This window comes from Haemorhous mexicanus, chromosome 4, assembly GCF_027477595.1.
Source record: "Haemorhous mexicanus isolate bHaeMex1 chromosome 4, bHaeMex1.pri, whole genome shotgun sequence".
Classification (NCBI taxonomy): domain Eukaryota; kingdom Metazoa; phylum Chordata; class Aves; order Passeriformes; family Fringillidae; genus Haemorhous; species Haemorhous mexicanus.
In genome coordinates, this window is record NC_082344.1 from 9729894 (window position 1) to 9871651 (window position 141758).

The window sequence follows — 141758 nt, forward strand, 5'->3', positions numbered from 1 at the left end:
CCGCCTTTTTCTCAGTTTCTATGTCCTTCACCTGATTTTGAAGTCCCTTGATGTTGCTTTGAATTGATGTGCTGAGGGAGGACAAGTTGAAAGAGCACAGTCCTTCCAAGTCCTCACACCCATGGTGGGGGGCGAGCAGCAGGAAATCGATTGCAGCTCGATTTTGCAGCTCGATTTTGCAGCATGGCGTGTCTGGTGGTCTCCTCATCCACCAATAGATCAGAAAATGCGGCAGATGTAGAACTGGCCTGCTTACTGAGCCAGCACCCCAGGTGAGAAAGCTCACCGAGGGCCTTGGCAGCAGCAACCCATGGTAGAAAAATGGATACCGTGACCCTCTTCCTTGTTCCCTAATTATAAATTTGGGTCAAATTCCTCAAAGGATCTCTTTTGGCAAGCAAATGTATTGTTCTGCTTCCAAGCATGCAAAATGGTGGAATTTGAGGTGAGGCTAGTCAGCTGGCCAAGGCGGCAGGGACCCCCTTTGATGTTGGAGGGGATTCCTGCCCACACCCTAGCACCACAGAAAAGAAACACTCCCCGTGGGAGCACTCTGGGGTACGCCAGGGACTGGGACGGTGTGGTGCTAGTCTAGTTGCACCTTTCAGCCACATTGTAGCATTTATCATCGGGCGAGACATCTTTGGGGATGTTACTCTAGGGTTCTGTTGTGAATTGCAAATCTGGTCTGGCCTTCTATTCAAAGGTAACACAGTAACTTGCTTTGGTGGAGCCCAGGAGGTCTAGCTCCTGGGGCTCCTGTGATGCATGTGGGAGAATCCTTCTCCACTCGTCCAGGTGTCCACAGGGTTGGGTTTCTTACCTATGTGCGGGTAATCATTTTGTGACGGGGGGATTCCCACCAGACATGTAGAGAGAGGATCGTCCACGCTTTCCATGGCCATGCAAAGGCTGTCTTGCTGTAGGGACTTTGCCAAGGTGACCCAAACGTTCTGCTTTGGCTGTGGTATGGTCCAGCCCATGGTCACCTGGGTGATCATGAAGGCACAGGTGAAGGCGGCGGCTCTGGCGGTGCTGGCGCTGTTGTGGGGGTTTCCCGGGTTTGTTGTGAGGCGGTTCATGGTTTTCCCGCTCTCTGCTCACTCCGAGTGTGTTGAGGATTTTTTGCAGATTGAGGACTTTTTGAAGAACAGTGGCCATATTCAGCTGACGCACAATCCAGTCTGCTTGGGATAATGGACAATGGTCACGTTCACAAACAATAATGGAAATATTCAGAAAATGGGGTCGGTATATCCTTGAAAAAGATCCAAGAAGAAGAGTCAACTGGACTCAGCAAGTTTGTCAGTGAGCTTGGGAAAGTGAGGAAAAAAGACAGTTCTTGGGTGGGACAGAAAACCACAGCCAGACGCGTGAAAAGTTAGATGATCCAATCAGCATCCGATCTTAGACGCGTGAACAGCTAGGCCTGGCCAATGATGTATTAGCTAGAGAGGTGTGGACAGTAGGGAATTGTTATAAATATAGTCTTTTTAGGGATAATAAATTTGGCTTCACTGGATGATATTGGTGTTGGTGTGATGTCCCTGAAGCTCCGCATCCCACACTTTTCCCCCACCAGGCCCCCTAGAAACAAGAGCTGCCCGCTGCATGTTCAAGTGTCTGAACGCCTGCCTGCGCTCACGGCAGCAAAACCAGGCTGTTCCCAGCCAGGGAGCGGAGCCCCGTTCCTGGCAGGAGGCTCTCATCAGCCCCTTCCCCACTGTGCACGCAGCACTTCTGCCTGCCTGCCTGCCCAGAAGAGCACAAGCTGGCCAGCTCTGGGCTCAGCACAGCCCAAACACAGGCGCAGGAAGACACAGCGGCTCTTTTGCAGCCGTGCCCCAGACAGGTGGGAAGTGGACCCTGCCTCTGGTCTCGCTTGGTTGGCTTGCTGACAGAGGGTTTGACTCCCTCCCCACAGAGGAAATCAAGGGCAGGTGCGAGCAGAGCAACTTCTCGGGATCCAAGAGAGCCACCTCCCCAGCCCGTCTGACACTCAGTCCCAGACTGAGAAATTCTCACCTCCAACCAGGAGACAAAGGAGGGCTCCAAACACAGCCTTGGATCCAAACGGGTTTATTGAGGGAGGGGCATAGGGTCTAGGAAGGGTCGAGGTGAAGAGAGAGGCAAGGACACAACCGCACTCAAAGGGAGGCTGGTGGTGGAGCCTGGAACAGCGGTGGGGCCAGGGTTGACACCATGGGGCTGGCAGCTGGGGCCAGGATACAGGGAACCAATGAGGAGAGGGACCAGAGGAGGAGCCGAGGTGGAGTGATGAGGGGTACACCAATGGGAGTGGGGGAAGAGGGTGGTCTTGTAGTACAATCCAGTGGGGAAGGGAGGAACATGGAACATGCTAGAACTGGGGAGGGGGCCATGGCTGAGTGGCATTTAAACAGGAGTGTCCTCCCAAGGCATCCCTGCCCTATTTTCCTTGGGGTCCCCTCCCCCATCTCCCCCTTTTCCATTTATTACAAATGCTTTGCCCCTAGTCTTTTGAAGGGCTCTTTTCAAGCAAGCAATAGCTGTCAAATCAATCACAAGGATGATCACAATCCACAGGAGGCCTTTCAAGTTAGAAGCCATCTATTCGGGAACATCCCAATGTCCAAAAAGTTGGTCCAGCCAGTAGGCCGCCTTTTTCTCAGTTTCTATGTCCTTCACCTGATTTTGAAGTCCCTTGATGTTGCTTTGAATTGATGTGCTGAGGGAGGACAAGTTGAAAAAGCACAGTCCTTCCAAGTCCTCACACCCATGGTGGGGGGCGAGCAGCAGGAAATCGATTGCAGCTCGATTTTGCAGCATGGCGTGTCTGGTGGTCTCCTCATCCACCAATAGATCAGAAAATGCGGCAGATGTAGAACTGGCCTGCTTACTGAGCCAGCACCCCAGGTGAGAAAGCTCACCGAGGGCCTTGGCAGCAGCAACCCATGGTAGAAAAATGGATACCGTGACCCTCTTCCTTGTTCCCTAATTATAAATTTGGGTCAAATTCCTCAAAGGATCTCTTTTGGCAAGCAAATGTATTGTTCTGCTTCCAAGCATGCAAAATGGTGGAATTTGAGGTGAGGCTAGTCAGCTGGCCAAGGCGGCAGGGACCCCCTTTGATGTTGGAGGGGATTCCTGCCCACACCCTAGCACCACAGAGAAGAAACACTCCCCGTGGGAGCACTCTGGGGTATGCTAGGGACTGGGAGGGTGTGGTGCTAGTCTAGTTGCACCTTTCAGCCACATTGTAGCATTTATCATCGGGCGAGACATCTTTGGGGATGTTACTCTAGGGTTCTGTTGTGAATTGCAAATCTGGTCTGGCCTTCTATTCAAAGGTAACACAGTAACTTGCTTTGGTGGAGCCCAGGAGGTCTAGCTCCTGGGGCTCCTGTGATGCATGTGGGAGAATCCTTCTCCACTCGTCCAGGTGTCCACAGGGTTGGGTTTCTTACCTATGTGCGGGTAATCATTTTGTGACGGGGGGATTCCCACCAGACACGTAGAGAGAGGATCGTCCACGCTTTCCATGGCCATGCAAAGGCTGTCTTGCTGTAGGGACTTTGCCAAGGTGACCCAAACGTTCTGCTTTGGCTGTGGTATGATCCAGCCCATGGTCACCTGGGTGATCATGAAGGCACAGGTGAAGGCGGCGGCTCTGGCGGTGCTGGCGCTGTGGTGGGGGTTTCCCGGGTTTGTTGTGAGGCGGTTCATGGTTTTCCCGCTCTCTGCTCACGCCGAGTGTGTTGAGGATTTTTTGCAGATTGAGGACTTTTTGAAGAACAGTGGCCATATTCAGCTGACGCACAATCCAGTCTGCTTGGGATAATGGACAATGGACACGTTCACAAACAATAATGGAAATATTCAGAAAATGGGGTCGGTATATCCTTGAAAAAGATCCAAGAAGAAGAGTCAACTGGACTCAGCAAGTTTTTCAGTGAGCTTGGGAAAGTGAGGAAAAAAGACAGTTCTTGGGTGGGACAGAAAACCACAGCCAGACGCGTGAAAAGTTAGATGATCCAATCAGCATCCGATCTTAGACGCGTGAACAGCTAGGCCTGGCCAATGATGTATTAGCTAGAGAGGTGTGGACAGTAGGGAATTGTTATAAATATAGTCTTTTTAGGGATAATAAATTTGGCTTCACTGGATGATATTGGTGTTGGTGTGATGTCCCTGAAGCTCCGCATCCCACACTTTTCCCCCACCAGGCCCCCTAGAAACAAGAGCTGCCCGCTGCATGTTCAAGTGTCTGAACGCCTGCCTGCGCTCACGGCAGCAAAACCAGGCTGTTCCCAGCCAGGGAGCGGAGCCCTGTTCCTGGCAGGAGGCTCTCATCAGCCCCTTCCCCACTGCGCACGCAGCACTTCTGCCTGCCTGCCTGCCCAGAAGAGCACAAGCTGGCCGGCTCTGGGCTCAGCACAGCCCAAACACAGGCGCAGGAAGACACAGCGGCTCTTTTGCAGCCATGCCCCAGACAGGTGGGAAGTGGACCCTGCCTCTGGTCTCTCTTGCTTGGCTTGCTGACTGGCTCTGAGGCAGGGGCTGCCCGATTCCTGGCTTGTGGGGAGAGCAGAGCCGCCGGAACCGCGCCCACCGTGCAGACACTGCCTGACAGCGCTGCGGCCGCTGGGACGGTGGCACCCCCGAGTCTCAGCCACTCCGTTGAGGCCGCTGCTGTTTCATTTGCTTTAGGCACCCCCAAAGCTGACTGCCAGGCCACGATGGTCTCTGCTTCTGCCCTCTTCCTGTCCCTGTGTAGGGATGGAGCATTGCTGTGCTTTCAGGAAGCTCTTTGTGGAAACTTCCGGCATTGCAAGCTCCTTTGCCCTCAGAGGATGCTTGCCATGGAATCCCTCACGGCTGGCTTAAGAGCATACTCCGGCAGGCTCTTCTAAAACCCAGGGTCTTTGTCCCCTTCAGAGTGTTCAGCAGGACCTTTTTTTAACAGCACGCTGCTTTACAGCTGGAGCAGCGAGACAGGGAGCTTTGTTATAAAAACCGAACGAGGCCAGATCTCCGACAGCGATTGAAACAGGCTCTCGTTTATTTAAAAACCATTTGGTGGGAGCAGAGAATCTGGGATAAGCCCAGATCCTCATACAACAGCTCAAAAAGGGAACCAGAAAGGAACCAGAAGAACCCCAAGAAAAAGCCCCTAAAAGAAAAAAAGCTCCCAAAGAAAAAGCCCCACCCCAGGAACAGAAAACTCCCCTTTTTAGAACAAATTCCTAGCCCAGGAATGGTGGGTTTTTGGTTCCACGCACCCATTGGTGGAATTCGGGCGCTTTGATTGGTCCTTACCGGGGTTCGTTTTGGACCAGTCATTTCCCCAGGGCGTCGAGTCATTGGTTGATGCTCTGGCCCAGTCACTCTTTGAGTTGTTCACCTCCTACCCCCACCAAGTCCCGGACCCCTTTCCCTTCTCCTACAAAAAACAACTCCCCAGCATTATTACAAACCCGTAATAGCTTTGCAGCCTGAGCTGCCCTTCTTCCTCTCTGTCCGTGCACAGAACAGAGCGGGAAAGAGAAGGGCAGCAGGGCCCTGTGTGTCCTGGGGCTCAGCTTTTTGCGCCGCTTCAGCTCCACAGAGACGGGGGTAAAGTGAAAAACCAAACTGTTTATTAAGGGAAAGCGAAGCCAAGGGGTGAGCGGGGAGGCAAAAAAGGGGATGAGCAGGGCCTGAGGGCTGCAGGGAGGGAGCTGCCATCAGGGAGAGACATGGCAGGAGCTGCTGAAACTTCTCACAGGCTCAGCTCTGAGCAGCCACAGCTGGTCCTGGAGCTCCCCTGCTCTGCAGGGGGTCCCATCTTGCATGGGAACTGGAAATCGCCATTGGAGGCCCTTAGAGGTACATCTGATCAAGGAGACAAAGAAAGTTCTGCAGATCTTCTTTGGAATGTCAGCTGGATCAGAATGCTCATGCAGGATGGGTTCTCATCTTCCCTCAGGGCTTGAAGAGCTGGAAGAGAGAGGAACAGAGGCCACGGTCAGTGGCCAGATTAAGGGAATGCAGGAAAGTCTCCTGCCAGGGCCAACCCAGCCGGCTATGGCATGGCCAGGAGGGAGCGGGAGGCAAGGGCTTCAGCCGGAAGGCGCAGGCCACGGATCTCCCATGTGTCCCTGAGAGCTCTCGGGGCTCTGTCCCCTCCACAGCCCCTGGTTCTCACAGAGAGCGGAGGCCTCCGCAGCCCGGGCACGGATTGCAGCGCTGGGGCCGGGATTTGCAGCTGCCCCCGGCGGTCCTGGCTGCCTCACTCACCCTCCCTGAGGACTTGGAGCTCCTCCTTCTGCCCCAGCATGAGCACTCCGGCCACCCCTGGAAACACAGAGCACGTGGCGGCCCCAGGCGGCACAGCTGCCCAACACGGGCGCTGCCAGCCCTACGGCCGCACGCCCTCTTCCCCGGGAAGGGCTCCTTTCGGCCCCTGCCCCACGCTGCCACCCGAGGGCACGGCTGCGAGAGGGCGGCGGCAGCGCCGAGGGCAGGCGGGGCTCCAGCGGTCCGGGCTGGGCTCCCGCTGCAGGGACTGCAGCCGGGCCGGGAGGCAGGGAGGGGCGCCGGGCTGGTGGCTCACCGATGAACCTGACGGCCGCCTCTCGTAGGGGCCTCTGTGGGCTCTGCAGGTGCGGCAGGGCCCAGCCCAGGTGCTCGGCCACTCGGCTCTCGTCCTGCAGAAGCTGCGGGGAGCGCCAGGAGGGAAGGCTCGGCGTGGGCTCTGCCGCTCGGCCGGGCGCTCCCCGCACCCAGCACCGGCCGAGCCAGCCCGCACGGCCCGGGCCAGGGAGCAGCGTGTGAGGCGCAGGCTGGCGGGCCCGGGAGCGGCGCTGGCCGGGGACACAGCTGCCAGCCCCCCATACTGAGCAGCTGGGGAAGGGGGCTTCTCCAGCCCGCGGCTGGGGCTCCTGGGCTGTCCTTACCAGGTGCTCGGCGAACTTCATCCGCCGCTTCTTCGCCAGCAGCTCCTCGAGATCCCTCCTCCTCAGGAAGCAGGGCTTCGCCACAGGCCTGGAGAGCAGCAGAGAGCCGCAGGTGGCAGCAGGGCCCAGGGCACGGCACCTGGCTCCCTGTGCCAAGGCCAGGGGAGGCTGGAGCCCGCCAGGCACCAGGGCAGGAGGCGGCCGAGCCCCCTGCCAGGGATGCGGCAGCATCACACCAAACCTCACCTTGGCCACCTGCAGGTTCTCATCGTGCCAGCGCAAGAATAGAGGGAGCAGGCTCTGGCTCACAATGGTGGTCAGAGGATTTTCCCTCTCTTCCACTATCAGCTCCATCACCTTGCTGAAGAGCTGAATGGAGAGCTGCTGCACGTGGCTGCTGTCCTGGAGAAAAGGAAAAGTCCTAAGCACCAACTTCTCCAGGCCCATGGGGGCAAAGGCCCAAAACTGCCCAAAAGGGCGCAAAGTTTCCAGGCAGCGTCCAGTGCCCTTGGCTGGGGGCACAGAGCCTTACGTCCTCAAAGTGGGGCAGGAGGGACTCAGCCAGCTTCAGGGCGGTGATGCTGGCTATCTGGAGGTCTGTGTCCTGGAGCGTATGCGTCAGCACAGAGAGGGTCATCTCGACCACCTCTGCATCTGCATCGGCCAGCTGCTCCACCAGCTGCGGATACAGGCCGCGTATTCCTCCGCCCTGTGTGCAAGACGAGGCTGTGCTGTGAAGCCGTGACTGGCCGCGGCACCAAGGGCTGCTTGGGGCACTCGGGCGGCTGAAGCGGGACTCGGGAGAGCTGGGAGCAGCTGCCTCTGCTGCCAAAGGCCAGCCAAGCCCAAAGGACTGCGCTCCCCAGCCCCACGCTGCCAGCGGGGCTTCGGCCACGGCCCCCTCCTCACCAGCGAGGGCTCCTTGCTGAGCACCACCAGGCCTCTGAGCGCAAGGCGCAGCCTGTCCCTGCACTCGCTCGGCAGGTGCCGGGATACCACCAACAGGGCACTGGGACCGTGGATACGCAAGTCCAGACACTCCAGGAGCTGAAAGGCACAGGAGGGCAGTGGCAGGCGAGCCGGCCGGCAGGAGCCCGGAGCCGCAGAGGGCTGGGCCCAGGCAGCAGCAGCGGGCGCGGGCAGCGTCCCAGGCGGCTGCAGCTAAGAGAGACCAGAGAGCTGGGAGGCAGCTGAGCCAGGCAGCGCTGGCCATCAGGCTCACCTCCACAAAGATGGCCAGGGCAGGCAGATCACAGCGTGGCTGCTTCCCGATGAGCAGGCTGAGCAGGTGCGAGGCCATGTGGGGACACAAGGGGGTCAAGGCACAGCGCATCTCCCTGGCAGGGGAAAAAGGCGCCAAAGGCCCTGAGCCAGGCAGGCAAACCTCTCCCTGGAGCGACTCACAGTGGTCCGCTCTTTCCCCAGCACTCTGCAAGGGGACACGGGCCCCTTGGGAGGCGGCTGCTGCTGGCCATCCTCCTCTCCCAGCCTTTTGCACCCTCCCTCGGTGACAAGGCCCTCTGGTGGGGAGTAGGGCATCTCACCTGGCCAGCAGACCCGCTGCACAGTGTGGGCTGTTGGCACAGAGCAGGCTGTCCCAGAGCTGCTTGTGCTCCAGAGCCACCAGCTTCTTGCCAAAGCCCCGCTGGGAGAGCAGAGCCTCAATGGTCTGCACTGCAAACCTGTGTGCCGAGCAAAGGCGCGGTCACTCTAGGAGCACTGGCCCTGGCCACAAGGACATGGGAAGGACAGGGCGACTGGCACCTGTTGGGCGCTCTGCAAAGGCCGTCTTCCTCCTGGCACGCTCTCCAGAAGCTCAGGCTCTCCACCTCCTCTGGCCTCTGCTCTGTGGTGATGAAAACTTGCAAGAGCAGAGCCACAAAGAGGTGTGGAGAATGAATGAGGATTGCATAGCGCCACTCGGGCATGCTTGCAATCCTCCGCAGCACCAGAGTTGCCTGCAAGAGACAAAGCACCCCGAGGCAGCGCTCAGTGCCGAGGTGTCCATGCAGCAGGGCCTGAGGGGAGATGCAGGGGGAGCAGCCGGCCTGCTGCTCCTAGGCCAGCTTTCAGCCCAGGCAGGGAGCTGCAGGCTGGGGAGAGCATGGAGAGCTTCTGAGAAGGCCACTTGGAGAGCCAGCATAGGCCAGCTCCAGAAACTCACAGCCAGGGCAAAGACGGCCTCCTTGTCCCCGCTGCAGACGAACGTACGGCTGTCCCCGCCGTACGGTGGCAGCTCCTCTAGGGCAGAGAGCAGTGCTGGAAGCACCTCCTCCACAGCCACTTCTGAGGTGCCGATGGCCCTCCACATCAGCTCAGCAGCTCTGTGGGAGCAGAGCTGCGCATCAGTACCGTGCCCCGTGCAGCTGCGTGGGGCCGGGAGGTAGCATGGCAGCAGGCTTAGGAAACAGATGGGCCCAAGGGTCCCAGGGTTCTCCGCCTGTCTGGCAGACCCCTCTGGAAAGGCTGTGCAGGGCCAGGGGCCCTACAGGCCCATGAGCACCGAGCTCTCCAGGCAGTTCTGCCCCGTACCTGTCACACAGTGGGGCGCAGCGCAGGAGGCTCATCACCACCTGGGCAGGGTGCTCTTCAGTCAGGCTGAGAATGATCATCTGCAGCTCGGCGTCCACGGTGCTACAGGACGTGAGTCTCTGCAGGATGTTCCTCACCACAGCTTGCACCTGGAAGAAGGGATATGGGGAAGACTTGGAGTGCTGCCCAAGGGAGCCACTTTCTCTGCTTCACCCAAGAAGTTGTTGATTTCCCAGCTCACTGGGATGGGCCAGAGGGGGCCCAGTGGACATGGCTTGAGGGGCCACGTCATCCTGGGAGGCCTTCAGTCCCGGCCCCAGGCTGCTTCCCTGCTGCGGAGAAGAAACACCCGTCAGGAAAAACTCCAGACTGGGCCCAGGACTCACTCTCAGCATGGGCATGGCCTCAGTCTCAGGGATGGCCTCGAGACAGGTGTTAGTGGCGGCCATGCCCTCCGTCAGGGCCATGTCAGCCTCTGCCCTGTCCTCGGACGTTTCCTCCTCAGAGGTGTCCATGAAGTCCGAGGACGCTGTGCTGGAAGCATCCTCTGCCTGCAGCTCGCTGGGCCTGGAGTCGGGCTCGGCCGTGCCCTCGGTGGTGCGGCCGCTGGTCTTTCTGCGCCGAAGGCGCAGGAACCTCCGCAGTGCCTGCAGCAGAAGGAAGGGCGGGAAGAGAGGCACGTTCCATGGTCTGCTCCAAGCGTGGGGCTCGGCCCAGCAGTGCCAACAGGCCCGGCCCAGGTGGGGACAGCCGCAGGTACCTGGGCTACTCTGCGGAAGCGGCCACGGGTGAGCTCCTGCTCTTGAGTCCCGTCCTTGGATGCATCTGCCAATGAGCGAGCGCAGCCAGAGCTGAGGGGCTGCAGGAGAGGCCGGAGAAGCCAGCCCAGCCCTGCATGCCCCCGGCAGGGACAGCGCCCCGGGTTCCCAGGGGACGGAGCACGGCCATCGGGGGGGGAGGCCCGGCCCCCGTCCCATCCGGTCCGTGGGCACGTCCACAGGGATGGGATGGGATGGGATGGGATGGGATGGGATGGGATGGGATGGGATGGGATGGGATGGGATGGGATGGGATGGGATGGGATGGGATGGGATGGGATGGGATGGGATGGGATGGGATGGGATGGGATGGGATGGGATGGGGCCAGGCTGGCTGCAGGTACCGGCGTTGCATCCAGCTCCTCCACTCACCATCCTGCAGCGGCTCCAACTGCTCGGGCTCTGCAGGCTGCTGCGCTGGGGCAGCTGCAGGGCCTTTGCTTTTCTTGCCCCGAAGCCCCTTGAACAGGCTGAGCAGTCTGCCTGCCATCTCGCTGTCTGACCTCGAGGGCACCTTGGAGACAGATGCCCCGTCAAAGGTCCGATTCAGCGAGTGTTGCAGTTGTGCCTTGCAGGCACCTGCAGCAGAGGGGCCTCAAGAAGGCTACAGGACAGCAAGTCCTCTATTCTGTTCTCCAGGGCTCCTGCCACAATGACAGGAGACTCCTGGCGAACAATGGGGGTCACCAGCTCCCACGGCCTGGCAACGAGGGCGCCGGCCGCAGCGATGGGAGATGCCTCGGAAAAACTCCGAGACACCGAATCCTGAGGCCAGGCCGTGAGGCCAGGCACAGGAGGAATGCCTCGGAAAAGCTCCGGGTCAACAACGGACGAGCCGGCTGTGTGGGGATGCCTCACAGCACTGCTCTGTCACGTCCTGCCCCGTCGCGTGCACCGAGCACTCTGGCGTGGCCGTGTCACTGCCAGCACCTAGGTCAGCGTGTGTCACAAAGGGCTGCTCTGACACTCTGTCCCTTTCGGTGACACGGTGAACATTCTGCACCGAGTCACAAAGGGACATGCTGCCACGTGCCCCGGGGCCACCCCCTCCCCACCCAAGGTGCCCCCGGTTGGAGGCAATTCCTTGCCCCGAGCGTCTAACACAGCCCTAGACACACCAAGACCCGCCAAGTGCCAAGGGAAGGGCTCTCCACGGTGCCCGGCTGGCACAGCCCAGCTCGGTGCCGGCCCTGGAGCAGAGCCGCTTCCAGCAAGCAAGAGGCAAACACGTCTTGCCAAGAGTTAAAACACACCAGAGAGGGGAGATGGCATGAATGTTGGCATAAAGGCCTTTGAATTCACAGCTCTCTGAGAGGCATTTGGGGCTCTCGGCTGGACAGAGATACCAGCTCTGTCCTGTGCTTAGAGGAGGGAACGCACCCTGCCGCTGGTGCTTGGCTTGTCTTCTTCTCTGGAGGCCCAGGCAGATGCCAAAGCTGCTCTTCACAGCCTTCTCCCTTCCCACACCCCTCTGCCAAGTGCAAGGGGCCACAAGGATGGAAAGGGGAGCAGGGAGCCAAAGGGAGACAGCTGCACCTACCTCACTGGCGGCTCCGGGGGAAGCACGTTGCTTGAGATGCAAGCCCCTCTCTTCCAAAGGCATTTCCCCAAATGCCTACAATTCCCGGGGAACACCAACACACACTTCAGAAACCCTGGCAAGGCTGAATTACTTCTGCACCTTGTAGCACAGGCACTGCAGCTCGAGCTCATCTTTCTTCTCCCAAGTCTTTTTCCTTGTGTCCCTTGTGGCACGCAGCCCCGGGCCCCCTAGAAACAAGAGCTGCCCGCTGTCTCTTCGAGTGTCTGATCGCCTGCCTGTGCTCACGGCAGCAAAACCAGGCTGTTCCCAGCCAGGGAGCGGAGCCCTGTTCCTGGCAGGAGGCTCTCATCAGCCCCTTCCCCACTGTGCACGCAGCACTTCTGCCTGCCTGCCTGCCCAGAAGAGCACAAGCTGGCCAGCTCTGGGCTCAGCACAGCCCAAACACAGGCACAGGAAGACACAGCGGCTCTTTTGCAGCCGTGCCCCAGACAGGTGGGAAGGGGACCCTGCCTCTGGTCTCGCTTGGTTGGCTTGCTGACAGAGGGTTTGACTCCCTCCCCACAGAGGAAATCAAGGGCAGGTGCGAGCAGAGCAACTTCTCGGGATCCAAGAGAGCCACCTCCCCAGCCCATCTGACACTCAGTCCCAGACTGAGAAATTCTCACCTCCAACCAGGAGACAAAGGAGGGCTCCAAACACAGCCTAGGATCCAAACGGGTTTATTAAGGGAGGGGCATAGGGTCTAGGAAGGGTCGAGGTGAAGAGAGAGGCAGGGACACAACCGCACTCAAAGGGAGGCTGGTGGTGGAGCCCGGAACAGCGGTGGGGCCAGGGTTGAAACCATGGGGCTGGCAGCTTGGGGCCAGGATACAGGGAACCAATGAGGAGAGGGACCAGAGGAGGAGCCGAGGTGGAGTGATGAGGGGTACACCAATGGGAGTGGGGGAAGAGGGTGGTCTTGTAGTACAATCCAGTGGGGAAGGGAGGAACATGGAACATGCTAGAACTGGGGAGGGGGCCATGGCTGAGTGGCATTTAAACAGGAGTGTCCTCCCAAGGCATCCCTGCCCTATTTTCCTTGGGGTCCCCTCCCCCATCTCCCCCTTTTCCATTTATTACAAATGCTTTGCCCCTAGTCTTTTGAAGGGCTCTTTTCAAGCAAGCAATAGCTGTCAAATCAATCACAAGGATGATCACAATCCACAGGAGGCCTTTCAAGTTAGAAGCCATCTATTCGGGAACATCCCAATGTCCAAAAAGTTGGTCCAGCCAGTAGGCCGCCTTTTTCTCAGTTTCTATGTCCTTCACCTGATTTTGAAGTCCCTTGATGTTGCTTTGAATTGATGTGCTGAGGGAGGACAAGTTGAAAGAGCACAGTCCTTCCAAGTCCTCACACCCATGGTGGGGGGCGAGCAGCAGGAAATCGATTGCAGCTCGATTTTGCAGCTCGATTTTGCAGCATGGCGTGTCTGGTGGTCTCCTCATCCACCAATAGATCAGAAAATGCGGCAGATGTAGAACTGGCCTGCTTACTGAGCCAGCACCCCAGGTGAGAAAGCTCACCGAGGGCCTTGGCAGCAGCAACCCATGGTAGAAAAATGGATACCGTGACCCTCTTCCTTGTTCCCTAATTATAAATTTGGGTCAAATTCCTCAAAGGATCTCTTTTGGCAAGCAAATGTATTGTTCTGCTTCCAAGCATGCAAAATGGTGGAATTTGAGGTGAGGCTAGTCAGCTGGCCAAGGCGGCAGGGACCCCCTTTGATGTTGGAGGGGATTCCTGCCCACACCCTAGCACCACAGAAAAGAAACACTCCCCGTGGGAGCACTCTGGGGTACGCCAGGGACTGGGACGGTGTGGTGCTAGTCTAGTTGCACCTTTCAGCCACATTGTAGCATTTATCATCGGGCGAGACATCTTTGGGGATGTTACTCTAGGGTTCTGTTGTGAATTGCAAATCTGGTCTGGCCTTCTATTCAAAGGTAACACAGTAACTTGCTTTGGTGGAGCCCAGGAGGTCTAGCTCCTGGGGCTCCTGTGATGCATGTGGGAGAATCCTTCTCCACTCGTCCAGGTGTCCACAGGGTTGGGTTTCTTACCTATGTGCGGGTAATCATTTTGTGACGGGGGGATTCCCACCAGACATGTAGAGAGAGGATCGTCCACGCTTTCCATGGCCATGCAAAGGCTGTCTTGCTGTAGGGACTTTGCCAAGGTGACCCAAACGTTCTGCTTTGGCTGTGGTATGGTCCAGCCCATGGTCACCTGGGTGATCATGAAGGCACAGGTGAAGGCGGCGGCTCTGGCGGTGCTGGCGCTGTTGTGGGGGTTTCCCGGGTTTGTTGTGAGGCGGTTCATGGTTTTCCCGCTCTCTGCTCACTCCGAGTGTGTTGAGGATTTTTTGCAGATTGAGGACTTTTTGAAGAACAGTGGCCATATTCAGCTGACGCACAATCCAGTCTGCTTGGGATAATGGACAATGGTCACGTTCACAAACAATAATGGAAATATTCAGAAAATGGGGTCGGTATATCCTTGAAAAAGATCCAAGAAGAAGAGTCAACTGGACTCAGCAAGTTTGTCAGTGAGCTTGGGAAAGTGAGGAAAAAAGACAGTTCTTGGGTGGGACAGAAAACCACAGCCAGACGCGTGAAAAGTTAGATGATCCAATCAGCATCCGATCTTAGACGCGTGAACAGCTAGGCCTGGCCAATGATGTATTAGCTAGAGAGGTGTGGACAGTAGGGAATTGTTATAAATATAGTCTTTTTAGGGATAATAAATTTGGCTTCACTGGATGATATTGGTGTTGGTGTGATGTCCCTGAAGCTCCGCATCCCACACTTTTCCCCCACCAGGCCCCCTAGAAACAAGAGCTGCCCGCTGCATGTTCAAGTGTCTGAACGCCTGCCTGCGCTCACGGCAGCAAAACCAGGCTGTTCCCAGCCAGGGAGCGGAGCCCCGTTCCTGGCAGGAGGCTCTCATCAGCCCCTTCCCCACTGTGCACGCAGCACTTCTGCCTGCCTGCCTGCCCAGAAGAGCACAAGCTGGCCAGCTCTGGGCTCAGCACAGCCCAAACACAGGCGCAGGAAGACACAGCGGCTCTTTTGCAGCCGTGCCCCAGACAGGTGGGAAGTGGACCCTGCCTCTGGTCTCGCTTGGTTGGCTTGCTGACAGAGGGTTTGACTCCCTCCCCACAGAGGAAATCAAGGGCAGGTGCGAGCAGAGCAACTTCTCGGGATCCAAGAGAGCCACCTCCCCAGCCCGTCTGACACTCAGTCCCAGACTGAGAAATTCTCACCTCCAACCAGGAGACAAAGGAGGGCTCCAAACACAGCCTTGGATCCAAACGGGTTTATTGAGGGAGGGGCATAGGGTCTAGGAAGGGTCGAGGTGAAGAGAGAGGCAAGGACACAACTGCACTCAAAGGGAGGCTGGTGGTGGAGCCTGGAACAGCGGTGGGGCCAGGGTTGACACCATGGGGCTGGCAGCTGGGGCCAGGATACAGGGAACCAATGAGGAGAGGGACCAGAGGAGGAGCCGAGGTGGAGTGATGAGGGGTACACCAATGGGAGTGGGGGAAGAGGGTGGTCTTGTAGTACAATCCAGTGGGGAAGGGAGGAACATGGAACATGCTAGAACTGGGGAGGGGGCCATGGCTGAGTGGCATTTAAACAGGAGTGTCCTCCCAAGGCATCCCTGCCCTATTTTCCTTGGGGTCCCCTCCCCCATCTCCCCCTTTTCCATTTATTACAAATGCTTTGCCCCTAGTCTTTTGAAGGGCTCTTTTCAAGCAAGCAATAGCTGTCAAATCAATCACAAGGATGATCACAATCCACAGGAGGCCTTTCAAGTTAGAAGCCATCTATTCGGGAACATCCCAATGTCCAAAAAGTTGGTCCAGCCAGTAGGCCGCCTTTTTCTCAGTTTCTATGTCCTTCACCTGATTTTGAAGTCCCTTGATGTTGCTTTGAATTGATGTGCTGAGGGAGGACAAGTTGAAAGAGCACAGTCCTTCCAAGTCCTCACACCCACGGTGGGGGGCGAGCAGCAGGAAATCGATTGCAGCTCGATTTTGCAGCATGGTGTGTCTGGTGGTCTCCTCATCCACCAATAGATCAGAAAATGCGGCAGATGTAGAACTGGCCTGCTTACTGAGCCAGCACCCCAGGTGAGAAAGCTCACCGAGGGCCTTGGCAGCAGCAACCCATGGTAGAAAAATGGATACCGTGACCCTCTTCCTTGTTCCCTAATTATAAATTTGGGTCAAATTCCTCAAAGGATCTCTTTTGGCAAGCAAATGTATTGTTCTGCTTCCAAGCATGCAAAATGGTGGAATTTGAGGTGAGGCTAGTCAGCTGGCCAAGGCGGCAGGGACCCCCTTTGATGTTGGAGGGGATTCCTGCCCACACCCTAGCACCACAGAGAAGAAACACTCCCCGTGGGAGCACTCTGGGGTACGCCAGGGACTGGGACGGTGTGGTGCTAGTCTAGTTGCACCTTTCAGCCACATTGTAGCATTTATCATCAGGCGAGACATCTTTGGGGATGTTACTCTAGGGTTCTGTTGTGAATTGCAAATCTGGTCTGGCCTTCTATTCAAAGGTAACACAGTAACTTGCTTTGGTGGAGCCCAGGAGGTCTAGCTCCTGGGGCTCCTGTGATGCATGTGGGAGAATCCTTATCCGCTCGTCCAGGTGTCCACAGGGTTGGGTTTCTTACCTATGTGCGGGTAATCATTTTGTGACGGGGGGATTCCCACCAGACACGTAGAGAGAGGATCGTCCACGCTTTCCATGGCCATGCAAAGGCTGTCTTGCTGTAGGGACTTTGCCAAGGTGACCCAAACGTTCTGCTTTGGCTGTGGTATGATCCAGCCCATGGTCACCTGGGTGATCATGAAGGCACAGGTGAAGGCGGCGGCTCTGGCGGTGCTGGCGCTGTTGTGGGGGTTTCCCGGGTTTGTTGTGAGGCGGTTCATGGTTTTCCCGCTCTCTGCTCACTCCGAGTGTGTTGAGGATTTTTTGCAGATTGAGGACTTTTTGAAGAACAGTGGCCATATTCAGCTGACGCACAATCCAGTCTGCTTGGGATAATGGACAATGGACACGTTCACAAACAATAATGGAAATATTCAGAAAATGGGGTCGGTATATCCTTGAAAAAGATCCAAGAAGAAGAGTCAACTGGACTCAGCAAGTTTTTCAGTGAGCTTGGGAAAGTGAGGAAAAAAGACAGTTCTTGGGTGGGACAGAAAACCACAGCCAGACGCGTGAAAAGTTAGATGATCCAATCAGCATCCGATCTTAGACGCGTGAACAGCTAGGCCTGGCCAATGATGTATTAGCTAGAGAGGTGTGGACAGTAGGGAATTGTTATAAATATAGTCTTTTTAGGGATAATAAATTTGGCTTCACTGGATGATATTGGTGTTGGTGTGATGTCCCTGAAGCTCCGCATCCCACACTTTTCCCTCACCAGGCCCCCTAGAAACAAGAGCTGCCCGCTGCATGTTCAAGTGTCTGAACGCCTGCCTGCGCTCACGGCAGCAAAACCAGGCTGTTCCCAGCCAGGGAGCGGAGCCCTGTTCCTGGCAGGAGGCTCTCATCAGCCCCTTCCCCACTGCGCACGCAGCACTTCTGCCTGCCTGCCTGCCCAGAAGAGCACAAGCTGGCCGGCTCTGGGCTCAGCACAGCCCAAACACAGGCGCAGGAAGACCCAGCGGCTCTTTTGCAGCCATGCCCCAGACAGGTGGGAAGGGGACCCTGCCTCTGGTCTCTCTTGCTTGGCTTGCTGACTGGCTCTGAGGCAGGGGCTGCCCGATTCCTGGCTTGTGGGGAGAGCAGAGCCGCCGGAACCGCGCCCACCGTGCAGACACTGCCTGACAGCGCTGCGGCTGCTGGGACGGTGGCACCCCCGAGTCTCAGCCACTGCGCTGAGGCCGCTGCTGTTTCATTTGCTTTAGGCACCCCCAAAGCTGATTGCCAGGCCACGATGGTCTCTGCTTCTGCCCTCTTCCTGTCCCTGTGTAGGGATGGAGCATTGCTGTGCTTTCAGGAAGCTCTTTGTGGAAACTTCCGGCATTGCAAGCTCCTTTGCCCTCAGAGGATGCTTGCCATGGAATCCCTCACGGCTGGCTTCAGAGCATACTCCGGCAGGCTCTTCTAAAACCCAGGGTCCTTGTCCCCTTCAGAGTGCTCAGCAGGACCTTTTTTTAACAGCACGCTGCTTTACAGCTGGAGCAGCGAGACAGGGAGCTTTGTTATAAAAAATGAACGAGGCCAGATCTCCGACAGCGATTGAAACAGGCTCTCGTTTATTTAAAAACCATTCGGTGGGAGTAGAGAATCTGGGATAAGCCCAGATCCTCATACAACAGCTCAAAAAGGGAACCAGAAAGGAACCAGAAGAACCCCAAGAAAAAGCCCCTAAAAGAAAAAAAGCTCCCAAAGAAAAAGCCCCACCCCAGGAACAGAAAACTCCCCTTTTTAGAACAAATTCCTGGCCCAGGAATGGTGGGTTTTTGGTTCCACGCACCCATTGGTGGAATTCGGGCGCTTTGATTGGTCCTTACCGGGGTTCGTTTTGGACCAGTCATTTCCCCAGGGCGTCGAGTCATTGGTTGATGCTCTGGCCCAGTCACTCTTTGAGTCGTCCACCTCCTACCCCCACCAAGTCCTGGACCCCTTTCCCTTCCCCCACAACAAACAACTCCCCAGCATTATTACAAACTCATAACAACTCCCCCCTCTAAAACTTTGATCGGGCTTTAGCCCGCATCAACCTCACTCAGTTTAATTCTTTGGCTTTTAAACAGTTTCTTTGAACAGTCTTTTCAACAGTTCATTTCAAACTGTTTTTAAACAGTTTCTTCTTCAATTGCATATAGTTGTCTCAGTCTTTGGTATCTCTTGTATATTTCCATGGCCGATCCTTCAGTTTTTGCTACGGAGTTGTCTTCTGTCTCTTGTTCCTGCAGCATTAAAATGTCAGAACAAATCCACTTCTCTTTCATAGGGCATTCTCCCAACAAGTTTTGTTTAAAATTTCCTTTCTTTTCGAATAGCTAATATGTTTTTCCGTCCTCTATGCAAGTTGTGATTGATGAAAAGTTGATACAATTCGGACTCGGGTTAGTGTGAGATCTGAGGACGGCAGTCCGAGATTCTCCTGCATACAAAGGGTAGTAACACTTCTCGCATGGTTTTGTCCCTCCTCCCTTGATGATTATAAGTAGGAGGATACATAGGAATGGGGGTCCGGTACAAGCCACTCTCCCAATCATGTCTCCCCTCCGTAGAGGATCAGCAACTCTCTGTGGCAAGAGTGTAACTTGATCCGGTCTTGCCCCCCCCCCTCCCCTTTTCTCCTTTTCTTAATGTGTTACTCTTACCAGTTACCATGGCAGAAGTTCACTTTTTCCTTTTTGTATCAACTTCTTTCTTCTGTTCTTTTTAGGGCCAGATTGCTAGATGCATGGGAGAATGCTCTATCTCTTTTCTTGGATCTTCTGATCTGTAACAAGAGATACTAGAAATTAATTTTACGTTTTTACATTAAATATCAATTTCATTTAGAACAGATTAACAACTTTTCATTTAAACATTTATACAACAATTTTCAGAAATTATATTTTATGGGTCCTTTTACGATGTGTCCGAGGTCTCCTTAGACTTTGTTAAAGTTGGCGGTGGTTCCGCGGGTGCGGAAACTGGCCCTTTCACTCGGGTTATATGTGTCCACCCTCGTTCTTGTGTCCGTATAGCAGTTTCAGTGGTCAATAGTACTTGAAAAGGGCCTTCCCATCTTGGGACTAAGGGTTGTTCCTTCCAAGTTCTGATTAACACCCAGTCACCAGGTTGAAGTTTATGTAGTTTGAAATCAATAGGCGTAGCTTGAGAAAGATATCCTTTTGCTCTTAGTTCTTCTAAAGTATTGGTGATAGTCTTTATATATTTTCTCGTGCTCACCTCTCCTTCCTCATATGTTCCTGCATGTCCTAGGGTTGTTAAAAACGGTAGCCCAAACATCATTTCATATGGGGAAACTCCTACATCTGCTCTCGGTCTCGTTCTTATTCTCAATAAAGCTAAAGGGAGACATTTTAACCAATTCATTTTTCTTTCCTCTGTTAATATGGTAAGCGTATTCTTAAGACTTTGATTCATTCGTTCTACTCTTCCAGAACTTTGGGGTCTCCAGGGTGTATGAAATTTCCATGTGATGTTTAGGGCTTCTACGAGCTGTTGTATTATTCTAGCTGTGAAATGAGGCCCTCTATCTGAATCGATGGTATTTATGATTCCGTATCGGGGTATGATTTGCTCCAATAGGATCTTGCTTACAGTTTCTGCAGTTTCTCTTGTAGTTGGAAATGCTTCCACCCAGTGGGTCAAGTGGTCTATTATTACTAATAGATACTTATATCTCTGCACCTGTGGTAGTTCTGTAAAATCTATTTGGACACTTTGAAATGGTCTTTTTGCTAGTTCTCTTCCCCCTTGAGGTGGTTTTCTCATCACTTTTCTATTTATTCTTTGACAAATCATGCAGTTTCTAGTTAGCATTTTTGCAATTTCCCATACCCCAATACATACATAGGTCCTCATAAAATGGTCATGCAATGCTTGGGTCCCCCAATCAGTTGATGCATGCAGGTCTTCCATTATCTTTTTGGTGAGTGCTTTGTTTAGTACTGTTCTCCCATATGGCATTTCCCATTTTCCTGTTTCTTTTTGCGTTGCACCATGTTTTTGTAGTTCTTCTAGTTCTTTTTCATCAAATATAGGAATTTCCGCAATTTCTTTATCTTCTTCTTTCCCATCTCCTGTTTCATTTAACTTAAAGATCTTTTCTGACTCCTCTAGAGCAGCCCGTTTTGCTGCAAGATCAGCTAAATTATTCCCTTTTATCTCTCTAGTTTCCCCTCTTTGATGTCCTTTTACATGGACGATGGCAATTTCCTTTGGTCCTTTCAAGGCTTCGAAAACTGCCTTTATGAGGCCTTCGTGAATCAAAGTTTTTCCTTTTGTATTAATAAACCCTCTTTCCGCCCAGATTTTGCCAAAGGTGTGGACTACCCCATAAGCATATTTGGAGTCAGTATAGATTGTTCCACTTTTCTTTTCAAGCCATTTTAGTCCTTTTAATAGTGCATAGATTTCACAACACTGAGCAGACCAATTTACAAGTAATTTTCCTTGTTCTATAATCGCCATCGTACGTCCATTTACTACAGCATACCCTGATGCTCGCTTCCCGTCTACTACTCGAGGCGATCCATCTACAAACAGCATTTCACCTTCCAGCAATGGTTGCTCTAGTAAGTCCTCTCTTACTTTTATTTGCATGTCTATAGTCTCGAGGCAGTGATGTTCTAGTTCTTCCTTTGGTTCTCCGTATAAAAATTGGGCAGGCTTTTGTATCTTTGTGGTGGATAGTTCTATATTCTCACTGTTACTTAAAATCAGTTCATATTTTAACAGTCTGCTATCGGAAATCCACTGGCATGCTCCTTTGTTTAATATGCTTTTCAAATCGTGGGGTGTATACACTTTTATTTTCTTGCCTAAGGTTAACTTGTAGCCGCCTTCTACGAGAATTACTGTTGCGGCTACTGCTTGCAGACATGTAGGCCAACCTCTGACAACTGGGTCAAGTAATTTTGAAATATAAGCAATAGGCTTCCGTACTCCACACCAGTCCTGTGTTATGCCTCCATAAGCTATTCCATCCTCAACATTAACAAACAGTTCAAAGAATCTATTTAAGTCTGGCAGGCTTAAAACTGGAGCATTCGCTATTTTTTCTTTTAATTCTTCTAATTTCTCGTCATCATCTTTATTCCAATTGATAGGTTCATCTCCAACTAATTTATTGTATAGAAATTTGACTAATTTTGTATGACCATCAATCCACAACTTACAGTATCCAACCAGTCCCAATAATTTCCTTACATCGGTTTTTGGTTTTGGTGCTGGTAACGAGAGTATTCCTTGAATCCGGTCAGCATCCAATTTCTTGTAACCTTTTCCAATTAAGTGTCCCAAATACTTTACTTCAGGTTCCACAAATTGTAATTTTCTTTTTGATTCTTTTAGCCCTTTCTCACCTAGGAAGTTCAACAAGTTAACTGTTGTTTTCTGTACTTCCTCTTTTTGTTCTCCAGAAATTAATAAATCATCTACATATTGCAGAACTTGAGAATTACCTTCTGGTTTAAATTGTTTCATTATTTCTTCTAAAGTCTGTCCAAACAAATTAGGTGACTCTGTGAACCCTTGTGGCAACCTTGTCCATTGTAATTGTTGTTTCCTCCGCATCTCCTCGTCTTCCCATTCGAACGCAAACCATTTCCTGCTTTCTCTCTCTAGTGGACATGACCAAAATGCATCCTTCAAGTCTCCCGCACTGAAGCACGCATGGCTTGCTGGTACTTTACTCAGTAGGTTATATGGGTTGGCAACTACGGGATATCTTGTGACCGTCTGCTTGTTTACTTCTTGTAGATCTTGAACTAAACGGTATGTGCCATCCGGTTTCTTGATTGGTAATATGGGTGTGTTGTGTGGTGACATACATGGTTCTAATCTACCTTCCTTTATCAGATCTTTTATAACTGGTTTCAGTCCTTGTTTTCCCTCTACCGAAATTGGGTATTGTTTGACTCTGATTGGAGGAAGGTTCGGTTTCATTTTAATTTCAATAGGTGGAATGTCTAGCAACCCATGTCCTCCTTCCTCTGCCCACACATTCGAATTAATTCCTCTCTCATCTTCTTCTTTTAATACCATCATTTTTGCTATCACACACTTTCCTTCGGGTACCACTCCTATCTTTAGCTGCACCTGTAAGTCCCGGCCTAGAAGATTCGAATCAAGTTCTGGCATATATAGAAAATCAGTACAGCCTTCTCTAAAACTTCCTTTTATGGTTACATCCTCTATGATGGGCCCTTTGAGAGGGTTATTTTCAGCACCTCTAACTTTACAAGTCTTATTACTTAGCTTGCATCCTTTTGGTATTTTTGACACACTTGATCTATCTGCTCCAGTGTCTACCAAAAATTCAATCTCTTCGCTCTGAGGGCCAATTTCCAAGTTTACCAGGGGCTCTTTTTGATGACCTATTCCATGCCTCAGAGCACAGAGCCCCCGACACCCCTAATCGTCTCCTCTTAGTTTCCTTTCTAATGTATCTTGTTCTTGAGACATAGCATCATCCATCTTTCTTTTTTTTGCAAAAATTTCTGGTATGTCCTTTTTCTTCACAATAAAAACATATAACCTCTGTCCATGGTGGTCTCCCTTCTATCCACTGCGTTCTACTGTCCTTATTATATCCAGGGTTTCCAATAAATGGTCCTCTTGGTCCAAGATATTTATCCTTTCCCTCTTTAGGTGTCTCCATGTCTCCAAATTTTCCATTTTCTCTTGTTCTAGCCCCTCTAAGCTCACTTCTCCTAGGTCCATTATAATTGTTTCCTTCTCCTCCCACTGATCCATCGTTTCCAAACCCCGCACTCTCCCTTGCCACTGCCACCATGATTTTTGCCTTTGTCCTTGTCTTCTCTTCATCTCTCCTTAAATATACTTTCTGTGCCTCTCTTAATCATTCATTCATTCCCTTCTCTTGCCAATCATCTATCTTTTCTAGCTTTCTTCTTATATCAACCCATGCCCTTGTAACAAATTGTATCTGAACTAACACCTGTCCCTCTGGACTGTCTGGGTCTACACTTGAATATAAATGGAAATTCCTTTTCAACCTTTCCAACCAGGCACTTGGTGACTCTTCTTTTTCCTGTTGACTGTCAAAAGCTAATCTAGCGTTATTTGTTCTTGGTACTGCCTCCCGCATTCCTCTGATTATTAATGTTCTTTATTGTCTCATGTTTGTTCTTCCTTCCTCCTCGTTTGGATCCCAGTCTGGTACGTTAAGTGGCATTTTATCTTCCCCCCTAGGACCCCCTCGATTTTCTCTTTCCCATATTCTCATGCCTGCTGCTCTAATCATTTGTATTTCTTCCGAGGAAAAGAATATATCCATAATTGAATTTAGCTCCTCCCACATATAAATATTAGGTCACAAGAACTGATCCAATTGCTGGGAGATACCTATGGGGTCTTCCAATAGGGGTTTGATCTCTTTCCTAAAGTTTCTGACTTCCGAGGCAGTCAATGGTGCACTCACAAACCCTATACCTCCCCTAGCTCCACCCATAGGTACTTCCCTTAGAGGAAATAATTTTTCAGTCTTCTCTGGATTTTCCTTCATTCTCCTTGTTTGGAATCTAGTATTGTATGGATGACCCACTCCTTGTTTGTCAGGTTCATTTATTTTATTTTCCTCCTTATTTCTACAACAACAGGCTGTTTCTGTTATTAATTGTTTCTCCTCTGTTTGGTCTTTAGGTTGTTGAAGTACATGGGGTATATAAAGGGGAGTACTACAAATGGGATTTTGAGAGGTTGGTGGAAATATAGGGGAAAAATAAAAAGCAGGATTTTGGAAGGTTTTAGGAAATATAATTGATGTCGGAGTATCTTGAGTAATATTTGTAGAATTTGATGCACTTGGCGGAATTAAAGATGAATTGGAGTGCTCAGGCTCAGGTGTTACTGTGTAGGGAGAGGACATAGAGGAGAATGTATCTACAATATGATGTTCTTTATTTGAGGAGGGAGGTGATTTCTCTGTAGTTGTTCTTATATCGTGCCTCAGCCTTTTTTCCATGGTTGGTATTGTAGGATATAAGTCTGGAGGAGGAGGTGGTGGTAAATCATTTATAGGCGACATTAAGGGAGGAGGAGGTAATGGGAGGTATTCTATTGGATCTGGAGGGGGAGGAGGAGGAAGATGATCTAATGGATCCCACCTCTTTTCTGGTAATTTGCTAACTTCTTTTTCACCTTCTTTAGAGACTTTATACACTTTTATCTCTCCTTCTTGTTTTTCTCTTTCCATCCAACATCTAGCGTACTTAATTTCTTGTTGGCATGGATCTATCCTGGTATTAACATATCTGTTTAAAGCTGCACATAACCATTTTTCCTCTGTGCCATACCATGCCCAATATACCGGACCTTCTGCAATACTCTCGCTAGGCCATATTTCAGTACAATATCTTATCATTTGGATTCTATTTAACTCTTTTAATTCTTCCCTATTATCCCAACTGTCTAACATCCTTCCTAACGGACTATTAGGTGGTATGTTTTTAAAAGTTCGATTTTCTTCCCCTTTCTTAACAACTCTCTTTCCAGCACACTGTCCCATTTTCTTTATAGTTTAACTGTATCTCTTCTCAGTGTACTTTGAAAAAAAAAAAAAAAAAACACAACCCTACTCCTCGAAGCTTAGCTGTATCTCTTCTCACTGTACTTTGTAACAAACAACTCAACCCTACTCCTTAAAGCTGTTAAATATAGTTAAATGTAAGAAAACACCAAGCGTGGGAATGGGAATTAAGCTAACGGATTTTATAAAAATAAAATAGAATAAATATTGCGAGTGTGGGAATCAAAGTATAAATGGCGGGTTTAATAGAAATAAAATAAAATATAGTATCTTATGGTGGGAATTGAAATAAAGATGGCGGAGTCTATAAAACTAAAATAAAATAAATATGGCAATTCAAATATATCAGATAAATTGATAAATGACAACGTAGCGTGGGAATTGGAATAAAAATGGCCGATTTTATGGGAATGAAATAAAATAAATATGGCGACTTAGTGTGGGAATCAAAATAAATAATTATGGTTAATCGACTATAATAATAGAAAAGGGGAAATTAAAATGGCGGAACGTGGGAACCGAAACAAAGGTGGCAAATATAAATTAATAAATAGAAATAAATGAACGTAGGGATTGCAAATAAAATTACCAATTTTGGGGAGATTAACTGTTTTTAAATCTGGAAAGGATTAGAAGAAGTATAACAACTGCACTGTAATAACACAGGAATACTCAATTATAGAAATAAACTTCTCCGTTCTAAAAGAATCAAATATCCAAACTTATGAAATACAGATATTTCAGCTAATAATTCAAATAAACTGGCAATTAAAATTTGGGCTACTTCTTCTTCAAACTACTACACAATATAAACTTAAAATGGCTGACACCCAGCCTTCACACTTAAACACAACCTTCACCACTCGGCTCACACCCACGACACAGTATGAACTTAAAATGGCTGACACCCAGCCTTCACACTTAGGCACAACCTTAAAAATCAGCTTGGGAGTTGTCTGGGGACTTTTGGCTAGCCCTCACCCCAGAACCTCACTCCTTATATATATCTATTTCCAACACAATTTAAACACATTAAAAAAAATATTTTCCCTAACTTTAGACCAGTTCTAACCTCCTCTCCAGTCCTAGTGACTGGAAAGGCCCTTCCACAGCTGGTGGCCCACCTCCCCCCTGTGGGTCACCACTCCTGTGAAGAAACTTTCAGCTACCCCTACGACCCTCTTCAGCTAGGATCCTAGCTCGGGGCAGCCTACTTCCTCCTATGACCCCCTTCGACTGGGGTCCTAGTTCGGAGGGACCCTACTCCCCCTAGGTGGGGCACCCTCCCCCTCCCCGGCCTCGAAGAAGGGGCACTCCCCCGCACGGTGGCTGCTTTAAACTGCAGTCTCCGTGTGGGACTATTTTCTCCCACACCTAAGGTCCTAGTTCCTCAGGGGTCAAACTCCTCTCAGTCTGCCTCTGAGGAACAGCCCTCCAGATGGTTTTAGCGAGTGGGCAGAGGCCCCCCACACTGGGCAAGTCCGCCTCACTAACCCCCACCCAGACACCCCTATGAGCCTCTTTTGCTGGGGTCCTAGTTCAGAGTGCCGGGCATGCCCCCCTCTATGACCCCCTTCAACTGGGGTCCTAGTTCAAGGGGAGCTATTCGGGCCACTGACTAAAACCACCCCTAGGAGCCTCCCTCGCTCCCTCTCGGAGGGCTTACCCCTTTTTCAGCTGTTGCTGTTCCCTCCGACCTCGGGAGTCAGCGCGTTCCCCTCCTCGGTCCGACGTAGTCCAAGATCCGGGCAGCCGAAAAATGCGGCTGGACGCGTCTTCTCGGGCCCCGGGCTACCCCGGACCGCCTCAGCGTAGTGGCTGCTCCCGGGCGAGCCCCCAAGATGTTATAAAAAATGAACGAGGCCAGATCTCAGCGATTGAAACAGGCTCTCGTTTATTTAAAAACCATTCGGTGGGAGCAGAGAATTTGGGATAAGCCCAGATCCTCATACAACAGCTCAAAAAGGGAACCAGAAAGGAACCAGAAGAACCCCAAGAAAAAGCCCCTAAAAGAAAAAAAGCTCCCAAAGAAAAAGCCCCACCCCAGGAACAGAAAACTCCCCTTTTTAGAACAAATTCCTGGCCCAGGAATGGTGGGTTTTTGGTTCCAGGCACCCATTGGTGGAATTCGGGCGCTTTGATTGGTCCTTACCGGGGTTCGTTTTGGACCAGTCATTTCCCCAGGGCGTCGAGTCATTGGTTGATGCTCTGGCCCAGTCACTCTTTGAGTTGTTCACCTCCTACCCCCACCAAGTCCTGGACACCTTTCCCTTCCCCCACAAAAAACAACTCCCCAGCATTATTACAAACCCGTAATAGCTTTGCAGCCTGAGCTGCCCTTCTTCCTCTCTGTCCGTGCACAGAACAGAGCGGGAAGGAGAAGGGCAGCAGGGCCCTGTGTGTCCTGGGGCTCAGGTTTTTGCGCCGCTTCAGCTCCACAGAGACGGGGGTAAAGTGAAAAACCAAACTGTTTATTAAGGGAAAGCGAAGCCAAGGGGTGAGCGGGGAGGCAAAAAAGGGGATGAGCAGGGCCTGAGGGCTGCAGGGAGGGAGCTGCCATCAGGGAGAGACATGGCAGGAGCTGCTGAAACTTCTCACAGGCTCAGCTCTGAGCAGCCACAGCTGTGCCTGGAGCTCCCCTGCTCTGCAGGGGGTCCCATCTTGCATGGGAACTGGAAATCGCCATTGGAGGCCCTTAGAGGTACATCTGATCAAGGAGACAAAGAAAGTTCTGCAGATCTTCTTTGGAATGTCAGCTGGATCAGAATGCTCATGCAGGATGGGTTCTCATCTTCCCTCAGGGCTTGAAGAGCTGGAAGAGAGAGGAACAGAGGCCACGGTCAGTGGCCAGATTAAGGGAATGCAGGAAAGTCTCCTGCCAGGGCCAACCCAGCCGGCTATGGCATGGCCAGGAGGGAGCAGGAGGCAAGGGCTTCAGCCGGAAGGCGCAGGCCACGGATCCCCCATGTGTCCCTGAAAGCTCTCGGGGCTCTGTCCCCTCCACAGCCCCTGGTTCGCACAGAGAGCGGAGGCCTCCGCAGCCCGGGCACGGATTGCAGCGCTGGGGCCGGGATTTGCAGCTGCCCCCGGCGGTCCTGGCTGCCTCACTCACCCTCCCTGAGGACTTGGAGCTCCTCCTTCTGCCCCAGCATGAGCACTCCGGCCACCCCTGGAAACACAGAGCACGTGGCGGCCCCAGGCGGCACAGCTGCCCAACACGGGCGCTGCCAGCCCTACGGCCGCACGCCCTCTTCCCCGGGAAGGGCTCCTTTCGGCCCCTGCCCCACGCTGCCACCCGAGGGCACGGCTGCGAGAGGGCGGCGGCAGCGCCGAGGGCGGGCGGAGCTCCAGCGGTCCGGGCGGGGCTCCCGCTGCAGGGACTGCAGCCGGGCCGGGAGGCAGGGAGGGGCGCCGGGCTGGTGGCTCACCGATGAACCTGACGGCCGCCTCTCGTAGGGGCCTCTGTGGGCTGTGCAGGTGCGGCAGGGCCCAGCCCAGGTGCTCGGCCACTCGGCTCTCGTCCTGCAGAAGCTGCGGGGAGCGCCAGGAGGGAAGGCTCGGCGTGGGCTCTGCCGCTCGGCCGGGCGCTCCCCGCACCCAGCACCGGCCGAGCCAGCCCGCACGGCCCGGGCCAGGGAGCAGCGTGTGAGGCGCAGGCTGGCGGGCCCGGGAGCGGCGCTGGCCGGGGACACAGCTGCCAGCCCCCCATACTGAGCAGCTGGGGAAGGGGGCTTCTCCAGCCCGCGGCTGGGGCTCCTGGGCTGTCCTTACCAGGTGCTCGGCGAACTTCATCCGCCGCTTCTTCGCCAGCAGCTCCTCGAGATCCCTCCTCCTCGGGAAGCAGGGCTTCGCCACAGGCCTGGAGAGCAGCAGAGAGCCGCAGGTGGCAGCAGGGCCCAGGGCACGGCACCTGGCTCCCTGTGCCAAGGCCAGGGGAGGCTGGAGCCCGCCAGGCACCAGGGCAGGAGGCGGCCGAGCCCCCTGCCAGGGATGCGGCAGCATCACACCAAACCTCACCTTGGCCACCTGCAGGTTCTCATCGTGCCAGTGCAAGAATAGAGGGAGCAGGCTCTGGCTCACAATGGTGGTCAGAGGATTTTCCCTCTCTTCCACTATCAGCTCCATCACCTTGCTGAAGAGCTGAATGGAGAGCTGCTGCACGTGGCTGTTGTCCTGGAGAAAAGGAAAAGTCCTAAGCACCAACTTCTCCAGGCCCATGGGGGCAAAGGCCCAAAACTGCCCAAAAGGGCGCAAAGTTTCCAGGCAGCGTCCAGTTCCCTTGGCTGGGGGCACAGAGCCTTACGTCCTCAAAGTTGGGCAGGAGGGACTCAGCCAGCTTCAGGGCGGTGATGCTGGCTATCTGGAGGTCTGTGTCCTGGAGCGTATGCGTCAGCACAGAGAGGGTCATCTCGACCACCTCTGCATCTGCATCAGCCAGCTGCTCCACCAGCTGCGGATACAGGCCGCGTATTCCTCCGCCCTGTGTGCAAGACGAGGCTGTGCTGTGAAGCCGTGACTGGCCGCGGCACCAAGGGCTGCTTGGGGCACTCGGGCGGCTGAAGCGGGACTCGGGAGAGCTGGGAGCAGCTGCCTCTGCTGCCAAAGGCCAGCCAAGCCCAAAGGACTGCGCTCCCCAGCCCCACGCTGCCAGCGGGGCTTCGGCCACGGCCCCCTCCTCACCAGCGAGGGCTCCTTGCTGAGCACCACCAGGCCTCTGAGCGCAAGGCGCAGCCTGTCCCTGCACTCGCTCGGCAGGTGCCGGGATACCACCAACAGGGCACTGGGACCGTGGATACGCAAGTCCAGACACTCCAGGAGCTGAAAGGCACAGGAGGGCAGTGGCAGGCGAGCCGGCCGGCAGGAGCCCGGAGCCGCAGAGGGCTGGGCCCAGGCAGCAGCAGCGGGCGAGGGCAGCGTCCCAGGCGGCTGCAGCTAAGAGAGACCAGAGAGCTGGGAGGCAGCTGAGCCAGGCAGCGCTGGCCATCAGGCTCACCTCCACAAAGATGGCCAGGGCAGGCAGATCACAGCGTGGCTGCTTCCCGATGAGCAGGCTGAGCAGGTGCGAGGCCATGTGGGGACACAAGGGGGTCAAGGCACAGCGCATCTCCCTGGCAGGGGAAAAAGGCGCCAAAGGCCCTGAGCCAGGCAGGCAAACCTCTCCCTGGAGCGACTCACAGTGGTCCGCTCTTTCCCCAGCACTCTGCAAGGGGACACGGGCCCCTTGGGAGGCGGCTGCTGCTGGCCATCCTCCTCTCCCAGCCTTTTGCACCCTCCCTCGGTGACAAGGCCCTCTGGTGGGGAGTAGGGCATCTCACCTGGCCAGCAGACCCGCTGCACAGTGTGGGCTGTTGGCACAGAGCAGGCTGTCCCAGAGCTGCTTGTGCTCCAGAGCCACCAGCTTCTTGCCAAAGCCCCGCTGGGAGAGCAGAGCCTCAATGGTCTGCACTGCAAACCTGTGTGCCGAGCAAAGGCGCGGTCACTCTAGGAGCACTGGCCCTGGCCACAAGGACATGGGAAGGACAGGGCGACTGGCACCTGTTGGGCGCTCTGCAAAGGCCGTCTTCCTCCTGGCACGCTCTCCAGAAGCTCAGGCTCTCCACCTCCTCTGGCCTTTGCTCTGTGGTGATGAAAACTTGCAAGAGCAGAGCCACAAAGAGGTGTGGAGAATGAATGAGGATTGCATAGCGCCACTCGGGCATGCTTGCAATCCTCCGCAGCACCAGAGTTGCCTGCAAGAGACAAAGCACCCCGAGGCAGCGCTCAGTGCCGAGGTGTCCATGCAGCAGGGCCTGAGGGGAGATGCAGGGGGAGCAGCCGGCCTGCTGCTCCTAGGCCAGCTTTCAGCCCAGGCAGGGAGCTGCAGGCTGGGGAGAGCATGGAGAGCTTCTGAGAAGGCCACTTGGAGAGCCAGCATAGGCCAGCTCCAGAAACTCACAGCCAGGGCAAAGACGGCCTCGTTGTCCCCGCTGCAGACGAACCCGCCGTACGCTGGCAGCTCCTCTAGGGCAGAGAGCAGTGCTGGAAGCACCTCCTCCACAGCCACTTCTGAGGTGCCGATGGCCCTCCACATCAGCTCAGCAGCTCTGTGGGAGCAGAGCTGCGCATCAGTACCGTGCCCCGTGCAGCTGCGTGGGGCCGGGAGGTAGCATGGCAGCAGGCTTAGGAAACAGATGGGCCCAAGGGTCCCAGGGTTCTCCGCCTGTCTGGCAGACCCCTCTGGAAAGGCTGTGCAGGGCCAGGGGCCCTACAGGCCCATGAGCACCGAGCTCTCCAGGCAGTTGTGCCCCGTACCTGTCACACAGTGGGGCGCAGCGCAGGAGGCTCATCACCACCTGGGCAGGGTGCTCTTCAGTCAGGCTGAGAATGATCATCTGCAGCTCGGCGTCCACGGTGCTACAGGACGTGAGTCTCTGCAGGATGTTCCTCACCACAGCTTGCACCTGGAAGAAGGGATATGGGGAAGACTTGGAGTGCTGCCCAAGGGAGCCACTTTCTCTGCTTCACCCAAGAAGCTGTTGATTTCCCAGCTCACTGGGATGGGCCAGAGGGGGCCCAGTGGACATGGCTTGAGGGGCCACGTCATCCTGGGAGGCCTTCAGTCCCGGCCCCAGGCTGCTTCCCTGCTGCGGAGAAGAAACACCCGTCAGGAAAAACTCCAGACTGGGCCCAGGACTCACTCTCAGCATGGGCATGGCCTCAGTCTCAGGGATGGCCTCGAGACAGGTGTTAGTGGCGGCCATGCCCTCCGTCAGGGCCATGTCCGCCTCTGCCCTGTCCTCGGACGTTTCCTCCTCAGAGGTGTCCATGAAGTCCGAGGACGCTGTGCTGGAAGCATCCTCTGCCTACAGCTCGCTGGGCCTGGAGTCGGGCTCGGCCGTGCCCTCGGTGGTGCGGCCGCTGGTCTTTCTGCGCCGAAGGCGCAGGAACCTCCGCAGTGCCTGCAGCAGAAGGAAGGGCGGGAAGAGAGGCACGTTCCGTGGTCTGCTCCAAGCGTGGGGCTCGGCCCAGCAGTGCCAACAGGCCCGGCCCAGGTGGGGACAGCCGCAGGTACCTGGGCTACTCTGCGGAAGCGGCCACGGGTGAGCTCCTGCTCTTGAGTCCCGTCCTTGGATGCATCTGCCAATGAGCGAGCGCAGCCAGAGCTGAGGGGCCGCAGGAGAGGCCGGAGAAGCCAGCCCAGCCCTGCATGCCCCCGGCAGGGACAGCGCCCCGGGTTCCCAGGGGACGGAGCACGGCCATCGGGGGGGCAGGCCCGGCCCCTGTCCCATCCGGTCCGTGGGCACATCCACAGGGATGGGATGGGATGGGATGGGATGGGATGGGATGGGATGGGATGGGATGGGATGGGATGGGATGGGATGGGATGGGATGGGATGGGATGGGATGGGATGGGATGGGATGGGATGGGATGGGATGGGATGGGATAGGATGGGATGGGGCCAGGCTGGCTGCAGGTACCGGCGTTGCATCCAGCTCCTCCACTCACCATCCTGCAGCGGCTCCAACTGCTCGGGCTCTGCAGGCTGCTGCGCTGGGGCAGCTGCAGGGCCTTTGCTTTTCTTGCCCCGAAGCCCCTTGAACAGGCTGAGCAGTCTGCCTGCCATCTCGCTGTCTGACCTCGAGGGCACCTTGGAGACAGATGCCCCGTCAAAGGTCCGATTCAGCGAGTGTTGCAGTTGTGCCTTGCAGGCACCTGCAGCAGAGGGGCCTCAAGAAGGCTACAGGACAGCAAGTCCTCTATTCTGTTCTCCAGGGCTCCTGCCACAATGACAGGAGACTCCTGGCGAACAATGGGGGTCACCAGCTCCCACGGCCTGGCAACGAGGGCGCCGGCCGCAGCGATGGGAGATGCCTCGGAAAAACTCCGAGACACCGAATCCTGAGGCCAGGCCGTGAGGCCAGGCACAGGAGGAATGCCTCGGAAAAGCTCCGGGTCAACAACGGACGAGCCGGCTGTGTGGGGATGCCTCACAGCACCGCTCTGTCACGTCCTGCCCCGTCGCGTGCACCGAGCACTCTGGCGTGGCCGTGTCACTGCCAGCACCTAGGTCAGCGTGTGTCACAAAGGGCTGCTCTGACACTCTGTCCCTTTCGGTGACACGGTGAACATTCTGCACCGAGTCACAAAGGGACATGCTGCCACGTGCCCCGGGGCCACCCCCTCCCCACCCAAGGTGCCCCCGGTTGGAAGCAATTCCTTGCCCCGAGCGTCTAACACAGCCCTGGACACACCAAGACCCGCCAAGTGCCAAGGGAAGGGCTCTCCACGGTGCCCGGCTGGCACAGCCCAGCTCGGTGCCGGCCCTGGAGCAGAGCCGCTTCCAGCAAGCAAGAGGCAAACACGTCTTGCCAAGAGTTAAAACACACCAGAGAGGGGAGATGGCATGAATGTTGGCATAAAGGCCTTTGAATTCACAGCTCTCTGAGAGGCATTTGGGGCTCTCGGCTGGACAGAGATACCAGCTCTGTCCTGTGCTTAGAGGAGGGAACGCACCCTGCCGCTGGTGCTTGGCTTGTCTTCTTCTCTGGAGGCCCAGGCAGATGCCAAAGCTGCTCTTCACAGCCTTCTCCCTTCCCACACCCCTCTGCCAAGTGCAAGGGGCCACAAGGATGGAAAGGGGAGCAGGGAGCCAAAGGGAGACAGCTGCACCTACCTCACTGGCGGCTCCGGGGGAAGCACGTTGCTTGAGATGCAAGCCCCTCTCTTCCAAAGGCATTTCCCCAAATGCCTACAATTCCCGGGGAACACCAACACACACTTCAGAAACCCTGGCAAGGCTGAATTACTTCTGCACCTTGTAGCACAGGCACTGCAGCTCGAGCTCATCTTTCTTCTCCCAAGTCTTTTTCCTTGTGTCCCTTGTGGCACGCAGCCCCGGGCCCCCTAGAAACAAGAGCTGCCCGCTGTCTCTTCGAGTGTCTGATCGCCTGCCTGTGCTCACGGCAGCAAAACCAGGCTGTTCCCAGCCAGGGAGCGGAGCCCTGTTCCTGGCAGGAGGCTCTCATCAGCCCCTTCCCCACTGTGCACGCAGCACTTCTGCCTGCCTGCCTGCCCAGAAGAGCACAAGCTGGCCAGCTCTGGGCTCAGCACAGCCCAAACACAGGCACAGGAAGACACAGCGGCTCTTTTGCAGCCGTGCCCCAGACAGGTGGGAAGGGGACCCTGCCTCTCGTCTCGCTTGGTTGGCTTGCTGACAGAGGGTTTGACTCCCTCCCCACAGAGGAAATCAAGGGCAGGTGCGAGCAGAGCAACTTCTCGGGATCCAAGAGAGCCACCTCCCCAGCCCATCTGACACTCAGTCCCAGACTGAGAAATTCTCACCTCCAACCAGGAGACAAAGGAGGGCTCCAAACACAGCCTAGGATCCAAACGGGTTTATTGAGGGAGGGGCATAGGGTCTAGGAAGGGTCGAGGTGAAGAGAGAGGCAGCGACACAACCGCACTCAAAGGGAGGCTGGTGGTGGAGCCCGGAACAGCGGTGGGGCCAGGGTTGAAACCATGGGGCTGGCAGCTGGGGCCAGGATACAGGGAACCAATGAGGAGAGGGACCAGAGGAGGAGCTGAGGTGGAGTGATGAGGGGTACACCAATGGGAGTGGGGGAAGAGGGTGGTCTTGTAGTACAATCCAGTGGGGAAGGGAGGAACATGGAACATGCTAGAACTGGGGAGGGGGCCATGGCTGAGTGGCATTTAAACAGGAGTGTCCTCCCAAGGCATCCCTGCCCTATTTTCCTTGGGGTCCCCTCCCCCATCTCCCCCTTTTCCATTTATTACAAATGCTTTGCCCCTAGTCTTTTGAAGGGCTCTTTTCAAGCAAGCAATAGCTGTCAAATCAATCACAAGGATGATCACAATCCACAGGAGGCCTTTCAAGTTAGAAGCCATCTATTCGGGAACATCCCAATGTCCAAAAAGTTGGTCCAGCCAGTAGGCCGCCTTTTTCTCAGTTTCTATGTCCTTCACCTGATTTTGAAGTCCCTTGATGTTGCTTTGAATTGATGTGCTGAGGGAGGACAAGTTGAAAGAGCACAGTCCTTCCAAGTCCTCACACCCACGGTGGGGGGCGAGCAGCAGGAAATCGATTGCAGCTCGATTTTGCAGCATGGTGTGTCTGGTGGTCTCCTCATCCACCAATAGATCAGAAAATGCGGCAGATGTAGAACTGGCCTGCTTACTGAGCCAGCACCCCAGGTGAGAAAGCTCACCGAGGGCCTTGGCAGCAGCAACCCATGGTAGAAAAATGGATACCGTGACCCTCTTCCTTGTTCCCTAATTATAAATTTGGGTCAAATTCCTCAAAGGATCTCTTTTGGCAAGCAAATGTATTGTTCTGCTTCCAAGCATGCAAAATGGTGGAATTTGAGGTGAGGCTAGACAGCTGGCCAAGGCGGCAGGGACCCCCTTTGATGTTGGAGGGGATTCCTGCCCACACCCTAGCACCACAGAGAAGAAACACTCCCCGTGGGAGCACTCTGGGGTACGCCAGGGACTGGGACGGTGTGGTGCTAGTCTAGTTGCACCTTTCAGCCACATTGTAGCATTTATCATCGGGCGAGACATCTTTGGGGATGTTACTCTAGGGTTCTGTTGTGAATTGCAAATCTGGTCTGGCCTTCTATTCAAAGGTAACACAGTAACTTGCTTTGGTGGAGCCCAGGAGGTCTAGCTCCTGGGGCTCCTGTGATGCATGTGGGAGAATCCTTCTCCACTCGTCCAGGTGTCCACAGGGTTGGGTTTCTTACCTATGTGCGGGTAATCATTTTGTGACGGGGGGATTCCCACCAGACACGTAGAGAGAGGATCGTCCACGCTTTCCATGGCCATGCAAAGGCTGTCTTGCTGTAGGGACTTTGCCAAGGTGACCCAAACATTCTGCTTTGGCTGTGGTATGATCCAGCCCATGGTCACCTGGGTGATCATGAAGGCACAGGTGAAGGCGGCGGCTCTGGCGGTGCTGGCGCTGTTGTGGGGGTTTCCCGGGTTTGTTGTGAGGCGGTTCATGGTTTTCCCGCTCTCTGCTCACTCCGAGTGTGTTGAGGATTTTTTGCAGATTGAGGACTTTTTGAAGAACAGTGGCCATATTCAGCTGACGCACAATCCAGTCTGCTTGGGATAATGGACAATGGACACGTTCACAAACAATAATGGAAATATTCAGAAAATGGGGTCGGTATATCCTTGAAAAAGATCCAAGAAGAAGAGTCAACTGGACTCAGCAAGTTTGTCAGTGAGCTTGGGAAAGTGAGGAAAAAAGACAGTTCTTGGGTGGGACAGAAAACCACAGCCAGACGCGTGAAAAGTTAGATGATCCAATCAGCATCCGATCTTAGACGCGTGAACAGCTAGGCCTGGCCAATGATGTATTAGCTAGAGAGGTGTGGACATTAGGGAATTGTTATAAATATAGTCTTTTTAGGGATAATAAATTTGGCTTCACTGGATGATATTGGTGTTGGTGTGATGTCCCTGAAGCTCCGCATCCCACACTTTTCCCCCACCAGGCCCCCTAGAAACAAGAGCTGCCCGCTGCATGTTCAAGTGTCTGAACGCCTGCCTGTGCTCACGGCAGCAAAACCAGGCTGTTCCCAGCCAGGGAGCGGAGCCCTGTTCCTGGCAGGAGGCTCTCATCAGCCCCTTCCCCACTGCGCACGCAGCACTTCTGCCTGCCTGCCTGCCCAGAAGAGCACAAGCTGGCCGGCTCTGGGCTCAGCACAGCCCAAACACAGGCGCAGGAAGACACAGCGGCTCTTTTGCAGCCATGCCCCAGACAGGTGGGAAGGGGACCCTGCCTCTGGTCTCTCTTGCTTGGCTTGCTGACTGGCTCTGAGGCAGGGGCTGCCCGATTCCTGGCTTGTGGGGAGAGCAGAGCCGCCGGAACCGCGCCCACCGTGCAGACACTGCCTGACAGCGCTGCGGCCGCTGGGACAGTGGCACCCCCGAGTCTCAGCCACTCCGCTGAGGCCGCTGCTGTTTCATTTGCTTTAGGCACCCCCAAAGCTGATTGCCAGGCCACGATGGTCTCTGCTTCTGCCCTCTTCCTGTCCCTGTGTAGGGATGGAGCATTGCTGTGCTTTCAGGAAGCTCTTTGTGGAAACTTCCGGCATTGCAAGCTCCTTTGCCCTCAGAGGATGCTTGCCATGGAATCCCTCACGGCTGGCTTCAGAGCATACTCCGGCAGGCTCTTCTAAAACCCAGGGTCCTTGTCCCCTTCAGAGTGCTCAGCAGGACCTTTTTTTAACAGCACGCTGCTTTACAGCTGGAGCAGCGAGACAGGGAGCTTTGTTATAAAAAACGAACGAGGCCAGATCTCCGACAGCGATTGAAACAGGCTCTCGTTTATTTAAAAACCATTCGGTGGGAGCAGAGAATCTGGGATAAGCCCAGATCCTCATACAACAGCTCAAAAAGGGAACCAGAAAGGAACCAGAAGAACCCCAAGAAAAAGCCCCTAAAAGAAAAAAAGCTCCCAAAGAAAAAGCCCCACCCCAGGAACAGAAAACTCCCCTTTTTAGAACAAATTCCTGGCCCAGGAATGGTGGGTTTTTGGTTCCACGCACCCATTGGTGGAATTCGGGCGCTTTGATTGGTCCTTACCGGGGTTCGTTTTGGACCAGTCATTTCCCCAGGGCGTCGAGTCATTGGTTGATGCTCTGGCCCAGTCACTCTTTGAGTTGTCCACCTCCTACCCCCACCAAGTCCCGGACCCCTTTCCCTTCGCCCACAGCAAACAACTCCCCAGCATTATTACAAACCCGTAATAGCTTTGCAGCCTGAGCTGCCCTTCTTCCTCTCTGTCCGTGCACAGAACAGAGCGGGAAGGAGAAGGGCAGCAGGGCCCTGTGTGTCCTGGGGCTCAGGTTTTTGCGCCGCTTCAGCTCCACAGAGACGGGGGTAAAGTGAAAAACCAAACTGTTTATTAAGGGAAAGCGAAGCCAAGGGGTGAGCGGGGAGGCAAAAAAGGGGATGAGCAGGGCCTGAGGGCTGCAGGGAGGGAGCTGCCATCAGGGAGAGACATGGCAGGAGCTGCTGAAACTTCTCACAGGCTCAGCTCTGAGCAGCCACAGCTGTGCCTGGAGCTCCCCTGCTCTGCAGGGGGTCCCATCTTGCATGGGAACTGGAAATCGCCATTGGAGGCCCTTAGAGGTACATCTGATCAAGGAGACAAAGAAAGTTCTGCAGATCTTCTTTGGAATGTCAGCTGGATCAGAATGCTCATGCAGGATGGGTTCTCATCTTCCCTCAGGGCTTGAAGAGCTGGAAGAGAGAGGAACAGAGGCCACGGTCAGTGGCCAGATTAAGGGAATGCAGGAAAGTCTCCTGCCAAGGGCCAACCCAGCCGGCTATGGCATGGCCAGGAGGGAGCGGGAGGCAAGGGCTTCAGCCGGAAGGCGCAGGCCACGGATCCCCCATGTGTCCCTGAAAGCTCTCGGGGCTCTGTCCCCTCCACAGCCCCTGGTTCTCACAGAGAGCGGAGGCCTCCGCAGCCCGGGCACGGATTGCAGCGCTGGGGCCGGGATTTGCAGCTGCCCCCGGCGGTCCTGGTTGCCTCACTCACCCTCCCTGAGGACTTGGAGCTCCTCCTTCTGCCCCAGCATGAGCACTCCGGCCACCCCTGGAAACACAGAGCACGTGGCGGCCCCAGGCGGCACAGCTGCCCGACACGGGCGCTGCCAGCCCTACGGCCGCACGCCCTCTTCCCCGGGAAGGGCTCCTTTTGGCCCCTGCCCCACGCTGCCACCCGAGGGCACGGCTGCGAGAGGGCGGCGGCAGCGCCGAGGGCGGGCGGGGCTCCAGCGGTCCGGGCTGGGCTCCCGCTGCAGGGGCTGCAGCCGGGCCGGGAGGCAGGGAGGGGCGCCGGGCTGGTGGCTCACCGATGAACCTGACGGCCGCCTCTCGTAGGGGCCTCTGTGGGCTCTGCAGGTGCGGCAGGGCCCAGCCCAGGTGCTCGGCCACTCGGCTCTCGTCCTGCAGAAGCTGCGGGGAGCGCCAGGAGGGAAGGCTCGGCGTGGGCTCTGCCGCTCGGCCGGGCGCTCCCCGCACCCAGCACCAGCCGAGCCAGCCCGCACGGCCCGGGCCAGGGAGCAGCGTGTGAGGCGCAGGCTGGCGGGCCCGGGAGCGGCGCTGGCCGGGGACACAGCTGCCAGCCCCCCATACTGAGCACCTGGGGCAGGGGGCTTCTCCAGCCCGCGGCTGGGGCTCCTGGGCTGTCCTTACCAGGTGCTCGGCGAACTTCATCCTCCGCTTCTTCGCCAGCAGCTCCTCGAGATCCCTCCTCCTCGGGAAGCCGGGCTTCGCCACAGGCCTGGAGAGCAGCAGAGAGCCGCAGGTGGCAGCAGGGCCCAGGGCACGGCACCTGGCTCCCTGTGCCAAGGCCAGGGGAGGCTGGAGCCCGCCAGGCACCAGGGCAGGAGGCAGCCGAGCCCCCTGCCAGGGATGCGGCAGCATCACACCAAACCTCACCTTGGCCACCTGCAGGTTCTCATCGTGCCAGCGCAAGAATAGAGGGAGCAGGCTCTGGCTCACAATGGTGGTCAGAGGATTTTCCCTCTCTTCCACTATCAGCTCCATCACCTTGCTGAAGAGCTGAATGGAGAGCTGCTGCACGTGGCTGTTGTCCTGGAGAAAAGGAAAAGTCCTAAGCACCAACTTCTCCAGGCCCATGGGGGCAAAGGCCCAAAACTGCCCAAAAGGGCGCAAAGTTTCCAGGCAGCGTCCAGTGCCCTTGGCTGGGGGCACAGAGCCTTACGTCCTCAAAGTGGGGCAGGAGGGACTCAGCCAGCTTCAGGGCGGTGATGCTGGCTATCTGGAGGTCTGTGTCCTGGAGCGTATGCGTCAGCACAGAGAGGGTCATCTCGACCACCTCTGCATCTGCATCAGCCAGCTGCTCCACCAGCTGCGGATACAGGCCGCGTATTCCTCCGCCCTGTGTGCAAGACGAGGCTGTGCTGTGAAGCCGTGACTGGCCGCGGCACCAAGGGCTGCTTGGGGCACTCGGGCGGCTGAAGCGGGACTCGGGAGAGCTGGGAGCAGCTGCCTCTGCTGCCAAAGGCCAGCCAAGCCCAAAGGACTGCGCTCCCCAGCCCCACGCTGCCAGCTGGGCTTCGGCCACGGCCCCCTCCTCACCAGCGAGGGCTCCTTGCTGAGCACCACCAGGCCTCTGAGCGCAAGGCGCAGCCTGTCCCTGCACTCGCTCGGCAGGTGCCGGGATACCACCAACAGGGCACTGGGACCGTGGATACGCAAGTCCAGACACTCCAGGAGCTGAAAGGCACAGGAGGGCAGTGGCAGGCGAGCCGGCCGGCAGGAGCCCGGAGCCGCAGAGGGCTGGGCCCAGGCAGCAGCAGCGGGCGCGGGCAGCGTCCCAGGCGGCTGCAGCTAAGAGAGACCAGAGAGCTGGGAGGCAGCTGAGCCAGGCAGCGCTGGCCATCAGGCTCACCTCCACAAAGATGGCCAGGGCAGGCAGATCACAGCGTGGCTGCTTCCCGATGAGCAGGCTGAGCAGGTGCGAGGCCATGTGGGGACACAAGGGGGTCAAGGCACAGCGCATCTCCCTGGCAGGGGAAAAAGGCGCCAAAGGCCCTGAGCCAGGCAGGCAAACCTCTCCCTGGAGCGACTCACAGTGGTCCGCTCTTTCCCCAGCACTCTGCAAGGGGACACGGGCCCCTTGGGAGGCGGCTGCTGCTGGCCATCCTCCTCTCCCAGCCTTTTGCACCCTCCCTCGGTGACAAGGCCCTCTGGTGGGCAGTAGGGCATCTCACCTGGCCAGCAGACCCGCTGCACAGTGTGGGCTGTTGGCACAGAGCAGGCTGTCCCAGAGCTGCTTGTGCTCCAGAGCCACCAGCTTCTTGCCAAAGCCCCGCTGGGAGAGCAGAGCCTCAATGGTCTGCACTGCAAACCTGTGTGCCGAGCAAAGGCGCGGTCACTCTAGGAGCACTGGCCCTGGCCACAAGGACATGGGAAGGACAGGGCGACTGGCACCTGTTGGGCGCTCTGCAAAGGCCGTCTTCCTCCTGGCACGCTCTCCAGAAGCTCAGGCTCTCCACCTCCTCTGGCCTTTGCTCTGTGGTGATGAAAACTTGCAAGAGCAGAGCCACAAAGAGGTGTGGAGAATGAATGAGGATTGCATAGCGCCACTCGGGCATGCTTGCAATCCTCCGCAGCACCAGAGTTGCCTGCAAGAGACAAAGCACCCCGAGGCAGCGCTCAGTGCCGAGGTGTCCATGCAGCAGGGCCTGAGGGGAGATGCAGGGGGAGCAGCCGGCCTGCAGCTCCTAGGCCAGCTTTCAGCCCAGGCAGGGAGCTGCAGGCTGGGGAGAGCATGGAGAGCTTCTGAGAAGGCCACTTGGAGAGCCAGCATAGGCCAGCTCCAGAAACTCACAGCCAGGGCAAAGACGGCCTTGTTGTCCCCGCTGCAGACGAACCCGCCGTACGGTGGCAGCTCCTCTAGGGCAGAGAGCAGTGCTGGAAGCACCTCCTCCACAGCCACTTCTGAGGTGCCGATGGCCCTCCACATCAGCTCAGCAGCTCTGTGGGAGCAGAGCTGCGCATCAGTACCGTGCCCCGTGCAGCTGCGTGGGGCCGGGAGGTAGCATGGCAGCAGGCTTAGGAAACAGATGGGCCCAAGGGTCCCAGGGTTCTCCGCCTGTCTGGCAGACCCCTCTGGAAAGGCTGTGCAGGGCCAGGGGCCCTACAGGCCCATGAGCACCGAGCTCTCCAGGCAGTTGTGCCCCGTACCTGTCACACAGTGGGGCGCAGCGCAGGAGGCTCATCACCACCTGGGCAGGGTGCTCTTCAGTCAGGCTGAGAATGATCATCTGCAGCTCGGCGTCCACGGTGCTACAGGATGTGAGTCTCTGCAGGATGTTCCTCACCACAGCTTGCACCTGGAAGAAGGGATATGGGGAAGACTTGGAGTGCTGCCCAAGGGAGCCACTTTCTCTGCTTCACCCAAGAAGCTGTTGATTTCCCAGCTCACTGGGATGGGCCAGAGGGGGCCCAGTGGACATGGCTTGAGGGGCCACGTCATCCTGGGAGGCCTTCAGTCCCGGCCCCAGGCTGCTTCCCTGCTGCGGAGAAGAAACACCCGTCAGGAAAAACTCCAGACTGGGCCCAGGACTCACTCTCAGCATGGGCATGGCCTCAGTCTCAGGGATGGCCTCGAGACAGGTGTTAGTGGCGGCCATGCCCTCCGTCAGGGCCATGTCAGCCTCTGCCCTGTCCTCGGACGTTTCCTCCTCAGAGGTGTCCATGAAGTCCGAGGACGCTGTGCTGGAAGCATCCTCTGCCTGCAGCTCGCTGGGCCTGGAGTCGGGCTCGGCCGTGCCCTCGGTGGTGCGGCCGCTGGTCTTTCTGCGCCGAAGGCGCAGGAACCTCCGCAGTGCCTGCAGCAGAAGGAAGGGCGGGAAGAGAGGCACGTTCCGTGGTCTGCTCCAAGCGTGGGGCTCGGCCCAGCAGTGCCAACAGGCCCGGCCACGGTGGGGACAGCCGCAGGTACCTGGGCTACTCTGCGGAAGCGGCCACGGGTGAGCTCCTGCTCTTGAGTCCCGTCCTTGGATGCATCTGCCAATGAGCGAGCGCAGCCAGAGCTGAGGGGCCGCAGGAGAGGCCGGAGAAGCCAGCCCAGCCCTGCATGCCCCCGGCAGGGACAGCGCCCCGGGTTCCCAGTGGACGGAGCAGGCCATCGGGGGGGCAGGCCCGGCCCCTGTCCCATCCGGTCCGTGGGCACATCCACAGGGATGGGATGGGATGGGATGGGATGGGATGGGATGGGATGGGATGGGATGGGATGGGATGGGATGGGATGGGATGGGATGGGATGGGATGGGATGGGATGGGATGGGATGGGATGGGATGGGATGGGATGGGGCCAGGCTGGCTGCAGGTACCGGCGTTGCATCCAGCTCCTCCACTCACCATCCTGCAGCGGCTCCAACTGCTCGGGCTCTGCAGGCTGCTGCGCTGGGGCAGCTGCAGGGCCTTTGCTTTTCTTGCCCCGAAGCCCCTTGAACAGGCTGAGCAGTCTGCCTGCCATCTCGCTGTCTGACCTCGAGGGCACCTTGGAGACAGATGCCCCGTCAAAGGTCCGATTCAGCGAGTGTTGCAGTTGTGCCTTGCAGGCACCTGCAGCAGAGGGGCCTCAAGAAGGCTACAGGACAGCAAGTCCTCTATTCTGTTCTCCAGGGCTCCTGCCACAATGACAGGAGACTCCTGGCGAACAATGGGGGTCACCAGCTCCCACGGCCTGGCAACGAGGGCGCCGGCCGCAGCGATGGGAGATGCCTCGGAAAAACTCCGAGACACCGAATCCTGAGGCCAGGCCGTGAGGCCAGGCACAGGAGGAATGCCTCGGAAAAGCTCCGGGTCAACAACGGACGAGCCGGCTGTGTGGGGATGCCTCACAGAACCGCTCTGTCACGTCCTGCCCCGTCGCGTGCACCGAGCACTCTGGCGTGGCCGTGTCACTGCCAGCACCTAGGTCAGCGTGTGTCACAAAGGGCTGCTCTGACACTCTGTCCCTTTCGGTGACACGGTGAACATTCTGCACCGAGTCACAAAGGGACATGCTGCCACGTGCCCCGGGGCCACCCCCTCCCCACCCAAGGTGCCCCCGGTTGGAGGCAATTCCTTGCCCCGAGCGTCTAACACAGCCCTGGACACACCAAGACCCGCCAAGTGCCAAGGGAAGGGCTCTCCACGGTGCCCGGCTGGCACAGCCCAGCTCGGTGCCGGCCCTGGAGCAGAGCCGCTTCCAGCAAGCAAGAGGCAAACACGTCTTGCCAAGAGTTAAAACACACCAGAGAGGGGAGATGGCATGAATGTTGGCATAAAGGCCTTTGAATTCACAGCTCTCTGAGAGGCATTTGGGGCTCTCGGCTGGACAGAGATACCAGCTCTGTCCTGTGCTTAGAGGAGGGAACGCACCCTGCCGCTGGTGCTTGGCTTGTCTTCTTCTCTGGAGGCCCAGGCAGATGCCAAAGCTGCTCTTCACAGCCTTCTCCCTTCCCACACCCCTCTGCCAAGTGCAAGGGGCCACAAGGATGGAAAGGGGAGCAGGGAGCCAAAGGGAGACAGCTGCACCTACCTCACTGGCGGCTCCGGGGGAAGCACGTTGCTTGAGATGCAAGCCCCTCTCTTCCAAAGGCATTTCCCCAAATGCCTACAATTCCCGGGGAACACCAACACACACTTCAGAAACCCTGGCAAGGCTGAATTACTTCTGCACCTTGTAGCACAGGCACTGCAGCTCGAGCTCATCTTTCTTCTCCCAAGTCTTTTTCCTTGTGTCCCTTGTGGCACGCAGCCCCGGGCCCCCTAGAAACAAGAGCTGCCCGCTGTCTCTTCGAGTGTCTGATCGCCTGCCTGTGCTCACGGCAGCAAAACCAGGCTGTTCCCAGCCAGGGAGCGGAGCCCCGTTCCTGGCAGGAGGCTCTCATCAGCCCCTTCCCCACTGTGCACGCAGCACTTCTGCCTGCCTGCCTGCCCAGAAGAGCACAAGCTGGCCAGCTCTGGGCTCAGCACAGCCCAAACACAGGCACAGGAAGACACAGCGGCTCTTTTGCAGCCGTGCCCCAGACAGGTGGGAAGTGGACCCTGCCTCTGGTCTCGCTTGGTTGGCTTGCTGACAGAGGGTTTGACTCCCTCCCCACAGAGGAAATCAAGGGCAGGTGCGAGCAGAGCAACTTCTCGGGATCCAAGAGAGCCACCTCCCCAGCCCGTCTGACACTCAGTCCCAGACTGAGAAATTCTCACCTCCAACCAGGAGACAAAGGAGGGCTCCAAACACAGCCTAGGATCCAAACGGGTTTATTGAGGGAGGGGCATAGGGTCTAGGAAGGGTCGAGGTGAAGAGAGAGGCAGGGACACAACCGCACTCAAAGGGAGGCTGGTGGTGGAGCCCAGAACAGCGGTGGGGCCAGGGTTGAAACCATGGGGCTGGCAGCTGGGGCCAGGATACAGGGAACCAATGAGGAGAGGGACCAGAGGAGGAGCCGAGGTGGAGTGATGAGGGGTACACCAATGGGAGTGGGGGAAGAGGGTGGTCTTGTAGTACAATCCAGTGGGGAAGGGAGGAACATGGAACATGCTAGAACTGGGGAGGGGGCCATGGCTGAGTGGCATTTAAACAGGAGTGTCCTCCCAAGGCATCCCTGCCCTATTTTCCTTGGGGTCCCCTCCCCCATCTCCCCCTTTTCCATTTATTACAAATGCTTTGCCCCTAGTCTTTTGAAGGGCTCTTTTCAAGCAAGCAATAGCTGTCAAATCAATCACAAGGATGATCACAATCCACAGGAGGCCTTTCAAGTTAGAAGCCATCTATTCGGGAACATCCCAATGTCCAAAAAGTTGGTCCAGCCAGTAGGCCGCCTTTTTCTCAGTTTCTATGTCCTTCACCTGATTTTGAAGTCCCTTGATGTTGCTTTGAATTGATGTGCTGAGGGAGGACAAGTTGAAAGAGCACAGTCCTTCCAAGTCCTCACACCCACGGTGGGGGGCGAGCAGCAGGAAATCGATTGCAGCTCGATTTTGCAGCATGGCGTGTCTGGTGGTCTCCTCATCCACCAATAGATCAGAAAATGCGGCAGATGTAGAACTGGCCTGCTTACTGAGCCAGCACCCCAGGTGAGAAAGCTCACCGAGGGCCTTGGCAGCAGCAACCCATGGTAGAAAAATGGATACCGTGACCCTCTTCCTTGTTCCCTAATTATAAATTTGGGTCAAATTCCTCAAAGGATCTCTTTTGGCAAGCAAATGTATTGTTCTGCTTCCAAGCATGCAAAATGGTGGAATTTGAGGTGAGGGTAGTCAGCTGGCCAAGGCTGCAGGGACCCCCTTTGATGTTGGAGGGGATTCCTGCCCACACCCTAGCACCACAGAGAAGAAACACTCCCCGTGGGAGCACTCTGGGGTACGCCAGGGACTGGGACGGTGTGGTGCTAGTCTAGTTGCACCTTTCAGTCACATTGTAGCATTTATCATCGGGCGAGACATCTTTGGGGATGTTACTCTAGGGTTCTGTTGTGAATTGCAAATCTGGTCTGGCCTTCTATTCAAAGGTAACACAGTAACTTGCTTTGGTGGAGCCCAGGAGGTCTAGCTCCTGGGGCTCCTGTGATGCATGTGGGAGAATCCTTCTCCACTCGTCCAGGTGTCCACAGGGTTGGGTTTCTTACCTATGTGCGGGTAATCATTTTGTGACGGGGGGATTCCCACCAGACACGTAGAGAGAGGATCGTCCACGCTTTCCATGGCCATGCAAAGACTGTCTTGCTGTAGGGACTTTGCCAAGGTGACCCAAACGTTCTGCTTTGGCTGTGGTATGATCCAGCCCATGGTCACCTGGGTGATCATGAAGGCACAGGTGAAGGCGGCGGCTCTGGCGGTGCTGGCGCTGTTGTGGGGGTTTCCCGGGTTTGTTGTGAGGCGGTTCATGGTTTTCCCGCTCTCTGCTCACGCCGAGTGTGTTGAGGATTTTTTGCAGATTGAGGACTTTTTGAAGAACAGTGGCCATATTCAGCTGACGCACAATCCAGTCTGCTTGGGATAATGGACAATGGACACGTTCACAAACAATAATGGAAATATTCAGAAAATGGGGTCGGTATATCCTTGAAAAAGATCCAAGAAGAAGAGTCAACTGGACTCAGCAAGTTTGTCAGTGAGCTTGGGAAAGTGAGGAAAAAAGACAGTTCTTGGGTGGGACAGAAAACCACAGCCAGACGCGTGAAAAGTTAGATGATCCAATCAGCATCCGATCTTAGACGCGTGAACAGCTAGGCCTGGCCAATGATGTATTAGCTAGAGAGGTGTGGACAGTAGGGAATTGTTATAAATATAGTCTTTTTAGGGATAATAAATTTGGCTTCACTGGATGATATTGGTGTTGGTGTGATGTCCCTGAAGCTCTGCATCCCACACTTTTCCCCCACCAGGCCCCCTAGAAACAAGAGCTGCCCGCTGCATGTTCAAGTGTCTGAACGCCTGCCTGCGCTCACGGCAGCAAAACCAGGCTGTTCCCAGCCAGGGAGCGGAGCCCTGTTCCTGGCAGGAGGCTCTCATCAGCCCCTTCCCCAACTGTGCACGCAGCACTTCTGCCTGCCTGCCTGCCCAGAAGAGCACAAGCTGGCCGGCTCTGGGCTCAGCACAGCCCAAACACAGGCACAGGAAGACACAGCGGCTCTTTTGCAGCCATGCCCCAGACAGGTGGGAAGGGGACCCTGCCTCTGGTCTCTCTTGCTTGGCTTGCTGACTGGCTCTGAGGCAGGGGCTGCCCGATTCCTGGCTCGTGGGGAGAGCAGAGCCGCCGGAACCGCGCCCACCGTGCAGACACTGCCTGACAGCGCTGCGGCCGCTGGGACGCTGGCACCCCCGAGTCTCAGCCACTCCGCTGAGGCCGCTGCTGTTTCATTTGCTTTAGGCACCCCCAAAGCTGATTGCCAGGCCACGATGGTCTCTGCTTCTGCCCTCCTCCTGTCCCTGTGTAGGGATGGAGCATTGCTGTGCTTTCAGGAAGCTCTTTGTGGAAACTTCCGGCATTGCAAGCTCCTTTGCCCTCAGAGGATGCTTGCCATGGAATCCCTCACGGCTGGCTTCAGAGCATACTCCGGCAGGCTCTTCTAAAACCCAGGGTCCTTGTCCCCTTCAGAGTGCTCAGCAGGACCTTTTTTTAACAGCACGCTGCTTTACAGCTGGAGCAGCGAGACAGGGAGCTTTGTTATAAAAAACGAACGAGGCCAGATCTCCGACAGCGATTGAAACAGGCTCTCGTTTATTTAAAAACCATTCGGTGGGAGCAGAGAATCTGGGATAAGCCCAGATCCTCATACAACAGCTCAAAAAGGGAACCAGAAAGGAACCAGAAGAACCCCAAGAAAAAGCCCCTAAAAGAAAAAAAGCTCCCAAAGAAAAAGCCCCACCCCAGGAACAGAAAACTCCCCTTTTTAGAACAAATTCCTGGCCCAGGAATGGTGGGTTTTTGGTTCCACGCACCCATTGGTGGAATTCGGGCGCTTTGATTGGTCCTTACCGGGGTTCGTTTTGGACCAGTCATTTCCCCAGGGCGTCGAGTCATTGGTTGATGCTCTGGCCCAGTCACTCTTTGAGTTGTCCACCTCCTACCCCCACCAAGTCCCGGACCCCTTTCCCTTCCCCCACAACAAACAACTCCCCAGCATTATTACAAACTCATAACAACTCCCCCCTCTAAAACTTTGATCGGGCTTTAGCCCGCATCAACCTCACTCAGTTTAATTCTTTGGCTTTTAAACAGTTTCTTTGAACAGTCTTTTCAACAGTTCATTTCAAACTGTTTTTAAACAGTTTCTTCTTCAATTGCATATAGTTGCCTCAGTCTTTGGTATCTCTTGTATATTTCCATGGCCGATCCTTCAGTTTTTGCTACGGAGTTGTCTTCTGTCTCTTGTTCCTGCAGCATTAAAATGTCAGAACAAATCCACTTCTCTTTCATAGGGCATTCTCCCAACAAGTTTTGTTTAAAATTTCCTTTCTTTTCGAATAGCTAATATGTTTTTCCGTCCTCTATGCAAGTTGTGATTGATGAAAAGTTGATAAAATTCGGACTCGGGTTAGTGTGAGATCTGAGGACGGCAGTCCGAGATTCTCCTGCATACAAAGGGTAGTAACACTTCTCGCATGGTTCTGTCCCTCCTCCCTTGATGATTATAAGTAGGAGGATACATAGGAATGGGGGTCCGGTACAAGCCACTCTCCCAATCATGTCTCCCCTCCGTAGAGGATCAGCAACTCTCTGTGGCAAGAGTGTAACTTGATCCGGTCTTGCCCCCCCCCCTCCCCTTTTCTCCTTTTCTTAATGTGTTACTCTTACCAGTTACCATGGCAGAAGTTCACTTTTTCCTTTTTGTATCAACTTCTTTCTTCTGTTCTTTTTAGGGCCAGATTGCTAGATGCATGGGAGAATGCTCTATCTCTTTTCTTGGATCTTCTGATCTGTAACAAGAGATACTAGAAATTAATTTTACGTCTTTACATTAAATATCAATTTCATTTAGAACAGATTAACAACTTTTCATTTAAACATTTATACAACAATTTTCAGAAATTATATTTTATGGGTCCTTTTACGATGTGTCCGAGGTCTCCTTAGACTTTGTTAAAGTTGGCGGTGGTTCCGCGGGTGCGGAAACTGGCCCTTTCACTCGGGTTATATGTGTCCACCCTCGTTCTTGTGTCCGTATAGCAGTTTCAGTGGTCAATAGTACTTGAAAAGGGCCTTCCCATCTTGGGACTAAGGGTTGTTCCTTCCAAGTTCTGATTAACACCCAGTCACCAGGTTGAAGTTTATGTAGTTTGAAATCAATAGGCGTAGCTTGAGAAAGATATCCTTTTGCTCTTAGTTCTTCTAAAGTATTGGTGATAGTCTTTATATATTTTCTCGTGCTCACCTCTCCTTCCTCATATGTTCCTGCATGTCCTAGGGTTGTTAAAAACGGTAGCCCAAGCATCATTTCATATGGGGAAACTCCTACATCTGCTCTCGGTCTCGTTCTTATTCTCAATAAAGCTAAAGGGAGACATTTTAACCAATTCATTTTTCTTTCCTCTGTTAATATGGTAAGCGTATTCTTAAGACTTTGATTCATTCGTTCTACTCTTCCAGAACTTTGGGGTCTCCAGGGTGTATGAAATTTCCATGTGATGTTTAGGGCTTCTACGAGCTGTTGTATTATTCTAGCTGTGAAATGAGGCCCTCTATCTGAATCGATGGTATTTATGATTCCGTATCGGGGTATGATTTGCTCCAATAGGATCTTGCTTACAGTTTCTGCAGTTTCTCTTGTAGTTGGAAATGCTTCCACCCAGTGGGTCAAGTGGTCTATTATTACTAATAGATACTTATATCTCTGCACCTGTGGTAGTTCTGTAAAATCTATTTGGACACTTTGAAATGGTCTTTTTGCTAGTTCTCTTCCCCCTTGAGGTGGTTTTCTCATCACTTTTCTATTTATTCTTTGACAAATCATGCAGTTTCTAGTTAGCATTTTTGCAATTTCCCATACCCCAATACATACATAGGTCCTCATAAAATGGTCATGCAATGCTTGGGTCCCCCAATCAGTTGATGCATGCAGGTCTTCCATTATCTTTTTGGTGAGTGCTTTGTTTAGTACTGTTCTCCCATATGGCATTTCCCATTTTCCTGTTTCTTTTTGCGTTGCACCATGTTTTTGTAGTTCTTCTAGTTCTTTTTCATCAAATATAGGAATTTCCGCAATTTCTTTATCTTCTTCTTTCCCATCTCCTGTTTCATTTAACTTAAAGATCTTTTCTGACTCCTCTAGAGCAGCCCGTTTTGCTGCAAGATCAGCTAAATTATTCCCTTTTATCTCTCTAGTTTCCCCTCTTTGATGTCCTTTTACATGGACGATGGCAATTTCCTTTAGTCCTTTCAAGGCTTCGAAAACTGCCTTTATGAGGCCTTCGTGAATCAAAGTTTTTCCTTTTGTATTAATAAACCCTCTTTCCGCCCAGATTTTGCCAAAGGTGTGGACTACCCCATAAGCATATTTGGAGTCAGTATAGATTGTTCCACTTTTCTTTTCTAGCCATTTTAGTCCTTTTAATAGTGCATAGATTTCACAACACTGAGCAGACCAATTTACAGGTAATTTTCCTTGTTCTATAATCGCCATCGTACGTCCATTTACTACAGCATACCCTGATGCTCGCTTCCCGTCTACTACTCGAGGCGATCCATCTACAAACAGCATTTCACCTTCCAGCAATGGTTGCTCTAGTAAGTCCTCTCTTACTTTTATTTGCATGTCTATAGTCTCGAGGCAGTGATGTTCTAGTTCTTCCTTTGGTTCTCCGTATAAAAATTGGGCAGGCTTTTGTATCTTTGTGGTGGATAGTTCTATATTCTCACTGTTACTTAAAATCAGTTCATATTTTAACAGTCTGCTATCGGAAATCCACTGGCATGCTCCTTTGTTTAATATGCTTTTCAAATCGTGGGGTGTATACACTTTTATTTTCTTGCCTAAGGTTAACTTGTAGCCGCCTTCTACGAGAATTACTGTTGCGGCTACTGCTTGCAGACATGTAGGCCAACCTCTGACAACTGGGTCAAGTAATTTTGAAATATAAGCAATAGGCTTCCGTACTCCACACCAGTCCTGTGTTATGCCTCCATAAGCTATTCCATCCTCAACATTAACAAACAGTTCAAACAATCTATTTAAGTCTGGCAGGCTTAAAACTGGAGCATTCGCTATTTTTTCTTTTAATTCTTCTAATTTCTCGTCATCATCTTTATTCCAATTGATAGGTTCATCTCCAACTAATTTATTGTATAGAAATTTGACTAATTTTGTATGACCATCAATCCACAACTTACAGTATCCAACCAGTCCCAATAATTTCCTTACATCGGTTTTTGGTTTTGGTGCTGGTAACGAGAGTATTCCTTGAATCCGGTCAGCATCCAATTTCTTGTAACCTTTTCCAATTAAGTGTCCCAAATACTTTACTTCAGGTTCCACAAATTGTAATTTTCTTTTTGATTCTTTTAGCCCTTTCTCACCTAGGAAGTTCAACAAGTTAACGGTTGTTTTCTGTACTTCCTCTTTTTGTTCTCCAGAAATTAATAAATCATCTACATATTGCAGAACTTGAGAATTACCTTCTGGTTTAAATTGTTTCATTATTTCTTCTAAAGTCTGTCCAAACAAATTAGGTGACTCTGTGAACCCTTGTGGCAACCTTGTCCATTGTAATTGTTGTTTCCTCCGCATCTCCTCGTCTTCCCATTCGAACGCAAACCATTTCCTGCTTTCTCTCTCTAGTGGACATGACCAAAATGCATCCTTCAAGTCTCCCGCACTGAAGCACGCATGGCTTGCTGGTACTTTACTCAGTAGGTTATATGGGTTGGCAACTACGGGATATCTTGTGACCGTCTGCTTGTTTACTTCTTGTAGATCTTGAACTAAACGGTATGTGCCATCCGGTTTCTTGATTGGTAATATGGGTGTGTTGTGTGGTGACATACATGGTTCTAATCTACCTTCCTTTATCAGATCTTTTATAACTGGTTTCAGTCCTTGTTTTCCCTCTACCGAAATTGGGTATTGTTTGACTCTGATTGGAGGAAGGTTCGGTTTCATTTTAATTTCAATAGGTGGAATGTCTAGCAACCCATGTCCTCCTTCCTCTGCCCACACATTCGAATTAATTCCTCTCTCATCTTCTTCTTTTAATACCATCATTTTTGCTATCACACACTTTCCTTCGGGTACCACTCCTATCTTTAGCTGCACCTGTAAGTCCCGGCCTAGAAGATTCGAATCAAGTTCTGGCATATATAGAAAATCAGTACAGCCTTCTCTAAAACTTCCTTTTATGGTTACATCCTCTATGACGGGCACTTCGAGAGGGTTATTTTCAGCACCTCTAACTTTACAAGTCTTATTACTTAGCTTGCATCCTTTTGGTATTTTTGACACACTTGATCTATCTGCTCCAGTGTCTACCAAAAATTCAATCTCTTCGCTCTGAGGGCCAATTTCCAAGTTTACCAGGGGCTCTTTTTGATGACCTATTCCATGCCTCAGAGCACAGAGCCCCCGACACCCCTAATCGTCTCCTCTTAGTTTCCTTTCTAATGTATCTTGTTCTTGAGACATAGCATCATCAATCTTTCTTTTTTTTGCAAAAATTTCTGGTATGTCCTTTTTCTTCACAATAAAAACATATAACCTCTGCCCATGGTGGTCTCCCTTCTATCCACTGCGTTCTACTGTCCTTATTATATCCAGGGTTTCCAATAAATGGTCCTCTTGGTCCAAGATATTTATCCTTTCCCTCTTTAGGTGTCTCCATGTCTCCAAATTTTCCATTTTCTCTTGTTCTAGCCCCTCTAAGCTCACTTCTCCTAGGTCCATTATAATTGTTTCCTTCTCCTCCCACTGATCCATCGTTTCCAAACCCCGCACTCTCCCTTGCCACTGCCACCATGATTTTTGCCTTTGTCCTTGTCCTCTCTTCATCTCTCCTTAAATATACTTTCTGTGCCTCTCTTAATCATTCATTCATTCCCTTCTCTTGCCAATCATCTATCTTTTCTAGCTTTCTTCTTATATCAACCCATGCCCTTGTAACAAATTGTATCTGAACTAACACCTGTCCCTCTGGACTGTCTGGGTCTACACTTGAATATAAATGGAAATTCCTTTTCAACCTTTCCAACCAGGCACTTGGTGACTCTTCTTTTTCCTGTTGACTGTCAAAAGCTAATCTAGCATTATTTGTTCTTGGTACTGCCTCCCGTATTCCTCTGATTATTAATGTTCTTCATTGTCTCATGTTTGTTCTTCCTTCCTCCTCGTTTGGATCCCAGTCTGGTACGTTAAGTGGCATTTTATCTTCCCCCCTAGGACCCCCTCGATTTTCTCTTTCCCATATTCTCATGCCTGCTGCTCTAATCATTTGTATTTCTTCCGAGGAAAAGAATATATCCATAATTGAATTTAGCTCCTCCCACATATAAATATTAGGTCACAAGAACTGATCCAATTGCTGGGAGATACCTATGAGGTCTTCCAATAGGGGTTTGATCTCTTTCCTAAAGTTTCTGACTTCCGAGGCGGTCAATGGTGCATTCACAAAGCCTATACCTCCCCTAGCTCCACCCATAGGTACTTCCCTTAGAGGAAATAATTTTTCAGTCTTCTCTGGATTTTCCTTCATTCTCCTTGTTTGGAATCTAGTATTGTATGGATGACCCACTCCTTGTTTGTCAGGTTCATTTATTTTATTTTCCTCCTTATTTCTACAACAGCAGGCTGTTTCTGTTATTAATTGTTTCTCCTCTGTTTGGTCTTTAGGTTGTTGAAGTACATGGGGTATATAAAGGGGAGTACTACAAATGGGATTTTGAGAGGTTGGTGGAAATATAGGGGAAAAATAAAAAGCAGGATTTTGGAAGGTTTTAGGAAATATAATTGATGTCGGAGTATCTTGAGTAATATTTGTAGAATTTGATGCACTTGGCGGAATTAAAGATGAATTGGAGTGCTCAGGCTCAGGTGTTACTGTGTAGGGAGAGGACATAGAGGAGAATGTATTTACAATATGATGTTCTTTATTTGAGGAGGGAGGTGATTTTTCTGTAGTTGTTCTTATATCGTGCCTCAGCCTTTTCTCCATGGTTGGTATTGTAGGATATAAGTCTGGAGGAGGAGGTGGTGGTAAATCGTTTATAGGCGACATTAAGGGAGGAGGAGGTAATGGGAGGTATTCTATTGGATCTGGAGGGGGAGGAGGAGGAAGATGATCTAATGGATCCCACCTCTTTTCTGGTAATTTGCTAACTTCTTTTTCACCTTCTTTAGAGACTTTATACACTTTTATCTCTCCTTCTTGTTTTTCTCTTTCCATCCAACATCTAGCGTACTTAATTTCTTGTTGGCATGGATCTATCCTGGTATTAACATATCTGTTTAAAGCTGCACATAACCATTTTTCCTCTGTGCCATACCATGCCCAATATACCGGACCTTCTGCAATACTCTCGCTAGGCCATATTTCAGTACAATATCTTATCATTTGGATTCTATTTAACTCTTTTAATTCTTCCCTATTATCCCAACTGTCTAACATCCTTCCTAACGGACTATTAGGTGGTATGTTTTTAAAAGTTCAATTTTCTTCCCCTTTCTTAACAACTCTCTTTCCAGCACACTGTCCCATTTTCTTTATAGTTTAACTGTATCTCTTCTCAGTGTACTTTGAAAAAAAAAAAAAAAAAACACAACCCTACTCCTCGAAGCTTAGCTGTATCTCTTCTCACTGTACTTTGTAACAAACAACTCAACCCTACTCCTTAAAGCTGTTAAATATAGTTAAATGTAAGAAAACACCAAGCGTGGGAATGGGAATTAAGCTAACGGATTTTATAAAAATAAAATAGAATAAATATTGCGAGTGTGGGAATCAAAGTATAAATGGCGGGTTTAATAGAAATAAAATAAAATATAGTATCTTATGGTGGGAATTGAAATAAAGATGGCGGAGTCTATAAAACTAAAATAAAATAAATAGGCAATTCAAATATATCAGATAAATTGATAAATGACAACGTAGCGTGGGAATTGGAATAAAAATGGCCGATTTTATGGGAATGAAATAAAATAAATATGGCGACTTAGTGTGGGAATCAAAATAAATAATTATGGTTAATCGACTATAATAATAGAAAAGGGGAAATTAAAATGGCGGAACGTGGGAACCGAAACAAAGGTGGCAAATATAAATTAATAAATAGAAATAAATGAACGTAGGGATTGCAAATAAAATTACCAATTTTGGGGAGATTAACTGTTTTTAAATCTGGAAAGGATTAGAAGAAGTATAACAACTGCACTGTAATAACACAGGAATACTCAATTATAGAAATAAACTTCTCCGTTCTAAAAGAATCAAATATCCAAACTTATGAAATACAGATATTTCAGCTAATAATTCAAATAAACTGGCAATTAAAATTTTGGCTACTTCTTCTTCAAACTACTACACAATATAAACTTAAAATGGCTGACACCCAGCCTTCACACTTAAACACAACCTTCACCACTCGGCTCACACCCACGACACAGTATGAACTTAAAATGGCTGACACCCAGCCTTCACACTTAGGCACAACCTTAAAAATCAGCTTGGGAGTTGTCTGGGGACTTTTGGCTAGCCCTCACCCCAGAACCTCACTCCTTATATATATCTATTTCCAACACAATTTAAACACATTAAAAAAAATATTTTCCCTAACTTCAGACCAGTTCTAACCTCCTCTCCAGTCCTAGTGACTGGAAAGGCCCTTCCACAGCTGGTGGCCCACCTCCCCCCTGTGGGTCACCACTCCTGGGAAGAAATTTTCAGCTACCCCTACGACCCTCTTCAGCTAGGATCCTAGCTCGGGGCAGCCTACTTCCTCCTATGACCCCCTTCGACTGGGGTCCTAGTTCGGAGGGACCCTACTCCCCCTAGGTGGGGCACCCTCCCCCTCCCCGGCCTCGAAGAAGGGGCACTCCCCCGCACGGTGGCTGCTTTAAACTGCAGTCTCCGTGTGGGACTATTTTCTCCCACACCTAAGGTCCTAGTTCCTCAGGGGTCAAACTCCTCTCAGTCTGCCTCTGAGGAACAGCCCTCCAGATGGTTTTAGCGAGTGGGCAGAGGCCCCCCACACTGGGCAAGTCCGCCTCACTAACCCCCACCCAGACACCCCTATGAGCCTCTTTTGCTGGGGTCCTAGTTCAGAGTGCCGGGCATGCCCCCCTCTATGACCCCCTTCAACTGGGGTCCTAGTTCAAGGGGAGCTATTCGGGCCACTGACTAAAACCACCCCTAGGAGCCTCCCTCGCTCCCTCTCGGAGGGCTTACCCCTTTTTCAGCTGTTGCTGTTCCCTCCGACCTCGGGAGTCAGCGCGTTCCCCTCCTCGGTCCGACGTAGTCCAAGATCCGGGCAGCCGAAAAATGCGGCTGGACGCGTCTTCTCGGGCCCCGGGCTACCCCGGACCGCCTCAGCGTAGTGGCTGCTCCCGGGCGAGCCCCCAAGATGTTATAAAAAATGAACGAGGCCAGATCTCAGCGATTGAAACAGGCTCTCGTTTATTTAAAAACCAGTCGGTGGGAGCAGAGAATCTGGGATAAGCCCAGATCCTCATACAACAGCTCAAAAAGGGAACCAGAAAGGAACCAGAAGAACCCCAAGAAAAAGCCCCAAAAGAAAAAAAGCTCCCAAAAGAAAAAGCCCCACCCCAGGAACAGAAAACTCCCCTTTTTAGAACAAATTTCTGGTCCAGGATTGGTGGGTTTTTGGATCCACGCACCGATTGGTGGAATTCGGGCACTTTGATTGGTCTTTACCGGGGTTCATTTTGGACCAATCATTTCCCCAGGGCGTCGAGTGATTGGTTGATGCTCTGGCCCAGTCACTCTTTGAGTTGTTCACCTCCTACCCCCACCAAGTCCCGGACCCCTTTCCCTTCCCCCACAACAAACAACTCCCCAGCATTATTACAAACCCGTAATAGCTTTGCAGCCTGAGCTGCCCTTCTTCCTCTCTGTCCGTGCACAGAACAGAGCGGGAAGGAGAAGGGCAGCAGGGCCCTGTGTGTCCTGGGGCTCAGGTTTTTGCGCCGCTTCAGCTCCACAGAGACGGGGGTAAAGTGAAAAACCAAACTGTTTATTAAGGGAAAGCGAAGCCAAGGGGTGAGCGGGGAGGCAAAAAAGGGGATGAGCAGGGCCTGAGGGCTGCAGGGAGGGAGCTGCCATCAGGGAGAGACATGGCAGGAGCTGCTGAAACTTCTCACAGGCTCAGCTCTGAGCAGCCACAGCTGTGCCTGGAGCTCCCCTGCTCTGCAGGGGGTCCCATCTTGCATGGGAACTGGAAATCGCCATTGGAGGCCCTTAGAGGTACATCTGATCAAGGAGACAAAGAAAGTTCTGCAGATCTTCTTTGGAATGTCAGCTGGATCAGAATGCTCATGCAGGATGGGTTCTCATCTTCCCTCAGGGCTTGAAGAGCTGGAAGAGAGAGGAACAGAGGCCACGGTCAGTGGCCAGATTAAGGGAATGCAGGAAAGTCTCCTGCCAAGGGCCAACCCAGCCGGCTATGGCATGGCCAGGAGGGAGCGGGAGGCAAGGGCTTCAGCCGGAAGGCGCAGGCCACGGATCCCCCATGTGTCCCTGAAAGCTCTCGGGGCTCTGTCCCCTCCACAGCCCCTGGTTCTCACAGAGAGCGGAGGCCTCCGCAGCCCGGGCACGGATTGCAGCGCTGGGGCCGGGATTTGCAGCTGCCCCCGGCGGTCCTGGTTGCCTCACTCACCCTCCCTGAGGACTTGGAGCTCCTCCTTCTGCCCCAGCATGAGCACTCCGGCCACCCCTGGAAACACAGAGCACGTGGCGGCCCCAGGCGGCACAGCTGCCCGACACGGGCGCTGCCAGCCCTACGGCCGCACGCCCTCTTCCCCGGGAAGGGCTCCTTTCGGCCCCTGCCCCACGCTGCCACCCGAGGGCACGGCTGCGAGAGGGCGGCGGCAGCGCCGAGGGCGGGCGGGGCTCCAGCGGTCCGGGCGCGGCTCCTGCTGCAGGGACTTCAGCCGGGCCGGGAGGCAGGGAGGGGCGCCGGGCTGGTGGCTCACCGATGAACCTGACGGCCGCCTCTCGTAGGGGCCTCTGTGGGCTCTGCAGGTGCGGCAGGGCCCAGCCCAGGTGCTCGGCCACTCGGCTCTCGTCCTGCAGAAGCTGCGGGGAGCGCCAGGAGGGAAGGCTCGGCGTGGGCTCTGCCGCTCGGCCGGGCGCTCCCCGCACCCAGCACCGGCCGAGCCAGCCCGCACGGCCCGGGCCAGGGAGCAGCGTGTGAGGCGCAGGCTGGCGGGCCCGGGAGCGGCGCTGGCCGGGGACACAGCTGCCAGCCCCCCATACTGAGCAGCTGGGGAAGGGGGCTTCTCCAGCCCGCGGCTGGGGCTCCTGGGCTGTCCTTACCAGGTGCTCGGCGAACTTCATCCGCCGCTTCTTCGCCAGCAGCTCCTCGAGATCCCTCCTCCTCGGGAAGCAGGGCTTCGCCACAGGCCTGGAGAGCAGCAGAGAGCCGCAGGTGGCAGCAGGGCCCAGGGCACGGCACCTGGCTCCCTGTGCCAAGGCCAGGGGAGGCTGGAGCCCGCCAGGCACCAGGGCAGGAGGCGGCCGAGCCCCCTGCCAGGGATGCGGCAGCATCACACCAAACCTCACCTTGGCCACCTGCAGGTTCTCATCGTGCCAGCGCAAGAATAGAGGGAGCAGGCTCTGGCTCACAATGGTGGTCAGAGGATTTTCCCTCTCTTCCACTATCAGCTCCATCACCTTGCTGAAGAGCTGAATGGAGAGCTGCTGCACGTGGCTGTTGTCCTGGAGAAAAGGAAAAGTCCTAAGCACCAACTTCTCCAGGCCCATGGGGGCAAAGGCCCAAAACTGCCCAAAAGGGCGCAAAGTTTCCAGGCAGCGTCCAGTGCCCTTGGCTGGGGGCACAGAGCCTTACGTCCTCAAAGTGGGGCAGGAGGGACTCAGCCAGCTTCAGGGCGGTGATGCTGGCTATCTGGAGGTCTGTGTCCTGGAGCGTATGCGTCAGCACAGAGAGGGTCATCTCGACCACCTCTGCATCTGCATCGGCCAGCTGCTCCACCAGCTGCGGATACAGGCCGCGTATTCCTCCGCCCTGTGTGCAAGACGAGGCTGTGCTGTGAAGCCGTGACTGGCCGCGGCACCAAGGGCTGCTTGGGGCACTCGGGCGGCTGAAGCGGGACTCGGGAGAGCTGGGAGCAGCTGCCTCTGCTGCCAAAGGCCAGCCAAGCCCAAAGGACTGCGCTCCCCAGCCCCACGCTGCCAGCGGGGCTTCGGCCACGGCCCCCTCCTCACCAGCGAGGGCTCCTTGCTGAGCACCACCAGGCCTCTGAGCGCAAGGCGCAGCCTGTCCCTGCACTCGCTCGGCAGGTGCCGGGATACCACCAACAGGGCACTGGGACCGTGGATACGCAAGTCCAGACACTCCAGGAGCTGAAAGGCACAGGAGGGCAGTGGCAGGCGAGCCGGCCGGCAGGAGCCCGGAGCCGCAGAGGGCTGGGCCCAGGCAGCAGCAGCGGGCGCGGGCAGCGTCCCAGGCGGCTGCAGCTAAGAGAGACCAGAGAGCTGGGAGGCAGCTGAGCCAGGCAGCGCTGGCCATCAGGCTCACCTCCACAAAGATGGCCAGGGCAGGCAGATCACAGCGTGGCTGCTTCCCGATGAGCAGGCTGAGCAGGTGCGAGGCCATGTGGGGACACAAGGGGGTCAAGGCACAGCGCATCTCCCTGGCAGGGGAAAAAGGCGCCAAAGGCCCTGAGCCAGGCAGGCAAACCTCTCCCTGGAGCGACTCACAGTGGTCCGCTCTTTCCCCAGCACTCTGCAAGGGGACACGGGCCCCTTGGGAGGCGGCTGCTGCTGGCCATCCTCCTCTCCCAGCCTTTTGCACCCTCCCTCGGTGACAAGGCCCTCTGGTGGGGAGTAGGGCATCTCACCTGGCCAGCAGACCCGCTGCACAGTGTGGGCTGTTGGCACAGAGCAGGCTGTCCCAGAGCTGCTTGTGCTCCAGAGCCACCAGCTTCTTGCCAAAGCCCCGCTGGGAGAGCAGAGCCTCAATGGTCTGCACTGCAAACCTGTGTGCCGAGCAAAGGCGCAGTCACTCTAGGAGCACTGGCCCTGGCCACAAGGACATGGGAAGGACAGGGCGACTGGCACCTGTTGGGCGCTCTGCAAAGGCCGTCTTCCTCCTGGCACGCTCTCCAGAAGCTCAGGCTCTCCACCTCCTCTGGCCTCTGCTCTGTGGTGATGAAAACTTGCAAGAGCAGAGCCACAAAGAGGTGTGGAGAATGAATGAGGATTGCATAGCGCCACTCGGGCATGCTTGCAATCCTCCGCAGCACCAGAGTTGCCTGCAAGAGACAAAGCACCCCGAGGCAGCGCTCAGTGCCGAGGTGTCCATGCAGCAGGGCCTGAGGGGAGATGCAGGGGGAGCAGCCGGCCTGCTGCTCCTAGGCCAGCTTTCAGCCCAGGCAGGGAGCTGCAGGCTGGGGAGAGCATGGAGAGCTTCTGAGAAGGCCACTTGGAGAGCCAGCATAGGCCAGCTCCAGAAACTCACAGCCAGGGCAAAGACGGCCTCGTTGTCCCCGCTGCAGACGAACCCGCCGTACGGTGGCAGCTCCTCTAGGGCAGAGAGCAGTGCTGGAAGCACCTCCTCCACAGCCACTTCTGAGGTGCCGATGGCCCTCCACATCAGCTCAGCAGCTCTGTGGGAGCAGAGCTGGGCATCAGTACCGTGCCCCGTGCAGCTGCGTGGGGCCAGGAGGTAGCATGGCAGCAGGCTTAGGAAACAGATGGGCCCAAGGGTCCCAGGGTTCTCCGCCTGTCTGGCAGACCCCTCTGGAAAGGCTGTGCAGGGCCAGGGGCCCTACAGGCCCATGAGCACCGAGCTCTCCAGGCAGTTGTGCCCCGTACCTGTCACACAGTGGGGCGCAGCGCAGGAGGCTCATCACCACCTGGGCAGGGTGCTCTTCAGTCAGGCTGAGAATGATCATCTGCAGCTCGGCGTCCACGGTGCTACAGGACGTGAGTCTCTGCAGGATGTTCCTCACCACAGCTTGCACCTGGAAGAAGGGATATGGGGAAGACTTGGAGTGCTGCCCAAGGGAGCCACTTTCTCTGCTTCACCCAAGAAGTTGTTGATTTCCCAGCTCACTGGGATGGGCCAGAGGGGGCCCAGTGGACATGGCTTGAGGGGCCACGTCATCCTGGAAGACCTTCAGCCCCGGCCCCAGGCTGCTTCCCTGCTGCGGAGAAGAAACACCCGTCAGGAAAAACTCCAGACTGGGCCCAGGACTCACTCTCAGCATGGGCATGGCCTTAGTCTCAGGGATGGCCTCGAGACAGGTGTTAGTGGCGGCCATGCCCTCCGTCAGGGCCATGTCCGCCTCTGCCCTGTCCTCGGACGTTTCCTCCTCAGAGGTGTCCATGAAGTCCGAGGACGCTGTGCTGGAAGCATCCTCTGCCTGCAGCTCGCTGGGCCTGGAGTCGGGCTCGGCCGTGCCCTCGGTGGTGCGGCCGCTGGTCTTTCTGCGCCAAAGGCGCAGAAACCTCCGCAGTGCCTGCAGCAGAAGGAAGGGCGGGAAGAGAGGCACGTTCCATGGTCTGCTCCAAGCGTGGGGCTCGGCCCAGAAGTGCCAACAGGCCCGGCCCAGGTGGGGACAGCCGCAGGTACCTGGGCTACTCTGCGGAAGCGGCCATGGGTGAGCTCCTGCTCTTGAGTCCCGTCCTTGGATGCATCTGCCAATGAGCGAGCGCAGCCAGAGCTGAGGGGCCGCAGGAGAGGCCGGAGAAGCCAGCCCAGCCCTGCATGCCCCCGGCAGGCACAGCCCCCCGGGTTCCCAGGGGACGGAGCACGGCCATCGGGGGGGCAGGCCCGGCCCCTGTCCCATCCGGTCCGTGGGCACGTCCACAGGGATGGGATGGGATGGGATGGGATGGGATGGGATGGGATGGGATGGGATGGGATGGGATGGGATGGGATGGGATGGGATGGGATGGGATGGGATGGGATGGGATGGGATGGGATGGGGCCAGGCTGGCTGCAGGTACCGGCGTTGCATCCAGCTCCTCCACTCACCATCCTGCAGCGGCTCCAACTGCTCGGGCTCTGCAGGCTGCTGCGCTGGGGCAGCTGCATGGCCTTTGCTTTTCTTGCCCCGAAGCCCCTTGAACAGGCTGAGCAGTCTGCCTGCCATCTCGCTGTCTGACCTCGAGGGCACCTTGGAGACAGATGCCCCGTCAAAGGTCCGATTCAGCGAGTGTTGCAGTTGTGCCTTGCAGGCACCTGCAGCAGAGGGGCCTCAAGAAGGCTACAGGACAGCAAGTCCTCTATTCTGTTCTCCAGGGCTCCTGCCACAATGACAGGAGACTCCTGGCGAACAATGGGGGTCACCAGCTCCCACGGCCTGGCAACGAGGGCGCCGGCCGCAGCGATGGGAGATGCCTCGGAAAAACTCCGAGACACCGAATCCTGAGGCCAGGCCGTGAGGCCAGGCACAGGAGGAATGCCTCGGAAAAGCTCCGGGTCAACAACGGACGAGCCGGCTGTGTGGGGATGCCTCACAGCACCGCTCTGTCACGTCCTGCCCCGTCGCGTGCACCGAGCACTCTGGCGTGGCCGTGTCACTGCCAGCACCTAGGTCAGCGTGTGTCACAAAGGGCTGCTCTGACACTCTGTCCCTTTCGGTGACACGGTGAACATTCTGCACCGAGTCACAAAGGGACATGCTGCCACGTGCCCCGGGGCCACCCCCTCCCCACCCAAGGTGCCCCCGGTTGGAGGCAATTCCTTGCCCCGAGTGTCTAACACAGCCCTGGACACACCAAGACCCGCCAAGTGCCAAGGGAAGGGCTCTCCACGGTGCCCGGCTGGCACAGCCCAGCTCGGTGCCGGCCCTGGAGCAGAGCCGCTTCCAGCAAGCAAGAGGCAAACACGTCTTGCCAAGAGTTAAAACACACCAGAGAGGGGAGATGGCATGAATGTTGGCATAAAGGCCTTTGAATTCACAGCTCTCTGAGAGGCACTTGGGGCTCTCGGCTGGACAGAGATACCAGCTCTGTCCTGTGCTTAGAGGAGGGAACGCACCCTGCCGCTGGTGCTTGGCTTGTCTTCTTCTCTGGAGGCCCAGGCAGATGCCAAAGCTGCTCTTCACAGCCTTCTCCCTTCCCACACCCCTCTGCCAAGTGCAAGGGGCCACAAGGATGGAAAGGGGAGCAGGGAGCCAAAGGGAGACAGCTGCACCTACCTCACTGGTGGCTCCGGGGGAAGCACGTTGCTTGAGATGCAAGCCCCTCTCTTCCAAAGGCATTTCCCCAAATGCCTACAATTCCCGGGGAACACCAACACACACTTCAGAAACCCTGGCAAGGCTGAATTACTTCTGCACCTTGTAGCACAGGCACTGCAGCTCGAGCTCATCTTTCTTCTCCCAAGTCTTTTTCCTTGTGTCCCTTGTGGCACGCAGCCCCGGGCCCTGTAGAAACAAGAGCTGCCCGCTGTCTCTTCGAGTGTCTGATCGCCTGCCTGTGCTCACGGCAGCAAAACCAGGCTGTTCCCAGCCAGGGAGCGGAGCCCTGTTCCTGGCAGGAGGCTCTCATCAGCCCCTTCCCCACTGTGCACGCAGCACTTCTGCCTGCCTGCCTGCCCAGAAGAGCACAAGCTGGCCAGCTCTGGGCTCAGCACAGCCCAAACACAGGCACAGGAAGACACAGCGGCTCTTTTGCAGCCGTGCCCCAGACAGGTGGGAAGGGGACCCTGCCTCTGGTCTCGCTTGGTTGGCTTGCTGACAGAGGGTTTGACTCCCTCCCCACAGAGGAAATCAAGGGCAGGTGCGAGCAGAGCAACTTCTCGGGATCCAAGAGAGCCACCTTCCCAGCCCATCTGACACTCAGTCCCAGACTGAGAAATTCTCACCTCCAACCAGGAGACAAAGGAGGGCTCCAAACACAGCCTAGGATCCAAACGGGTTTATTGAGGGAGGGGCATAGGGTCTAGGAAGGGTCGAGGTGAAGAGAGAGGCAGGGACACAACCGCACTCAAAGGGAGGCTGGTGGTGGAGCCCGGAACAGCGGTGGGGCCAGGGTTGAAACCATGGGGCTGGCAGCTGGGGCCAGGATACAGGGAACCAATGAGGAGAGGGACCAGAGGAGGAGCCGAGGTGGAGTGATGAGGGGTACACCAATGGGAGTGGGGGAAGAGGGTGGTCTTGTAGTACAATCCAGTGGGGAAGGGAGGAACATGGAACATGCTAGAACTGGGGAGGGGGCCATGGCTGAGTGGCATTTAAACAGGAGTGTCCTCCCAAGGCATCCCTGCCCTATTTTCCTTGGGGTCCCCTCCCCCATCTCCCCCTTTTCCATTTATTACAAATGCTTTGCCCCTAGTCTTTTGAAGGGCTCTTTTCAAGCAAGCAATAGCTGTCAAATCAATCACAAGGATGATCACAATCCACAGGAGGCCTTTCAAGTTAGAAGCCATCTATTCGGGAACATCCCAATGTCCAAAAAGTTGGTCCAGCCAGTAGGCCGCCTTTTTCTCAGTTTCTATGTCCTTCACCTGATTTTGAAGTCCCTTGATGTTGCTTTGAATTGATGTGCTGAGGGAGGACAAGTTGAAAGAGCACAGTCCTTCCAAGTCCTCACACCCATGGTGGGGGGCGAGCAGCAGGAAATCGATTGCAGCTCGATTTTGCAGCTCGATTTTGCAGCATGGCGTGTCTGGTGGTCTCCTCATCCACCAATAGATCAGAAAATGCGGCAGATGTAGAACTGGCCTGCTTACTGAGCCAGCACCCCAGGTGAGAAAGCTCACCGAGGGCCTTGGCAGCAGCAACCCATGGTAGAAAAATGGATACCGTGACCCTCTTCCTTGTTCCCTAATTATAAATTTGGGTCAAATTCCTCAAAGGATCTCTTTTGGCAAGCAAATGTATTGTTCTGCTTCCAAGCATGCAAAATGGTGGAATTTGAGGTGAGGCTAGTCAGCTGGCCAAGGCGGCAGGGACCCCCTTTGATGTTGGAGGGGATTCCTGCCCACACCCTAGCACCACAGAGAAGAAACACTCCCCGTGGGAGCACTCCGGGGTACGCCAGGGACTGGGATGGTGTGGTGCTAGTCTAGTTGCACCTTTCAGCCACATTGTAGCATTTATCATCGGGCGAGACATCTTTGGGGATGTTACTCTAGGGTTCTGTTGTGAATTGCAAATCTGGTCTGGCCTTCTATTCAAAGGTAACACAGTAACTTGCTTTGGTGGAGCCCAGGAGGTCTAGCTCCTGGGGCTCCTGTGATGCATGTGGGAGAATCCTTCTCCACTCGTCCAGGTGTCCACAGGGTTGGGTTTCTTACCTATGTGCGGGTAATCATTTTGTGACGGGGGGATTCCCACCAGACACGTAGAGAGAGGATCGTCCACGCTTTCCATGGCCATGCAAAGGCTGTCTTGCTGTAGGGACTTTGCCAAGGTGACCCAAACGTTCTGCTTTGGCTGTGGTATGATCCAGCCCATGGTCACCTGGGTGATCATGAAGGCACAGGTGAAGGCGGCGGCTCTGGCGGTGCTGGCGCTGTTGTGGGGGTTTCCCGGGTTTGTTGTGAGGCGGTTCATGGTTTTCCCGCTCTCTGCTCACGCCGAGTGTGTTGAGGATTTTTTGCAGATTGAGGACTTTTTGAAGAACAGTGGCCATATTCAGCTGACGCACAATCCAGTCTGCTTGGGATAATGGACAATGGACACGTTCACAAACAATAATGGAAATATTCAGAAAATGGGGTCGGTATATCCTTGAAAAAGATCCAAGAAGAAGAGTCAACTGGACTCAGCAAGTTTGTCAGTGAGCTTGGGAAAGTGAGGAAAAAAGACAGTTCTTGGGTGGGACAGAAAACCACAGCCAGACGCGTGAAAAGTTAGATGATCCAATCAGCATCCGATCTTAGACGCGTGAACAGCTAGGCCTGGCCAATGATGTATTAGCTAGAGAGGTGTGGACAGTAGGGAATTGTTATAAATATAGTCTTTTTAGGGATAATAAATTTGGCTTCACTGGATGATATTGGTGTTGGTGTGATGTCCCTGAAGCTCCGCATCCCACACTTTTCCCCCACCAGGCCCCCTAGAAACAAGAGCTGCCCGCTGCATGTTCAAGTGTCTGAACGCCTGCCTGCGCTCACGGCAGCAAAACCAGGCTGTTCCCAGCCAGGGAGCGGAGCCCTGTTCCTGGCAGGAGGCTCTCATCAGCCCCTTCCCCACTGCGCACGCAGCACTTCTGCCTGCCTGCCTGCCCAGAAGAGCACAAGCTGGCCGGCTCTGGGCTCAGCACAGCCCAAACACAGGCGCAGGAAGACACAGCGGCTCTTTTGCAGCCATGCCCCAGACAGGTGGGAAGGGGACCCTGCCTCTGGTCTCTCTTGGATGGCTTGCTGACTGGCTCTGAGGCAGGGGCTGCCCGATTCCTGGCTTGTGGGGAGAGCAGAGCCGCCGGAACCGCGCCCACCGTGCAGACACTGCCTGACAGCGCTGCGGCCGCTGGGACAGTGGCACCCCCGAGTCTCAGCCACTCCGCTGAGGCCGCTGCTGTTTCATTTGCTTTAGGCACCCCCAAAGCTGATTGCCAGGCCACGATGGTCTCTGCTTCTGCCCTCTTCCTGTCCCTGTGTAGGGATGGAGCATTGCTGTGCTTTCAGGAAGCTCTTTGTGGAAACTTCCGGCATTGCAAGCTCCTTTGCCCTCAGAGGATGCTTGCCATGGAATCCCTCACGGCTGGCTTCAGAGCATACTCCGGCAGGCTCTTCTAAAACCCAGGGTCCTTGTCCCCTTCAGAGTGCTCAGCAGGACCTTTTTTTAACAGCACGCTGCTTTACAGCTGGAGCAGCGAGACAGGGAGCTTTGTTATAAAAAACGAACGAGGCCAGATCTCCGACAGCGATTGAAACAGGCTCTCGTTTATTTAAAAACCATTCGGTGGGAGCAGAGAATCTGGGATAAGCCCAGATCTTCATACAACAGCTCAAAAAGGGAACCAGAAAGGAACCAGAAGAACCCCAAGAAAAAGCCCCTAAAAGAAAAAAAGCTCCCAAAGAAAAAGCCCCACCCCAGGAACAGAAAACTCCCCTTTTTAGAACAAATTCCTGGCCCAGGAATGGTGGGTTTTTGGTTCCAGGCACCCATTGGTGGAATTCGGGCGCTTTGATTGGTCCTTACCGGGGTTCGTTTTGGACCAGTCATTTCCCCAGGGCGTCGAGTCATTGGTTGATGCTCTGGCCCAGTCACTCTTTGAGTTGTCCACCTCCTACCCCCACCAAGTCCCGGACCCCTTTCCCTTCGCCCACAGCAAACAACTCCCCAGCATTATTACAAACCCGTAATAGCTTTGCAGCCTGAGCTGCCCTTCTTCCTCTCTGTCCGTGCACAGAACAGAGCGGGAAGGAGAAGGGCAGCAGGGCCCTGTGTGTCCTGGGGCTCAGGTTTTTGCGCCGCTTCAGCTCCACAGAGACGGGGGTAAAGTGAAAAACCAAACTGTTTATTAAGGGAAAGCGAAGCCAAGGGGTGAGCGGGGAGGCAAAAAAGGGGATGAGCAGGGCCTGAGGGCTGCAGGGAGGGAGCTGCCATCAGGGAGAGACATGGCAGGAGCTGCTGAAACTTCTCACAGGCTCAGCTCTGAGCAGCCACAGCTGTGCCTGGAGCTCCCCTGCTCTGCAGGGGGTCCCATCTTGCATGGGAACTGGAAATCGCCATTGGAGGCCCTTAGAGGTACATCAGATCAAGGAGACAAAGAAAGTTCTGCAGATCTTCTTTGGAATGTCAGCTGGATCAGAATGCTCATGCAGGATGGGTTCTCATCTTCCCTCAGGGCTTGAAGAGCTGGAAGAGAGAGGAACAGAGGCCACGGTCAGTGGCCAGATTAAGGGAATGCAGGAAAGTCTCCTGCCAAGGGCCAACCCAGCCGGCTATGGCATGGCCAGGAGGGAGCGGGAGGCAAGGGCTTCAGCCGGAAGGCGCAGGCCACGGATCCCCCATGTGTCCCTGAAAGCTCTCGGGGCTCTGTCCCCTCCACAGCCCCTGGTTCTCACAGAGAGCGGAGGCCTCCGCAGCCCGGGCACGGATTGCAGCGCTGGGGCCGGGATTTGCAGCTGCCCCCGGCGGTCCTGGTTGCCTCACTCACCCTCCCTGAGGACTTGGAGCTCCTCCTTCTGCCCCAGCATGAGCACTCCGGCCACCCCTGGAAACACAGAGCACGTGGCGGCCCCAGGCGGCACAGCTGCCCGACACGGGCGCTGCCAGCCCTACGGCCGCACGCCCTCTTCCCCGGGAAGGGCTCCTTTTGGTTCCTGCCCCACGCTGCCACCCGAGGGCACGGCTGCGAGAGGGCGGCGGCAGCGCCGAGGGCGGGCGGGGCTCCAGCGGTCCGGGCTGGGCTCCCGCTGCAGGGGCTGCAGCCGGGCCGGGAGGCAGGGAGGGGCGCCGGGCTGGTGGCTCACCGATGAACCTGACGGCCGCCTCTCGTAGGGGCCTCTGTGGGCTCTGCAGGTGCGGCAGGGCCCAGCCCAGGTGCTCGGCCACTCGGCTCTCGTCCTGCAGAAGCTGCGGGGAGCGCCAGGAGGGAAGGCTCGGCGTGGGCTCTGCCGCTCGGCCGGGCGCTCCCCGCACCCAGCACCGGCCGAGCCAGCCCGCACGGCCCGGGCCAGGGAGCAGCGTGTGAGGCGCAGGCTGGCGGGCCCGGGAGCGGCGCTGGCCGGGGACACAGCTGCCAGCCCCCCATACTGAGCACCTGGGTCAGGGGGCTTCTCCAGCCCGCGGCTGGGGCTCCTGGGCTGTCCTTACCAGGTGCTCGGCGAGCTTCATCCTCCGCTTCTTCGCCAGCAGCTCCTCGAGATCCCTCCTCCTCGGGAAGCCGGGCTTCGCCACAGGCCTGGAGAGCAGCAGAGAGCCGCAGGTGGCAGCAGGGCCCAGGGCACGGCACCTGGCTCCCTGTGCCAAGGCCAGGGGAGGCTGGAGCCCGCCAGGCACCAGGGCAGGAGGCGGCCGAGCCCCCTGCCAGGGATGCGGCAGCATCACACCAAACCTCACCTTGGCCACCTGCAGGTTCTCATCGTGCCAGCGCAAGAATAGAGGGAGCAGGCTCTGGCTCACAATGGTGGTCAGAGGATTTTCCCTCTCTTCCACTATCAGCTCCATCACCTTGCTGAAGAGCTGAATGGAGAGCTGCTGCACGTGGCTGTTGTCCTGGAGAAAAGGAAAAGTCCTAAGCACCAACTTCTCCAGGCCCATGGGGGCAAAGGCCCAAAACTGCCCAAAAGGGCGCAAAGTTTCCAGGCAGCGTCCAGTGCCCTTGGCTGGGGGCACAGAGCCTTACGTCCTCAAAGTGGGGCAGGAGGGACTCAGCCAGCTTCAGGGCGGTGATGCTGGCTATCTGGAGGTCTGTGTCCTGGAGCGTATGCGTCAGCACAGAGAGGGTCATCTCGACCACCTCTGCATCTGCATCAGCCAGCTGCTCCACCAGCTGCGGATACAGGCCGCGTATTCCTCCGCCCTGTGTGCAAGACGAGGCTGTGCTGTGAAGCCGTGACTGGCCGCGGCACCAAGGGCTGCTTGGGGCACTCGGGCGGCTGAAGCGGGACTCGGGAGAGCTGGGAGCAGCTGCCTCTGCTGCCAAAGGCCAGCCAAGCCCAAAGGACTGCGCTCCCCAGCCCCACGCTGCCAGCGGGGCTTCGGCCACGGCCCCCTTCTCACCAGCGAGGGCTCCTTGCTGAGCACCACCAGGCCTCTGAGCGCAAGGCGCAGCCTGTCCCTGCACTCGCTCGGCAGGTGCCGGGATACCACCAACAGGGCACTGGGACCGTGGATACGCAAGTCCAGACACTCCAGGAGCTGAAAGGCACAGGAGGGCAGTGGCAGGCGAGCCGGCCGGCAGGAGCCCGGAGCCGCAGAGGGCTGGGCCCAGGCAGCAGCAGCGGGCGCGGGCAGCGTCCCAGGCGGCTGCAGCTAAGAGAGACCAGAGAGCTGGGAGGCAGCTGAGCCAGGCAGCGCTGGCCATCAGGCTCACCTCCACAAAGATGGCCAGGGCAGGCAGATCACAGCGTGGCTGCTTCCCGATGAGCAGGCTGAGCAGGTGCGAGGCCATGTGGGGACACAAGGGGGTCAAGGCACAGCGCATCTCCCTGGCAGGGGAAAAAGGCGCCAAAGGCCCTGAGCCAGGCAGGCAAACCTCTCCCTGGAGCGACTCACAGTGGTCCGCTCTTTCCCCAGCACTCTGCAAGGGGACACGGGCCCCTTGGGAGGCGGCTGCTGCTGGCCATCCTCCTCTCCCAGCCTTTTGCACCCTCCCTCGGTGACAAGGCCCTCTGGTGGCGAGTAGGGCATCTCACCTGGCCAGCAGACCCGCTGCACAGTGTGGGCTGTTGGCACAGAGCAGGCTGTCCCAGAGCTGCTTGTGCTCCAGAGCCACCAGCTTCTTGCCAAAGCCCCGCTGGGAGAGCAGAGCCTCAATGGTCTGCACTGCAAACCTGTGTGCCGAGCAAAGGCGCGGTCACTCTAGGAGCACTGGCCCTGGCCACAAGGACATGGGAAGGACAGGGCGACTGGCACCTGTTGGGCGCTCTGCAAAGGCCGTCTTCCTCCTGGCACGCTCTCCAGAAGCTCAGGCTCTCCACCTCCTCTGGCCTTTGCTCTGTGGTGATGAAAACTTGCAAGAGCAGAGCCACAAAGAGGTGTGGAGAATGAATGAGGATTGCATAGCGCCACTCGGGCATGCTTGCAATCCTCCGCAGCACCAGAGTTGCCTGCAAGAGACAAAGCACCCCGAGGCAGCGCTCAGTGCCGAGGTGTCCATGCAGCAGGGCCTGAGGGGAGATGCAGGGGGAGCAGCCGGCCTGCTGCTCCTAGGCCAGCTTTCAGCCCAGGCAGGGAGCTGCAGGCTGGGGAGAGCATGGAGAGCTTCTGAGAAGGCCACTTGGAGAGCCAGCATAGGCCAGCTCCAGAAACTCACAGCCAGGGCAAAGACGGCCTCGTTGTCCCCGCTGCAGACGAACCCGCCGTACGGTGGCAGCTCCTCTAGGGCAGAGAGCAGTGCTGGAAGCACCTCCTCCACAGCCACTTCTGAGGTGCCGATGGCCCTCCACATCAGCTCAGCAGCTCTGTGGGAGCAGAGCTGGGCATCAGTACCGTGCCCCGTGCAGCTGCGTGGGGCCGGGAGGTAGCATGGCAGCAGGCTTAGGAAACAGATGGGCCCAAGGGTCCCAGGGTTCTCCGCCTGTCTGGCAGACCCCTCTGGAAAGGCTGTGCAGGGCCAGGGGCCCTACAGGCCCATGAGCACCGAGCTCTCCAGGCAGTTGTGCCCCGTACCTGTCACACAGTGGGGCGCAGCGCAGGAGGCTCATCACCACCTGGGCAGGGTGCTCTTCAGTCAGGCTGAGAATGATCATCTGCAGCTCGGCGTCCACGGTGCTACAGGACGTGAGTCTCTGCAGGATGTTCCTCACCACAGCTTGCACCTGGAAGAAGGGATATGGGGAAGACTTGGAGTGCTGCCCAAGGGAGCCACTTTCTCTGCTTCACCCAAGAAGCTGTTGATTTCCCAGCTCACTGGGATGGGCCAGAGGGGGCCCAGTGGACATGGCTTGAGGGGCCACGTCATCCTGGGAGGCCTTCAGTCCCGGCCCCAGGCTGCTTCCCTGCTGCGGAGAAGAAACACCCGTCAGGAAAAACTCCAGACTGGGCCCAGGACTCACTCTCAGCATGGGCATGGCCTCAGTCTCAGGGATGGCCTCGAGACAGGTGTTAGTGGCGGCCATGCCCTCCGTCAGGGCCATGTCAGCCTCTGCCCTGTCCTCGGACGTTTCCTCCTCAGAGGTGTCCATGAAGTCCGAGGACGCTGTGCTGGAAGCATCCTCTGCCTGCAGCTCGCTGGGCCTGGAGTCGGGCTCGGCCGTGCCCTCGGTGGTGCGGCCGCTGGTCTTTCTGCGCCGAAGGCGCAGGAACCTCCGCAGTGCCTGCAGCAGAAGGAAGGGCGGGAAGAGAGGCACGTTCCGTGGTCTGCTCCAAGCGTGGGGCTCGGCCCAGCAGTGCCAACAGGCCCGGCCCAGGTGGGGACAGCCGCAGGTACCTGGGCTACTCTGCGGAAGCGGCCACGGGTGAGCTCCTGCTCTTGAGTCCCGTCCTTGGATGCATCTGCCAATGAGCGAGCGCAGCCAGAGCTGAGGGGCCGCAGGAGAGGCCGGAGAAGCCAGCCCAGCCCTGCATGCCCCCGGCAGGGACAGCGCCCCGGGTTCCCAGGGGACGGAGCACGGCCATCGGGGGGGCAGGCCCGGCCCCTGTCCCATCCGGTCCGTAGGCACGTCCACAGGGATGGGATGGGATGGGATGGGATGGGATGGGATGGGATGGGATGGGATGGGATGGGATGGGATGGGATGGGATGGGATGGGATGGGATGGGATGGGATGGGATGGGATGGGATGGGATGGGATGGGATGGGATGGGATGGGATGGGATGGGATGGGATGGGATGGGATGGGATGGGATGGGATGGGATGGGATAGGATGGGATGGGGCCAGGCTGGCTGCAGGTACCGGCGTTGCATCCAGCTCCTCCACTCACCATCCTGCAGCGGCTCCAATTGCTCAGGCTCTGCAGGCTGCTGCGCTGGGGCAGCTGCAGGGCCTTTGCTTTTCTTGCCCCGAAGCCCCTTGAACAGGCTGAGCAGTCTGCCTGCCATCTCGCTGTCTGACCTCGAGGGCACCTTGGAGACAGATGCCCCGTCAAAGGTCCGATTCAGCGAGTGTTGCAGTTGTGCCTTGCAGGCACCTGCAGCAGAGGGGCCTCAGGAAGGCTACAGGACAGCAAGTCCTCTATTCTGTTCTCCAGGGCTCCTGCCACAATGACAGGAGACTCCTGGCGAACAATGGGGGTCACCAGCTCCCACGGCCTGGCAACGAGGGCGCCGGCCGCAGCGATGGGAGATGCCTCGGAAAAACTCCGAGACACCGAATCCTGAGGCCAGGCCGTGAGGCCAGGCACAGGAGGAATGCCTCGGAAAAGCTCCGGGTCAACAACGGACGAGCCGGCTGTGTGGGGATGCCTCACAGCACCGCTCTGTCACGTCCTGCCCCGTCGCGTGCACCGAGCACTCTGGCGTGGCCGTGTCACTGCCAGCACCTAGGTCAGCGTGTGTCACAAAGGGCTGCTCTGACACTCTGTCCCTTTCGGTGACACGGTGAACATTCTGCACCGAGTCACAAAGGGACATGCTGCCACGTGCCCCGGGGCCACCCCCTCCCCACCCAAGGTGCCCCCGGTTGGAGGCAATTCCTTGCCCCGAGCGTCTAACACAGCCCTGGACACACCAAGACCCGCCAAGTGCCAAGGGAAGGGCTCTCCATGGTGCCCGGCTGGCACAGCCCAGCTCGGTGCCGGCCCTGGAGCAGAGCCGCTTCCAGCAAGCAAGAGGCAAACACGTCTTGCCAAGAGTTAAAACACACCAGAGAGCGGAGATGGCATGAATGTTGGCATAAAGGCCTTTGAATTCACAGCTCTCTGAGAGGCATTTGGGGCTCTCGGCTGGACAGAGATACCAGCTCTGTCCTGTGCTTAGAGGAGGGAACGCACCCTGCCGCTGGTGCTTGGCTTGTCTTCTTCTCTGGAGGCCCAGGCAGATGCCAAAGCTGCTCTTCACAGCCTTCTCCCTTCCCACACCCCTCTGCCAAGTGCAAGGGGCCACAAGGATGGAAAGGGGAGCAGGGAGCCAAAGGGAGACAGCTGCACCTACCTCACTGGCGGCTCCGGGGGAAGCACGTTGCTTGAGATGCAAGCCCCTCTCTTCCAAAGGCATTTCCCCAAATGCCTACAATTCCCGGGGAACACCAACACACACTTCAGAAACCCTGGCAAGGCTGAATTACTTCTGCACCTTGTAGCACAGGCACTGCAGCTCGAGCTCATCTTTCTTCTCCCAAGTCTTTTTCCTTGTGTCCCTTGTGGCACGCAGCCCCGGGCCCCCTAGAAACAAGAGCTGCCCGCTGTCTCTTCGAGTGTCTGATCGCCTGCCTGTGCTCACGGCAGCAAAACCAGGCTGTTCCCAGCCAGGGAGCGGAGCCCTGTTCCTGGCAGGAGGCTCTCATCAGCCCCTTCCCCACTGTGCACGCAGCACTTCTGCCTGCCTGCCTGCCCAGAAGAGCACAAGCTGGCCAGCTCTGGGCTCAGCACAGCCCAAACACAGGCACAGGAAGACACAGCGGCTCTTTTGCAGCCGTGCCCCAGACAGGTGGGAAGGGGACCCTGCCTCTGGTCTCGCTTGGTTGGCTTGCTGACAGAGGGTTTGACTCCCTCCCCACAGAGGAAATCAAGGGCAGGTGCGAGCAGAGCAACTTCTCGGGATCCAAGAGAGCCACCTCCCCAGCCCGTCTGACACTCAGTCCCAGACTGAGAAATTCTCACCTCCAACCAGGAGACAAAGGAGGGCTCCAAACACAGCCTAGGATCCAAACGGGTTTATTGAGGGAGGGGCATAGAGTCTAGGAAGGGTCGAGGTGAAGAGAGAGGCAAGGACACAACCGCACTCAAAGGGAGGCTGGTGGTGGAGCCCGGAACAGCGGTGGGGCCAGGGTTGAAACCATGGGGCTGGCAGCTGGGGCCAGGATACAGGGAACCAATGAGGAGAGGGACCAGAGGAGGAGCCGAGGTGGAGTGATGAGGGGTACACCAATGGGAGTGGGGGAAGAGGGTGGTCTTGTAGTACAATCCAGTGGGGAAGGGAGGAACATGGAACATGCTAGAACTGGGGAGGGGGCCATGGCTGAGTGGCATTTAAACAGGAGTGTCCTCCCAAGGCATCCCTGCCCTATTTTCCTTGGGGTCCCCTCCCCCATCTCCCCCTTTTCCATTTATTACAAATGCTTTGCCCCTAGTCTTTTGAAGGGCTCTTTTCAAGCAAGCAATAGCTGTCAAATCAATCACAAGGATGATCACAATCCACAGGAGGCCTTTCAAGTTAGAAGCCATCTATTCGGGAACATCCCAATGTCCAAAAAGTTGGTCCAGCCAGTAGGCCGCCTTTTTCTCAGTTTCTATGTCCTTCACCTGATTTTGAAGTCCCTTGATGTTGCTTTGAATTGATGTGCTGAGGGAGGACAAGTTGAAAGAGCACAGTCCTTCCAAGTCCTCACACCCACGGTGGGGGGCGAGCAGCAGGAAATTGATTGCAGCTCGATTTTGCAGCATGGCGTGTCTGGTGGTCTCCTCATCCACCAATAGATCAGAAAATGCGGCAGATGTAGCACTGGCCTGCTTACTGAGCCAGCACCCCAGGTGAGAAAGCTCACCGAGGGCCTTGGCAGCAGCAACCCATGGTAGAAAAATGGATACCGTGACCCTCTTCCTTGTTCCCTAATTATAAATTTGGGTCAAATTCCTCAAAGGATCTCTTTTGGCAAGCAAATGTATTGTTCTGCTTCCAAGCATGCAAAATGGTGGAATTTGAGGTGAGGCTAGTCAGCTGGCCAAGGCTGCAGGGACCCCCTTTGATGTTGGAGGGGATTCCTGCCCACACCCTAGCACCACAGAGAAGAAACACTCCCCGTGGGAGCACTCTGGGGTACGCCAGGGACTGGGATGGTGTGGTGCTAGTCTAGTTGCACCTTTCAGCCACATTGTAGCATTTATCATCGGGCGAGACATCTTTGGGGATGTTACTCTAGGGTTCTGTTGTGAATTGCAAATCTGGTCTGGCCTTCTATTCAAAGGTAACACAGTAACTTGCTTTGGTGGAGCCCAGGAGGTCTAGCTCCTGGGGCTCCTGTGATGCATGTGGGAGAATCCTTCTCCACTCGTCCAGGTGTCCACAGGGTTGGGTTTCTTACCTATGTGCGGGTAATCATTTTGTGACGGGGGGATTCCCACCAGACACGTAGAGAGAGGATTGTCCACGCTTTCCATGGCCATGCAAAGGCTGTCTTGCTGTAGGGACTTTGCCAAGGTGACCCAAACGTTCTGCTTTGGCTGTGGTATGATCCAGCCCATGGTCACCTGGGTGATCATGAAGGCACAGGTGAAGGCGGCGGCTCTGGCGGTGCTGGCGCTGTTGTGGGGGTTTCCCGGGTTTGTTGTGAGGCGGTTCATGGTTTTCCCGCTCTCTGCTCACTCCGAGTGTGTTGAGGATTTTTTGCAGATTGAGGACTTTTTGAAGAACAGTGGCCATATTCAGCTGACGCACAATCCAGTCTGCTTGGGATAATGGACAATGGACACGTTCACAAACAATAATGGAAATATTCAGAAAATGGGGTCGGTATATCCTTGAAAAAGATCCAAGAAGAAGAGTCAACTGGACTCAGCAAGTTTGTCAGTGAGCTTGGGAAAGTGAGGAAAAAAGACAGTTCTTGGGTGGGACAGAAAACCACAGCCAGACGCGTGAAAAGTTAGATGATCCAATCAGCATCCGATCTTAGACGCGTGAACAGCTAGGCCTGGCCAATGATGTATTAGCTAGAGAGGTGTGGACAGTAGGGAATTGTTATAAATATAGTCTTTTTAGGGATAATAAATTTGGCTTCACTGGATGATATTGGTGTTGGTGTGATGTCCCTGAAGCTCCGCATCCCACACTTTTCCCCCACCAGGCCCCCTAGAAACAAGAGCTGCCCGCTGCATGTTCAAGTGTCTGAACGCCTGCCTGCGCTCACGGCAGCAAAACCAGGCTGTTCCCAGCCAGGGAGCGGAGCCCTGTTCCTGGCAGGAGGCTCTCATCAGCCCCTTCCCCAACTGTGCACGCAGCACTTCTGCCTGCCTGCCTGCCCAGAAGAGCACAAGCTGGCCGGCTCTGGGCTCAGCACAGCCCAAACACAGGCGCAGGAAGACCCAGCGGCTCTTTTGCAGCCATGCCCCAGACAGGTGGGAAGGGGACCCTGCCTCTGGTCTCGCTTGGTTGGCTTGCTGACTGGCTCTGAGGCAGGGGCTGCCCGATTCCTGGCTTGTGGGGAGAGCAGAGCCGCCGGAACCGCGCCCACCGTGCAGACACTGCCTGACAGCGCTGCGGCCGCTGGGACGCTGGCACCCCCGAGTCTCAGCCACTCCGCTGAGGCCGCTGCTGTTTCATTTGCTTTAGGCACCCCCAAAGCTGATTGCCAGGCCACGATGGTCTCTGCTTCTGCCCTCTTCCTGTCCCTGTGTAGGGATGGAGCATTGCTGTGCTTTCAGGAAGCTCTTTGTGGAAACTTCCGGCATTGCAAGCTCCTTTGCCCTCAGAGGATGCTTGCCATGGAATCCCTTACGGCTGGCTTCAGAGCATACTCCGGCAGGCTCTTCTAAAACCAAGGGTCCTTGTCCCCTTCAGAGTGCTCAGCAGGACCTTTTTTTAACAGCACGCTGCTTTACAGCTGGAGCAGCGAGACAGGGAGCTTTGTTATAAAAAATGAACGAGGCCAGATCTCCGACAGCGATTGAAACAGGCTCTCGTTTATTTAAAAACCATTTGGTGGGAGCAGAGAATCTGGGATAAGCCCAGATCCTCATACAACAGCTCAAAAAGGGAACCAGAAAGGAACCAGAAGAACCCCAAGAAAAAGCCCCTAAAAGAAAAAAAGCTCCCAAAGAAAAAGCCCCACCCCAGGAACAGAAAACTCCCCTTTTTAGAACAAATTCCTGGCCCAGGAATGGTGGGTTTTTGGTTCCACGCACCCATTGGTGGAATTCGGGCGCTTTGATTGGTCCTTACCGGGGTTCGTTTTGGACCAGTCATTTCCCCAGGGCGTCGAGTCATTGGTTGATGCTCTGGCCCAGTCACTCTTTGAGTTGTCCACCTCCTACCCCCACCAAGTCCCGGACCCCTTTCCCTTCCCCCACAACAAACAACTCCCCAGCATTATTACAAACTCATAACAACTCCCCCCTCTAAAACTTTGATTGGGCTTTAGCCCGCATCAACCTCACTCAGTTTAATTCTTTGGCTTTTAAACAGTTTCTTTGAACAGTCTTTTCAACAGTTCATTTCAAACTGTTTTTAAACAGTTTCTTCTTCAATTGCATATAGTTGTCTCAGTCTTTGGTATCTCTTGTATATTTCCATGGCCGATCCTTCAGTTTTTGCTACGGAGTTGTCTTCTGTCTCTTGTTCCTGCAGCATTAAAATGTCAGAACAAATCCACTTCTCTTTCATAGGGCATTCTCCCAACAAGTTTTGTTTAAAATTTCCTTTCTTTTTGAATAGCTAATATGTTTTTCCGTCCTCTATGCAAGTTGTGATTGATGAAAAGTTGATACAATTCGGACTCGGGTTAGTGTGAGATCTGAGGACGGCAGTCCGAGATTCTCCTGCATACAAAGGGTAGTAACACTTCTCGCATGGTTTTGTCCCTCCTCCCTTGATGATTATAAGTAGGAGGATACATAGGAATGGGGGTCCGGTACAAGCCACTCTCCCAATCATGTCTCCCCTCCGTAGAGGATCAGCAACTCTCTGTGGCAAGAGTGTAACTTGATCCGGTCTTGCCCCCCCCCCCCCCCCCCTTTTCTCCTTTTCTTAATGTGTTACTCTTACCAGTTACCATGGCAGAAGTTCACTTTTTCCTTTTTGTATCAACTTGTTTCTTCTGTTCTTTTTAGGGCCAGATTGCTAGATGCATGGGAGAATGCTCTATCTCTTTTCTTGGATCTTCTGATCTGTAACAAGAGATACTAGAAATTAATTTTACGTTTTTACATTAAATATCAATTTCATTTAGAACAGATTAACAACTTTTCATTTAAACATTTATACAACAATTTTCAGAAATTATATTTTATGGGTCCTTTTACGATGTGTCCGAGGTCTCCTTAGACTTTGTTAAAGTTGGCGGTGGTTCCGCGGGTGCGGAAACTGGCCCTTTCACTCGGGTTATATGTGTCCACCCTCGTTCTTGTGTCCGTATAGCAGTTTCAGTGGTCAATAGTACTTGAAAAGGGCCTTCCCATCTTGGGACTAAGGGTTGTTCTTTCCAAGTTCTGATTAACACCCAGTCACCAGGTTGAAGTTTATGTAGTTTGAAATCAATAGGCGTAGCTTGAGAAAGATATCCTTTTGCTCTTAGTTCTTCTAAAGTATTGGTGATAGTCTTTATATATTTTCTCGTGCTCACCTCTCCTTCCTCATATGTTCCTGCATGTCCTAGGGTTGTTAAAAACGGTAGCCCAAACATCATTTCATATGGGGAAACTCCTACATCTGCTCTCGGTCTCGTTCTTATTCTCAATAAAGCTAAAGGGAGACATTTTAACCAATTCATTTTTCTTTCCTCTGTTAATATGGTAAGCGTATTCTTAAGACTTTGATTCATTCGTTCTACTCTTCCAGAACTTTGGGGTCTCCAGGGTGTATGAAATTTCCATGTGATGTTTAGGGCTTCTACGAGCTGTTGTATTATTCTAGCTGTGAAATGAGGCCCTCTATCTGAATCGATGGTATTTATGATTCCGTATCGGGGTATGATTTGCTCCAATAGGATCTTGCTTACAGTTTCTGCAGTTTCTCTTGTAGTTGGAAATGCTTTCACCCAGTGGGTCAAGTGGTCTATTATTACTAATAGATACTTATATCTCTGCACCTGTGGTAGTTCTGTAAAATCTATTTGGACACTTTGAAATGGTCTTTTTGCTAGTTCTCTTCCCCCTTGAGGTGGTTTTCTCATCACTTTTCTATTTATTCTTTGACAAATCATGCAGTTTCTAGTTAGCATTTTTGCAATTTCCCATACCCCAATACATACATAGGTCCTCATAAAATGGTCATGCAATGCTTGGGTCCCCCAATCAGTTGATGCATGCAGGTCTTCCATTATCTTTTTGGTGAGTGCTTTGTTTAGTACTGTTCTCCCATATGGCATTTCCCATTTTCCTGTTTCTTTTTGCGTTGCACCATGTTTTTGTAGTTCTTCTAGTTCTTTTTCATCAAATATAGGAATTTCCGCAATTTCTTTATCTTCTTCTTTCCCATCTCCTGTTTCATTTAACTTAAAGATCTTTTCTGACTCCTCTAGAGCAGCCCGTTTTGCTGCAAGATCAGCTAAATTATTCCCTTTTATCTCTCTAGTTTCCCCTCTTTGATGTCCTTTTACATGGACGATGGCAATTTCCTTTGGTCCTTTCAAGGCTTCGAAAACTGCCTTTATGAGGCCTTCGTGAATCAAAGTTTTTCCTTTTGTATTAATAAACCCTCTTTCCGCCCAGATTTTGCCAAAGGTGTGGACTACCCCATAAGCATATTTGGAGTCAGTATAGATTGTTCCACTTTTCTTTTCAAGCCATTTTAGTCCTTTTAATAGTGCATAGATTTCACAACACTGAGCAGACCAATTTACAGGTAATTTTCCTTGTTCTATAATCGCCATCGTACGTCCATTTACTACAGCATACCCTGATGCTCGCTTCCCGTCTACTACTCGAGGCGATCCATCTACAAACAGCATTTCACCTTCCAGCAATGGTTGCTCTAGTAAGTCCTCTCTTACTTTTATTTGCATGTCTATAGTCTCGAGGCAGTGATGTTCTAGTTCTTCCTTTGGTTCTCCGTATAAAAATTGGGCAGGCTTTTGTGTCTTTGTGGTGGATAGTTCTATATTCTCACTGTTACTTAAAATCAGTTCATATTTTAACAGTCTGCTATCGGAAATCCACTGGCATGCTCCTTTGTTTAATATGCTTTTCAAATCGTGGGGTGTATACACTTTTATTTTCTTGCCTAAGGTTAACTTGTAGCCGCCTTCTACGAGAATTACTGTTGCGGCTACTGCTTGCAGACATGTAGGCCAACCTCTGACAACTGGGTCAAGTAATTTTGAAATATAAGCAATAGGCTTCCGTACTCCACACCAGTCCTGTGTTATGCCTCCATAAGCTATTCCATCCTCAACATTAACAAACAGTTCAAAGAATCTATTTAAGTCTGGCAGGCTTAAAACTGGAGCATTCGCTATTTTTTCTTTTAATTCTTCTAATTTCTCGTCATCATCTTTATTCCAATTGATAGGTTCATCTCCAACTAATTTATTGTATAGAAATTTGACTAATTTTGTATGACCATCAATCCACAACTTACAGTATCCAACCAGTCCCAATAATTTCCTTACATCGGTTTTTGGTTTTGGTGCTGGTAACGAGAGTATTCCTTGAATCCGGTCAGCATCCAATTTCTTGTAACCTTTTCCAATTAAGTGTCCCAAATACTTTACTTCAGGTTCCACAAATTGTAATTTTCTTTTTGATTCTTTTAGCCCTTTCTCACCTAGGAAGTTCAACAAGTTAACGGTTGTTTTCTGTACTTCCTCTTTTTGTTCTCCAGAAATTAATAAATCATCTACATATTGCAGAACTTGAGAATTACCTTCTGGTTTAAATTGTTTCATTATTTCTTCTAAAGTCTGTCCAAACAAATTAGGTGACTCTGTGAACCCTTGTGGCAACCTTGTCCATTGTAATTGTTGTTTCCTCCGCATCTCCTCGTCTTCCCATTCGAACGCAAACCATTTCCTGCTTTCTCTCTCTAGTGGACATGACCAAAATGCATCCTTCAAGTCTCCCGCACTGAAGCACACATGGCTTGCTGGTACTTTACTCAGTAGGTTATATGGGTTGGCAACTACGGGATATCTTGTGACCGTCTGCTTGTTTACTTCTTGTAGATCTTGAACTAAACGGTATGTGCCATCCGGTTTCTTGATTGGTAATATGGGTGTGTTGTGTGGTGACATACATGGTTCTAATCTACCTTCCTTTATCAGATCTTTTATAACTGGTTTCAGTCCTTGTTTTCCCTCTACCGAAATTGGGTATTGTTTGACTCTGATTGGAGGAAGGTTCGGTTTCATTTTAATTTCAATAGGTGGAATGTCTAGCAACCCATGTCCTCCTTCCTCTGCCCACACATTCGAATTAATTCCTCTCTCATCTTCTTCTTTTAATACCATCATTTTTGCTATCACACACTTTCCTTCGGGTACCACTCCTATCTTTAGCTGCACCTGTAAGTCCCGGCCTAGAAGATTCGAATCAAGTTCTGGCATATATAGAAAATCAGTACAGCCTTCTCTAAAACTTCCTTTTATGGTTACATCCTCTATGACGGGCACTTCGAGAGGGTTATTTTCAGCACCTCTAACTTTACAAGTCTTATTACTTAGCTTGCATCCTTTTGGTATTTTTGACACACTTGATCTATCTGCTCCAGTGTCTACCAAAAATTCAATCTCTTCGCTCTGAGGGCCAATTTCCAAGTGTACCAGGGGCTCTTTTTGATGACCTATTCCATGCCTCAGAGCACAGAGCCCCCGACACCCCTAATCGTCTCCTCTTAGTTTCCTTTCTAATGTATCTTGTTCTTGAGACATAGCATCATCTATCTTTCTTTTTTTTGCAAAAATTTCTGGTATGTCCTTTTTCTTCACAATAAAAACATATAACCTCTGTCCATGGTGGTCTCCCTTCTATCCACTGCGTTCTACTGTCCTTATTATATCCAGGGTTTCCAATAAATGGTCCTCTTGGTCCAAGATATTTATCCTTTCCCTCTTTAGGTGTCTCCATGTCTCCAAATTTTCCATTTTCTCTTGTTCTAGCCCCTCTAAGCTCACTTCTCCTAGGTCCATTATAATTGTTTCCTTCTCCTCCCACTGATCCATCGTTTCCAAACCCCGCACTCTCCCTTGCCACTGCCACCATGATTTTTGCCTTTGTCCTTGTCTTCTCTTCATCTCTCCTTAAATATACTTTCTGTGCCTCTCTTAATCATTCATTCATTCCCTTCTCTTGCCAATCATCTATCTTTTCTAGCTTTCTTCTTATATCAACCCATGCCCTTGTAACAAATTGTATCTGAACTAACACCTGTCCCTCTGGACTGTCTGGGTCTACACTTGAATATAAATGGAAATTCCTTTTCAACCTTTCCAACCAGGCACTTGGTGACTCTTCTTTTTCCTGTTGACTGTCAAAAGCTAATCTAGCGTTATTTGTTCTTGGTACTGCCTCCCGCATTCCTCTGATTATTATTGTTCGTTATTGTCTCATGTTTGTTCTTCCTTCCTCCTCGTTTGGATCCCAGTCTGGTACGTTAAGTGGCATTTTATCTTCCCCCCTAGGACCCCCTCGATTTTCTCTTTCCCATATTCTCATGCCTGCTGCTCTAATCATTTGTATTTCTTCCGAGGAAAAGAATATATCCATAATTGAATTTAGCTCCTCCCACATATAAATATTAGGTCACAAGAACTGATCCAATTGCTGGGAGATACCTATGAGGTCTTCCAATAGGGGTTTGATCTCTTTCCTAAAGTTTCTGACTTCCGAGGCGGTCAATGGTGCATTCACAAAGCCTATACCTCCCCTAGCTCCACCCATAGGTACTTCCCTTAGAGGAAATAATTTTTCAGTCTTCTCTGGATTTTCCTTCATTCTCCTTGTTTGGAATCTAGTATTGTATGGATGACCCACTCCTTGTTTGTCAGGTTCATTTATTTTATTTTCCTCCTTATTTCTACAACAGCAGGCTGTTTCTGTTATTAATTGTTTCTCCTCTGTTTGGTCTTTAGGTTGTTGAAGTACATGGGGTATATAAAGGGGAGTACTACAAATGGGATTTTGAGAGGTTGGTGGAAATATAGGGGAAAAATAAAAAGCAGGATTTTGGAAGGTTTTAGGAAATATAATTGATGTCGGAGTATCTTGAGTAATATTTGTAGAATTTGATGCACTTGGCGGAATTAAAGATGAATTGGAGTGCTCAGGCTCAGGTGTTACTGTGTAGGGAGAGGACATAGAGGAGAATGTATTTACAATATGATGTTCTTTATTTGAGGAGGGAGGTGATTTTTCTGTAGTTGTTCTTATATCGTGCCTCAGCCTTTTCTCCATGGTTGGTATTGTAGGATATAAGTCTGGAGGAGGAGGTGGTGGTAAATCGTTTATAGGCGACATTAAGGGAGGAGGAGGTAATGGGAGGTATTCTATTGGATCTGGAGGGGGAGGAGGAGGAAGATGATCTAATGGATCCCACCTCTTTTCTGGTAATTTGCTAACTTCTTTTTCACCTTCTTTAGAGACTTTATACACTTTTATCTCTCCTTCTTGTTTTTCTCTTTCCATCCAACATCTAGCGTACTTAATTTCTTGTTGGCATGGATCTATCCTGGTATTAACATATCTGTTTAAAGCTGCACATAACCATTTTTCCTCTGTGCCATACCATGCCCAATATACCGGACCTTCTGCAATACTCTCGCTAGGCCATATTTCAGTACAATATCTTATCATTTGGATTCTATTTAACTCTTTTAATTCTTCCCTATTATCCCAACTGTCTAACATCCTTCCTAACGGACTATTAGGTGGTATGTTTTTAAAAGTTCGATTTTCTTCCCCTTTCTTAACAACTCTCTTTCCAGCACACTGTCCCATTTTCTTTATAGTTTAACTGTATCTCTTCTCAGTGTACTTTGAAAAAAAAAAAAAAAAAACACAACCCTACTCCTCGAAGCTTAGCTGTATCTCTTCTCACTGTACTTTGTAACAAACAACTCAACCCTACTCCTTAAAGCTGTTAAATATAGTTAAATGTAAGAAAACACCAAGCGTGGGAATGGGAATTAAGCTAACGGATTTTATAAAAATAAAATAGAATAAATATTGCGAGTGTGGGAATCAAAGTATAAATGGCGGGTTTAATAGAAATAAAATAAAATATAGTATCTTATGGTGGGAATTGAAATAAAGATGGCGGAGTCTATAAAACTAAAATAAAATAAATATGGCAATTCAAATATATCAGATAAATTGATAAATGACAACGTAGCGTGGGAATTGGAATAAAAATGGCCGATTTTATGGGAATGAAATAAAATAAATATGGCGACTTAGTGTGGGAATCAAAATAAATAATTATGGTTAATCGACTATAATAATAGAAAAGGGGAAATTAAAATGGCGGAACGTGGGAACCGAAACAAAGGTGGCAAATATAAATTAATAAATAGAAATAAATGAACGTAGGGATTGCAAATAAAATTACCAATTTTGGGGAGATTAACTGTTTTTAAATCTGGAAAGGATTAGAAGAAGTATAACAACTGCACTGTAATAACACAGGAATACTCAATTATAGAAATAAACTTCTCCGTTCTAAAAGAATCAAATATCCAAACTTATGAAATACAGATATTTCAGCTAATAATTCAAATAAACTGGCAATTAAAATTTGGGCTACTTCTTCTTCAAACTACTACACAATATAAACTTAAAATGGCTGACACCCAGCCTTCACACTTAAACACAACCTTCACCACTCGGCTCACACCCACGACACAGTATGAACTTAAAATGGCTGACACCCAGCCTTCACACTTAGGCACAACCTTAAAAATCAGCTTGGGAGTTGTCTGGGGACTTTTGGCTAGCCCTCACCCCAGAACCTCACTCCTTATATATATCTATTTCCAACACAATTTAAACACATTAAAAAAAATATTTTCCCTAACTTCAGACCAGTTCTAACCTCCTCTCCAGTCCTAGTGACTGGAAAGGCCCTTCCACAGCTGGTGGCCCACCTCCCCCCTGTGGGTCACCACTCCTGGGAAGAAATTTTCAGCTACCCCTACGACCCTCTTCAGCTAGGATCCTAGCTCGGGGCAGCCTACTTCCTCCTATGACCCCCTTCGACTGGGGTCCTAGTTCGGAGGGACCCTACTCCCCCTAGGTGGGGCACCCTCCCCCTCCCCGGCCTCGAAGAAGGGGCACTCCCCCGCACGGTGGCTGCTTTAAACTGCAGTCTCCGTGTGGGACTATTTTCTCCCACACCTAAGGTCCTAGTTCCTCAGGGGTCAAACTCCTCTCAGTCTGCCTCTGAGGAACAGCCCTCCAGATGGTTTTAGCGAGTGGGCAGAGGCCCCCCCCACTGGGCAAGTCCGCCTCACTAACCCCCACCCAGACACCCCTATGAGCCTCTTTTGCTGGGGTCCTAGTTCAGAGTGCCGGGCATGCCCCCCTCTATGACCCCCTTCAACTGGGGTCCTAGTTCAAGGGGAGCTATTCGGGCCACTGACTAAAACCACCCCTAGGAGCCTCCCTCGCTCCCTCTCGGAGGGCTTACCCCTTTTTCAGCTGTTGCTGTTCCCTCCGACCTCGGGAGTCAGCGCGTTCCCCTCCTCGGTCCGACGTAGTCCAAGATCCGGGCAGCCGAAAAATGCAGCTGGACGCGTCTTCTCGGGCCCCGGGCTACCCCGGACCGCCTCAGCGTAGTGGCTGCTCCCGGGCGAGCCCCCAAGATGTTATAAAAAATGAACGAGGCCAGATCTCAGCGATTGAAACAGGCTCTCGTTTATTTAAAAACCAGTCGGTGGGAGCAGAGAATCTGGGATAAGCCCAGATCCTCATACAACAGCTCAAAAAGGGAACCAGAAAGGAACCAGAAGAACCCCAAGAAAAAGCCCCAAAAGAAAAAAAGCTCCCAAAAGAAAAAGCCCCACCCCAGGAACAGAAAACTCCCCTTTTTAGAACAAATTTCTGGTCCAGGATAGGTGGGTTTTTGGATCCACGCACCGATTGGTGGAATTCGGGCACTTTGATTGGTCTTTACCGGGGTTCATTTTGGACCAATCATTTCCCCAGGGCGTCGAGTGATTGGTTGATGCTCTGGCCCAGTCACTCTTTGAGTTGTTCACCTCCTACCCCCACCAAGTCCCGGACCCCTTTCCCTTCCCCCACAACAAACAACTCCCCAGCATTATTACAAACCCGTAATAGCTTTGCAGCCTGAGCTGCCCTTCTTCCTCTCTGTCCGTGCACAGAACAGAGCGGGAAGGAGAAGGGCAGCAGGGCCCTGTGTGTCCTGGGGCTCAGGTTTTTGCGCCGCTTCAGCTCCACAGAGACGGGGGTAAAGTGAAAAACCAAACTGTTTATTAAGGGAAAGCGAAGCCAAGGGGTGAGCGGGGAGGCAAAAAAGGGGATGAGCAGGGCCTGAGGGCTGCAGGGAGGGAGCTGCCATCAGGGAGAGACATGGCAGGAGCTGCTGAAACTTCTCACAGGCTCAGCTCTGAGCAGCCACAGCTGTGCCTGGAGCTCCCCTGCTCTGCAGGGGGTCCCATCTTGCATGGGAACTGGAAATCGCCATTGGAGGCCCTTAGAGGTACATCTGATCAAGGAGACAAAGAAAGTTCTGCAGATCTTCTTTGGAATGTCAGCTGGATCAGAATGCTCATGCAGGATGGGTTCTCATCTTCCCTCAGGGCTTGAAGAGCTGGAAGAGAGAGGAACAGAGGCCACGGTCAGTGGCCAGATTAAGGGAATGCAGGAAAGTCTCCTGCCAGGGCCAACCCAGCCGGCTATGGCATGGCCAGGAGGGAGCGGGAGGCAAGGGCTTCAGCCGGAAGGCGCAGGCCACTGATCCCCCATGTGTCCCTGAAAGCTCTCGGGGCTCTGTCCCCTCCACAGCCCCTGGTTCTCACAGAGAGCGGAGGCCTCCGCAGCCCGGGCACGGATTGCAGCGCTGGGGCCGGGATTTGCAGCTGCCCCCGGCGGTCCTGGCTGCCTCACTCACCCTCCCTGAGGACTTGGAGCTCCTCCTTCTGCCCCAGCATGAGCACTCCGGCCACCCCTGGAAACACAGAGCACGTGGCGGCCCCAGGCGGCACAGCTGCCCGACACGGGCGCTGCCAGCCCTACGGCCGCACGCCCTCTTCCCCGGGAAGGGCTCCTTTCGGCCCCTGCCCCACGCTGCCACCCGAGGGCACGGCTGCGAGAGGGCGGCGGCAGCGCCGAGGGCGGGCGGGGCTCCAGCGGTCCGGGCGCGGCTCCTGCTGCAGGGACTGCAGCCGGGCCGGGAGGCAGGGAGGGGCGCCGGGCTGGTGGCTCACCGATGAACCTGACGGCCGCCTCTCGTAGGGGCCTCTGTGGGCTCTGCAGGTGCGGCAGGGCCCAGCCCAGGTGCTCGGCCACTCGGCTCTCGTCCTGCAGAAGCTGCGGGGAGTGCCAGGAGGGAAGGCTCGGCGTGGGCTCTGCCGCTCGGCCGGGCGTTCCCCGCACCCAGCACCGGCCGAGCCAGCCCGCACGGCCCGGGCCAGGGAGCAGCGTGTGAGGCGCAGGCTGGCGGGCCCGGGAGCGGCGCTGGCCGGGGACACAGCTGCCAGCCCCCCATACTGAGCAGCTGGGGAAGGGGGCTTCTCCAGCCCGCGGCTGGGGCTCCTGGGCTGTCCTTACCAGGTGCTCGGCGAACTTCATCCGCCGCTTCTTCGCCAGCAGCTCCTCGAGATCCCTCCTCCTCGGGAAGCAGGGCTTCGCCACAGGCCTGGAGAGCAGCAGAGAGCCGCAGGTGGCAGCAGGGCCCAGGGCACGGCACCTGGCTCCCTGTGCCAAGGCCAGGGGAGGCTGGAGCCCGCCAGGCACCAGGGCAGGAGGCGGCCGAGCCCCCTGCCAGGGATGCGGCAGCATCACACCAAACCTCACCTTGGCCACCTGCAGGTTCTCATCGTGCCAGCGCAAGAATAGAGGGAGCAGGCTCTGGCTCACAATGGTGGTCAGAGGATTTTCCCTCTCTTCCACTATCAGCTCCATCACCTTGCTGAAGAGCTGAATGGAGAGCTGCTGCACGTGGCTGTTGTCCTGGAGAAAAGGAAAAGTCCTAAGCACCAACTTCTCCAGGCCCATGGGGGCAAAGGCCCAAAACTGCCCAAAAGGGCGCAAAGTTTCCAGGCAGCGTCCAGTGCCCTTGGCTGGGGGCACAGAGCCTTACGTCCTCAAAGTGGGGCAGGAGGGACTCAGCCAGCTTCAGGGCGGTGATGCTGGCTATCTGGAGGTCTGTGTCCTGGAGCGTATGCGTCAGCACAGAGAGGGTCATCTCGACCACCTCTGCATCTGCATCAGCCAGCTGCTCCACCAGCTGCGGATACAGGCCGCGTATTCCTCCGCCCTGTGTGCAAGACGAGGCTGTGCTGTGAAGCCGTGACTGGCCGCGGCACCAAGGGCTGCTTGGGGCACTCGGGCGGCTGAAGCGGGACTCGGGAGAGCTGGGAGCAGCTGCCTCTGCTGCCAAAGGCCAGCCAAGCCCAAAGGACTGCGCTCCCCAGCCCCACGCTGCCAGCGGGGCTTCGGCCACGGCCCCCTCCTCACCAGCGAGGGCTCCTTGCTGAGCACCACCAGGCCTCTGAGCGCAAGGCGCAGCCTGTCCCTGCACTCGCTCGGCAGGTGCCGGGATACCACCAACAGGGCACTGGGACCGTGGATACGCAAGTCCAGACACTCCAGGAGCTGAAAGGCACAGGAGGGCAGTGGCAGGCGAGCCGGCCGGCAGGAGCCCGGAGCCGCAGAGGGCTGGGCCCAGGCAGCAGCAGCGGGCGCGGGCAGCGTCCCAGGCGGCTGCAGCTAAGAGAGACCAGAGAGCTGGGAGGCAGCTGAGCCAGGCAGCGCTGGCCATCAGGCTCACCTCCACAAAGATGGCCAGGGCAGGCAGATCACAGCGTGGCTGCTTCCCGATGAGCAGGCTGAGCAGGTGCGAGGCCATGTGGGGACACAAGGGGGTCAAGGCACAGCGCATCTCCCTGGCAGGGGAAAAAGGCACCAAAGGCCCTGAGCCAGGCAGGCAAACCTCTCCCTGGAGCGACTCACAGTGGTCCGCTCTTTCCCCAGCACTCTGCAAGGGGACACGGGCCCCTTGGGAGGCGGCTGCTGCTGGCCATCCTCCTCTCCCAGCCTTTTGCACCCTCCCTCGGTGACAAGGCCCTCTGGTGGGGAGTAGGGCATCTCACCTGGCCAGCAGACCCGCTGCACAGTGTGGGCTGTTGGCACAGAGCAGGCTGTCCCAGAGCTGCTTGTGCTCCAGAGCCACCAGCTTCTTGCCAAAGCCCCGCTGGGAGAGCAGAGCCTCAATGGTCTGCACTGCAAACCTGTGTGCCGAGCAAAGGCGCGGTCACTCTAGGAGCACTGGCCCTGGCCACAAGGACATGGGAAGGACAGGGCGACTGGCACCTGTTGGGCGCTCTGCAAAGGCCGTCTTCCTCCTGGCACGCTCTCCAGAAGCTCAGGCTCTCCACCTCCTCTGGCCTCTGCTCTGTGGTGATGAAAACTTGCAAGAGCAGAGCCACAAAGAGGTGTGGAGAATGAATGAGGATTGCATAGCGCCACTCGGGCATGCTTGCAATCCTCCGCAGCACCAGAGTTGCCTGCAAGAGACAAAGCACCCCCAGGCAGCGCTCAGTGCCGAGGTGTCCATGCAGCAGGGCCTGAGGGGAGATGCAGGGGGAGCAGCCGGCCTGCTGCTCCTAGGCCAGCTTTCAGCCCAGGCAGGGAGCTGCAGGCTGGGGAGAGCATGGAGAGCTTCTGAGAAGGCCACTTGGAGAGCCAGCATAGGCCAGCTCCAGAAACTCACAGCCAGGGCAAAGACGGCCTCGTTGTCCCCGCTGCAGACGAACCCGCCGTACGGTGGCAGCTCCTCTAGGGCAGAGAGCAGTGCTGGAAGCACCTCCTCCACAGCCACTTCTGAGGTGCCGATGGCCCTCCACATCAGCTCAGCAGCTCTGTGGGAGCAGAGCTGGGCATCAGCACGTGCCCCGTGCAGCTGCGTGGGGCCGGGAGGTAGCATGGCAGCAGGCTTAGGAAACAGATGGGCCCAAGGGTCCCAGGGTTCTCCGCCTGTCTGGCAGACCCCTCTGGAAAGGCTGTGCAGGGCCAGGGGCCCTACAGGCCCATGAGCACCGAGCTCTCCAGGCAGTTGTGCCCCGTACCTGTCACACAGTGGGGCGCAGCGCAGGAGGCTCATCACCACCTGGGCAGGGTGCTCTTCAGTCAGGCTGAGAATGATCATCTGCAGCTCGGCGTCCACGGTGCTACAGGACGTGAGTCTCTGCAGGATGTTCCTCACCACAGCTTGCACCTGGAAGAAGGGATATGGGGAAGACTTGGAGTGCTGCCCAAGGGAGCCACTTTCTCTGCTTCACCCAAGAAGTTGTTGATTTCCCAGCTCACTGGGATGGGCCAGAGGGGGCCCAGTGGACATGGCTTGAGGGGCCACGTCATCCTGGAAGACCTTCAGCCCCGGCCCCAGGCTGCTTCCCTGCTGCGGAGAAGAAACACCCGTCAGGAAAAACTCCAGACTGGGCCCAGGACTCACTCTCAGCATGGGCATGGCCTTAGTCTCAGGGATGGCCTCGAGACAGGTGTTAGTGGCGGCCATGCCCTCCGTCAGGGCCATGTCAGCCTCTGCCCTGTCCTCGGACGTTTCCTCCTCAGAGGTGTCCATGAAGTCCGAGGACGCTGTGTTGGAAGCATCCTCTGCCTGCAGCTCGCTGGGCCTGGAGTCGGGCTCGGCCGTGCCCTCGGTGGTGCGGCCGCTGGTCTTTCTGCGCCGAAGGCGCAGAAACCTCCGCAGTGCCTGCAGCAGAAGGAAGGGCGGGAAGAGAGGCACGTTCCATGGTCTGCTCCAAGCGTGGGGCTCGGCCCAGAAGTGCCAACAGGCCCGGCCCAGGTGGGGACAGCCGCAGGTACCTGGGCTACTCTGCGGAAGCGGCCATGGGTGAGCTCCTGCTCTTGAGTCCCGTCCTTGGATGCATCTGCCAATGAGCGAGCGCAGCCAGAGCTGAGGGGCCGCAGGAGAGGCCGGAGAAGCCAGCCCAGCCCTGCATGCCCCCGGCAGGCACAGCCCCCCGGGTTCCCAGGGGACGGAGCACGGCCATCGGGGGGGCAGGCCCGGCCCCTGTCCCATCCGGTCCGTGGGCACGTCCACAGGGATGGGATGGGATGGGATGGGATGGGATGGGATGGGATGGGATGGGATGGGATGGGATGGGATGGGATGGGATGGGATGGGATGGGATGGGGCCAGGCTGGCTGCAGGTACCGGCGTTGCATCCAGCTCCTCCACTCACCATCCTGCAGCGGCTCCAACTGCTCGGGCTCTGCAGGCTGCTGCGCTGGGGCAGCTGCATGGCCTTTGCTTTTCTTGCCCCGAAGCCCCTTGAACAGGCTGAGCAGTCTGCCTGCCATCTCGCTGTCTGACCTCGAGGGCACCTTGGAGACAGATGCCCCGTCAAAGGTCCGATTCAGCGAGTGTTGCAGTTGTGCCTTGCAGGCACCTGCAGCAGAGGGGCCTCAAGAAGGCTACAGGACAGCAAGTCCTCTATTCTGTTCTCCAGGGCTCCTGCCACAATGACAGGAGACTCCTGGCGAACAATGGGGGTCACCAGCTCCCACGGCCTGGCAACGAGGGCGCCGGCCGCAGCGATGGGAGATGCCTCGGAAAAACTCCGAGACACCGAATCCTGAGGCCAGGCCGTGAGGCCAGGCACAGGAGGAATGCCTCGGAAAAGCTCCGGGTCAACAACGGACGAGCCGGCTGTGTGGGGATGCCTCACAGCACCGCTCTGTCACGTCCTGCCCCGTCGCGTGCACCGAGCACTCTGGCGTGGCCGTGTCACTGCCAGCACCTAGGTCAGCGTGTGTCACAAAGGGCTGCTCTGACACTCTGTCCCTTTCGGTGACACGGTGAACATTCTGCACCGAGTCACAAAGGGACATGCTGCCACGTGCCCCGGGGCCACCCCCTCCCCACCCAAGGTGCCCCCGGTTGGAGGCAATTCCTTGCCCCGAGCGTCTAACACAGCCCTGGACACACCAAGACCCGCCAAGTGCCAAGGGAAGGGCTCTCCACGGTGCCCGGCTGGCACAGCCCAGCTCGGTGCCGGCCCTGGAGCAGAGCCGCTTCCAGCAAGCAAGAGGCAAACACGTCTTGCCAAGAGTTAAAACACACCAGAGAGGGGAGATGGCATGAATGTTGGCATAAAGGCCTTTGAATTCACAGCTCTCTGAGAGGCATTTGGGGCTCTCGGCTGGACAGAGATACCAGCTCTGTCCTGTGCTTAGAGGAGGGAACGCACCCTGCCGCTGGTGCTTGGCTTGTCTTCTTCTCTGGAGGCCCAGGCAGATGCCAAAGCTGCTCTTCACAGCCTTCTCCCTTCCCACACCCCTCTGCCAAGTGCAAGGGGCCACAAGGATGGAAAGGGGAGCAGGGAGCCAAAGGGAGACAGCTGCACCTACCTCACTGGCGGCTCCGGGGGAAGCACGTTGCTTGAGATGCAAGCCCCTCTCTTCCAAAGGCATTTCCCCAAATGCCTACAATTCCCGGGGAACACCAACACACACTTCAGAAACCCTGGCAAGGCTGAAGTACTTCTGCACCTTGTAGCACAGGCACTGCAGCTCGAGCTCATCTTTCTTCTCCCAAGTCTTTTTCCTTGTGTCCCTTGTGGCACGCAGCCCCGGGCCCCCTAGAAACAAGAGCTGCCCGCTGTCTCTTCGAGTGTCTGATCGCCTGCCTGTGCTCACGGCAGCAAAACCAGGCTGTTCCCAGCCAGGGAGCGGAGCCCTGTTCCTGGCAGGAGGCTCTCATCAGCCCCTTCCCCACTGTGCACGCAGCACTTCTGCCTGCCTGCCTGCCCAGAAGAGCACAAGCTGGCCAGCTCTGGGCTCAGCACAGCCCAAACACAGGCGCAGGAAGACACAGCGGCTCTTTTGCAGCCGTGCCCCAGACAGGTGGGAAGTGGACCCTGCCTCTGGTCTCGCTTGGTTGGCTTGCTGACAGAGGGTTTGACTCCCTCCCCACAGAGGAAATCAAGGGCAGGTGCGAGCAGAGCAACTTCTCGGGATCCAAGAGAGCCACCTTCCCAGCCCATCTGACACTCAGTCCCAGACTGAGAAATTCTCACCTCCAACCAGGAGACAAAGGAGGGCTCCAAACACAGCCTAGGATCCAAACGGGTTTATTGAGGGAGGGGCATAGGGTCTAGGAAGGGTCGAGGTGAAGAGAGAGGCAGGGACGCAACCGCACTCAAAGGGAGGCTGGTGGTGGAGCCCGGAACAGCGGTGGGGCCAGGGTTGAAACCATGGGGCTGGCAGCTGGGGCCAGGATACAGGGAACCAATGAGGAGAGGGACCAGAGGAGGAGCCGAGGTGGAGTGATGAGGGGTACACCAATGGGAGTGGGGGAAGAGGGTGGTCTTGTAGTACAATCCAGTGGGGAAGGGAGGAACATGGAACATGCTAGAACTGGGGAGGGGGCCATGGCTGAGTGGCATTTAAACAGGAGTGTCCTCCCAAGGCATCCCTGCCCTATTTTCCTTGGGGTCCCCTCCCCCATCTCCCCCTTTTCCATTTATTACAAATGCTTTGCCCCTAGTCTTTTGAAGGGCTCTTTTCAAGCAAGCAATAGCTGTCAAATCAATCACAAGGATGATCACAATCCACAGGAGGCCTTTCAAGTTAGAAGCCATCTATTCGGGAACATCCCAATGTCCAAAAAGTTGGTCCAGCCAGTAGGCCGCCTTTTTCTCAGTTTCTATGTCCTTCACCTGATTTTGAAGTCCCTTGATGTTGCTTTGAATTGATGTGCTGAGGGAGGACAAGTTGAAAGAGCACAGTCCTTCCAAGTCCTCACACCCACGGTGGGGGGCGAGCAGCAGGAAATCGATTGCAGCTCGATTTTGCAGCATGGCGTGTCTGGTGGTCTCCTCATCCACCAATAGATCAGAAAATGCGGCAGATGTAGCACTGGCCTGCTTACTGAGCCAGCACCCCAGGTGAGAAAGCTCACCGAGGGCCTTGGCAGCAGCAACCCATGGTAGAAAAATGGATACCGTGACCCTCTTCCTTGTTCCCTAATTATAAATTTGGGTCAAATTCCTCAAAGGATCTCTTTTGGCAAGCAAATGTATTGTTCTGCTTCCAAGCATGCAAAATGGTGGAATTTGAGGTGAGGCTAGTCAGCTGGCCAAGGCTGCAGGGACCCCCTTTGATGTTGGAGGGGATTCCTGCCCACACCCTAGCACCACAGAGAAGAAACACTCCCCGTGGGAGCACTCTGGGGTACGCCAGGGACTGGGACGGTGTGGTGCTAGTCTAGTTGCACCTTTCAGCCACATTGTAGCATTTATCATCGGGCGAGACATCTTTGGGGATGTTACTCTAGGGTTCTGTTGTGAATTGCAAATCTGGTCTGGCCTTCTATTCAAAGGTAACACAGTAACTTGCTTTGGTGGAGCCCAGGAGGTCTAGCTCCTGGGGCTCCTGTGATGCATGTGGGAGAATCCTTCTCCACTCGTCCAGGTGTCCACAGGGTTGGGTTTCTTACCTATGTGCGGGTAATCATTTTGTGACGGGGGGATTCCCACCAGACACGTAGAGAGAGGATCGTCCACGCTTTCCATGGCCATGCAAAGGCTGTCTTGCTGTAGGGACTTTGCCAAGGTGACCCAAACGTTCTGCTTTGGCTGTGGTATGATCCAGCCCATGGTCACCTGGGTGATCATGAAGGCACAGGTGAAGGCGGCGGCTCTGGCGGTGCTGGCGCTGTTGTGGGGGTTTCCCAGGTTTGTTGTGAGGCGGTTCATGGTTTTCCCGCTCTCTGCTCACGCCGAGTGTGTTGAGGATTTTTTGCAGATTGAGGACTTTTTGAAGAACAGTGGCCATATTCAGCTGACGTACAATCCAGTCTGCTTGGGATAATGGACAATGGACACGTTCGCAAACAATAATGGAAATATTCAGAAAATGGGGTCGGTATATCCTTGAAAAAGATCCAAGAAGAAGAGTCAACTGGACTCAGCAAGTTTGTCAGTGAGCTTGGGAAAGTGAGGAAAAAAGACAGTTCTTGGGTGGGACAGAAAACCACAGCCAGACGCGTGAAAAGTTAGATGATCCAATCAGCATCCGATCTTAGACGCGTGAACAGCTAGGCCTGGCCAATGATGTATTAGCTAGAGAGGTGTGGACAGTAGGGAATTGTTATAAATATAGTCTTTTTAGGGATAATAAATTTGGCTTCACTGGATGATATTGGTGTTGGTGTGATGTCCCTGAAGCTCCGCATCCCACACTTTTCCCCCACCAGGCCCCCTAGAAACAAGAGCTGCCCGCTGCATGTTCAAGTGTCTGAACGCCTGCCTGCGCTCACGGCAGCAAAACCAGGCTGTTCCCAGCCAGGGAGCGGAGCCCTGTTCCTGGCAGGAGGCTCTCATCAGCCCCTTCCCCACTGCGCACGCAGCACTTCTGCCTGCCTGCCTGCCCAGAAGAGCACAAGCTGGCCGGCTCTGGGCTCAGCACAGCCCAAACACAGGCGCAGGAAGACACAGCGGCTCTTTTGCAGCCATGCCCCAGACAGGTGGGAAGGGGACCCTGCCTCTGGTCTCTCTTGCTTGGCTTGCTGACTGGCTCTGAGGCAGGGGCTGCCCGATTCCTGGCTTGTGGGGAGAGCAGAGCCGCCGGAACCGCGCCCACCGTGCAGACACTGCCTGACAGCGCTGCGGCCGCTGGGACGGTGGCACCCCCGAGTCTCAGCCACTCCGCTGAGGCCGCTGCTGTTTCATTTGCTTTAGGCACCCCCAAAGCTGATTGCCAGGCCACGATGGTCTCTGCTTCTGCCCTCTTCCTGTCCCTGTGTAGGGATGGAGCATTGCTGTGCTTTCAGGAAGCTCTTTGTGGAAACTTCCGGCATTGCAAGCTCCTTTGCCCTCAGAGGATGCTTGCCATGGAATCCCTCACGGCTGGCTTCAGAGCATACTCCGGCAGGCTCTTCTAAAACCCAGGGTCCTTGTCCCCTTCAGAGTGCTCAGCAGGACCTTTTTTTAACAGCACGCTGCTTTACAGCTGGAGCAGCGAGACAGGGAGCTTTGTTATAAAAAACGAACGAGGCCAGATCTCCGACAGCGATTGAAACAGGCTCTCGTTTATTTAAAAACCATTCGGTGGGAGCAGAGAATCTGGGATAAGCCCAGATCCTCATACAACAGCTCAAAAAGGGAACCAGAAAGGAACCAGAAGAACCCCAAGAAAAAGCCCCTAAAAGAAAAAAAGCTCCCAAAGAAAAAGCCCCACCCCAGGAACAGAAAACTCCCCTTTTTAGAACAAATTCCTGGCCCAGGAATGGTGGGTTTTTGGTTCCACGCACCCATTGGTGGAATTCGGGCGCTTTGATTGGTCCTTACCGGGGTTCGTTTTGGACCAGTCATTTCCCCAGGGCGTCGAGTCATTGGTTGATGCTCTGGCCCAGTCACTCTTTGAGTTGTCCACCTCCTACCCCCACCAAGTCCCGGACCCCTTTCCCTTCGCCCACAGCAAACAACTCCCCAGCATTATTACAAACCCGTAATAGCTTTGCAGCCTGAGCTGCCCTTCTTCCTCTCTGTCCGTGCACAGAACAGAGCGGGAAGGAGAAGGGCAGCAGGGCCCTGTGTGTCCTGGGGCTCAGGTTTTTGCGCCGCTTCAGCTCCACAGAGACGGGGGTAAAGTGAAAAACCAAACTGTTTATTAAGGGAAAGCGAAGCCAAGGGGTGAGCGGGGAGGCAAAAAAGGGGATGAGCAGGGCCTGAGGGCTGCAGGGAGGGAGCTGCCATCAGGGAGAGACATGGCAGGAGCTGCTGAAACTTCTCACAGGCTCAGCTCTGAGCAGCCACAGCTGTGCCTGGAGCTCCCCTGCTCTGCAGGGGGTCCCATCTTGCATGGGAACTGGAAATCACCATTGGAGGCCCTTAGAGGTACATCTGATCAAGGAGACAAAGAAAGTTCTGCAGATCTTCTTTGGAATGTCAGCTGGATCAGAATGCTCATGCAGGATGGGTTCTCATCTTCCCTCAGGGCTTGAAGAGCTGGAAGAGAGAGGAACAGAGGCCACGGTCAGTGGCCAGATTAAGGGAATGCAGGAAAGTCTCCTGCCAAGGGCCAACCCAGCCGGCTATGGCATGGCCAGGAGGGAGCGGGAGGCAAGGGCTTCAGCCGGAAGGCGCAGGCCACGGATCCCCCATGTGTCCCTGAAAGCTCTCGGGGCTCTGTCCCCTCCACAGCCCCTGGTTCTCACAGAGAGCGGAGGCCTCCGCAGCCCGGGCACGGATTGCAGCGCTGGGGCCGGGATTTGCAGCTGCCCCCGGCGGTCCTGGCTGCCTCACTCACCCTCCCTGAGGACTTGGAGCTCCTCCTTCTGCCCCAGCATGAGCACTCCGGCCACCCCTGGAAACACAGAGCACGTGGCGGCCCCAGGCGGCACAGCTGCCTGACACGGGCGCTGCCAGCCCTACGGCCGCACGCCCTCTTCCCCGGGAAGGGCTCCTTTTGGCCCCTGCCCCACGCTGCCACCCGAGGGCACGGCTGCGAGAGGGCGGCGGCAGCGCCGAGGGCGGGCGGGGCTCCAGCGGTCCGGGCTGGGCTCCCGCTGCAGGGACTGCAGCCGGGCCGGGAGGCAGGGAGGGGCGCCGGGCTGGTGGCTCACCGATGAACCTGACGGCCGCCTCTCGTAGGGGCCTCTGTGGGCTCTGCAGGTGCGGCAGGGCCCAGCCCAGGTGCTCGGCCACTCGGCTCTCGTCCTGCAGAAGCTGCGGGGAGTGCCAGGAGGGAAGGCTCGGCGTGGGCTCTGCCGCTCGGCCGGGCGCTCCCCGCACCCAGCACCGGCCGAGCCAGCCCGCACGGCCCGGGCCAGGGAGCAGCGTGTGAGGCGCAGGCTGGCGGGCCCGGGAGCGGCGCTGGCCGGGGACACAGCTGCCAGCCCCCCATACTGAGCACCTGGGGCAGGGGGCTTCTCCAGCCCGCGGCTGGGGCTCCTGGGCTGTCCTTACCAGGTGCTCGGCGAACTTCATCCGCCGCTTCTTCGCCAGCAGCTCCTCGAGATCCCTCCTCCTCGGGAAGCCGGGCTTCGCCACAGGCCTGGAGAGCAGCAGAGAGCCGCAGGTGGCAGCAGGGCCCAGGGCACGGCACCTGGCTCCCTGTGCCAAGGCCAGGGGAGGCTGGAGCCCGCCAGGCACCAGGGCAGGAGGCGGCCGAGCCCCCTGCCAGGGATGCGGCAGCATCACACCAAACCTCACCTTGGCCACCTGCAGGTTCTCATCGTGCCAGCGCAAGAATAGAGGGAGCAGGCTCTGGCTCACAATGGTGGTCAGAGGATTTTCCCTCTGTTCCACTATCAGCTCCATCACCTTGCTGAAGAGCTGAATGGAGAGCTGCTGCACGTGGCTGTTGTCCTGGAGAAAAGGAAAAGTCCTAAGCACCAACTTCTCCAGGCCCATGGGGGCAAAGGCCCAAAACTGCCCAAAAGGGCGCAAAGTTTCCAGGCAGCGTCCAGTGCCCTTGGCTGGGGGCACAGAGCCTTACGTCCTCAAAGTGGGGCAGGAGGGACTCAGCCAGCTTCAGGGCGGTGATGCTGGCTATCTGGAGGTCTGTGTCCTGGAGCGTATGCGTCAGCACAGAGAGGGTCATCTCGACCACCTCTGCATCTGCATCAGCCAGCTGCTCCACCAGCTGCGGATACAGGCCGCGTATTCCTCCGCCCTGTGTGCAAGACGAGGCTGTGCTGTGAAGCCGTGACTGGCCGCGGCACCAAGGGCTGCTTGGGGCACTCGGGCGGCTGAAGCGGGACTCGGGAGAGCTGGGAGCAGCTGCCTCTGCTGCCAAAGGCCAGCCAAGCCCAAAGGACTGCGCTCCCCAGCCCCACGCTGCCAGCGGGGCTTCGGCCACGGCCCCCTCCTCACCAGCGAGGGCTCCTTGCTGAGCACCACCAGGCCTCTGAGCGCAAGGCGCAGCCTGTCCCTGCACTCGCTCGGCAGGTGCCGGGATACCACCAACAGGGCACTGGGACCGTGGATACGCAAGTCCAGACACTCCAGGAGCTGAAAGGCACAGGAGGGCAGTGGCAGGCGAGCCGGCCGGCAGGAGCCCGGAGCCGCAGAGGGCTGGGCCCAGGCAGCAGCAGCGGGCGCGGGCAGCGTCCCAGGCGGCTGCAGCTAAGAGAGACCAGAGAGCTGGGAGGCAGCTGAGCCAGGCAGCGCTGGCCATCAGGCTCACCTCCACAAAGATGGCCAGGGCAGGCAGATCACAGCGTGGCTGCTTCCTGATGAGCAGGCTGAGCAGGTGCGAGGCCATGTGGGGACACAAGGGGGTCAAGGCACAGCGCATCTCCCTGGCAGGGGAAAAAGGTGCCAAAGGCCCTGAGCCAGGCAGGCAAACCTCTCCCTGGAGCGACTCACAGTGGTCCGCTCTTTCCCCAGCACTCTGCAAGGGGACACGGGCCCCTTGGGAGGCGGCTGCTGCTGGCCATCCTCCTCTCCCAGCCTTTTGCACCCTCCCTCGGTGACAAGGCCCTCTGGTGGGGAGTAGGGCATCTCACCTGGCCAGCAGACCCGCTGCACAGTGTGGGCTGTTGGCACAGAGCAGGCTGTCCCAGAGCTGCTTGTGCTCCAGAGCCACCAGCTTCTTGCCAAAGCCCCGCTGGGAGAGCAGAGCCTCAATGGTCTGCACTGCAAACCTGTGTGCCGAGCAAAGGCGCGGTCACTCTAGGAGCACTGGCCCTGGCCACAAGGACATGGGAAGGACAGGGCGACTGGCACCTGTTGGGCGCTCTGCAAAGGCCGTCTTCCTCCTGGCACGCTCTCCAGAAGCTCAGGCTCTCCACCTCCTCTGGCCTCTGCTCTGTGGTGATGAAAACTTGCAAGAGCAGAGCCACAAAGAGGTGTGGAGAATGAATGAGGATTGCATAGCGCCACTCGGGCATGCTTGCAATCCTCCGCAGCACCAGAGTTGCCTGCAAGAGACAAAGCACCCCGAGGCAGCGCTCAGTGCCGAGGTGTCCATGCAGCAGGGCCTGAGGGGAGATGCAGGGGGAGCAGCCGGCCTGCTGCTCCTAGGCCAGCTTTCAGCCCAGGCAGGGAGCTGCAGGCTGGGGAGAGCATGGAGAGCTTCTGAGAAGGCCACTTGGAGAGCCAGCATAGGCCAGCTCCAGAAACTCACAGCCAGGGCAAAGACGGCCTCGTTGTCCCCGCTGCAGACGAACCCGCCGTACGGTGGCAGCTCCTCTAGGGCAGAGAGCAGTGCTGGAAGCACCTCCTCCACAGCCACTTCTGAGGTGCCGATGGCCCTCCACATCAGCTCAGCAGCTCTGTGGGAGCAGAGCTGCGCATCAGTACCGTGCCCCGTGCAGCTGCGTGGGGCCGGGAGGTAGCATGGCAGCAGGCTTAGGAAACAGATGGGCCCAAGGGTCCCAGGGTTCTCCGCCTGTCTGGCAGACCCCTCTGGAAAGGCTGTGCAGGGCCAGGGGCCCTACAGGCCCATGAGCACCGAGCTCTCCAGGCAGTTGTGCCCCGTACCTGTCACACAGTGGGGCGCAGCGCAGGAGGCTCATCACCACCTGGGCAGGGTGCTCTTCAGTCAGGCTGAGAATGATCATCTGCAGCTCGGCGTCCACGGTGCTACAGGACGTGAGTCTCTGCAGGATGTTCCTCACCACAGCTTGCACCTGGAAGAAGGGATATGGGGAAGACTTGGAGTGCTGCCCAAGGGAGCCACTTTCTCTGCTTCACCCAAGAAGTTGTTGATTTCCCAGCTCACTGGGATGGGCCAGAGGGGGCCCAGTGGACATGGCTTGAGGGGCCACGTCATCCTGGGAGGCCTTCAGTCCCGGCCCCAGGCTGCTTCCCTGCTGCGGAGAAGAAACACCCGTCAGGAAAAACTCCAGACTGGGCCCAGGACTCACTCTCAGCATGGGCATGGCCTCAGTCTCAGGGATGGCCTCGAGACAGGTGTTAGTGGCGGCCATGCCCTCCGTCAGGGCCATGTCAGCCTCTGCCCTGTCCTCGGACGTTTCCTCCTCAGAGGTGTCCATGAAGTCCGAGGACGCTGTGCTGGAAGCATCCTCTGCCTGCAGCTCGCTGGGCCTGGAGTCGGGCTCGGCCGTGCCCTCGGTGGTGCGGCCGCTGGTCTTTCTGCGCCGAAGGCGCAGGAACCTCCGCAGTGCCTGCAGCAGAAGGAAGGGCGGGAAGAGAGGCACGTTCCGTGGTCTGCTCCAAGCGTGGGGCTCGGCCCAGCAGTGCCAACAGGCCCGGCCCAGGTGGGGACAGCCGCAGGTACCTGGGCTACTCTGCGGAAGCGGCCACGGGTGAGCTCCTGCTCTTGAGTCCCGTCCTTGGATGCATCTGCCAATGAGCGAGCGCAGCCAGAGCTGAGGGGCCGCAGGAGAGGCCGGAGAAGCCAGCCCAGCCCTGCATGCCCCCGGCAGGGACAGCGCCATTGGATGGGATTGGATGGGATGGGGCCAGGCTGGCTGCAGGTACCGGCGTTGCATCCAGCTCCTCCACTCACCATCCTGCAGCGGCTCCAACTGCTCGGGCTCTGCAGGCTGCTGCGCTGGGGCAGCTGCAGGGCCTTTGCTTTTCTTGCCCCGAAGCCCCTTGAACAGGCTGAGCAGTCTGCCTGCCATCTCGCTGTCTGACCTCGAGGGCACCTTGGAGACAGATGCCCCGTCAAAGGTCCGATTCAGCGAGTGTTGCAGTTGTGCCTTGCAGGCACCTGCAGCAGAGGGGCCTCAGGAAGGCTACAGGACAGCAAGTCCTCTATTCTGTTCTCCAGGGCTCCTGCCACAATGACAGGAGACTCCTGGCGAACAATGGGGGTCACCAGCTCCCACGGCCTGGCAACGAGGGCGCCGGCCACAGCGATGGGAGATGCCTCGGAAAAACTCCGAGACACCGAATCCTGAGGCCTGGCCGTGAGGCCAGGCACAGGAGGAATGCCTCGGAAAAGCTCCGGGTCAACAACGGACGAGCCGGCTGTGTGGGGATGCCTCACAGCACCGCTCTGTCACGTCCTGCCCCGTCGCGTGCACCGAGCACTCTGGCGTGGCCGTGTCACTGCCAGCACCTAGGTCAGCGTGTGTCACAAAGGGCTGCTCTGACACTCTGTCCCTTTCGGTGACACGGTGAACATTCTGCACCGAGTCACAAAGGGACATGCTGCCACGTGCCCCGGGGCCACCCCCTCCCCACCCAAGGTGCCCCCGGTTGGAGGCAATTCCTTGCCCCGAGTGTCTAACACAGCCCTGGACACACCAAGACCCGCCAAGTGCCAAGGGAAGGGCTCTCCACGGTGCCCGGCTGGCACAGCCCAGCTCGGTGCCGGCCCTGGAGCAGAGCCGCTTCCAGCAAGCAAGAGGCAAACACGTCTTGCCAAGAGTTAAAACACACCAGAGAGCGGAGATGGCATGAATGTTGGCATAAAGGCCTTTGAATTCACAGCTCTCTGAGAGGCATTTGGGGCTCTCGGCTGGACAGAGATACCAGCTCTGTCCTGTGCTTAGAGGAGGGAACGCACCCTGCCGCTGGTGCTTGGCTTGTCTTCTTCTCTGGAGGCCCAGGCAGATGCCAAAGCTGCTCTTCACAGCCTTCTCCCTTCCCACACCCCTCTGCCAAGTGCAAGGGGCCACAAGGATGGAAAGGGGAGCAGGGAGCCAAAGGGAGACAGCTGCACCTACCTCACTGGCGGCTCCGGGGGAAGCACGTTGCTTGAGATGCAAGCCCCTCTCTTCCAAAGGCATTTCCCCAAATGCCTACAATTCCCGGGGAACACCAACACACACTTCAGAAACCCTGGCAAGGCTGAAGTACTTCTGCACCTTGTAGCACAGGCACTGCAGCTCGAGCTCATCTTTCTTCTCCCAAGTCTTTTTCCTTGTGTCCCTTGTGGCACGCAGCCCCGGGCCCCCTAGAAACAAGAGCTGCCCGCTGTCTCTTCGAGTGTCTGATGGCCTGCCTGTGCTCATGGCAGCAAAACCAGGCTGTTCCCAGCCAGGGAGCGGAGCCCTGTTCCTGGCAGGAGGCTCTCATCAGCCCCTTCCCCACTGTACACGCAGCACTTCTGCCTACCTGCCTGCCCAGAAGAGCACAAGCTGGCCAGCTCTGGGCTCAGCACAGCCCAAACACAGGCACAGGAAGACACAGCGGCTCTTTTGCAGCCATGCCCCAGACAGGTGGGAAGTGGACCCTGCCTCTGGTCTCGCTTGGTTGGCTTGCTGACAGAGGGTTTGACTCCCTCCCCACAGAGGAAATCAAGGGCAGGTGCGAGCAGAGCAACTTCTCGGGATCCAAGAGAGCCACCTCCCCAGCCCGTCTGACACTCAGTCCCAGACTGAGAAATTCTCACCTCCAACCAGGAGACAAAGGAGGGCTCCAAACACAGCCTAGGATCCAAACGGGTTTATTGAGGGAGGGGCATAGGGTCTAGGAAGGGTCGAGGTGAAGAGAGAGGCAGGGACACAACCGCACTCAAAGGGAGGCTGGTGGTGGAGCCCGGAACAGCGGTGGGGCCAGGGTTGAAACCATGGGGCTGGCAGCTGGGGCCAGGATACAGGGAACCAATGAGGAGAGGGACCAGAGGAGGAGCCGAGGTGGAGTGATGAGGGGTACACCAATGGGAGTGGGGGAAGAGGGTGGTCTTGTAGTACAATCCAGTGGGGAAGGGAGGAACATGGAACATGCTAGAACTGGGGAGGGGGCCATGGCTGAGTGGCATTTAAACAGGAGTGTCCTCCCAAGGCATCCCTGCCCTATTTTCCTTGGGGTCCCCTCCCCCATCTCCCCCTTTTCCATTTATTACAAATGCTTTGCCCCTAGTCTTTTGAAGGGCTCTTTTCAAGCAAGCAATAGCTGTCAAATCAATCACAAGGATGATCACAATCCACAGGAGGCCTTTCAAGTTAGAAGCCATCTATTCGGGAACATCCCAATGTCCAAAAAGTTGGTCCAGCCAGTAGGCCGCCTTTTTCTCAGTTTCTATGTCCTTCACCTGATTTTGAAGTCCCTTGATGTTGCTTTGAATTGATGTGCTGAGGGAGGACAAGTTGAAAGAGCACAGTCCTTCCAAGTCCTCACACCCACGGTGGGGGGCGAGCAGCAGGAAATCGATTGCAGCTCGATTTTGCAGCATGGCGTGTCTGGTGGTCTCCTCATCCACCAATAGATCAGAAAATGCGGCAGATGTAGCACTGGCCTGCTTACTGAGCCAGCACCCCAGGTGAGAAAGCTCACCGAGGGCCTTGGCAGCAGCAACCCATGGTAGAAAAATGGATACCGTGACCCTCTTCCTTGTTCCCTAATTATAAATTTGGGTCAAATTCCTCAAAGGATCTCTTTTGGCAAGCAAATGTATTGTTCTGCTTCCAAGCATGCAAAATGGTGGAATTTGAGGTGAGGCTAGTCAGCTGGCCAAGGCTGCAGGGACCCCCTTTGATGTTGGAGGGGATTCCTGCCCACACCCTAGCACCACAGAGAAGAAACACTCCCCGTGGGAGCACTCTGGGGTACGCCAGGGACTGGGATGGTGTGGTGCTAGTCTAGTTGCACCTTTCAGCCACATTGTAGCATTTATCATCGGGCGAGACATCTTTGGGGATGTTACTCTAGGGTTCTGTTGTGAATTGCAAATCTGGTCTGGCCTTCTATTCAAAGGTAACACAGTAACTTGCTTTGGTGGAGCCCAGGAGGTCTAGCTCCTGGGGCTCCTGTGATGCATGTGGGAGAATCCTTCTCCACTCGTCCAGGTGTCCACAGGGTTGGGTTTCTTACCTATGTGCGGGTAATCATTTTGTGACGGGGGGATTCCCACCAGACACGTAGAGAGAGGATCGTCCACGCTTTCCATGGCCATGCAAAGGCTGTCTTGCTGTAGGGACTTTGCCAAGGTGACCCAAACGTTCTGCTTTGGCTGTGGTATGATCCAGCCCATGGTCACCTGGGTGATCATGAAGGCACAGGTGAAGGCGGCGGCTCTGGCGGTGCTGGCGCTGTTGTGGGGGTTTCCCGGGTTTGTTGTGAGGCGGTTCATGGTTTTCCCGCTCTCTGCTCACTCCGAGTGTGTTGAGGATTTTTTGCAGATTGAGGACTTTTTGAAGAACAGTGGCCATATTCAGCTGACGCACAATCCAGTCTGCTTGGGATAATGGACAATGGACACGTTCACAAACAATAATGGAAATATTCAGAAAATGGGGTCGGTATATCCTTGAAAAAGATCCAAGAAGAAGAGTCAACTGGACTCAGCAAGTTTGTCAGTGAGCTTGGGAAAGTGAGGAAAAAAGACAGTTCTTGGGTGGGACAGAAAACCACAGCCAGACGCGTGAAAAGTTAGATGATCCAATCAGCATCCGATCTTAGACGCGTGAACAGCTAGGCCTGGCCAATGATGTATTAGCTAGAGAGGTGTGGACAGTAGGGAATTGTTATAAATATAGTCTTTTTAGGGATAATAAATTTGGCTTCACTGGATGATATTGGTGTTGGTGTGATGTCCCTGAAGCTCCGCATCCCACACTTTTCCCCCACCAGGCCCCCTAGAAACAAGAGCTGCCCGCTGCATGTTCAAGTGTCTGAACGCCTGCCTGCGCTCACGGCAGCAAAACCAGGCTGTTCCCAGCCAGGGAGCGGAGCCCTGTTCCTGGCAGGAGGCTCTCATCAGCCCCTTCCCCAACTGTGCACGCAGCACTTCTGCCTGCCTGCCTGCCCAGAAGAGCACAAGCTGGCCGGCTCTGGGCTCAGCACAGCCCAAACACAGGCGCAGGAAGACCCAGCGGCTCTTTTGCAGCCATGCCCCAGACAGGTGGGAAGGGGACCCTGCCTCTGGTCTCTCTTGCTTGGCTTGCTGACTGGCTCTGAGGCAGGGGCTGCCCGATTCCTGGCTTGTGGGGAGAGCAGAGCCGCCGGAACCGCGCCCACCGTGCAGACACTGCCTGACAGCGCTGCGGCCGCTGGGACGGTGGCACCCCCGAGTCTCAGCCACTCCGCTGAGGCCGCTGCTGTTTCATTTGCTTTAGGCACCCCCAAAGCTGATTGCCAGGCCACGATGGTCTCTGCTTCTGCCCTCTTCCTGTCCCTGTGTAGGGATGGAGCATTGCTGTGCTTTCAGGAAGCTCTTTGTGGAAACTTCCGGCATTGCAAGCTCCTTTGCCCTCAGAGGATGCTTGCCATGGAATCCCTTACGGCTGGCTTCAGAGCATACTCCGGCAGGCTCTTCTAAAACCAAGGGTCCTTGTCCCCTTCAGAGTGCTCAGCAGGACCTTTTTTTAACAGCACGCTGCTTTACAGCTGGAGCAGCGAGACAGGGAGCTTTGTTATAAAAAATGAACGAGGCCAGATCTCCGACAGCGATTGAAACAGGCTCTCGTTTATTTAAAAACCATTTGGTGGGAGCAGAGAATCTGGGATAAGCCCAGATCCTCATACAACAGCTCAAAAAGGGAACCAGAAAGGAACCAGAAGAACCCCAAGAAAAAGCCCCTAAAAGAAAAAAAGCTCCCAAAGAAAAAGCCCCACCCCAGGAACAGAAAACTCCCCTTTTTAGAACAAATTCCTGGCCCAGGAATGGTGGGTTTTTGGTTCCACGCACCCATTGGTGGAATTCGGGCGCTTTGATTGGTCCTTACCGGGGTTCGTTTTGGACCAGTCATTTCCCCAGGGCGTCGAGTCATTGGTTGATGCTCTGGCCCAGTCACTCTTTGAGTTGTCCACCTCCTACCCCCACCAAGTCCCGGACCCCTTTCCCTTCCCCCACAACAAACAACTCCCCAGCATTATTACAAACTCATAACAACTCCCCCCTCTAAAACTTTGATCGGGCTTTAGCCCGCATCAACCTCACTCAGTTTAATTCTTTGGCTTTTAAACAGTTTCTTTGAACAGTCTTTTCAACAGTTCATTTCAAACTGTTTTTAAACAGTTTCTTCTTCAATTGCATATAGTTGTCTCAGTCTTTGGTATCTCTTGTATATTTCCATGGCCGATCCTTCAGTTTTTGCTACGGAGTTGTCTTCTGTCTCTTGTTCCTGCAGCATTAAAATGTCAGAACAAATCCACTTCTCTTTCATAGGGCATTCTCCCAACAAGTTTTGTTTAAAATTTCCTTTCTTTTTGAATAGCTAATATGTTTTTCCGTCCTCTATGCAAGTTGTGATTGATGAAAAGTTGATACAATTCGGACTCGGGTTAGTGTGAGATCTGAGGACGGCAGTCCGAGATTCTCCTGCATACAAAGGGTAGTAACACTTCTCGCATGGTTCTGTCCCTCCTCCCTTGATGATTATAAGTAGGAGGATACATAGGAATGGGGGTCCGGTACAAGCCACTCTCCCAATCATGTCTCCCCTCCGTAGAGGATCAGCAACTCTCTGTGGCAAGAGTGTAACTTGATCCGGTCTTGCCCCCCCCCCCCCCCCTTTTCTCCTTTTCTTAATGTGTTACTCTTACCAGTTACCATGGCAGAAGTTCACTTTTTCCTTTTTGTATCAACTTCTTTCTTCTGTTCTTTTTAGGGCCAGATTGCTAGATGCATGGGAGAATGCTCTATCTCTTTTCTTGGATCTTCTGATCTGTAACAAGAGATACTAGAAATTAATTTTACGTTTTTACATTAAATATCAATTTCATTTAGAACAGATTAACAACTTTTCATTTAAACATTTATACAACAATTTTCAGAAATTATATTTTATGGGTCCTTTTACGATGTGTCCGAGGTCTCCTTAGACTTTGTTAAAGTTGGCGGTGGTTCCGCGGGTGCGGAAACTGGCCCTTTCACTCGGGTTATATGTGTCCACCCTCGTTCTTGTGTCCGTATAGCAGTTTCAGTGGTCAATAGTACTTGAAAAGGGCCTTCCCATCTTGGGACTAAGGGTTGTTCTTTCCAAGTTCTGATTAACACCCAGTCACCAGGTTGAAGTTTATGTAGTTTGAAATCAATAGGCGTAGCTTGAGAAAGATATCCTTTTGCTCTTAGTTCTTCTAAAGTATTGGTGATAGTCTTTATATATTTTCTCGTGCTCACCTCTCCTTCCTCATATGTTCCTGCATGTCCTAGGGTTGTTAAAAACGGTAGCCCAAACATCATTTCATATGGGGAAACTCCTACATCTGCTCTCGGTCTCGTTCTTATTCTCAATAAAGCTAAAGGGAGACATTTTAACCAATTCATTTTTCTTTCCTCTGTTAATATGGTAAGCGTATTCTTAAGACTTTGATTCATTCGTTCTACTCTTCCAGAACTTTGGGGTCTCCAGGGTGTATGAAATTTCCATGTGATGTTTAGGGCTTCTACGAGCTGTTGTATTATTCTAGCTGTGAAATGAGGCCCTCTATCTGAATCGATGGTATTTATGATTCCGTATCGGGGTATGATTTGCTCCAATAGGATCTTGCTTACAGTTTCTGCAGTTTCTCTTGTAGTTGGAAATGCTTCCACCCAGTGGGTCAAGTGGTCTATTATTACTAATAGATACTTATATCTCTGCACCTGTGGTAGTTCTGTAAAATCTATTTGGACACTTTGAAATGGTCTTTTTGCTAGTTCTCTTCCCCCTTGAGGTGGTTTTCTCATCACTTTTCTATTTATTCTTTGACAAATCATGCAGTTTCTAGTTAGCATTTTTGCAATTTCCCATACCCCAATACATACATAGGTCCTCATAAAATGGTCATGCAATGCTTGGGTCCCCCAATCAGTTGATGCATGCAGGTCTTCCATTATCTTTTTGGTGAGTGCTTTGTTTAGTACTGTTCTCCCATCTGGCATTTCCCATTTTCCTGTTTCTTTTTGCGTTGCACCATGTTTTTGTAGTTCTTCTAGTTCTTTTTCATCAAATATAGGAATTTCCGCAATTTCTTTATCTTCTTCTTTCCCATCTCCTGTTTCATTTAACTTAAAGATCTTTTCTGACTCCTCTAGAGCAGCCCGTTTTGCTGCAAGATCAGCTAAATTATTCCCTTTTATCTCTCTAGTTTCCCCTCTTTGATGTCCTTTTACATGGACGATGGCAATTTCCTTTGGTCCTTTCAAGGCTTCGAAAACTGCCTTTATGAGGCCTTCGTGAATCAAAGTTTTTCCTTTTGTATTAATAAACCCTCTTTCCGCCCAGATTTTGCCAAAGGTGTGGACTACCCCATAAGCATATTTGGAGTCAGTATAGATTGTTCCACTTTTCTTTTCTAGCCATTTTAGTCCTTTTAATAGTGCATAGATTTCACAACACTGAGCAGACCAATTTACAAGTAATTTTCCTTTTTCTATAATCGCCATCGTACGTCCATTTACTACAGCATACCCTGATGCTCGCTTCCCGTCTACTACTCGAGACGATCCATCTACAAACAGCATTTCACCTTCCAGCAATGGTTGCTCTAGTAAGTCCTCTCTTACTTTTATTTGCATGTCTATAGTCTCGAGGCAGTGATGTTCTAGTTCTTCCTTTGGTTCTCCGTATAAAAATTGGGCAGGCTTTTGTGTCTTTGTGGTGGATAGTTCTATATTCTCACTGTTACTTAAAATCAGTTCATATTTTAACAGTCTGCTATCGGAAATCCACTGGCATGCTCGTTTGTTTAATATGCTTTTCAAATCGTGGGGTGTATACACTTTTATTTTCTTGCCTAAGGTTAACTTGTAGCCGCCTTCTACGAGAATTACTGTTGCGGCTACTGCTTGCAGACATGTAGGCCAACCTCTGACAACTGGGTCAAGTAATTTTGAAATATAAGCAATAGGCTTCCGTACTCCACACCAGTCCTGTGTTATGCCTCCATAAGCTATTCCATCCTCAACATTAACAAACAGTTCAAAGAATCTATTTAAGTCTGGCAGGCTTAAAACTGGAGCATTCGCTATTTTTTCTTTTAATTCTTCTAATTTCTCGTCATCATCTTTATTCCAATTGATAGGTTCATCTCCAACTAATTTATTGTATAGAAATTTGACTAATTTTGTATGACCATCAATCCACAACTTACAGTATCCAACCAGTCCCAATAATTTCCTTACATCGGTTTTTGGTTTTGGTGCTGGTAACGAGAGTATTCCTTGAATCCGGTCAGCATCCAATTTCTTGTAACCTTTTCCAATTAAGTGTCCCAAATACTTTACTTCAGGTTCCACAAATTGTAATTTTCTTTTTGATTCTTTTAGCCCTTTCTCACCTAGGAAGTTCAACAAGTTAACTGTTGTTTTCTGTACTTCCTCTTTTTGTTCTCCAGAAATTAATAAATCATCTACATATTGCAGAACTTGAGAATTACCTTCTGGTTTAAATTGTTTCATTATTTCTTCTAAAGTCTGTCCAAACAAATTAGGTGACTCTGTGAACCCTTGTGGCAACCTTGTCCATTGTAATTGTTGTTTCCTCCGCATCTCCTCGTCTTCCCATTCGAACGCAAACCATTTCCTGCTTTCTCTCTCTAGTGGACATGACCAAAATGCATCCTTCAAGTCTCCCGCACTGAAGCACGCATGGCTTGCTGGTACTTTACTCAGTAGGTTATATGGGTTGGCAACTACGGGATATCTTGTGACCGTCTGCTTGTTTACTTCTTGTAGATCTTGAACTAAACGGTATGTGCCATCCGGTTTCTTGATTGGTAATATGGGTGTGTTGTGTGGTGACATACATGGTTCTAATCTACCTTCCTTTATCAGATCTTTTATAACTGGTTTCAGTCCTTGTTTTCCCTCTACCGAAATTGGGTATTGTTTGACTCTGATTGGAGGAAGGTTCGGTTTCATTTTAATTTCAATAGGTGGAATGTCTAGCAACCCATGTCCTCCTTCCTCTGCCCACACATTCGAATTAATTCCTCTCTCATCTTCTTCTTTTAATACCATCATTTTTGCTATCACACACTTTCCTTCGGGTACCACTCCTATCTTTAGCTGCACCTGTAAGTCCCGGCCTAGAAGATTCGAATCAAGTTCTGGCATATATAGAAAATCAGTACAGCCTTCTCTAAAACTTCCTTTTATGGTTACATCCTCTATGATGGGCCCTTTGAGAGGGTTATTTTCAGCACCTCTAACTTTACAAGTCTTATTACTTAGCTTGCATCCTTTTGGTATTTTTGACACACTTGATCTATCTGCTCCAGTGTCTACCAAAAATTCAATCTCTTCGCTCTGAGGGCCAATTTCCAAGTTTACCAGGGGCTCTTTTTGATGACCTATTCCATGTCAGAGCACAGAGCCCCCGACACCCCTAATCGTCTCCTCTTAGTTTCCTTTCTAATGTATCTTGTTCTTGAGACATAGCATCATCCATCTTTCTTTTTTTTGCAAAAATTTCTGGTATGTCCTTTTTCTTCACAATAAAAACATATAACCTCTGTCCATGGTGGTCTCCCTTCTATCCACTGCGTTCTACTGTCCTTATTATATCCAGGGTTTCCAATAAATGGTCCTCTTGGTCCAAGATATTTATCCTTTCCCTCTTTAGGTGTCTCCATGTCTCCAAATTTTCCATTTTCTCTTGTTCTAGCCCCTCTAAGCTCACTTCTCCTAGGTCCATTATAATTGTTTCCTTCTCCTCCCACTGATCCATCGTTTCCAAACCCCGCACTCTCCCTTGCCACTGCCACCATGATTTTTGCCTTTGTCCTTGTCTTCTCTTCATCTCTCCTTAAATATACTTTCTGTGCCTCTCTTAATCATTCATTCATTCCCTTCTCTTGCCAATCATCTATCTTTTCTAGCTTTCTTCTTATATCAACCCATGCCCTTGTAACAAATTGTATCTGAACTAACACCTGTCCCTCTGGACTGTCTGGGTCTACACTTGAATATAAATGGAAATTCCTTTTCAACCTTTCCAACCAGGCACTTGGTGACTCTTCTTTTTCCTGTTGACTGTCAAAAGCTAATCTAGCGTTATTTGTTCTTGGTACTGCCTCCCGCATTCCTCTGATTATTAATGTTCTTTATTGTCTCATGTTTGTTCTTCCTTCCTCCTCGTTTGGATCCCAGTCTGGTACGTTAAGTGGCATTTTATCTTCCCCCCTAGGACCCCCTCGATTTTCTCTTTCCCATATTCTCATGCCTGCTGCTCTAATCATTTGTATTTCTTCCGAGGAAAAGAATATATCCATAATTGAATTTAGCTCTTCCCACATATAAATATTAGGTCACAAGAACTGATCCAATTGCTGGGAGATACCTATGGGTTCTTCCAATAGGGGTTTGATCTCTTTCCTAAAGTTTCTGACTTCCGAGGCAGTCAATGGTGCATTCACAAAGCCTATACCTCCCCTAGCTCCACCCATAGGTACTTCCCTTAGAGGAAATAATTTTTCAGTCTTCTCTGGATTTTCCTTCATTCTCCTTGTTTGGAATCTAGTATTGTATGGATGACCCACTCCTTGTTTGTCAGGTTCATTTATTTTATTTTCCTCCTTATTTCTACAACAGCAGGCTGTTTCTGTTATTAATTGTTTCTCCTCTGTTTGGTCTTTAGGTTGTTGAAGTACATGGGGTATATAAAGGGGAGTACTACAAATGGGATTTTGAGAGGTTGGTGGAAATATAGGGGAAAAATAAAAAGCAGGATTTTGGAAGGTTTTAGGAAATATAATTGATGTCGGAGTATCTTGAGTAATATTTGTAGAATTTGATGCACTTGGCGGAATTAAAGATGAATTGGAGTGCTCAGGCTCAGGTGTTACTGTGTAGGGAGAGGACATAGAGGAGAATGTATTTACAATATGATGTTCTTTATTTGAGGAGGGAGGTGATTTTTCTGTAGTTGTTCTTATATCGTGCCTCAGCCTTTTCTCCATGGTTGGTATTGTAGGATATAAGTCTGGAGGAGGAGGTGGTGGTAAATCGTTTATAGGCGACATTAAGGGAGGAGGAGGTAATGGGAGGTATTCTATTGGATCTGGAGGGGGAGGAGGAGGAAGATGATCTAATGGATCCCACCTCTTTTCTGGTAATTTGCTAACTTCTTTTTCACCTTCTTTAGAGACTTTATACACTTTTATCTCTCCTTCTTGTTTTTCTCTTTCCATCCAACATCTAGCGTACTTAATTTCTTGTTGGCATGGATCTATCCTGGTATTAACATATCTGTTTAAAGCTGCACATAACCATTTTTCCTCTGTGCCATACCATGCCCAATATACCGGACCTTCTGCAATACTCTCGCTAGGCCATATTTCAGTACAATATCTTATCATTTGGATTCTATTTAACTCTTTTAATTCTTCCCTATTATCCCAACTGTCTAACATCCTTCCTAACGGACTATTAGGTGGTATGTTTTTAAAAGTTCAATTTTCTTCCCTTTTCTTAACAACTCTCTTTCCAGCACACTGTCCCATTTTCTTTATAGTTTAACTGTATCTCTTCTCAGTGTACATTGAAAAAAAAAAAAAAAAACCACAACCCTACTCCTTGAAGCTTAGCTGTATCTCTTCTCACTGTACTTTGTAACAAACAACTCAACCCTACTCCTTAAAGCTGTTAAATATAGTTAAATGTAAGAAAACACCAAGCGTGGGAATGGGAATTAAGCTAACGGATTTTATAAAAATAAAATAGAATAAATATTGCGAGTGTGGGAATCAAAGTATAAATGGCGGGTTTAATAGAAATAAAATAAAATATAGTATCTTATGGTGGGAATTGAAATAAAGATGGCGGAGTCTATAAAACTAAAATAAAATAAATAGGCAATTCAAATATATCAGATAAATTGATAAATGACAACGTAGCGTGGGAATTGGAATAAAAATGGCTGATTTTATGGGAATGAAATAAAATAAATATGGCGACTTAGTGTGGGAATCAAAATAAATAATTATGGTTAATCGACTATAATAATAGAAAAGGGGAAATTAAAATGGTGGAACGTGGGAACCGAAACAAAGGTGGCAAATATAAATTAATAAATAGAAATAAATGAACGTAGGGATTGCAAATAAAATTACCAATTTTGGGGAGATTAACTGTTTTTAAATCTGGAAAGGATTAGAAGAAGTATAACAACTGCACTGTAATAACACAGGAATACTCAATTATAGAAATAAACTTCTCCGTTCTAAAAGAATCAAATATCCAAACTTATGAAATACAGATATTTCAGCTAATAATTCAAATAAACTGGCAATTAAAATTTGGGCTACTTCTTCTTCAAACTACTACACAATATAAACTTAAAATGGCTGACACCCAGCCTTCACACTTAAACACAACCTTCACCACTCGGCTCACACCCACGACACAGTATGAACTTAAAATGGCTGACACCCAGCCTTCACACTTAGGCACAACCTTAAAAATCAGCTTGGGAGTTGTCTGGGGACTTTTGGCTAGCCCTCACCCCAGAACCTCACTCCTTATATATATCTATTTCCAACACAATTTAAACACATTAAAAAAAATATTTTCCCTAACTTTAGACCAGTTCTCACCTCCTCTCCAGTCCGAGTGACTGGAAAGGCCCTTCCACAGCTGGTGGCCCACCTCCCCCCTGTGGGTCACCACTCCTGGGAAGAAATTTTCAGCTACCCCTACGACCCTCTTCAGCTAGGATCCTAGCTCGGGGCAGCCTACTTCCTCCTATGACCCCCTTCGACTGGGGTCCTAGTTCGGAGGGACCCTACTCCCCCTAGGTGGGGCACCCTCCCCCTCCCCAGCCTCGAAGAAGGGGCACTCCCCCGCACGGTGGCTGCTTTAAACTGCAGTCTCCGTGTGGGACTATTTTCTCCCACACCTAAGGTCCTAGTTCCTCAGGGGTCAAACTCCTCTCAGTCTGCCTCTGAGGAACAGCCCTCCAGATGGTTTTAGCGAGTGGGCAGAGGCCCCCCCCACTGGGCAAGTCCGCCTCACTAACCCCCACCCAGACACCCCTATGAGCCCCTTTTGCTGGGGTCCTAGTTCAGAGTGCCGGGCGTGCCCCCCTCTATGACCCCCTTCAACTGGGGTCCTAGTTCAAGGGGAGCTATTCGGGCCACTGACTAAAACCACCCCTAGGAGCCTCCCTCGCTCCCTCTCGGAGGGCTTACCCCTTTTTCAGCTGTTGCTGTTCCCTCCGACCTTGGGAGTCAGCGCGTTCCCCTCCTCGGTCCGACGTAGTCCAAGATCTGGGCAGCCGAAAAATGCGGCTGGACGCGTCTTCTCGGGCCCCGGGCTACCCCGGACCGCCTCAGGGTAGTGGCTGCTCCCGGGCGAGCCCCCAAGATGTTATAAAAAATGAACGAGGCCAGATCTCAGCGATTGAAACAGGCTCTCGTTTATTTAAAAACCATTCGGTGGGAGCAGAGAATCTGGGATAAGCCCAGATCCTCATACAACAGCTCAAAAAGGGAACCAGAAAGGAACCAGAAGAACCTCAAGAAAAAGCCCCTAAAAGAAAAAAAGCTCCCAAAGAAAAAGCCCCACCCCAGGAACAGAAAACTCCCCTTTTTAGAACAAATTCCTGGCCCAGGAATGGTGGGTTTTTGGTTCCACGCACCCATTGGTGGAATTCGGGCGCTTTGATTGGTCCTTACCGGGGTTCGTTTTGGACCAGTCATTTCCCCAGGGCGTCGAGTCATTGGTTGATGCTCTGGCCCAGTCACTCTTTGAGTTGTCCACCTCCTACCCCCACCAAGTCCCGGACCCCTTTCCCTTCGCCCACAGCAAACAACTCCCCAGCATTATTACAAACCCGTAATAGCTTTGCAGCCTGAGCTGCCCTTCTTCCTCTCTGTCCGTGCACAGAACAGAGCGGGAAGGAGAAGGGCAGCAGGGCCCTGTGTGTCCTAGGGCTCAGGTTTTTGCGCCGCTTCAGCTCCACAGAGACGGTGGTAAAGTGAAAAACCAAACTGTTTATTAAGGGAAAGCGAAGCCAAGGGGTGAGCGGGGAGGCAAAAAAGGGGATGAGCAGGGCCTGAGGGCTGCAGGGAGGGAGCTGCCATCAGGGAGAGACATGGCAGGAGCTGCTGAAACTTCTCACAGGCTCAGCTCTGAGCAGCCACAGCTGTGCCTGGAGCTCCCCTGCTCTGCAGGGGGTCCCATCTTGCATGGGAACTGGAAATCGCCATTGGAGGCCCTTAGAGGTACATCTGATCAAGGAGACAAAGAAAGTTCTGCAGATCTTCTTTGGAATGTCAGCTGGATCAGAATGCTCATGCAGGATGGGTTCTCATCTTCCCTCAGGGCTTGAAGAGCTGGAAGAGAGAGGAACAGAGGCCACGGTCAGTGGCCAGATTAAGGGAATGCAGGAAAGTCTCCTGCCAGGGCCAACCCAGCCGGCTATGGCATGGCCAGGAGGGAGCGGGAGGCAAGGGCTTCGGCCCGAAGGCGCAGGCCACGGATCCCCCACGTGTCCCTGAAAGCTCTCGGGGCTCTGTCCCCTCCACAGCCCCTGGTTCGCACAGAGAGCGGAGGCCTCCGCAGCCCGGGCACGGATTGCAGCGCTGGGGCCGGGATTTGCAGCTGCCCCCGGCGGTCCTGGCTGCCTCACTCACCCTCCCTGAGGACTTGGAGCTCCTCCTTCTGCCCCAGCATGAGCACTCCGGCCACCCCTGGAAACACAGAGCACGTGGCGGCCCCAGGCGGCACAGCTGCCCGACACGGGCGCTGCCAGCCCTACGGCCGCACGCCCTCTTCCCCGGGAAGGGCTCCTTTCGGCCCCTGCCCCACGCTGCCACCCGAGGGCACGGCTGCGAGAGGGCGGCGGCAGCGCCGAGGGCGGGCGGGGCTCCAGCGGTCCGGGCGGGGCTCCCGCTGCAGGGGCTGCAGCCGGGCCGGGAGGCAGGGAGGGGCGCCGGGCTGGTGGCTCACCGATGAACCTGACGGCCGCCTCTCGTAGGGGCCTCTGTGGGCTCTGCAGGTGCGGCAGGGCCCAGCCCAGGTGCTCGGCCACTCGGCTCTCGTCCTGCAGAAGCTGCGGGGAGCGCCAGGAGGGAAGGCTCGGCGTGGGCTCTGCCGCTCGGCCGGGCGCTCCCCGCACCCAGCACCGGCCGAGCCAGCCCGCACGGCCCGGGCCAGGGAGCAGCGTGTGAGGCGCAGGCTGGCGGGCCCGGGAGCGGCGCTGGCCGGGGACACAGCTGCCAGCCCCCCATACTGAGCACCTGGGGCAGGGGGCTTCTCCAGCCCGCGGCTGGGGCTCCTGGGCTGTCCTTACCAGGTGCTCGGCGAACTTCATCCTCCGCTTCTTCGCCAGCAGCTCCTCGAGATCCCTCCTCCTCAGGAAGCAGGGCTTCGCCACAGGCCTGGAGAGCAGCAGAGAGCCGCAGGTGGCAGCAGGGCCCAGGGCACGGCACCTGGCTCCCTGTGCCAAGGCCAGGGGAGGCTGGAGCCCGCCAGGCACCAGGGCAGGAGGCGGCCGAGCCCCCTGCCAGGGATGCGGCAGCATCACACCAAACCTCACCTTGGCCACCTGCAGGTTCTCATCGTGCCAGCGCAAGAATAGAGGGAGCAGGCTCTGGCTCACAATGGTGGTCAGAGGATTTTCCCTCTCTTCCACTATCAGCTCCATCACCTTGCTGAAGAGCTGAATGGAGAGCTGCTGCACGTGGCTGTTGTCCTGGAGAAAAGGAAAAGTCCTAAGCACCAACTTCTCCAGGCCCATGGGGGCAAAGGCCCAAAACTGCCCAAAAGGGCGCAAAGTTTCCAGGCAGCGTCCAGTGCCCTTGGCTGGGGGCACAGAGCCTTACGTCCTCAAAGTGGGGCAGGAGGGACTCAGCCAGCTTCAGGGCGGTGATGCTGGCTATCTGGAGGTCTGTGTCCTGGAGCGTATGCGTCAGCACAGAGAGGGTCATCTCGACCACCTCTGCATCTGCATCAGCCAGCTGCTCCACCAGCTGCGGATACAGGCCGCGTATTCCTCCGCCCTGTGTGCAAGACGAGGCTGTGCTGTGAAGCCGTGACTGGCCGCGGCACCAAGGGCTGCTTGGGGCACTCGGGCGGCTGAAGCGGGACTCGGGAGAGCTGGGAGCAGCTGCCTCTGCTGCCAAAGGCCAGCCAAGCCCAAAGGACTGCGCTCCCCAGCCCCACGCTGCCAGCGGGGCTTCGGCCACGGCCCCCTCCTCACCAGCGAGGGCTCCTTGCTGAGCACCACCAGGCCTCTGAGCGCAAGGCGCAGCCTGTCCCTGCACTCGCTCGGCAGGTGCCGGGATACCACCAACAGGGCACTGGGACCGTGGATACGCAAGTCCAGACACTCCAGGAGCTGAAAGGCACAGGAGGGCAGTGGCAGGCGAGCCGGCCGGCAGGAGCCCGGAGCCGCAGAGGGCTGGGCCCAGGCAGCAGCAGCGGGCGAGGGCAGCGTCCCAGGCGGCTGCAGCTAAGAGAGACCAGAGAGCTGGGAGGCAGCTGAGCCAGGCAGCGCTGGCCATCAGGCTCACCTCCACAAAGATGGCCAGGGCAGGCAGATCACAGCGTGGCTGCTTCCCGATGAGCAGGCTGAGCAGGTGCGAGGCCATGTGGGGACACAAGGGGGTCAAGGCACAGCGCATCTCCCTGGCAGGGGAAAAAGGCGCCAAAGGCCCTGAGCCAGGCAGGCAAACCTCTCCCTGGAGCGACTCACAGTGGTCCGCTCTTTCCCCAGCACTCTGCAAGGGGACACGGGCCCCTTGGGAGGCGGCTGCTGCTGGCCATCCTCCTCTCCCAGCCTTTTGCACCCTCCCTCGGTGACAAGGCCCTCTGGTGGGGAGTAGGGCATCTCACCTGGCCAGCAGACCCGCTGCACAGTGTGGGCTGTTGGCACAGAGCAGGCTGTCCCAGAGCTGCTTGTGCTCCAGAGCCACCAGCTTCTTGCCAAAGCCCCGCTGGGAGAGCAGAGCCTCAATGGTCTGCACTGCAAACCTGTGTGCCGAGCAAAGGCGCGGTCACTCTAGGAGCACTGGCCCTGGCCACAAGGACATGGGAAGGACAGGGCGACTGGCACCTGTTGGGCGCTCTGCAAAGGCCGTCTTCCTCCTGGCACGCTCTCCAGAAGCTCAGGCTCTCCACCTCCTCTGGCCTCTGCTCTGTGGTGATGAAAACTTGCAAGAGCAGAGCCACAAAGAGGTGTGGAGAATGAATGAGGATTGCATAGCGCCACTCGGGCATGCTTGCAATCCTCCGCAGCACCAGAGTTGCCTGCAAGAGACAAAGCACCCCGAGGCAGCGCTCAGTGCCGAGGTGTCCATGCAGCAGGGCCTGAGGGGAGATGCAGGGGGAGCAGCCAGCCTGCTGCTCCTAGGCCAGCTTTCAGCCCAGGCAGGGAGCTGCAGGCTGGGGAGAGCATGGAGAGCTTCTGAGAAGGCCACTTGGAGAGCCAGCATAGGCCAGCTCCAGAAACTCACAGCCAGGGCAAAGACGGCCTCGTTGTCCCCGCTGCAGACGAACCCGCCGTACGCTGGCAGCTCCTCTAGGGCAGAGAGCAGTGCTGGAAGCACCTCCTCCACAGCCACTTCTGAGGTGCCGATGGCCCTCCACATCAGCTCAGCAGCTCTGTGGGAGCAGAGCTGCGCATCAGTACCGTGCCCCGTGCAGCTGCGTGGGGCCGGGAGGTAGCATGGCAGCAGGCTTAGGAAACAGATGGGCCCAAGGGTCCCAGGGTTCTCCGCCTGTCTGGCAGACCCCTCTGGAAAGGCTGTGCAGGGCCAGGGGCCCTACAGGCCCATGAGCACCGAGCTCTCCAGGCAGTTGTGCCCCGTACCTGTCACACAGTGGGGCGCAGCGCAGGAGGCTCATCACCACCTGGGCAGGGTGCTCTTCAGTCAGGCTGAGAATGATCATCTGCAGCTCGGCGTCCACGGTGCTACAGGACGTGAGTCTCTGCAGGATGTTCCTCACCACAGCTTGCACCTGGAAGAAGGGATATGGGGAAGACTTGGAGTGCTGCCCAAGGGAGCCACTTTCTCTGCTTCACCCAAGAAGCCGTTGATTTCCCAGCTCACTGGGATGGGCCAGAGGGGGCCCAGTGGACATGGCTTGAGGGGCCACATCATCCTGGGAGGCCTTCAGTCCCGGCCCCAGGCTGCTTCCCTGCTGCAGAGAAGAAACACCCGTCAGGAAAAACTCCAGACTGGGCCCAGGACTCACTCTCAGCATGGGCATGGCCTCAGTCTCAGGGATGGCCTCGAGACAGGTGTTAGTGGCGGCCATGCCCTCCGTCAGGGCCATGTCAGCCTCTGCCCTGTCCTCGGACGTTTCCTCCTCAGAGGTGTCCATGAAGTCCGAGGACGCTGTGCTGGAAGCATCCTCTGCCTGCAGCTCGCTGGGCCTGGAGTCGGGCTCAGCCGTGCCCTCGGTGGTGCGGCCGCTGATCTTTCTGCGCCGAAGGCGCAGGAACCTCCGCAGTGCCTGCAGCAGAAGGAAGGGCGGGAAGAGAGGCACGTTCCGTGGTCTGCTCCAAGCGTGGGGCTCGGCCCAGCAGTGCCAACAGGCCCGGCCACGGTGGGGACAGCCGCAGGTACCTGGGCTACTCTGCGGAAGCGGCCACGGGTGAGCTCCTGCTCTTGAGTCCCGTCCTTGGATGCATCTGCCAATGAGCGAGCGCAGCCAGAGCTGAGGGGCCGCAGGAGAGGCCGGAGAAGCCAGCCCAGCCCTGCATGCCCCCGGCAGGGACAGCGCCCCGGGTTCCCAGGGGACGGAGCACGGCCATCGGGGGGGCAGGCCCGGCCCCTGTCCCATCCGGTCCGTGGGCACGTCCACAGGAATGGGATGGGATGGGATGGGATGGGATGGGATGGGATGGGATGGGATGGGATGGGATGGGATGGGATGGGATGGGATGGGATGGGATGGGATGGGATGGGATGGGATGGGATGGGATGGGATAGGATGGGATGGGGCCAGGCTGGCTGCAGGTACCGGCGTTGCATCCAGCTCCTCCACTCACCATCCTGCAGCGGCTCCAACTGCTCGGGCTCTGCAGGCTGCTGCGCTGGGGCAGCTGCAGGGCCTTTGCTTTTCTTGCCCCGAAGCCCCTTGAACAGGCTGAGCAGTCTGCCTGCCATCTCGCTGTCTGACCTCGAGGGCACCTTGGAGACAGATGCCCCGTCAAAGGTCCGATTCAGCGAGTGTTGCAGTTGTGCCTTGCAGGCACCTGCAGCAGAGGGGCCTCAAGAAGGCTACAGGACAGCAAGTCCTCTATTCTGTTCTCCAGGGCTCCTGCCACAATGACAGGAGACTCCTGGCGAACAATGGGGGTCACCAGCTCCCACGGCCTGGCAACGAGGGCGCCGGCCGCAGCGATGGGAGATGCCTCGGAAAAACTCCGAGACACCGAATCCTGAGGCCAGGCCGTGAGGCCAGGCACAGGAGGAATGCCTCGGAAAAGCTCCGGGTCAACAACGGACGAGCCGGCTGTGTGGGGATGCCTCACAGCACCGCTCTGTCACGTCCTGCCCCGTCGCGTGCACCGAGCACTCTGGCGTGGCCGTGTCACTGCCAGCACCTAGGTCAGCGTGTGTCACAAAGGGCTGCTCTGACACTCTGTCCCTTTCGGTGACACGGTGAACATTCTGCACCGAGTCACAAAGGGACATGCTGCCACGTGCCCCGGGGCCACCCCCTCCCCACCCAAGGTGCCCTCGGTTGGAGGCAATTCCTTGCCCCGAGCGTCTAACACAGCCCTGGACACACCAAGACCCGCCAAGTGCCAAGGGAAGGGCTCTCCACGGTGCCCGGCTGGCACAGCCCAGCTCGGTGCCGGCCCTGGAGCAGAGCCGCTTCCAGCAAGCAAGAGGCAAACACGTCTTGCCAAGAGTTAAAACACACCAGAGAGCGGAGATGGCATGAATGTTGGCATAAAGGCCTTTGAATTCACAGCTCTCTGAGAGGCATTTGGGGCTCTCAGCTGGACAGAGATACCAGCTCTGTCCTGTGCTTAGAGGAGGGAACGCACCCTGCCGCTGGTGCTTGGCTTGTCTTCTTCTCTGGAGGCCCAGGCAGATGCCAAAGCTGCTCTTCACAGCCTTCTCCCTTCCCACACCCCTCTGCCAAGTGCAAGGGGCCACAAGGATGGAAAGGGGAGCAGGGAGCCAAAGGGAGACAGCTGCACCTACCTCACTGGCGGCTCCGGGGGAAGCACGTTGCTTGAGATGCAAGCCCCTCTCTTCCAAAGGCATTTCCCCAAATGCCTACAATTCCCGGGGAACACCAACACACACTTCAGAAACCCTGGCAAGGCTGAATTACTTCTGCACCTTGTAGCACAGGCACTGCAGCTCGAGCTCATCTTTCTTCTCCCAAGTCTTTTTCCTTGTGTCCCTTGTGGCACGCAGCCCCGGGCCCTGTAGAAACAAGAGCTGCCCGCTGTCTCTTCGAGTGTCTGATCGCCTGCCTGTGCTCACGGCAGCAAAACCAGGCTGTTCCCAGCCAGGGAGTGGAGCCCTGTTCCTGGCAGGAGGCTCTCATCAGCCCCTTCCCCACTGTGCACGCAGCACTTCTGCCTGCCTGCCTGCCCAGAAGAGCACAAGCTGGCCAGCTCTGGGCTCAGCACAGCCCAAACACAGGCACAGGAAGACACAGCGGCTCTTTTGCAGCCGTGCCCCAGACAGGTGGGAAGGGGACCCTGCCTCTGGTCTCGCTTGGTTGGCTTGCTGACAGAGGGTTTGACTCCCTCCCCACAGAGGAAATCAAGGGCAGGTGCGAGCAGAGCAACTTCTCGGGATCCAAGAGAGCCACCTCCCCAGCCCGTCTGACACTCAGTCCCAGACTGAGAAATTCTCACCTCCAACCAGGAGACAAAGGAGGGCTCCAAACACAGCCTAGGATCCAAACGGGTTTATTGAGGGATGGGCATAGGGTCTAGGAAGGGTCGAGGTGAAGAGAGAGGCAGGGACACAACCGCACTCAAAGGGAGGCTGGTGGTGGAGCCCGGAACAGCGGTGGGGCCAGGGTTGAAACCATGGGGCTGGCAGCTGGGGCCAGGATACAGGGAACCAATGAGGAGAGGGACCAGAGGAGGAGCTGAGGTGGAGTGATGAGGGGTACACCAATGGGAGTGGGGGAAGAGGGTGGTCTTGTAGTACAATCCAGTGGGGAAGGGAGGAACATGGAACATGCTAGAACTGGGGAGGGGGCCATGGCTGAGTGGCATTTAAACAGGAGTGTCCTCCCAAGGCATCCCTGCCCTATTTTCCTTGGGGTCCCCTCCCCCATCTCCCCCTTTTCCATTTATTACAAATGCTTTGCCCCTAGTCTTTTGAAGGGCTCTTTTCAAGCAAGCAATAGCTGTCAAATCAATCACAAGGATGATCACAATCCACAGGAGGCCTTTCAAGTTAGAAGCCATCTATTCGGGAACATCCCAATGTCCAAAAAGTTGGTCCAGCCAGTAGGCCGCCTTTTTCTCAGTTTCTATGTCCTTCACCTGATTTTGAAGTCCCTTGATGTTGCTTTGAATTGATGTGCTGAGGGAGGACAAGTTGAAAGAGCACAGTCCTTCCAAGTCCTCACACCCACGGTGGGGGGCGAGCAGCAGGAAATCGATTGCAGCTCGATTTTGCAGCATGGTGTGTCTGGTGGTCTCCTCATCCACCAATAGATCAGAAAATGCGGCAGATGTAGAACTGGCCTGCTTACTGAGCCAGCACCCCAGGTGAGAAAGCTCACCGAGGGCCTTGGCAGCAGCAACCCATGGTAGAAAAATGGATACCGTGACCCTCTTCCTTGTTCCCTAATTATAAATTTGGGTCAAATTCCTCAAAGGATCTCTTTTGGCAAGCAAATGTATTGTTCTGCTTCCAAGCATGCAAAATGGTGGAATTTGAGGTGAGGCTAGTCAGCTGGCCAAGGCGGCAGGGACCCCCTTTGATGTTGGAGGGGATTCCTGCCCACACCCTAGCACCACAGAGAAGAAACACTCCCCGTGGGAGCACTCTGGGGTACGCCAGGGACTGGGACGGTGTGGTGCTAGTCTAGTTGCACCTTTCAGCCACATTGTAGCATTTATCATCAGGCGAGACATCTTTGGGGATGTTACTCTAGGGTTCTGTTGTGAATTGCAAATCTGGTCTGGCCTTCTATTCAAAGGTAACACAGTAACTTGCTTTGGTGGAGCCCAGGAGGTCTAGCTCCTGGGGCTCCTGTGATGCATGTGGGAGAATCCTTATCCGCTCGTCCAGGTGTCCACAGGGTTGGGTTTCTTACCTATGTGCGGGTAATCATTTTGTGACGGGGGGATTCCCACCAGACACGTAGAGAGAGGATCGTCCACGCTTTCCATGGCCATGCAAAGGCTGTCTTGCTGTAGGGACTTTGCCAAGGTGACCCAAACGTTCTGCTTTGGCTGTGGTATGATCCAGCCCATGGTCACCTGGGTGATCATGAAGGCACAGGTGAAGGCGGCGGCTCTGGCGGTGCTGGCGCTGTTGTGGGGGTTTCCCGGGTTTGTTGTGAGGCGGTTCATGGTTTTCCCGCTCTCTGCTCACTCCGAGTGTGTTGAGGATTTTTTGCAGATTGAGGACTTTTTGAAGAACAGTGGCCATATTCAGCTGACGCACAATCCAGTCTGCTTGGGATAATGGACAATGGACACGTTCACAAACAATAATGGAAATATTCAGAAAATGGGGTCGGTATATCCTTGAAAAAGATCCAAGAAGAAGAGTCAACTGGACTCAGCAAGTTTGTCAGTGAGCTTGGGAAAGTGAGGAAAAAAGACAGTTCTTGGGTGGGACAGAAAACCACAGCCAGACGCGTGAAAAGTTAGATGATCCAATCAGCATCCGATCTTAGACGCGTGAACAGCTAGGCCTGGCCAATGATGTATTAGCTAGAGAGGTGTGGACAGTAGGGAATTGTTATAAATATAGTCTTTTTAGGGATAATAAATTTGGCTTCACTGGATGATATTGGTGTTGGTGTGATGTCCCTGGAGCTCCGCATCCCACACTTTTCCCCCACCAGGCCCCCTAGAAACAAGAGCTGCCCGCTGCATGTTCAAGTGTCTGAACGCCTGCCTGTGCTCACGGCAGCAAAACCAGGCTGTTCCCAGCCAGGGAGCGGAGCCCTGTTCCTGGCAGGAGGCTCTCATCAGCCCCTTCCCCACTGTGCACGCAGCACTTCTGCCTGCCTGCCTGCCCAGAAGAGCACAAGCTGGCCGGCTCTGGGCTCAGCACAGCCCAAACACAGGCGCAGGAAGACACAGCGGCTCTTTTGCAGCCATGCCCCAGACAGGTGGGAAGGGGACCCTGCCTCTGGTCTCTCTTGCTTGGCTTGCTGACTGGCTCTGAGGCAGGGGCTGCCCGATTCCTGGCTTGTGGGGAGAGCAGAGCCGCCGGAACCGCGCCCACCGTGCAGACACTGCCTGACAGCGCTGCGGCCGCTGGGACGGTGGCACCCCCGAGTCTCAGCCACTCCGCTGAGGCCGCTGCTGTTTCATTTGCTTTAGGCACCCCCAAAGCTGATTGCCAGGCCACGATGGTCTCTGCTTTTGCCCTCTTCCTGTCCCTGTGTAGGGATGGAGCATTGCTGTGCTTTCAGGAAGCTCTTTGTGGAAACTTCCGGCATTGCAAGCTCCTTTGCCCTCAGAGGATGCTTGCCATGGAATCCCTCACGGCTGGCTTCAGAGCATACTCCGGCAGGCTCTTCTAAAACCCAGGGTCCTTGTCCCCTTCAGAGTGCTCAGCAGGACCTTTTTTTAACAGCACGCTGCTTTACAGCTGGAGCAGCGAGACAGGGAGCTTTGTTATAAAAAACGAACGAGGCCAGATCTCCGACAGCGATTGAAACAGGCTCTCGTTTATTTAAAAACCATTCGGTGGGAGCAGAGAATCTGGGATAAGCCCAGATCCTCATACAACAGCTCAAAAAGGGAACCAGAAAGGAACCAGAAGAACCCCAAGAAAAAGCCCCTAAAAGAAAAAAAGCTCCCAAAGAAAAAGCCCCACCCCAGGAACAGAAAACTCCCCTTTTTAGAACAAATTCCTGGCCCAGGAATGGTGGGTTTTTGGTTCCACGCACCCATTGGTGGAATTCGGGCGCTTTGATTGGTCCTTACCGGGGTTCGTTTTGGACCAGTCATTTCCCCAGGGCGTCGAGTCATTGGTTGATGCTCTGGCCCAGTCACTCTTTGAGTTGTCCACCTCCTACCCCCACCAAGTCCCGGACCCCTTTCCCTTCGCCCACAGCAAACAACTCCCCAGCATTATTACAAACCCGTAATAGCTTTGCAGCCTGAGCTGCCCTTCTTCCTCTCTGTCCGTGCACAGAACAGAGCGGGAAGGAGAAGGGCAGCAGGGCCCTGTGTGTCCTGGGGCTCAGGTTTTTGCGCCGCTTCAGCTCCACAGAGACGGGGGTAAAGTGAAAAACCAAACTGTTTATTAAGGGAAAGCGAAGCCAAGGGGTGAGCGGGGAGGCAAAAAAGGGGATGAGCAGGGCCTGAGGGCTGCAGGGAGGGAGCTGCCATCAGGGAGAGACATGGCAGGAGCTGCTGAAACTTCTCACAGGCTCAGCTCTGAGCAGCCACAGCTGTGCCTGGAGCTCCCCTGCTCTGCAGGGGGTCCCATCTTGCATGGGAACTGGAAATCGCCATTGGAGGCCCTTAGAGGTACATCTGATCAAGGAGACAAAGAAAGTTCTGCAGATCTTCTTTGGAATGTCAGCTGGATCAGAATGCTCATGCAGGATGGGTTCTCATCTTCCCTCAGGGCTTGAAGAGCTGGAAGAGAGAGGAACAGAGGCCACGGTCAGTGGCCAGATTAAGGGAATGCAGGAAAGTCTCCTGCCAAGGGCCAACCCAGCCGGCTATGGCATGGCCAGGAGGGAGCGGGAGGCAAGGGCTTCAGCCGGAAGGCGCAGGCCACGGATCCCCCATGTGTCCCTGAAAGCTCTCGGGGCTCTGTCCCCTCCACAGCCCCTGGTTCGCACAGAGAGCGGAGGCCTCCGCAGCCCGGGCACGGATTGCAGCGCTGGGGCCGGGATTTGCAGCTGCCCCCGGCGGTCCTGGTTGCCTCACTCACCCTCCCTGAGGACTTGGAGCTCCTCCTTCTGCCCCAGCATGAGCACTCCGGCCACCCCTGGAAACACAGAGCACGTGGCGGCCCCAGGCGGCACAGCTGCCCGACACGGGCGCTGCCAGCCCTACGGCCGCACGCCCTCTTCCCCGGGAAGGGCTCCTTTTGGCCCCTGCCCCACGCTGCCACCCGAGGGCACGGCTGCGAGAGGGCGGCGGCAGCGCCGAGGGCGGGCGGGGCTCCAGCGGTCCGGGCTGGGCTCCCGCTGCAGGGGCTGCAGCCGGGCCGGGAGGCAGGGAGGGGCGCCGGGCTGGTGGCTCACCGATGAACCTGACGGCCGCCTCTCGTAGGGGCCTCTGTGGGCTCTGCAGGTGCGGCAGGGCCCAGCCCAGGTGCTCGGCCACTCGGCTCTCGTCCTGCAGAAGCTGCGGGGAGCGCCAGGAGGGAAGGCTCGGCGTGGGCTCTGCCGCTCGGCCGGGCGCTCCCCGCACCCAGCACCGGCCGAGCCAGCCCGCACGGCCCGGGCCAGGGAGCAGCGTGTGAGGCGCAGGCTGGCGGGCCCGGGAGCGGCGCTGGCCGGGGACACAGCTGCCAGCCCCCCATACTGAGCACCTGGGGCAGGGGGCTTCTCCAGCCCGCGGCTGGGGCTCCTGGGCTGTCCTTACCAGGTGCTCGGCGAACTTCATCCTCCGCTTCTTCGCCAGCAGCTCCTCGAGATCCCTCCTCCTCGGGAAGCCGGGCTTCGCCACAGGCCTGGAGAGCAGCAGAGAGCCGCAGGTGGCAGCAGGGCCCAGGGCACGGCACCTGGCTCCCTGTGCCAAGGCCAGGGGAGGCTGGAGCCCGCCAGGCACCAGGGCAGGAGGCAGCCGAGCCCCCTGCCAGGGATGCGGCAGCATCACACCAAACCTCACCTTGGCCACCTGCAGGTTCTCATCGTGCCAGCGCAAGAATAGAGGGAGCAGGCTCTGGCTCACAATGGTGGTCAGAGGATTTTCCCTCTCTTCCACTATCAGCTCCATCACCTTGCTGAAGAGCTGAATGGAGAGCTGCTGCACGTGGCTGTTGTCCTGGAGAAAAGGAAAAGTCCTAAGCACCAACTTCTCCAGGCCCATGGGGGCAAAGGCCCAAAACTGCCCAAAATGGCGCAAAGTTTCCAGGCAGCGTCCAGTGCCCTTGGCTGGGGGCACAGAGCCTTACGTCCTCAAAGTGGGGCAGGAGGGACTCAGCCAGCTTCAGGGCGGTGATGCTGGCTATCTGGAGGTCTGTGTCCTGGAGCGTATGCGTCAGCACAGAGAGGGTCATCTCGACCACCTCTGCATCTGCATCAGCCAGCTGCTCCACCAGCTGCGGATACAGGCCGCGTATTCCTCCGCCCTGTGTGCAAGACGAGGCTGTGCTGTGAAGCCGTGACTGGCCGCGGCACCAAGGGCTGCTTGGGGCACTCGGGCGGCTGAAGCGGGACTCGGGAGAGCTGGGAGCAGCTGCCTCTGCTGCCAAAGGCCAGCCAAGCCCAAAGGACTGCGCTCCCCAGCCCCACGCTGCCAGCTGGGCTTCGGCCATGGCCCCCTCCTCACCAGCGAGGGCTCCTTGCTGAGCACCACCAGGCCTCTGAGCGCAAGGCGCAGCCTGTCCCTGCACTCGCTCGGCAGGTGCCGGGATACCACCAACAGGGCACTGGGACCGTGGATACGCAAGTCCAGACACTCCAGGAGCTGAAAGGCACAGGAGGGCAGTGGCAGGCGAGCCGGCCGGCAGGAGCCCGGAGCCGCAGAGGGCTGGGCCCAGGCAGCAGCAGCGGGCGCGGGCAGCGTCCCAGGCGGCTGCAGCTAAGAGAGACCAGAGAGCTGGGAGGCAGCTGAGCCAGGCAGCGCTGGCCATCAGGCTCACCTCCACAAAGATGGCCAGGGCAGGCAGATCACAGCGTGGCTGCTTCCCGATGAGCAGGCTGAGCAGGTGCGAGGCCATGTGGGGACACAAGGGGGTCAAGGCACAGCGCATCTCCCTGGCAGGGGAAAAAGGCGCCAAAGGCCCTGAGCCAGGCAGGCAAACCTCTCCCTGGAGCGACTCACAGTGGTCCGCTCTTTCCCCAGCACTCTGCAAGGGGACACGGGCCCCTTGGGAGGCGGCTGCTGCTGGCCATCCTCCTCTCCCAGCCTTTTGCACCCTCCCTCGGTGACAAGGCCCTCTGGTGGGGAGTAGGGCATCTCACCTGGCCAGCAGACCCGCTGCACAGTGTGGGCTGTTGGCACAGAGCAGGCTGTCCCAGAGCTGCTTGTGCTCCAGAGCCACCAGCTTCTTGCCAAAGCCCCGCTGGGAGAGCAGAGCCTCAATGGTCTGCACTGCAAACCTGTGTGCCGAGCAAAGGCGCGGTCACTCTAGGAGCACTGGCCCTGGCCACAAGGACATGGGAAGGACAGGGCGACTGGCACCTGTTGGGCGCTCTGCAAAGGCCGTCTTCCTCCTGGCACGCTCTCCAGAAGCTCAGGCTCTCCACCTCCTCTGGCCTCTGCTCTGTGGTGATGAAAACTTGCAAGAGCAGAGCCACAAAGAGGTGTGGAGAATGAATGAGGATTGCATAGCGCCACTCGGGCATGCTTGCAATCCTCCGCAGCACCAGAGTTGCCTGCAAGAGACAAAGCACCCCGAGGCAGCGCTCAGTGCCGAGGTGTCCATGCAGCAGGGCCTGAGGGGAGATGCAGGGGGAGCAGCCGGCCTGCAGCTCCTAGGCCAGCTTTCAGCCCAGGCAGGGAGCTGCAGGCTGGGGAGAGCATGGAGAGCTTCTGAGAAGGCCACTTGGAGAGCCAGCATAGGCCAGCTCCAGAAACTCACAGCCAGGGCAAAGACGGCCTCGTTGTCCCCGCTGCAGACGAACCCGCCGTACGGTGGCAGCTCCTCTAGGGCAGAGAGCAGTGCTGGAAGCACCTCCTCCACAGCCACTTCTGAGGTGCCGATGGCCCTCCACATCAGCTCAGCAGCTCTGTGGGAGCAGAGCTGCGCATCAGTACCGTGCCCCGTGCAGCTGCGTGGGGCCGGGAGGTAGCATGGCAGCAGGCTTAGGAAACAGATGGGCCCAAGGGTCCCAGGGTTCTCCGCCTGTCTGGCAGACCCCTCTGGAAAGGCTGTGCAGGGCCAGGGGCCCTACAGGCCCATGAGCACCGAGCTCTCCAGGCAGTTGTGCCCCGTACCTGTCACACAGTGGGGCGCAGCGCAGGAGGCTCATCACCACCTGGGCAGGGTGCTCTTCAGTCAGGCTGAGAATGATCATCTGCAGCTCGGCGTCCACGGTGCTACAGGACGTGAGTCTCTGCAGGATGTTCCTCACCACAGCTTGCACCTGGAAGAAGGGATATGGGGAAGACTTGGAGTGCTGCCCAAGGGAGCCACTTTCTCTGCTTCACCCAAGAAGCTGTTGATTTCCCAGCTCACTGGGATGGGCCAGAGGGGGCCCAGTGGACATGGCTTGAGGGGCCACGTCATCCTGGGAGGCCTTCAGTCCCGGCCCCAGGCTGCTTCCCTGCTGCGGAGAAGAAACACCCGTCAGGAAAAACTCCAGACTGGGCCCAGGACTCACTCTCAGCATGGGCATGGCCTCAGTCTCAGGGATGGCCTCGAGACAGGTGTTAGTGGCGGCCATGCCCTCCGTCAGGGCCATGTCAGCCTCTGCCCTGTCCTCGGACGTTTCCTCCTCAGAGGTGTCCATGAAGTCCGAGGACGCTGTGCTGGAAGCATCCTCTGCCTGCAGCTCGCTGGGCCTGGAGTCGGGCTCGGCCGTGCCCTCGGTGGTGCGGCCGCTGGTCTTTCTGCGCCGAAGGCGCAGGAACCTCCGCAGTGCCTGCAGCAGAAGGAAGGGCGGGAAGAGAGGCACGTTCCGTGGTCTGCTCCAAGCGTGGGGCTCGGCCCAGCAGTGCCAACAGGCCCGGCCACGGTGGGGACAGCCGCAGGTACCTGGGCTACTCTGCGGAAGCGGCCACGGGTGAGCTCCTGCTCTTGAGTCCCGTCCTTGGATGCATCTGCCAATGAGCGAGCGCAGCCAGAGCTGAGGGGCCGCAGGAGAGGCCGGAGAAGCCAGCCCAGCCCTGCATGCCCCCGGCAGGGACAGCGCCCCGGGTTCCCAGTGGACGGAGCAGGCCATCGGGGGGGCAGGCCCGGCCCCTGTCCCATCCGGTCCGTGGGCACATCCACAGGGATGGGATGGGATGGGATGGGATGGGATGGGATGGGATGGGATGGGATGGGATGGGATGGGATGGGATGGGATGGGATGGGATGGGATGGGATGGGATGGGATGGGGCCAGGCTGGCTGCAGGTACCGGCGTTGCATCCAGCTCCTCCACTCACCATCCTGCAGCGGCTCCAACTGCTCGGGCTCTGCAGGCTGCTGCGCTGGGGCAGCTGCATGGCCTTTGCTTTTCTTGCCCCGAAGCCCCTTGAACAGGCTGAGCAGTCTGCCTGCCATCTCGCTGTCTGACCTCGAGGGCACCTTGGAGACAGATGCCCCGTCAAAGGTCCGATTCAGCGAGTGTTGCAGTTGTGCCTTGCAGGCACCTGCAGCAGAGGGGCCTCAAGAAGGCTACAGGACAGCAAGTCCTCTATTCTGTTCTCCAGGGCTCCTGCCACAATGACAGGAGACTCCTGGCGAACAATGGGGGCAACGAGGGCGCCGGCCGCAGCGATGGGAGATGCCTCGGAAAAACTCCGAGACACCGAATCCTGAGGCCAGGCCGTGAGGCCAGGCACAGGAGGAATGCCTCGGAAAAGCTCCGGGTCAACAACGGACGAGCCGGCTGTGTGGGGATGCCTCACAGCACCGCTCTGTCACGTCCTGCCCCGTCGCGTGCACCGAGCACTCTGGCGTGGCCGTGTCACTGCCAGCACCTAGGTCAGCGTGTGTCACAAAGGGCTGCTCTGACACTCTGTCCCTTTCGGTGACACGGTGAACATTCTGCACCGAGTCACAAAGGGACATGCTGCCACGTGCCCCGGGGCCACCCCCTCCCCACCCAAGGTGCCCCCGGTTGGAGGCAATTCCTTGCCCCGAGCGTCTAACACAGCCCTGGACACACCAAGACCCGCCAAGGGCCAAGGGAAGGGCTCTCCACGGTGCCCGGCTGGCACAGCCCAGCTCGGTGCCGGCCCTGGAGCAGAGCCGCTTCCAGCAAGCAAGAGGCAAACACGTCTTGCCAAGAGTTAAAACACACCAGAGAGGGGAGATGGCATGAATGTTGGCATAAAGGCCTTTGAATTCACAGCTCTCTGAGAGGCATTTGGGGCTCTCGGCTGGACAGAGATACCAGCTCTGTCCTGTGCTTAGAGGAGGGAACGCACCCTGCCGCTGGTGCTTGGCTTGTCTTCTTCTCTGGAGGCCCAGGCAGATGCCAAAGCTGCTCTTCACAGCCTTCTCCCTTCCCACACCCCTCTGCCAAGTGCAAGGGGCCACAAGGATGGAAAGGGGAGCAGGGAGCCAAAGGGAGACAGCTGCACCTACCTCACTGGCGGCTCCGGGGGAAGCACGTTGCTTGAGATGCAAGCCCCTCTCTTCCAAAGGCATTTCCCCAAATGCCTACAATTCCCGGGGAACACCAACACACACTTCAGAAACCCTGGCAAGGCTGAATTACTTCTGCACCTTGTAGCACAGGCACTGCAGCTCGAGCTCATCTTTCTTCTCCCAAGTCTTTTTCCTTGTGTCCCTTGTGGCACGCAGCCCCGGGCCCCCTAGAAACAAGAGCTGCCCGCTGTCTCTTCGAGTGTCTGATCGCCTGCCTGTGCTCACGGCAGCAAAACCAGGCTGTTCCCAGCCAGGGAGCGGAGCCCCGTTCCTGGCAGGAGGCTCTCATCAGCCCCTTCCCCACTGTGCACGCAGCACTTCTGCCTGCCTGCCTGCCCAGAAGAGCACAAGCTGGCCAGCTCTGGGCTCAGCACAGCCCAAACACAGGCACAGGAAGACACAGCGGCTCTTTTGCAGCCGTGCCCCAGACAGGTGGGAAGTGGACCCTGCCTCTGGTCTCGCTTGGTTGGCTTGCTGACAGAGGGTTTGACTCCCTCCCCACAGAGGAAATCAAGGGCAGGTGCGAGCAGAGCAACTTCTCGGGATCCAAGAGAGCCACCTCCCCAGCCCGTCTGACACTCAGTCCCAGACTGAGAAATTCTCACCTCCAACCAGGAGACAAAGGAGGGCTCCAAACACAGCCTAGGATCCAAACGGGTTTATTGAGGGAGGGGCATAGGGTCTAGGAAGGGTCGAGGTGAAGAGAGAGGCAGGGACACAACCGCACTCAAAGGGAGGCTGGTGGTGGAGCCCAGAACAGCGGTGGGGCCAGGGTTGAAACCATGGGGCTGGCAGCTGGGGCCAGGATACAGGGAACCAATGAGGAGAGGGACCAGAGGAGGAGCCGAGGTGGAGTGATGAGGGGTACACCAATGGGAGTGGGGGAAGAGGGTGGTCTTGTAGTACAATCCAGTGGGGAAGGGAGGAACATGGAACATGCTAGAACTGGGGAGGGGGCCATGGCTGAGTGGCATTTAAACAGGAGTGTCCTCCCAAGGCATCCCTGCCCTATTTTCCTTGGGGTCCCCTCCCCCATCTCCCCCTTTTCCATTTATTACAAATGCTTTGCCCCTAGTCTTTTGAAGGGCTCTTTTCAAGCAAGCAATAGCTGTCAAATCAATCACAAGGATGATCACAATCCACAGGAGGCCTTTCAAGTTAGAAGCCATCTATTCGGGAACATCCCAATGTCCAAAAAGTTGGTCCAGCCAGTAGGCCGCCTTTTTCTCAGTTTCTATGTCCTTCACCTGATTTTGAAGTCCCTTGATGTTGCTTTGAATTGATGTGCTGAGGGAGGACAAGTTGAAAGAGCACAGTCCTTCCAAGTCCTCACACCCATGGTGGGGGGCGAGCAGCAGGAAATCGATTGCAGCTCGATTTTGCAGCATGGCGTGTCTGGTGGTCTCCTCATCCACCAATAGATCAGAAAATGCGGCAGATGTAGAACTGGCCTGCTTACTGAGCCAGCACCCCAGGTGAGAAAGCTCACCGAGGGCCTTGGCAGCAGCAACCCATGGTAGAAAAATGGATACCGTGACCCTCTTCCTTGTTCCCTAATTATAAATTTGGGTCAAATTCCTCAAAGGATCTCTTTTGGCAAGCAAATGTATTGTTCTGCTTCCAAGCATGCAAAATGGTGGAATTTGAGGTGAGGGTAGTCAGCTGGCCAAGGCTGCAGGGACCCCCTTTGATGTTGGAGGGGATTCCTGCCCACACCCTAGCACCACAGAGAAGAAACACTCCCCGTGGGAGCACTCTGGGGTACGCCAGGGACTGGGACGGTGTGGTGCTAGTCTAGTTGCACCTTTCAGTCACATTGTAGCATTTATCATCGGGCGAGACATCTTTGGGGATGTTACTCTAGGGTTCTGTTGTGAATTGCAAATCTGGTCTGGCCTTCTATTCAAAGGTAACACAGTAACTTGCTTTGGTGGAGCCCAGGAGGTCTAGCTCCTGGGGCTCCTGTGATGCATGTGGGAGAATCCTTATCCGCTCGTCCAGGTGTCCACAGGGTTGGGTTTCTTACCTATGTGCGGGTAATCATTTTGTGACGGGGGGATTCCCACCAGACACGTAGAGAGAGGATCGTCCACGCTTTCCATGGCCATGCAAAGGCTGTCTTGCTGTAGGGACTTTGCCAAGGTGACCCAAACGTTCTGCTTTGGCTGTGGTATGATCCAGCCCATGGTCACCTGGGTGATCATGAAGGCACAGGTGAAGGCGGCGGCTCTGGCGGTGCTGGCGCTGTTGTGGGGGTTTCCCGGGTTTGTTGTGAGGCGGTTCATGGTTTTCCCGCTCTCTGCTCACGCCGAGTGTGTTGAGGATTTTTTGCAGATTGAGGACTTTTTGAAGAACAGTGGCCATATTCAGCTGACGCACAATCCAGTCTGCTTGGGATAATGGACAATGGACACGTTCACAAACAATAATGGAAATATTCAGAAAATGGGGTCGGTATATCCTTGAAAAAGATCCAAGAAGAAGAGTCAACTGGACTCAGCAAGTTTGTCAGTGAGCTTGGGAAAGTGAGGAAAAAAGACAGTTCTTGGGTGGGACAGAAAACCACAGCCAGACGCGTGCAAAGTTAGATGATCCAATCAGCATCCGATCTTAGACGCGTGAACAGCTAGGCCTGGCCAATGATGTATTAGCTAGAGAGGTGTGGACAGTAGGGAATTGTTATAAATATAGTCTTTTTAGGGATAATAAATTTGGCTTCACTGGATGATATTGGTGTTGGTGTGATGCCCCTGAAGCTCTGCATCCCACACTTTTCCCCCACCAGGCCCCCTAGAAACAAGAGCTGCCCGCTGCATGTTCAAGTGTCTGAACGCCTGCCTGCGCTCACGGCAGCAAAACCAGGCTGTTCCCAGCCAGGGAGCGGAGCCCTGTTCCTGGCAGGAGGCTCTCATCAGCCCCTTCCCCAACTGTGCACGCAGCACTTCTGCCTGCCTGCCTGCCCAGAAGAGCACAAGCTGGCCGGCTCTGGGCTCAGCACAGCCCAAACACAGGCGCAGGAAGACACAGCGGCTCTTTTGCAGCCATGCCCCAGACAGGTGGGAAGGGGACCCTGCCTCTGGTCTCTCTTGGTTGGCTTGCTGACTGGCTCTGAGGCAGGGGCTGCCCGATTCCTGGCTTGTGGGGAGAGCAGAGCCGCCGGAACCGCGCCCACCGTGCAGACACTGCCTGACAGCGCTGCGGCCGCTGGGACGCTGGCACCCCCGAGTCTCAGCCACTCCGCTGAGGCCGCTGCTGTTTCATTTGCTTTAGGCACCCCCAAAGCTGATTGCCAGGCCACGATGGTCTCTGCTTCTGCCCTCCTCCTGTCCCTGTGTAGGGATGGAGCATTGCTGTGCTTTCAGGAAGCTCTTTGTGGAAACTTCCGGCATTGCAAGCTCCTTTGCCCTCAGAGGATGCTTGCCATGGAATCCCTCACGGCTGGCTTCAGAGCATACTCCGGCAGGCTCTTCTAAAACCCAGGGTCCTTGTCCCCTTCAGAGTGCTCAGCAGGACCTTTTTTTAACAGCACGCTGCTTTACAGCTGGAGCAGCGAGACAGGGAGCTTTGTTATAAAAAACGAACGAGGCCAGATCTCCGACAGCGATTGAAACAGGCTCTCGTTTATTTAAAAACCATTCGGTGGGAGCAGAGAATCTGGGATAAGCCCAGATCCTCATACAACAGCTCAAAAAGGGAACCAGAAAGGAACCAGAAGAACCTCAAGAAAAAGCCCCTAAAAGAAAAAAAGCTCCCAAAGAAAAAGCCCCACCCCAGGAACAGAAAACTCCCCTTTTTAGAACAAATTCCTGGCCCAGGAATGGTGGGTTTTTGGTTCCACGCACCCATTGGTGGAATTCGGGCGCTTTGATTGGTCCTTACCGGGGTTCGTTTTGGACCAGTCATTTCCCCAGGGCGTCGAGTCATTGGTTGATGCTCTGGCCCAGTCACTCTTTGAGTTGTCCACCTCCTACCCCCACCAAGTCCCGGACCCCTTTCCCTTCCCCCACAACAAACAACTCCCCAGCATTATTACAAACTCATAACAACTCCCCCCTCTAAAACTTTGATCAGGCTTTAGCCCGCATCAACCTCACTCAGTTTAATTCTTTGGCTTTTAAACAGTTTCTTTGAACAGTCTTTTCAACAGTTCATTTCAAACTGTTTTTAAACAGTTTCTTCTTCAATTGCATATAGTTGCCTCAGTCTTTGGTATCTCTTGTATATTTCCATGGCCGATCCTTCAGTTTTTGCTACGGAGTTGTCTTCTGTCTCTTGTTCCTGCAGCATTAAAATGTCAGAACAAATCCACTTCTCTTTCATAGGGCATTCTCCCAACAAGTTTTGTTTAAAATTTCCTTTCTTTTCGAATAGCAGTCCGAGATTCTCCTGCATACAAAGGGTAGTTACACTTCTCGCATGGTTCTGTCCCTCCTCCCTTGATGATTATAAGTAGGAGGATACATAGGAATGGGGGTCCGGTACAAGCCACTCTCCCAATCATGTCTCCCCTCCGTAGAGGATCAGCAACTCTCTGTGGCAAGAGTGTAACTTGATCCGGTCTTGCCCCCCCCCCTCCCCTTTTCTCCTTTTCTTAATGTGTTACTCTTACCAGTTACCATGGCAGAAGTTCACTTTTTCCTTTTTGTATCAACTTCTTTCTTCTGTTCTTTTTAGGGCCAGATTGCTAGATGCATGGGAGAATGCTCTATCTCTTTTCTTGGATCTTCTGATCTGTAACAAGAGATACTAGAAATTAATTTTACGTCTTTACATTAAATATCAATTTCATTTAGAACAGATTAACAACTTTTCATTTAAACATTTATACAACAATTTTCAGAAATTATATTTTATGGGTCCTTTTACGATGTGTCCGAGGTCTCCTTAGACTTTGTTAAAGTTGGCGGTGGTTCCGCGGGTGCGGAAACTGGCCCTTTCACTCGGGTTATATGTGTCCACCCTCGTTCTTGTGTCCGTATAGCAGTTTCAGTGGTCAATAGTACTTGAAAAGGGCCTTCCCATCTTGGGACTAAGGGTTGTTCCTTCCAAGTTCTGATTAACACCCAGTCACCAGGTTGAAGTTTATGTAGTTTGAAATCAATAGGCGTAGCTTGAGAAAGATATCCTTTTGCTCTTAGTTCTTCTAAAGTATTGGTGATAGTCTTTATATATTTTCTCGTGCTCACCTCTCCTTCCTCATATGTTCCTGCATGTCCTAGGGTTGTTAAAAACGGTAGCCCAAGCATCATTTCATATGGGGAAACTCCTACATCTGCTCTCGGTCTCGTTCTTATTCTCAATAAAGCTAAAGGGAGACATTTTAACCAATTCATTTTTCTTTCCTCTGTTAATATGGTAAGCGTATTCTTAAGACTTTGATTCATTCGTTCTACTCTTCCAGAACTTTGGGGTCTCCAGGGTGTATGAAATTTCCATGTGATGTTTAGGGCTTCTACGAGCTGTTGTATTATTCTAGCTGTGAAATGAGGCCCTCTATCTGAATCGATGGTATTTATGATTCCGTATCGGGGTATGATTTGCTCCAATAGGATCTTGCTTACAGTTTCTGCAGTTTCTCTTGTAGTTGGAAATGCTTCCACCCAGTGGGTCAAGTGGTCTATTATTACTAATAGATACTTATATCTCTGCACCTGTGGTAGTTCTGTAAAATCTATTTGGACACTTTGAAATGGTCTTTTTGCTAGTTCTCTTCCCCCTTGAGGTGGTTTTCTCATCACTTTTCTATTTATTCTTTGACAAATCATGCAGTTTCTAGTTAGCATTTTTGCAATTTCCCATACCCCAATACATACATAGGTCCTCATAAAATGGTCATGCAATGCTTGGGTCCCCCAATCAGTTGATGCATGCAGGTCTTCCATTATCTTTTTGGTGAGTGCTTTGTTTAGTACTGTTCTCCCATCTGGCATTTCCCATTTTCCTGTTTCTTTTTGCGTTGCACCATGTTTTTGTAGTTCTTCTAGTTCTTTTTCATCAAATATAGGAATTTCCGCAATTTCTTTATCTTCTTCTTTCCCATCTCCTGTTTCATTTAACTTAAAGATCTTTTCTGACTCCTCTAGAGCAGCCCGTTTTGCTGCAAGATCAGCTAAATTATTCCCTTTTATCTCTCTAGTTTCCCCTCTTTGATGTCCTTTTACATGGACGATGGCAATTTCCTTTGGTCCTTTCAAGGCTTCGAAAACTGCCTTTATGAGGCCTTCGTGAATCAAAGTTTTTCCTTTTGTATTAATAAACCCTCTTTCCGCCCAGATTTTGCCAAAGGTGTGGACTACCCCATAAGCATATTTGGAGTCAGTATAGATTGTTCCACTTTTCTTTTCTAGCCATTTTAGTCCTTTTAATAGTGCATAGATTTCACAACACTGAGCAGACCAATTTACAGGTAATTTTCCTTGTTCTATAATCGCCATCGTACGTCCATTTACTACAGCATACCCTGATGCTCGCTTCCCGTCTACTACTCGAGACGATCCATCTACAAACAGCATTTCACCTTCCAGCAATGGTTGCTCTAGTAAGTCCTCTCTTACTTTTATTTGCATGTCTATAGTCTCGAGGCAGTGATGTTCTAGTTCTTCCTTTGGTTCTCCGTATAAAAATTGGGCAGGCTTTTGTGTCTTTGTGGTGGATAGTTCTATATTCTCACTGTTACTTAAAATCAGTTCATATTTTAACAGTCTGCTATCGGAAATCCACTGGCAGGCTCCTTTGTTTAATATGCTTTTCAAATCGTGGGGTGTATACACTTTTATTTTCTTGCCTAAGGTTAACTTGTAGCCGCCTTCTACGAGAATTACTGTTGCGGCTACTGCTTGCAGACATGTAGGCCAACCTCTGACAACTGGGTCAAGTAATTTTGAAATATAAGCAATAGGCTTCCGTACTCCACACCAGTCCTGTGTTATGCCTCCATAAGCTATTCCATCCTCAACATTAACAAACAGTTCAAAGAATCTATTTAAGTCTGGCAGGCTTAAAACTGGAGCATTCGCTATTTTTTCTTTTAATTCTTCTAATTTCTCGTCATCATCTTTATTCCAATTGATAGGTTCATCTCCAACTAATTTATTGTATAGAAATTTGACTAATTTTGTATGACCATCAATCCACAACTTACAGTATCCAACCAGTCCCAATAATTTCCTTACATCGGTTTTTGGTTTTGGTGCTGGTAACGAGAGTATTCCTTGAATCCGGTCAGCATCCAATTTCTTGTAACCTTTTCCAGTTAAGTGTCCCAAATACTTTACTTCAGGTTCCACAAATTGTAATTTTCTTTTTGATTCTTTTAGCCCTTTCTCACCTAGGAAGTTCAACAAGTTAACGGTTGTTTTCTGTACTTCCTCTTTTTGTTCTCCAGAAATTAATAAATCATCTACATATTGCAGAACTTGAGAATTACCTTCTGGTTTAAATTGTTTCATTATTTCTTCTAAAGTCTGTCCAAACAAATTAGGTGACTCTGTGAACCCTTGTGGCAACCTTGTCCATTGTAATTGTTGTTTCCTCCGCATCTCCTCGTCTTCCCATTCGAACGCAAACCATTTCCTGCTTTCTCTCTCTAGTGGACATGACCAAAATGCATCCTTCAAGTCTCCCGCACTGAAGCACGCATGGCTTGCTGGTACTTTACTCAGTAGGTTATATGGGTTGGCAACTACGGGATATCTTGTGACCGTCTGCTTGTTTACTTCTTGTAGATCTTGAACTAAACGGTATGTGCCATCCGGTTTCTTGATTGGTAATATGGGTGTGTTGTGTGGTGACATACATGGTTCTAATCTACCTTCCTTTATCAGATCTTTTATAACTGGTTTCAGTCCTTGTTTTCCCTCTACCGAAATTGGGTATTGTTTGACTCTGATTGGAGGAAGGTTCAGTTTCATTTTAATTTCAATAGGTGGAATGTCTAGCAACCCATGTCCTCCTTCCTCTGCCCACACATTCGAATTAATTCCTCTCTCATCTTCTTCTTTTAATACCATCATTTTTGCTATCACACACTTTCCTTCGGGTACCACTCCTATCTTTAGCTGCACCTGTAAGTCCCGGCCTAGAAGATTCGAATCAAGTTCTGGCATATATAGAAAATCAGTACAGCCTTCTCTAAAACTTCCTTTTATGGTTACATCCTCTATGACGGGCACTTCGAGAGGGTTATTTTCAGCACCTCTAACTTTACAAGTCTTATTACTTAGCTTGCATCCTTTTGGTATTTTTGACACACTTGATCTATCTGCTCCAGTGTCTACCAAAAATTCAATCTCTTCGCTCTGAGGGCCAATTTCCAAGTGTACCAGGGGCTCTTTTTGATGACCTATTCCATGCCTCAGAGCACAGAGCCCCCGACACCCCTAATCGTCTCCTCTTAGTTTCCTTTCTAATGTATCTTGTTCTTGAGACATAGCATCATCTATCTTTCTTTTTTTTGCAAAAATTTCTGGTATGTCCTTTTTCTTCACAATAAAAACA